The following is a 111,606-nucleotide window of genomic DNA, read 5'->3' as shown; positions in this document are numbered from 1 at the left end:
GTTAGGGTTAGGGTTAGGGTTAGGGTTAGGGTTAGGGTTAGGGTTAGGGTTAGGGTTAGGGTTAGGGTTAGGGTTAGGGTTAGGGTTAGGGTTAGGGTTAGGGTTAGGGTTAGGGTTAGGGTTAGGGTTAGGGTTAGGGTTAGGGTTAGGGTTAGGGTTAGGGTTAGGGTTAGGGTTAGGGTTAGGGTTAGGGTTAGGGTTAGGGTTAGGGTTAGGGTTAGGGTTAGGGTTAGGGTTAGGGTTAGGGTTAGGGTTAGGGTTAGGGTTAGGGTTAGGGTTAGGGTTAGGGTTAGGGTTAGGGTTAGGGTTAGGGTTAGGGTTAGGGTTAGGGTTAGGGTTAGGGTTAGGGTTAGGGTTAGGGTTAGGGTTAGGGTTAGGGTTAGGGTTAGGGTTAGGGTTAGGGTTAGGGTTAGGGTTAGGGTTAGGGTTAGGGTTAGGGTTAGGGTTAGGGTTAGGGTTAGGGTTAGGGTTAGGGTTAGGGTTAGGGTTAGGGTTAGGGTTAGGGTTAGGGTTAGGGTTAGGGTTAGGGTTAGGGTTAGGGTTAGGGTTAGGGTTAGGGTTAGGGTTAGGGTTAGGGTTAGGGTTAGGGTTAGGGTTAGGGTTAGGGTTAGGGTTAGGGTTAGGGTTAGGGTGGGTTAGGGTTAGGGTTAGGGTTAGGGTTAGGGTTAGGGTTAGGGTTAGGGTTAGGGTTAGGGTTAGGGTTAGGGTTAGGGTTAGGGTTAGGGTTAGGGTTAGGGTTAGGGTTAGGGTTAGGGTTAGGGTTAGGGTTAGGGTTAGGGTTAGGGTTAGGGTTAGGGTTAGGGTTAGGGTTAGGGTTAGGGTTAGGGTTAGGGTTAGGGTTAGGGTTAGGGTTAGGGTTAGGGTTAGGGTTAGGGTTAGGGTTAGGGTTAGGGTTAGGGTTAGGGTTAGGGTTAGGGTTAGGGTTAGGGTTAGGGTTAGGGTTAGGGTTAGGGTTAGGGTTAGGGTTAGGGTTAGGGTTAGGGTTAGGGTTAGGGTTAGGGTTAGGGTTAGGGTTAGGGTTAGGGTTAGGGTTAGGGTTAGGGTTAGGGTTAGGGTTAGGGTTAGGGTTAGGGTTAGGGTTAGGGTTAGGGTTAGGGTTAGGGTTAGGGTTAGGGTTAGGGTTAGGGTTAGGGTTAGGGTTAGGGTTAGGGTTAGGGTTAGGGTTAGGGTTAGGGTTAGGGTTAGGGTTAGGGTTAGGGTTAGGGTTAGGGTTAGGGTTAGGGTTAGGGTTAGGGTTAGGGTTAGGGTTAGGGTTAGGGTTAGGGTTAGGGTTAGGGTTAGGGTTAGGGTTAGGGTTAGGGTTAGGGTTAGGGTTAGGGTTAGGGTTAGGGTTAGGGTTAGGGTTAGGGTTAGGGTTAGGGTTAGGGTTAGGGTTAGGGTTAGGGTTAGGGTTAGGGTTAGGGTTAGGGTTAGGGTTAGGGTTAGGGTTAGGGTTAGGGTTAGGGTTAGGGTTAGGGTTAGGGTTAGGGTTAGGGTTAGGGTTAGGGTTAGGGTTAGGGTTAGGGTTAGGGTTAGGGTTAGGGTTAGGGTTAGGGTTAGGGTTAGGGTTAGGGTTAGGGTTAGGGTTAGGGTTAGGGTTAGGGTTAGGGTTAGGGTTAGGGTTAGGGTTAGGGTTAGGGTTAGGGTTAGGGTTAGGGTTAGGGTTAGGGTTAGGGTTAGGGTTAGGGTTAGGGTTAGGGTTAGGGTTAGGGTTAGGGTTAGGGTTAGGGTTAGGGTTAGGGTTAGGGTTAGGGTTAGGGTTAGGGTTAGGGTTAGGGTTAGGGTTAGGGTTAGGGTTAGGGTTAGGGTTAGGGTTAGGGTTAGGGTTAGGGTTAGGGTTAGGGTTAGGGTTAGGGTTAGGGTTAGGGTTAGGGTTAGGGTTAGGGTTAGGGTTAGGGTTAGGGTTAGGGTTAGGGTTAGGGTTAGGGTTAGGGTTAGGGTTAGGGTTAGGGTTAGGGTTAGGGTTAGGGTTAGGGTTAGGGTTAGGGTTAGGGTTAGGGTTAGGGTTAGGGTTAGGGTTAGGGTTAGGGTTAGGGTTAGGGTTAGGGTTAGGGTTAGGGTTAGGGTTAGGGTTAGGGTTAGGGTTAGGGTTAGGGTTAGGGTTAGGGTTAGGGTTAGGGTTAGGGTTAGGGTTAGGGTTAGGGTTAGGGTTAGGGTTAGGGTTAGGGTTAGGGTTAGGGTTAGGGTTAGGGTTAGGGTTAGGGTTAGGGTTAGGGTTAGGGTTAGGGTTAGGGTTAGGGTTAGGGTTAGGGTTAGGGTTAGGGTTAGGGTTAGGGTTAGGGTTAGGGTTAGGGTTAGGGTTAGGGTTAGGGTTAGGGTTAGGGTTAGGGTTAGGGTTAGGGTTAGGGTTAGGGTTAGGGTTAGGGTTAGGGTTAGGGTTAGGGTTAGGGTTAGGGTTAGGGTTAGGGTTAGGGTTAGGGTTAGGGTTAGGGTTAGGGTTAGGGTTAGGGTTAGGGTTAGGGTTAGGGTTAGGGTTAGGGTTAGGGTTAGGGTTAGGGTTAGGGTTAGGGTTAGGGTTAGGGTTAGGGTTAGGGTTAGGGTTAGGGTTAGGGTTAGGGTTAGGGTTAGGGTTAGGGTTAGGGTTAGGGTTAGGGTTAGGGTTAGGGTTAGGGTTAGGGTTAGGGTTAGGGTTAGGGTTAGGGTTAGGGTTAGGGTTAGGGTTAGGGTTAGGGTTAGGGTTAGGGTTAGGGTTAGGGTTAGGGTTAGGGTTAGGGTTAGGGTTAGGGTTAGGGTTAGGGTTAGGGTTAGGGTTAGGGTTAGGGTTAGGGTTAGGGTTAGGGTTAGGGTTAGGGTTAGGGTTAGGGTTAGGGTTAGGGTTAGGGTTAGGGTTAGGGTTAGGGTTAGGGTTAGGGTTAGGGTTAGGGTTAGGGTTAGGGTTAGGGTTAGGGTTAGGGTTAGGGTTAGGGTTAGGGTTAGGGTTAGGGTTAGGGTTAGGGTTAGGGTTAGGGTTAGGGTTAGGGTTAGGGTTAGGGTTAGGGTTAGGGTTAGGGTTAGGGTTAGGGTTAGGGTTAGGGTTAGGGTTAGGGTTAGGGTTAGGGTTAGGGTTAGGGTTAGGGTTAGGGTTAGGGTTAGGGTTAGGGTTAGGGTTAGGGTTAGGGTTAGGGTTAGGGTTAGGGTTAGGGTTAGGGTTAGGGTTAGGGTTAGGGTTAGGGTTAGGGTTAGGGTTAGGGTTAGGGTTAGGGTTAGGGTTAGGGTTAGGGTTAGGGTTAGGGTTAGGGTTAGGGTTAGGGTTAGGGTTAGGGTTAGGGTTAGGGTTAGGGTTAGGGTTAGGGTTAGGGTTAGGGTTAGGGTTAGGGTTAGGGTTAGGGTTAGGGTTAGGGTTAGGGTTAGGGTTAGGGTTAGGGTTAGGGTTAGGGTTAGGGTTAGGGTTAGGGTTAGGGTTAGGGTTAGGGTTAGGGTTAGGGTTAGGGTTAGGGTTAGGGTTAGGGTTAGGGTTAGGGTTAGGGTTAGGGTTAGGGTTAGGGTTAGGGTTAGGGTTAGGGTTAGGGTTAGGGTTAGGGTTAGGGTTAGGGTTAGGGTTAGGGTTAGGGTTAGGGTTAGGGTTAGGGTTAGGGTTAGGGTTAGGGTTAGGGTTAGGGTTAGGGTTAGGGTTAGGGTTAGGGTTAGGGTTAGGGTTAGGGTTAGGGTTAGGGTTAGGGTTAGGGTTAGGGTTAGGGTTAGGGTTAGGGTTAGGGTTAGGGTTAGGGTTAGGGTTAGGGTTAGGGTTAGGGTTAGGGTTAGGGTTAGGGTTAGGGTTAGGGTTAGGGTTAGGGTTAGGGTTAGGGTTAGGGTTAGGGTTAGGGTTAGGGTTAGGGTTAGGGTTAGGGTTAGGGTTAGGGTTAGGGTTAGGGTTAGGGTTAGGGTTAGGGTTAGGGTTAGGGTTAGGGTTAGGGTTAGGGTTAGGGTTAGGGTTAGGGTTAGGGTTAGGGTTAGGGTTAGGGTTAGGGTTAGGGTTAGGGTTAGGGTTAGGGTTAGGGTTAGGGTTAGGGTTAGGGTTAGGGTTAGGGTTAGGGTTAGGGTTAGGGTTAGGGTTAGGGTTAGGGTTAGGGTTAGGGTTAGGGTTAGGGTTAGGGTTAGGGTTAGGGTTAGGGTTAGGGTTAGGGTTAGGGTTAGGGTTAGGGTTAGGGTTAGGGTTAGGGTTAGGGTTAGGGTTAGGGTTAGGGTTAGGGTTAGGGTTAGGGTTAGGGTTAGGGTTAGGGTTAGGGTTAGGGTTAGGGTTAGGGTTAGGGTTAGGGTTAGGGTTAGGGTTAGGGTTAGGGTTAGGGTTAGGGTTAGGGTTAGGGTTAGGGTTAGGGTTAGGGTTAGGGTTAGGGTTAGGGTTAGGGTTAGGGTTAGGGTTAGGGTTAGGGTTAGGGTTAGGGTTAGGGTTAGGGTTAGGGTTAGGGTTAGGGTTAGGGTTAGGGTTAGGGTTAGGGTTAGGGTTAGGGTTAGGGTTAGGGTTAGGGTTAGGGTTAGGGTTAGGGTTAGGGTTAGGGTTAGGGTTAGGGTTAGGGTTAGGGTTAGGGTTAGGGTTAGGGTTAGGGTTAGGGTTAGGGTTAGGGTTAGGGTTAGGGTTAGGGTTAGGGTTAGGGTTAGGGTTAGGGTTAGGGTTAGGGTTAGGGTTAGGGTTAGGGTTAGGGTTAGGGTTAGGGTTAGGGTTAGGGTTAGGGTTAGGGTTAGGGTTAGGGTTAGGGTTAGGGTTAGGGTTAGGGTTAGGTTAGGGTTAGGGTTAGGGTTAGGGTTAGGGTTAGGGTTAGGGTTAGGGTTAGGGTTAGGGTTAGGGTTAGGGTTAGGGTTAGGGTTAGGGTTAGGGTTAGGGTTAGGGTTAGGGTTAGGGTTAGGGTTAGGGTTAGGGTTAGGGTTAGGGTTAGGGTTAGGGTTAGGGTTAGGGTTAGGGTTAGGGTTAGGGTTAGGGTTAGGGTTAGGGTTAGGGTTAGGGTTAGGGTTAGGGTTAGGGTTAGGGTTAGGGTTAGGGTTAGGGTTAGGGTTAGGGTTAGGGTTAGGGTTAGGGTTAGGGTTAGGGTTAGGGTTAGGGTTAGGGTTAGGGTTAGGGTTAGGGTTAGGGTTAGGGTTAGGGTTAGGGTTAGGGTTAGGGTTAGGGTTAGGGTTAGGGTTAGGGTTAGGGTTAGGGTTAGGGTTAGGGTTAGGGTTAGGGTTAGGGTTAGGGTTAGGGTTAGGGTTAGGGTTAGGGTTAGGGTTAGGGTTAGGGTTAGGGTTAGGGTTAGGGTTAGGGTTAGGGTTAGGGTTAGGGTTAGGGTTAGGGTTAGGGTTAGGGTTAGGGTTAGGGTTAGGGTTAGGGTTAGGGTTAGGGTTAGGGTTAGGGTTAGGGTTAGGGTTAGGGTTAGGGTTAGGGTTAGGGTTAGGGTTAGGGTTAGGGTTAGGGTTAGGGTTAGGGTTAGGGTTAGGGTTAGGGTTAGGGTTAGGGTTAGGGTTAGGGTTAGGGTTAGGGTTAGGGTTAGGGTTAGGGTTAGGGTTAGGGTTAGGGTTAGGGTTAGGGTTAGGGTTAGGGTTAGGGTTAGGGTTAGGGTTAGGGTTAGGGTTAGGGTTAGGGTTAGGGTTAGGGTTAGGGTTAGGGTTAGGGTTAGGGTTAGGGTTAGGGTTAGGGTTAGGGTTAGGGTTAGGGTTAGGGTTAGGGTTAGGGTTAGGGTTAGGGTTAGGGTTAGGGTTAGGGTTAGGGTTAGGGTTAGGGTTAGGGTTAGGGTTAGGGTTAGGGTTAGGGTTAGGGTTAGGGTTAGGGTTAGGGTTAGGGTTAGGGTTAGGGTTAGGGTTAGGGTTAGGGTTAGGGTTAGGGTTAGGGTTAGGGTTAGGGTTAGGGTTAGGGTTAGGGTTAGGGTTAGGGTTAGGGTTAGGGTTAGGGTTAGGGTTAGGGTTAGGGTTAGGGTTAGGGTTAGGGTTAGGGTTAGGGTTAGGGTTAGGGTTAGGGTTAGGGTTAGGGTTAGGGTTAGGGTTAGGGTTAGGGTTAGGGTTAGGGTTAGGGTTAGGGTTAGGGTTAGGGTTAGGGTTAGGGTTAGGGTTAGGGTTAGGGTTAGGGTTAGGGTTAGGGTTAGGGTTAGGGTTAGGGTTAGGGTTAGGGTTAGGGTTAGGGTTAGGGTTAGGGTTAGGGTTAGGGTTAGGGTTAGGGTTAGGGTTAGGGTTAGGGTTAGGGTTAGGGTTAGGGTTAGGGTTAGGGTTAGGGTTAGGGTTAGGGTTAGGGTTAGGGTTAGGGTTAGGGTTAGGGTTAGGGTTAGGGTTAGGGTTAGGGTTAGGGTTAGGGTTAGGGTTAGGGTTAGGGTTAGGGTTAGGGTTAGGGTTAGGGTTAGGGTTAGGGTTAGGGTTAGGGTTAGGGTTAGGGTTAGGGTTAGGGTTAGGGTTAGGGTTAGGGTTAGGGTTAGGGTTAGGGTTAGGGTTAGGGTTAGGGTTAGGGTTAGGGTTAGGGTTAGGGTTAGGGTTAGGGTTAGGGTTAGGGTTAGGGTTAGGGTTAGGGTTAGGGTTAGGGTTAGGGTTAGGGTTAGGGTTAGGGTTAGGGTTAGGGTTAGGGTTAGGGTTAGGGTTAGGGTTAGGGTTAGGGTTAGGGTTAGGGTTAGGGTTAGGGTTAGGGTTAGGGTTAGGGTTAGGGTTAGGGTTAGGGTTAGGGTTAGGGTTAGGGTTAGGGTTAGGGTTAGGGTTAGGGTTAGGGTTAGGGTTAGGGTTAGGGTTAGGGTTAGGGTTAGGGTTAGGGTTAGGGTTAGGGTTAGGGTTAGGGTTAGGGTTAGGGTTAGGGTTAGGGTTAGGGTTAGGGTTAGGGTTAGGGTTAGGGTTAGGGTTAGGGTTAGGGTTAGGGTTAGGGTTAGGGTTAGGGTTAGGGTTAGGGTTAGGGTTAGGGTTAGGGTTAGGGTTAGGGTTAGGGTTAGGGTTAGGGTTAGGGTTAGGGTTAGGGTTAGGGTTAGGGTTAGGGTTAGGGTTAGGGTTAGGGTTAGGGTTAGGGTTAGGGTTAGGGTTAGGGTTAGGGTTAGGGTTAGGGTTAGGGTTAGGGTTAGGGTTAGGGTTAGGGTTAGGGTTAGGGTTAGGGTTAGGGTTAGGGTTAGGGTTAGGGTTAGGGTTAGGGTTAGGGTTAGGGTTAGGGTTAGGGTTAGGGTTAGGGTTAGGGTTAGGGTTAGGGTTAGGGTTAGGGTTAGGGTTAGGGTTAGGGTTAGGGTTAGGGTTAGGGTTAGGGTTAGGGTTAGGGTTAGGGTTAGGGTTAGGGTTAGGGTTAGGGTTAGGGTTAGGGTTAGGGTTAGGGTTAGGGTTAGGGTTAGGGTTAGGGTTAGGGTTAGGGTTAGGGTTAGGGTTAGGGTTAGGGTTAGGGTTAGGGTTAGGGTTAGGGTTAGGGTTAGGGTTAGGGTTAGGGTTAGGGTTAGGGTTAGGGTTAGGGTTAGGGTTAGGGTTAGGGTTAGGGTTAGGGTTAGGGTTAGGGTTAGGGTTAGGGTTAGGGTTAGGGTTAGGGTTAGGGTTAGGGTTAGGGTTAGGGTTAGGGTTAGGGTTAGGGTTAGGGTTAGGGTTAGGGTTAGGGTTAGGGTTAGGGTTAGGGTTAGGGTTAGGGTTAGGGTTAGGGTTAGGGTTAGGGTTAGGGTTAGGGTTAGGGTTAGGGTTAGGGTTAGGGTTAGGGTTAGGGTTAGGGTTAGGGTTAGGGTTAGGGTTAGGGTTAGGGTTAGGGTTAGGGTTAGGGTTAGGGTTAGGGTTAGGGTTAGGGTTAGGGTTAGGGTTAGGGTTAGGGTTAGGGTTAGGGTTAGGGTTAGGGTTAGGGTTAGGGTTAGGGTTAGGGTTAGGGTTAGGGTTAGGGTTAGGGTTAGGGTTAGGGTTAGGGTTAGGGTTAGGGTTAGGGTTAGGGTTAGGGTTAGGGTTAGGGTTAGGGTTAGGGTTAGGGTTAGGGTTAGGGTTAGGGTTAGGGTTAGGGTTAGGGTTAGGGTTAGGGTTAGGGTTAGGGTTAGGGTTAGGGTTAGGGTTAGGGTTAGGGTTAGGGTTAGGGTTAGGGTTAGGGTTAGGGTTAGGGTTAGGGTTAGGGTTAGGGTTAGGGTTAGGGTTAGGGTTAGGGTTAGGGTTAGGGTTAGGGTTAGGGTTAGGGTTAGGGTTAGGGTTAGGGTTAGGGTTAGGGTTAGGGTTAGGGTTAGGGTTAGGGTTAGGGTTAGGGTTAGGGTTAGGGTTAGGGTTAGGGTTAGGGTTAGGGTTAGGGTTAGGGTTAGGGTTAGGGTTAGGGTTAGGGTTAGGGTTAGGGTTAGGGTTAGGGTTAGGGTTAGGGTTAGGGTTAGGGTTAGGGTTAGGGTTAGGGTTAGGGTTAGGGTTAGGGTTAGGGTTAGGGTTAGGGTTAGGGTTAGGGTTAGGGTTAGGGTTAGGGTTAGGGTTAGGGTTAGGGTTAGGGTTAGGGTTAGGGTTAGGGTTAGGGTTAGGGTTAGGGTTAGGGTTAGGGTTAGGGTTAGGGTTAGGGTTAGGGTTAGGGTTAGGGTTAGGGTTAGGGTTAGGGTTAGGGTTAGGGTTAGGGTTAGGGTTAGGGTTAGGGTTAGGGTTAGGGTTAGGGTTAGGGTTAGGGTTAGGGTTAGGGTTAGGGTTAGGGTTAGGGTTAGGGTTAGGGTTAGGGTTAGGGTTAGGGTTAGGGTTAGGGTTAGGGTTAGGGTTAGGGTTAGGGTTAGGGTTAGGGTTAGGGTTAGGGTTAGGGTTAGGGTTAGGGTTAGGGTTAGGGTTAGGGTTAGGTTAGGGTTAGGGTTAGGGTTAGGGTTAGGGTTAGGGTTAGGGTTAGGGTTAGGGTTAGGGTTAGGGTTAGGGTTAGGGTTAGGGTTAGGGTTAGGGTTAGGGTTAGGGTTAGGGTTAGGGTTAGGGTTAGGGTTAGGGTTAGGGTTAGGGTTAGGGTTAGGGTTAGGGTTAGGGTTAGGGTTAGGGTTAGGGTTAGGGTTAGGGTTAGGGTTAGGGTTAGGGTTAGGGTTAGGGTTAGGGTTAGGGTTAGGGTTAGGGTTAGGGTTAGGGTTAGGGTTAGGGTTAGGGTTAGGGTTAGGGTTAGGGTTAGGGTTAGGGTTAGGGTTAGGGTTAGGGTTAGGGTTAGGGTTAGGGTTAGGGTTAGGGTTAGGGTTAGGGTTAGGGTTAGGGTTAGGGTTAGGGTTAGGGTTAGGGTTAGGGTTAGGGTTAGGGTTAGGGTTAGGGTTAGGGTTAGGGTTAGGGTTAGGGTTAGGGTTAGGGTTAGGGTTAGGGTTAGGGTTAGGGTTAGGGTTAGGGTTAGGTTAGGGTTAGGGTTAGGGTTAGGGTTAGGGTTAGGGTTAGGGTTAGGGTTAGGGTTAGGGTTAGGGTTAGGGTTAGGGTTAGGGTTAGGGTTAGGGTTAGGGTTAGGGTTAGGTTAGGGTTAGGGTTAGGGTTAGGGTTAGGGTTAGGGTTAGGGTTAGGGTTAGGTTAGGGTTAGGGTTAGGGTTAGGGTTAGGGTTAGGGTTAGGGTTAGGGTTAGGGTTAGGGTTAGGGTTAGGGTTAGGGTTAGGGTTAGGGTTAGGGTTAGGGTTAGGGTTAGGGTTAGGGTTAGGGTTAGGGTTAGGGTTAGGGTTAGGGTTAGGGTTAGGGTTAGGGTTAGGGTTAGGGTTAGGGTTAGGGTTAGGGTTAGGGTTAGGGTTAGGGTTAGGGTTAGGGTTAGGGTTAGGGTTAGGGTTAGGGTTAGGGTTAGGGTTAGGGTTAGGGTTAGGGTTAGGGTTAGGGTTAGGGTTAGGGTTAGGGTTAGGGTTAGGGTTAGGGTTAGGGTTAGGGTTAGGGTTAGGGTTAGGGTTAGGGTTAGGGTTAGGGTTAGGGTTAGGGTTAGGGTTAGGGTTAGGGTTAGGGTTAGGGTTAGGGTTAGGGTTAGGGTTAGGGTTAGGGTTAGGGTTAGGGTTAGGGTTAGGGTTAGGGTTAGGGTTAGGGTTAGGGTTAGGGTTAGGGTTAGGGTTAGGGTTAGGGTTAGGGTTAGGGTTAGGGTTAGGGTTAGGGTTAGGGTTAGGGTTAGGGTTAGGGTTAGGGTTAGGGTTAGGGTTAGGGTTAGGGTTAGGGTTAGGGTTAGGGTTAGGGTTAGGGTTAGGGTTAGGGTTAGGGTTAGGGTTAGGGTTAGGGTTAGGGTTAGGGTTAGGGTTAGGGTTAGGGTTAGGGTTAGGGTTAGGGTTAGGGTTAGGGTTAGGGTTAGGGTTAGGGTTAGGGTTAGGGTTAGGGTTAGGGTTAGGGTTAGGGTTAGGGTTAGGGTTAGGGTTAGGGTTAGGGTTAGGGTTAGGGTTAGGGTTAGGGTTAGGGTTAGGGTTAGGGTTAGGGTTAGGGTTAGGGTTAGGGTTAGGGTTAGGGTTAGGGTTAGGGTTAGGGTTAGGGTTAGGGTTAGGGTTAGGGTTAGGGTTAGGGTTAGGGTTAGGGTTAGGGTTAGGGTTAGGGTTAGGGTTAGGGTTAGGGTTAGGGTTAGGGTTAGGGTTAGGGTTAGGGTTAGGGTTAGGGTTAGGGTTAGGGTTAGGGTTAGGGTTAGGGTTAGGGTTAGGGTTAGGGTTAGGGTTAGGGTTAGGGTTAGGGTTAGGGTTAGGGTTAGGGTTAGGGTTAGGGTTAGGGTTAGGGTTAGGGTTAGGGTTAGGGTTAGGGTTAGGGTTAGGGTTAGGGTTAGGGTTAGGGTTAGGGTTAGGGTTAGGGTTAGGGTTAGGGTTAGGGTTAGGGTTAGGGTTAGGGTTAGGGTTAGGGTTAGGGTTAGGGTTAGGGTTAGGGTTAGGGTTAGGGTTAGGGTTAGGGTTAGGGTTAGGGTTAGGGTTAGGGTTAGGGTTAGGGTTAGGGTTAGGGTTAGGGTTAGGGTTAGGGTTAGGGTTAGGGTTAGGGTTAGGGTTAGGGTTAGGGTTAGGGTTAGGGTTAGGGTTAGGGTTAGGGTTAGGGTTAGGGTTAGGGTTAGGGTTAGGGTTAGGGTTAGGGTTAGGGTTAGGGTTAGGGTTAGGGTTAGGGTTAGGGTTAGGGTTAGGGTTAGGGTTAGGGTTAGGGTTAGGGTTAGGGTTAGGGTTAGGGTTAGGGTTAGGTTAGGGTTAGGGTTAGGGTTAGGGTTAGGGTTAGGGTTAGGGTTAGGGTTAGGGTTAGGGTTAGGGTTAGGGTTAGGGTTAGGGTTAGGGTTAGGGTTAGGGTTAGGGTTAGGGTTAGGGTTAGGGTTAGGGTTAGGGTTAGGGTTAGGGTTAGGGTTAGGGTTAGGGTTAGGGTTAGGGTTAGGGTTAGGGTTAGGGTTAGGGTTAGGGTTAGGGTTAGGGTTAGGGTTAGGGTTAGGGTTAGGGTTAGGGTTAGGGTTAGGGTTAGGGTTAGGGTTAGGGTTAGGGTTAGGGTTAGGGTTAGGGTTAGGGTTAGGGTTAGGGTTAGGGTTAGGGTTAGGGTTAGGGTTAGGGTTAGGGTTAGGGTTAGGGTTAGGGTTAGGGTTAGGGTTAGGGTTAGGGTTAGGGTTAGGGTTAGGGTTAGGGTTAGGGTTAGGGTTAGGGTTAGGGTTAGGGTTAGGGTTAGGGTTAGGGTTAGGGTTAGGGTTAGGGTTAGGGTTAGGGTTAGGGTTAGGGTTAGGGTTAGGGTTAGGGTTAGGGTTAGGGTTAGGGTTAGGGTTAGGGTTAGGGTTAGGGTTAGGGTTAGGGTTAGGGTTAGGGTTAGGGTTAGGGTTAGGGTTAGGGTTAGGGTTAGGGTTAGGGTTAGGGTTAGGGTTAGGGTTAGGGTTAGGGTTAGGGTTAGGGTTAGGGTTAGGGTTAGGGTTAGGGTTAGGGTTAGGGTTAGGGTTAGGGTTAGGGTTAGGGTTAGGGTTAGGGTTAGGGTTAGGGTTAGGGTTAGGTTAGGGTTAGGGTTAGGGTTAGGGTTAGGGTTAGGGTTAGGGTTAGGGTTAGGGTTAGGGTTAGGGTTAGGGTTAGGGTTAGGGTTAGGGTTAGGGTTAGGGTTAGGGTTAGGGTTAGGGTTAGGGTTAGGGTTAGGGTTAGGGTTAGGGTTAGGGTTAGGGTTAGGGTTAGGGTTAGGGTTAGGGTTAGGGTTAGGGTTAGGGTTAGGGTTAGGGTTAGGGTTAGGGTTAGGGTTAGGGTTAGGGTTAGGGTTAGGGTTAGGGTTAGGGTTAGGGTTAGGGTTAGGGTTAGGGTTAGGGTTAGGGTTAGGGTTAGGGTTAGGGTTAGGGTTAGGGTTAGGGTTAGGGTTAGGGTTAGGGTTAGGGTTAGGGTTAGGGTTAGGGTTAGGGTTAGGGTTAGGGTTAGGGTTAGGGTTAGGGTTAGGGTTAGGGTTAGGGTTAGGGTTAGGGTTAGGGTTAGGGTTAGGGTTAGGGTTAGGGTTAGGGTTAGGGTTAGGGTTAGGGTTAGGGTTAGGGTTAGGGTTAGGGTTAGGGTTAGGGTTAGGGTTAGGGTTAGGGTTAGGGTTAGGGTTAGGGTTAGGTTAGGGTTAGGGTTAGGGTTAGGGTTAGGGTTAGGGTTAGGGTTAGGGTTAGGGTTAGGGTTAGGGTTAGGGTTAGGGTTAGGGTTAGGGTTAGGGTTAGGGTTAGGGTTAGGGTTAGGGTTAGGGTTAGGGTTAGGGTTAGGGTTAGGGTTAGGGTTAGGGTTAGGGTTAGGGTTAGGGTTAGGGTTAGGGTTAGGGTTAGGGTTAGGGTTAGGGTTAGGGTTAGGGTTAGGGTTAGGGTTAGGGTTAGGGTTAGGGTTAGGGTTAGGGTTAGGGTTAGGGTTAGGGTTAGGGTTAGGGTTAGGGTTAGGGTTAGGGTTAGGGTTAGGGTTAGGGTTAGGGTTAGGGTTAGGGTTAGGGTTAGGGTTAGGGTTAGGGTTAGGGTTAGGGTTAGGGTTAGGGTTAGGGTTAGGGTTAGGGTTAGGGTTAGGGTTAGGGTTAGGGTTAGGGTTAGGGTTAGGGTTAGGGTTAGGGTTAGGGTTAGGGTTAGGGTTAGGGTTAGGGTTAGGGTTAGGGTTAGGGTTAGGGTTAGGGTTAGGGTTAGGGTTAGGGTTAGGGTTAGGGTTAGGGTTAGGGTTAGGGTTAGGGTTAGGGTTAGGGTTAGGGTTAGGGTTAGGGTTAGGGTTAGGGTTAGGGTTAGGGTTAGGGTTAGGGTTAGGGTTAGGGTTAGGGTTAGGGTTAGGGTTAGGGTTAGGGTTAGGGTTAGGGTTAGGGTTAGGGTTAGGGTTAGGGTTAGGGTTAGGGTTAGGGTTAGGGTTAGGGTTAGGGTTAGGGTTAGGGTTAGGGTTAGGGTTAGGGTTAGGGTTAGGGTTAGGGTTAGGGTTAGGGTTAGGGTTAGGGTTAGGGTTAGGGTTAGGGTTAGGGTTAGGGTTAGGGTTAGGGTTAGGGTTAGGGTTAGGGTTAGGGTTAGGGTTAGGGTTAGGGTTAGGGTTAGGGTTAGGGTTAGGGTTAGGGTTAGGGTTAGGGTTAGGGTTAGGGTTAGGGTTAGGGTTAGGGTTAGGGTTAGGGTTAGGGTTAGGGTTAGGGTTAGGGTTAGGGTTAGGGTTAGGGTTAGGGTTAGGGTTAGGGTTAGGGTTAGGGTTAGGGTTAGGGTTAGGGTTAGGGTTAGGGTTAGGGTTAGGGTTAGGGTTAGGGTTAGGGTTAGGGTTAGGGTTAGGGTTAGGGTTAGGGTTAGGGTTAGGGTTAGGGTTAGGGTTAGGGTTAGGGTTAGGGTTAGGGTTAGGGTTAGGGTTAGGGTTAGGGTTAGGGTTAGGGTTAGGGTTAGGGTTAGGGTTAGGGTTAGGGTTAGGGTTAGGGTTAGGGTTAGGGTTAGGGTTAGGGTTAGGGTTAGGGTTAGGGTTAGGGTTAGGGTTAGGGTTAGGGTTAGGGTTAGGGTTAGGGTTAGGGTTAGGGTTAGGGTTAGGGTTAGGGTTAGGGTTAGGGTTAGGGTTAGGGTTAGGGTTAGGGTTAGGGTTAGGGTTAGGGTTAGGTTAGGGTTAGGGTTAGGGTTAGGGTTAGGGTTAGGGTTAGGGTTAGGGTTAGGGTTAGGTTAGGGTTAGGGTTAGGGTTAGGGTTAGGGTTAGGGTTAGGGTTAGGGTTAGGGTTAGGGTTAGGGTTAGGGTTAGGGTTAGGGTTAGGGTTAGGGTTAGGGTTAGGGTTAGGGTTAGGGTTAGGGTTAGGGTTAGGGTTAGGGTTAGGGTTAGGGTTAGGGTTAGGGTTAGGGTTAGGGTTAGGGTTAGGGTTAGGGTTAGGGTTAGGGTTAGGGTTAGGGTTAGGGTTAGGGTTAGGGTTAGGGTTAGGGTTAGGGTTAGGGTTAGGGTTAGGGTTAGGGTTAGGGTTAGGGTTAGGGTTAGGGTTAGGGTTAGGGTTAGGGTTAGGGTTAGGGTTAGGGTTAGGGTTAGGGTTAGGGTTAGGGTTAGGGTTAGGGTTAGGGTTAGGGTTAGGGTTAGGGTTAGGGTTAGGGTTAGGGTTAGGGTTAGGGTTAGGGTTAGGGTTAGGGTTAGGGTTAGGGTTAGGGTTAGGGTTAGGGTTAGGGTTAGGGTTAGGGTTAGGGTTAGGGTTAGGGTTAGGGTTAGGGTTAGGGTTAGGGTTAGGGTTAGGGTTAGGGTTAGGGTTAGGGTTAGGGTTAGGGTTAGGGTTAGGGTTAGGGTTAGGGTTAGGGTTAGGGTTAGGGTTAGGGTTAGGGTTAGGGTTAGGGTTAGGGTTAGGGTTAGGGTTAGGGTTAGGGTTAGGGTTAGGGTTAGGGTTAGGGTTAGGGTTAGGGTTAGGGTTAGGGTTAGGGTTAGGGTTAGGGTTAGGGTTAGGGTTAGGGTTAGGGTTAGGGTTAGGGTTAGGGTTAGGGTTAGGGTTAGGGTTAGGGTTAGGGTTAGGGTTAGGGTTAGGGTTAGGGTTAGGGTTAGGGTTAGGGTTAGGGTTAGGGTTAGGGTTAGGGTTAGGGTTAGGGTTAGGGTTAGGGTTAGGGTTAGGGTTAGGGTTAGGGTTAGGGTTAGGGTTAGGGTTAGGGTTAGGGTTTAGGGTTAGGGTTAGGGTTAGGGTTAGGGTTAGGGTTAGGGTTAGGGTTAGGGTTAGGGTTAGGGTTAGGGTTAGGGTTAGGGTTAGGGTTAGGGTTAGGGTTAGGGTTAGGGTTAGGGTTAGGGTTAGGGTTAGGGTTAGGGTTAGGGTTAGGGTTAGGGTTAGGGTTAGGGTTAGGGTTAGGGTTAGGGTTAGGGTTAGGGTTAGGGTTAGGGTTAGGGTTAGGGTTAGGGTTAGGGTTAGGGTTAGGGTTAGGGTTAGGGTTAGGGTTAGGGTTAGGGTTAGGGTTAGGGTTAGGGTTAGGGTTAGGGTTAGGGTTAGGGTTAGGGTTAGGGTTAGGGTTAGGGTTAGGGTTAGGGTTAGGGTTAGGGTTAGGGTTAGGGTTAGGGTTAGGGTTAGGGTTAGGGTTAGGGTTAGGGTTAGGGTTAGGCTTAGGTTAGGGTTAGGGTTAGGGTTAGGGTTAGGGTTAGGGTTAGGGTTAGGGTTAGGGTTAGGGTTAGGGTTAGGGTTAGGGTTAGGGTTAGGGTTAGGGTTAGGGTTAGGGTTAGGGTTAGGGTTAGGGTTAGGGTTAGGGTTAGGGTTAGGGTTAGGGTTAGGGTTAGGGTTAGGGTTAGGGTTAGGGTTAGGGTTAGGGTTAGGGTTAGGGTTAGGGTTAGGGTTAGGGTTAGGGTTAGGGTTAGGGTTAGGGTTAGGGTTAGGGTTAGGGTTAGGGTTAGGGTTAGGGTTAGGGTTAGGGTTAGGGTTAGGGTTAGGGTTAGGGTTAGGGTTAGGGTTAGGGTTAGGGTTAGGGTTAGGGTTAGGGTTAGGGTTAGGGTTAGGGTTAGGGTTAGGGTTAGGGTTAGGGTTAGGGTTAGGGTTAGGGTTAGGGTTAGGGTTAGGGTTAGGGTTAGGGTTAGGGTTAGGGTTAGGGTTAGGGTTAGGGTTAGGGTTAGGGTTAGGGTTAGGGTTAGGGTTAGGGTTAGGGTTAGGGTTAGGGTTAGGGTTAGGGTTAGGGTTAGGGTTAGGGTTAGGGTTAGGGTTAGGGTTAGGGTTAGGGTTAGGGTTAGGGTTAGGGTTAGGGTTAGGGTTAGGGTTAGGGTTAGGGTTAGGGTTAGGGTTAGGGTTAGGGTTAGGGTTAGGGTTAGGGTTAGGGTTAGGGTTAGGGTTAGGGTTAGGGTTAGGGTTAGGGTTAGGGTTAGGGTTAGGGTTAGGGTTAGGGTTAGGGTTAGGGTTAGGGTTAGGGTTAGGGTTAGGGTTAGGGTTAGGGTTAGGGTTAGGGTTAGGGTTAGGGTTAGGGTTAGGGTTAGGGTTAGGGTTAGGGTTAGGGTTAGGGTTAGGGTTAGGGTTAGGGTTAGGGTTAGGGTTAGGGTTAGGGTTAGGGTTAGGGTTAGGGTTAGGGTTAGGGTTAGGGTTAGGGTTAGGGTTAGGGTTAGGGTTAGGGTTAGGGTTAGGGTTAGGGTTAGGGTTAGGGTTAGGGTTAGGGTTAGGGTTAGGGTTAGGTTAGGGTTAGGGTTAGGGTTAGGGTTAGGGTTAGGGTTAGGGTTAGGGTTAGGGTTAGGGTTAGGGTTAGGGTTAGGGTTAGGGTTAGGGTTAGGGTTAGGGTTAGGGTTAGGGTTAGGGTTAGGTTAGGGTTAGGTTAGGGTTAGGGTTAGGGTTAGGGTTAGGGTTAGGGTTAGGGTTAGGGTTAGGGTTAGGGTTAGGGTTAGGGTTAGGGTTAGGGTTAGGGTTAGGGTTAGGGTTAGGGTTAGGGTTAGGGTTAGGGTTAGGGTTAGGGTTAGGGTTAGGGTTAGGGTTAGGGTTAGGGTTAGGGTTAGGGTTAGGGTTAGGGTTAGGGTTAGGGTTAGGGTTAGGGTTAGGGTTAGGGTTAGGGTTAGGGTTAGGGTTAGGGTTAGGGTTAGGGTTAGGTTAGGGTTAGGGTTAGGGTTAGGGTTAGGGTTAGGGTTAGGGTTAGGGTTAGGGTTAGGGTTAGGGTTAGGGTTAGGGTTAGGGTTAGGGTTAGGGTTAGGGTTAGGGTTAGGGTTAGGGTTAGGGTTAGGGTTAGGGTTAGGGTTAGGGTTAGGGTTAGGGTTAGGGTTAGGGTTAGGGTTAGGGTTAGGGTTAGGGTTAGGGTTAGGGTTAGGGTTAGGGTTAGGGTTAGGGTTAGGGTTAGGGTTAGGGTTAGGGTTAGGGTTAGGGTTAGGGTTAGGGTTAGGGTTAGGGTTAGGGTTAGGGTTAGGGTTAGGGTTAGGGTTAGGGTTAGGGTTAGGGTTAGGGTTAGGGTTAGGGTTAGGGTTAGGGTTAGGGTTAGGGTTAGGGTTAGGGTTAGGGTTAGGGTTAGGGTTAGGGTTAGGGTTAGGGTTAGGGTTAGGGTTAGGGTTAGGGTTAGGGTTAGGGTTAGGGTTAGGGTTAGGGTTAGGGTTAGGGTTAGGGTTAGGGTTAGGGTTAGGGTTAGGGTTAGGGTTAGGGTTAGGGTTAGGGTTAGGGTTAGGTTAGGGTTAGGGTTAGGGTTAGGGTTAGGGTTAGGGTTAGGGTTAGGGTTAGGGTTAGGGTTAGGGTTAGGGTTAGGGTTAGGGTTTAGGGTTAGGTCCGCCATTAGGGTTAGAGTTAGGGTTTAGGGTTAGGGTTAGTGTTAGGGTTAGGTTTAGGGTTAGGTTTAGGGTTAGGGTTAGGGTATTGGGTTAGGGTTAGGGTTAGGGTTAGGGTTAGGGTTAGGGTTAGGGTTAGGGTTAGGGTTAGGGTTACGGTTAGGTTTAGGGTTAGGGTTAGGGTTAGGGTTAGGGTTAGGGTTAGGTTTAGGGTTAGGGTTAGGATTAGGGTTAGGGTTAGGTTAGGGTTAGGGTTAGGGTTAGGTTAGGGTTAGTGAGGTGTAAATGCTTGAAGTAACTATGAAAATAAAACTAACATTCACATTTTTAGGAAAATGTACAGCATTGAAGAGGCTTTCAGGGTAGGGCATAACTGCATTATCTGAGCGTTCCCTAGGCTCCCAACCTTTGATGCTATCGCACTGGGGAAACTTGGTGTTCTAGCTCTAAGGAACAGCACGGAGCGTAGAGTGGAGTGGAGACACCACGGCTAGGCTCTGTAATCAGGTGGGGCCTCGATTATTCTTGTGCACAAAGCTGCACTTTTTGCCACCCTAAGCCAAAGACCTGTCATGTTGTGACAAATGCTGTACCCTAGTGTACTTTTTGCTCATTATAATATCATTATAATACCAAAACACACCTCCATCCCAAAAGCTACCCGCCTCCAAGGTGCGACCACCCCTCACTGAGCATGCGCTCTGAATTCCTCGGAGCCTATTACTTTAAACGGAGACGGGAAAACTTTACACCAATCATAACTAAGATATGCTTGACTAGAGCCACTCAAGCTCCACCTAAAAGATAGAAAATAATATAAATTGGCCCAAGAGAGAGGGGATGTTAGGGAAGATACCACCGTCAGGGGAGATACCATCCCGAGGACAACATCCTTAGGACCTCCTGACTCCTGGGATCAGTCGACAGGCTGAGCCTCTCTTCCCCCCCCATTGGGACGCCTTTGGGTGAGATCTGAATACTTGCTTATAAATCTCTATAGAGTCTTTGAACCTTTTAACGCGTTTATTTCTAGGCTGCGCATCTATAACACCTGTAACTTCTGTAACACCTACAACACCTGTAACATCTGTAACACCTGCAACACCTATAACCTCTGTAACATCTGTAACTTCTATAAACATCTGTAACACCTATAACACCTGTGTATTTTATGCATACTAACTTGCTTTTGCAGACAGTCACTATCGCCGGCAATCCAAAAGAACCTGATTATCTGTTGCTGTAATAAACGATACTTGATTGCATTGTGATAATTCTCATTGAGTGCAACGATGGTGAGGGTGGTTATCCGTGATAGTTCAGTGTTCTGAATCTAACCAGACCCCCAGGCAGTTAATGCATTTTTGGTGAATGTCCGAACGGACCCCCAGGCCGTTAATGCATTGATGGTGAATGTCGGACTGGACACCCAGACGGTTAATGTGTTTTTGGTGAATGTCCGACTGGTTCAGTACCCTGAATCTGACCGGGCCCGTAACGGTTAATCAGCTACACCCCTTAACGCGACATAACCCTAACCCTAACCCTAACCCTAACCCTAACCCTTTTTTGGGGTTCCTTCCCCTAATTTGGGGCTTCACCCCACCAATTTTGAGCCGCGCGGAGCACACGGAAGCGAAAGGGAAAGGCCCCGCGAAGCACCGGCGCGGGGGCAGGAACCGCCCGTCCCACTCGGTGCCGTGCCACGCCCGCCTCGGCAGCCAAGCGGCAACGCGAAGCTCCATTTCCCGGCGCGCAGCGGAAACCAGCGCGGCCGACCGGCAGCCCGGAGCCCGAAGGCCGCCTTTCCCGGCACGCTGCGGGGCGAGCCCTTCCCCAGCGCCTCAGCCCCAGCCCCAGGCGCAGCCCCGGCGCTTCCCGGCCCCCCGGGCCCGCCTCCCCCCGGGCCCGCCCAGCGCCCCCCCGCCGGGGGGCTTACCCTGCTCCGGCCGCCGGTCCTACCGGACGCGGCCTCCCTGCCACCCTCCCCGCCGGGGCCCCCCCTCGCTCCTCCGCCCAGACCAGCCCTGGCACCCCCGCCCCGGGGAACGGGGCTCCCCCCCGCTGCCCTCTTCGCCCCCCCTCCGCTGGTCCGAGCCTGCAGCCCCCCCGGCAAGGCGGCCCCCCGCCCAGACGGGTCGTCCACACCCGTCACACCCCCGCAAGCCCCTGCCCCGTCCGCACCCCCCCGCTAGAGAACCCGCACCCATGGACACGGCCGCAGCCGTTTACTGCAGCCGCAGTACACACACAGCAGTGCACGCCAAAAAGCAAACTCTTTATTAGCTCGTGCGCAGGACTCCTGGCAGGAAGGGAGGCTGCGGTGCGGCTCCCTGCCACCCTGCCACTGCTTTCTCCCCTTCACGTGGGGGGCCCCAGGGTTCAGGCGTCAAGCGTTGTCCCTCCCTCCCTCCCTCCCTCCCTCCCTCCCGCGTTACTGCACAAACCTCCTCTTGACTGCAATGCATTTGGTGGAGCACCCTGCCAGTGGCAAGTCACAAAAACGAATGCCAAAGCATTTTTGGTTGCTTGTCGTTTTTTTTTTGTTGTTGTTGTTTTTTGGTGGTGGTGGTGGTGGTGTTTTTTTTTGTTTGTTTTGTTTTTTTGTTTGTTTTTGTTTTTGTTTATTAAGTGCTCGGTGTTTTAGCTGGAGCCATTTATTGGCTGTGCAGATTGGGTGCCTCACAGATACCACTCTGATTTTTTTCAGGTGTTTTCACATTCTTCTGGGCCCAGTCTATAAAATAATTACTAGTCACAGTTAAAATTAAGCAAACGGTCAGACAAACCCTTTTGTATCAAGAGCAAGGAATTCATTTCAAGAATAAGGAGTTTGCTGTAATCCTCAGAAAAGCCTGTGAGAATAGCCACTGTCTTCTAAAAATGTGGGAACAGAGGGGACTATGAAAGACGATATGGGGGCAGACAAGCTCAATTCTGCTATGATGACTACATACTGGCACGGCTACTTTCCTGGTTTGCAAGTGTCACACTAATTCCAGATGATAGCATTTGATTCCTGTAACTTCGGACTATTCTGTGGATCCATTCTTAGGTTTTCCTAGAAAATAACTAGAAAGATAAGATGGTTCAGGAAAGAGGCCGGGACTCCTGACCCAGAACAGTCCAACCCTGCCATAAGACTATAGCCATTTTCTTTCTAGTAGTTCCTGAGATTTGAGAGAGGCCGTAAGTGAAGGGGTAGCGCTCAGTGGTTGCCATTAAGCACAGGTGCAAAACTTTGGGTTCTTTGGCCAGCAGTTCTTTGGCCAACCACAAGAGACCAAGAAGAGCCTTGCCTTTCCGTTTTTCAGAGAATCAATGCAATGCAAATATTCTCTGCCAGCTAATCTCTTGCTCTCTCCATCCTCCTTCGCTGCCTGGCCTGTGACACTATATTTATTGCTGTTACGCACCAGCAGTCCCATCAAGTGAGCTTGGTACATTTTACTTTATCAGAATCTCCAAAAGCGGTAGAGTCACAGAGTTCCCTCCGCCAGAAGTATGAAACTCTGAGTGCAGTCACAGCACCAACAGTAACCTGCACGTAATAGTGATCAAACAGAGGTTGTTCTTATGACCGCGCTTTCTTCCTTGTCTGAAAATTTTTAACACAAATGAGACAATCTCTAACCCTGCATATATTCAACATCTGGTGTGAGGTTTTTTTTCTGCCCCATATCTCTAACAGCAGTAGTACTTCCTATATTATGCTTTTACAGCATATTCAACTTAATTTTCTGCTTTTAGATCTGTAGCATTTTATATTTTATCTGTTTGGAAGTGCAGGGACTAGCTGCTCAAAAACCCCAGGGGTCCTAAGCAGCGGAGAACACAGTCCATCGAAGACCCTGATCACACTTCAAAACAAGCTACTTTGTTAGAAAAAAGCACATGACTTCAAAAAAATTGAGTACATATAGTTTTTCTTAACCACTGCTTTAACTTTGAAAATGTTGCCATTTTAGATACCTTTACTTTCCCCTTGGGCTAGAATTTCAGTACAACAGGTCAAACTGGAGTTAGGACATAGTCCAAAAGTTAATTGAGCCAATACTGTCTCTTAAATCCAGCTTACACATGGAGCACATTCCAGGAACAGGGACTCGTGGTTATAGTCCCATCTTCTCTGGAGGCATACTAATTCCCACCAAATCCTTATCCAAACAATCCTTATTGGTTCAGAGAGAATAATCAGCTTGTGGTTTGCATCTCAGTGGGGAAGAGCTGTTCTTAAAACTGCAGCTGCGTATCCTATAAATAAAACTGATTAAATCTTACATGTAAATGCTATTTCTAGTCTCACTCACTCGTTTCCTTTTCAGAGGAAATAAAAGCCTCTTCTCTCACTTCTAAGGTAGGGATGATGATTTCACTTTTCAAGGCCTGAGGGACTGGTAGATTAAGAAAATCATTGGCATCTGGAAACATTCATCTGCAGCACTATCACCTAACACCTCATCTGTAGCAGCTGAAATCTCCCACCCCCTGGATACAAGGCACCATTTCAGACATGTTTTGGACATGTTAATAACATGAAGGACAACTACTCTCTTTTTAAGGCTTCAGTTTACATAAAGGAAAAATCATACTTTAAATAGAGCGATAAGGAACACTGCAGAGAACGTGTAGCTGAAGGAAACGTTATCAGTCAGTGAGAACTATACCCATAGCCAATGTCAACATCTTTCTTCCCTTTTCTCTGATGCTAGTTCTTCTGGTGGGTGCTCCATTCTTAGCATTGGTGGTTCAATAAGTATACCTTTTGAGTGCTAGATAAAATATGTTATTTGAATACAAACTCTTTAATGAAACATTAAGTTTACTGGCAATAAATTAAGGCTGTTTTCTCATGCAACTGTGCGGATAATACATGAGTTAAGAAATACCAAGGACATACTAAATTCAGCCAACAGCCCTTAGACACGACTGGTTTTATCTTTGACTTCAATTTCATCCTACCATCAGGTTAGACAACGTTACTGGGAAGACACCTTTTACAACTGTGATTCTTCAGTGTTTATGAGGCTGTGGACCTGGAAGCATTAATTAGCTTATTTGCGGTAGCTCTGTACCATACTCAGAACAGAAAGAACTGGATGTGTGACATAGATTTATACTGGAAATGGTAACTAGTTATATTGCAACAAAAAGTTTTAAGTTAACGTGACTTAATTTGAGTAAGCAGAAGGAATATAATCTAGCAGCACTCACTGCACTCTTTAGAAGATCCTTAGCAAAAATCAACATCAAAATACAGAGGGGAACAGACTTCCATCTTAAAAAAAAATATATATATATATATAACAAAACATGTCAAATCTGAAGGGTCTTTCCTAAGTGTCCAGTGCAGAAAATTTGTAATAAATAAAAGTGGCAAAAGGTTCAATCCTTAGGAAGGCAGCTACCGCGTGAAAAAAATCTAGGAACTTAACACTTTCGTAACAGAGAGTTTCGTAACAGTAACATCATTTCTCTTTCATAGTTAGATCTTCATCCTTTAGGGCAAACTTTCTTCTCAAAACTTCAGCTATAAGAACAGCAGGGTCTTCCTCCTTCACTGAAGTTCGGTTTCTATATGGAAGACAAACATGCAGTGTATTAGTAAAGAGAAGTGCCCAAGTTGATCGTTCGCACCTCTGGTGAGATTCTTTAAGCATTTTTCTGCAGCCTTTATCATCACCTTTTGTTACAAATAGAGGAGGTGCTAGAACAACAAAAAGTATACAGATGACAGCCTGCCCTGGGAGATAACAGAAGCCATCCTGCTCCACAACAGAGAACGGACGATCTGAAGGAATGTAACCTGTATGTGTCAAGAGCTAATTAGACTGTAGTGGATGAAACAAAGATTGTACAGGTATAGGAACCCAGGGAAACTTTTGAGCGGGGACCCTCCTTGGAGGCACCCAGCTCGAGCTGATATACGGGTACCACTAAATTCTTGCTGCATTAAATAAGAGTTGACTGAGTGAAGTCCAGACGCCTGGGGACACCCATTCTGCTGGGAAAACAATGGGATCCCCTAGCAGTTTTGGCACCCTTGATGGGACCCTAGGTCACATCACCATCCTGAGCTGCTTGGACTTGGCTATCCAGAGCCTGCATAAAAGTAAGTTTTCCCTTTTAGGACCTCCAGGCTTAGTGGCAAAAATGTGTGGGAGATAATATCCAGAGACTAGGTTGGGTTCAAGTTCCCCCTCATGCCATGGTGGGTTTGAGTCCCTGCCTTGCTACAGCAGCCGGAAACTTAGTCAAAGGAATTGTGTTTGTGCATATCTGTGCATATTGTAGTCTAAATGGGGCACCCATCAGCTCACTGGAACTGCCCTCCACAAAGGCACTGTGAAGTCCTATTGGATAAAGTCGTGGATTGTTGAGGGATTTTTGAAACAGCAAGAATCCCATGGCTTGCTGTAGCTGAGCAAACCAAGCTACCAGGGCAACTATGAGAAGTTCCCATGACGGTGTTCCCACATCGCCCAATTGAGGAATTCAGGAAAATATTGTTACCAGTAGCTGGCTTCAAGGACAAGGTCTATGTGACTGCTAATCACAAGGGGGTTGTTTTCTTGCAGGTGGGGTTGTTTTCTTGTAGTTGTCTGTCTGAGTGCTTTTGACCAATAATCTTGTGTGAAACACTGTCCGCCCCTGTTAAGTTCACTATAAAAGTTAGGCTATTCGGGCAATAAAATGGAGCATGATCTGACTCTACTGGTGTCTGTCGTGCTTTTGGCCGTGCTTCCTGCAACAATGGATGGTGCAAGTTATGCTGAAAATATGCTAAGAATTACATTTCTTTTAAACTGAATTAGGCGTAGAAGGTGTGAACAACCATCATGCAACATGTTTTTGGCCAGGAATCTTACTGACATGGCATAATGGGTGGAGAGAGCTTTGGTACTGAAGAATTTGGAAACTGAATTTTATTACTGTGATTTCACATATAAGATAAAGACAGTACAGCTAATGTATTAAAGAAGCTACATTTTCAGCTGGGCAGAATCCTGCCTCAGCCACGCAGCAGTCAGCATATCAGCATCCTGAGGAATGTTCTCATGATCAGTGTATACATGTAAACTCATCATGGGGCAAATGAAAACATACTCTGCCCATGCTCAGAGCTGGGCCTGATGCAAATCAGAGCAAGTCAGGAACATGAGACACTCCACATGTTTAATTCCTGTACAAAAACCTGCAGTTTCCCAACCAGAGACAACTTGGGCATTCAAACAGCGTAAGCACCAGCACCTGGAACAGGAGTGCAGCCCTCGCTCTGAAAGCTGCTTGTACATATACTTCTGGTTTTCAGCTGGGCAAAGCACTCCTTTTTTTTTTTCAGTTGAACAGGTTGAAATAGCCAAACATCGTGCTAATCAGTTTAAGTTTCCCTCTACTGCTTTCTAACCAAGCAGATAAGCCATCATAAAGGAAAAAAACAAAAAGCATAAATATTAGCAAGTACAAATAGCCATTCATCTCCCCCCATATCATGAATATACAGCAGCGCTAACAAGAAGATAAATGCTATGTCCAATGTGTACAGTGATATGACAGACAAAAAAAGATGACAAACTTTGAAAGAGAACATAAAATCAGAGTAAAAGAAGCACTTACAAGTCTTTGCTCTGCTTCATCCTATGGATGTCTTTAAGAATGCCCATCATGTCTGCAAAACTGCTGGCCTTGGAAAGAGACACAGAATCTTCCTCATCAGGATCCTTTGGTTCCGATTTACAACACTCAGAGGTTGCAGAACAAAGCATGGAGACTGATGGAAGCTCAGGAGTTTCCAGTTCTGCTTCCTCCTCTGTGATATCACTAATGACAAAGGAAGTTGTAGATTGGAAAGAGGGTCCAAAACAAGGTAAAGGAGAAGATGCATTTGAGCTTCCTGGAGATAATACATCTGGTGTGAATGAAGGAGAAGCTGAAAGAGAAAATATAGGTGAATAGATAAACAAACACCAACTTATATATCCTTTTTTTTTTCCTCCAAAACAACAGAATATAATTCTAGAGGCATTACAAGATATTTTCCCCTATATTATTTTAAAAATGAACAAAAAGCACATCATATTTTCTGTGTTACCCTCCATGGTTACTCTGCTTCCTGAAACACCATGTGGCAACACAAGACCTTCTCTAGTACTTTTTATACCACCAACTCACCTTATGTATCTCTATCCCTATTGTACCCATCACTGTATCACCCTTGCAGTTCAAATACTGCACCCAGTCCCTGAAGAAGTCAGATAATGTTTACTTTCTCCATTTTTACAGACAAGTAATGGAGGAACAGAAATTTAGCTGCTGCTCAGGATCACAGGTAAAGCCTGCATCAGAATGTAGATCGAAATTGTCTTAATTTTTCTCTTCTTGCTCTTCACCACTATGAAAACAGCTTTCATTTACTTTCATGCTCCCTCCTCCCCATACCATTATGACTGGTGTGAATGCAGAACTGGTTCAAAAGCTCCTGCACTTTACACTAGATGTTCTGCTGTGACTACAGGCATTTTTAACCTTACTTGCTTTCCATCACCACTTGTAAAATGAGAATACCATTCACCTGCTTCAAAGGAAGGATGAGACTAATTCGCTCCTGTTGTTAAATGTCATCAGTATAAAAGCATCTATATAAATTCCAAGTGTTATGAAATGAAAATGAGTTAGATATATATTACATAAAACAGAAGGGGGGGAAATAAAACCGAAATGTTCTTAGCCTGAACAGTACACTTGCAGATAAATTGCCCGTTAGGGGATTTCTCTAATAGTATAAAATAAAGCAGATTGCACAATACTTCTTTTCTGACATCAATCTTTCTAAAATTAGCCTGCTAAATAGTTCAGATTACTGAGCTACAGCTAGGCTCTAAACCGTACCTCCCCATTATTGACTTACAAGATACTAAGTCAATAAGAACTATTCTCACAATATAGGGGGAGTAAAACAGAATTTGCCGTGTTCTTTATTCCAAATGCTTTGTCCCTGTGATCCTACGTAAAGGGGGAAGAGGAAATACGCAGCTTCTCTGAAGCAGACATCAGCAATGCCCTGTTTTACAATTATTGCCTGCAGAGTTGAGGGCAATGTAGCTCCCTTGCCTCCAGTGGCTTCATTTAACCATGCTGCTCGTAGAGTGGAAGCATGTGGCATACAGGATCCAGTGTATTATTATACAACTGAAGGTGACGGGAAACACAAGCACAGGAAGACCAGTATACTCTGCATGTATTACCACACAATAGTATTTTCCCATGGCAGTGAACGGATCATCAGAAGAAATATCTAATAGCATCTAAATACAACTTCTTCCCCAAGTACTTTATTTGTTACATATATGACACTACCATGTTTACAAAAGAGACAAGCACTGTCGTCTCACTCCTACCCAAATCAAGATGTAGCCCTCACACTAATGGCCAACTTGGAGCAGTGGACAGTGAGAATACACCACATATTTTCATGAAACAAGGTGTTTGAAATCAAACAGCCTCCAGATCAAATGCAGCAAATGCAGTCACAAAGCAACACCTGGTATTTCTTAAAGACAAGCAGGACTCCTGCAACAAAACAAATACAAGCACCTAGACAAAGAACCAGCACTGAGTTGGCACCAAAGATGGCATCCTGCCAACAAGAGTGACAATTCTGCTAAAATAAAAACAAGCAAGTCTGTTCTGTATGGAGGAAATAACATGGTTCTCTAAGTCAGCCCTCCTTGTTCAAAAAGAACAAGGGAACTCGTATTCCTACCTGACTCTGCAGCAACAATTTTAGCTATCTGACTTCGAAGGTGACTCAGTTCATCCTGGAGCTCTGTTGTTCGACTCAGTGCTGGTAAACCAGGTTTTTTCAAGGCGAGCAGCTTCTCTCCCTGCTTCCTCAGGTTGGGGACTGAAGCATTTCGCTGTATAACAGTGAAGGGACTCGGCTTCCATTTGTGCTTCAGAGGGCGCGTATCACTTCTACAGGACAAAAAAATGTTGGTCACTGACAAAGTCCAGTGAAAATGTTTGTCATTTCTCTGCCTCCACCTCAGGACAGCAAAATAATTCAACACAATGAATTAAGCCTCTGCACCACTACGTTCTACACACAGTTGTTTAGGTGGGCTGCACCGCTGTATGTGCTGCTTCTCCACATTACAAGGAACACAAAGTCAAAGAAATCGTGGCCAAATGACAGAAGAATTGGTGAAAGGATGCAGGGACAGAAGTTAGGGTGTGCTCACAAAGTTACAAGTCGCTTCCCACCCACTAACTAACTGTCTCCATACTGAGGAGCACGCTGGATGCACATGTCACTTACCCATTAATTTCTGCCTTTGATTTCAAAAGTATCTTTCACAAGATATCTATTATTACCATCCTGCTTAGAGCACAAAAGTTCAATTGACCAGAACCAAACTCCTGGGGCAGAATGCTTCAGTCCCAGAATAACTGGGACTAATTTTTGGTGGTGCCAAGTGCCAGGACAAGAGGCAACAGCTACAAACTGGAACACAAAGAGGTTCCGTCTAAACATCAGGAAGCACTTTTTTTCTGTGCAGGTGACAAAGCATTGGAATAAGCTGCCCAGAGAGGTTGTAGAGTCTCCCTCCTTGCAGATCTTCAAAAGCCAAATGGACACGGTCCTGCGCAACTTGTTCTAGGCGCCCCTGCTTGAGCAGGGAGGTTGGACCAGACGACCTACAAAGGCCCATTCCAAACTCAGCCATTCTGCGATTCTGTGAACTCAACTCTTCAACTTTCTAGGCTGAAAATAACACAAGTCAGTGGGTTACTCTGCCCAGATCTTTCAGTGAGTAAAACATGGCATGGCTCAGCTCTTAGTACCCTTAGCGCTTCCTGTGAATTCCTCCCAAGGTCCTTTGTCCAAATTATTTTTCCTGTCTCTTGGGAAAAACACCGTTCAACATGCATTGTATCACATCTCAAAAGGACTGTAAGTTGCGAGCATTTGATCAATTACTAGACTATGCTAGGCAAAATAAACCAGCTTATTAAAAAAAAAAAAAAAAAAAAAAAGATCAGCAGACACAAAAAGGAAACCAACCTAACCCTAGCATATGTTTCTTCATCATCTGCTGCTATCCACCCAATGTCTGCCAAGGTTGGGACTGGAGGGACATCATTTAAATAGAGCTCTGAAACATTTGGTAGAACCTAAAAAGAAGAAAATTACAGTAAGTTAACAGTGGCCCTGTTTCCTGAAGCCGCCCCAGATTTGCTATACTGTCCATTAGAGACTTTCTCCCCTTCATCAGGCCAGCAGATGCATCTGCCAGACGCGTGACAGAAACACCATTTAGCTTACAGAAATGCAGTGCTTCAGTGTTAGCTTCTGTGTGTGTTCCTTGGGACTGCAAGGCAGTAAATGGATATTTGATACGGCTTAACACACTGCCAAGGCCACGCGCATCACTTTGCCATTACAAATCCCAGCACTGGCCTTGATCTTAAACAGTGATGCAAGCATTTCCATATTAACCTTGTTTTACCTGCAGCTGCCGGAGGTCACAAAACAAGGCAGTGTTTCAGCAACGTTTTTCTGTCTCCTCTAGTTATCATGTCTCTAACTCTGTGCACAGACACTATTTTAGGAGGTATTTTCCTCAATGTTTGCCAATGATCAGTTACAAGCACAGGATTTAAAAAAAAGAAATAGAAACTTCTTAAAAATTAAATACACTGCTACATAAAAGGTTTTGTAAGTACTAGTCTACAGACGCATTTGGTTCACAATACTGCAGCTCATGACAGTGCCTAAAATTGCTCAAGAATGGCAGCCTCCTACATGCAATCACCAAATTCCCTATGAGTCTACTTACCTCGAAGGTTGCTCTGGGACAGGGTTTCAAAGGAAGGTTTGACCCAATCCTCCTGACAACGCTGCGTGTTGAGCCATGTGGTTTGTTCTGCCAAATGGGGATTGTCTACAAGAAGCCATGTTATATTATTAACATTTCAAGTCACCCGTCCTTTTTAAAATCTATTAAATTGGAAATCATCACTTGCAATCTGATCTCTCATTTTTTATTTGTTGAGAGATGCTTTTCATTTGGAGACCAGAAATAGCTTAGGTCCTCATTCCATAACACTGTGTTTTAGCCTAACATAAATGACAGCCTGCCAGTTACTAGGGAGTATTTTAAGCACGGGTGTACTATTTTCAGGACTGAAAACTAAAACCACTCAGTAACAGACACTAAGTTACAAATTAAACTATGCGGAAAGGAGGAAAACATTATCACATGAATAACCCAGAAGAAAAGTGAAATCCTTTAAATCTCATTTAAAGGAACACCTTCAGTTTCATGATCCTTGAAAGTAACCTGCACTGATAAAACCGTGAACTTTTCCTGGACAATGGCAAAGCATTAAGTCTATTCAATGCCTATTGTCCTGGTTTTGGCTCGGATAGAGTTAATTTTCCTCCGAGTAGTTTGTATGGTGCTGTGTGTGGGATTTAGGATGAGAATAACGTTGATACCACATTGATGGTTTAGTTGTTGCAGAGCAGTGCTTACACCAAGCCAAGGACGTCTCAGCTTCTCGCTCCGTCCTGCCAGCGGGCAGGCTGGGGGTGCAGCAGGAGCTGGGAGGGGACAGGCCCAGGACAGCTGACCCCAACTGCCCGAAGGGGTATTCCAACCCATCTGGGGTCCTGCTGAACAGCACACAGGGGGGCTGGCCCAGGTCCGGGGGCAGCTGCTCGGGGTTAGGCTGGGCATCGGCCAGCGGGTGGTGAGCAACTGCACTGTGCATCACTTGTTTGTACGCACTATTAGCAGTAGTACTACTATCATTATTACTATTATTTTCCTTTATTTTCTGTCCTAATAAACTGTCTTTATCTCAACCCACAGGCTTTCATTTTTTTTCTGATTCTCTCCCCCATCCCTGAGAGAGAGGGGGAAGGGTGAGCGAATGGCTGCGTTCAACCACACCACCTATCTAAACTGGGAGCTCATCACAGCAGTCTTAGCAAGCATTTTCAGAAACAGATAGTATTTCAGCAATCTCTGGTTACTAATGAAACAGATTCAAGAGCAAAGCTCTGCCCCTTTGACTGTTCTTCCCTCTGCCATTCTTACAGCTTTGCCACTGGCCTTCTGACAAGACACAGCACGAGACCAGGCAGCAAATACCACGGTGACAGACCGGAATCCGAAGAGCTTATTTTGCTCAGGCCACCAAGCAGTCCGTTAAAGAACTCGCTGCTCAGGTTTGTTACACACACAACGCCCGAACGGCGGTCTCAGCGCAACAGCCACACGGTTGCGTTTAACGCTCTTTAACGCGCATTTTAAACTCAGCGTCGGAAGGGGAAGCGCTGACCGCGGGGTCGGCCTCCGGGAGGCCGCCCGGACAAGCGGGCCCGGCGGAGCCCGGCGGGCCGGGGAGCGTGCGCTGGGGGCGGGTGCTTACGGAATCAGCGGCCATCTCGGGCACCGGCACCTCGGCCCCGGGGCGGGCTCACGGCAGGGTGCTGCGGGTCCCGCGGACGCGAACCGGCTCCATCGCACGGCGCTGCGGGCCGCGCCGGGGCTTCTCCCTGCAAGACAGGCGCGACTGGGCTGCCGCCGGGCCGCCCGCGGGGCCGACCCGCGACAGGCGGGGCCGGGCCGGGCCGGGCCGGGCGAGGCGCCGGCGCCCCGCGGAGCTCGGCAGGCGCGGGTCGGCCCCGGCCCCGCCCCCTCCGCCCGAGGAGGCCGCCGGCCCCGCTCCCCCCGCCCCCCCCCCGGCCGTACCTGAGAGGCGGCGGCGGCCCCGCTGCCCGCCCCCCTCCGCCGCGGCCCGGAAGCAGAGCTCGGCCCCCACCCTTCCGCCGCGGGGCCCCAGCATGCGCCGCGGCCGAGCCCCCGCCCCCCGCCCGCCCCCGCCGAGGGGAAGGAGTGCGCGAGGCCGAGGTGCGGGACGGGTTTTAGTGCGGCTCCAGCCCCGGCGGGCAGCGCGTTACAGCCAACGGCCACCACCGAGCCCAGCGCGCCCCGCGCGGGGCAGGGAAGGGGGAGCAGCGCTGCTTTCCCCCGCGTCGCTGCTGCGGGACATCGGCTCTGAGCCGCGCGTGGGTTTCGGAGCAGAGCGTCACAGGGCGCAGCGCAGCGGGAAAAGCAGCGTCTCTCCCCCCCTCCCCGCCCAGGTATTACAAGCTTACTGAAAAAAACGTAGTAAGTTTACAAATGCAAGAAAAAGCTTGGCACACATTAAAAAGAAGGCCTCAGGCAACAGTTTCTGTCCAGAGTCCACCCACAGCAGTACGTGGACAGTGCCAGGCTGATGAGCTGGGGCAGTTTTGTAGTTAATGCGCTCACACGGGGACACAGCCGAACCCAGGATGCCCCAGACGGCTCCAGCCCGCGGTTGTCTGCCCGGGCTCCTGCCACAATTCAGGCAATTCCTGCCACCCTGTGCGCAACCGCACCATGAGGGCGAAGGGTGCCCGTCCCTCCTCCACCCGGTACTCCCTGGCTTTGCAGAACCTCTCTTGCAACTGATTTTCCATGCCTTGAGAAGATAACAACCCCTGAATGCTCAGCTACTGCCTGTCCTCTCTGACCCCTTCTGCTGCAAAACCACTTGAAGGAAAGCAAATGGAATGAATTCTCCACAAGCACACAACTCAGAAACACCACCTGGAAGTCTGAAGCCATTGACTGTGGGACTAGCAAAAGATGCAAACAAAACAAGCTCGCGAAGCCCTGTAAAAGATAGGAGAGGGGATCTAGGCTAAAGCTGTGCTTCCCAAGGAGCTGGAGGGAGGTAAGCACTTGGTTTGCTGTGTTGCTCTTGGCTTGGACTGAAGTCCCCAGAAGGAACACAGAGGGGGCTGAGACTGCCAGCATGACAGGAGCTTGGTCTCTAATGCTGCCTAGAAGCTTTGACACTTTCCACAGCCACCACTAAAAGTGCTGTCTGTAACCCAACCCTGTAATTACCACACGGCCCTTGGAGTGCTGTAAAAGTGCAGAGCTAATGCATAGTTATTAAGTCAATTAAAAAAAATCCCACAGGTAATTAATCTCACTAGAGCAATTACTAAAGCTACCCTGGCTTATCCAAACGTCCATCTAAACTCAGCCTGCAGCCATGGATGAAGACAGAAGGGCTAGAGCAGGATGAGGAAAGGGTACAGGAATCTCACGAAGTTCAACAAGGCAAAGTGTTAAGTCCTGCACGTTGGGAGGAACAACGCCAGACATCAGTACATGCTGGAGGCCACCCCGCTGCAAAGCAGCTCTGCAGAAAAGAACCTAGGAGCCCTGGAAGACAAGTTGAACGTGAGTCAGCAACTGCCTCTGCTGTTAAGAAGGCTAACTGGTTTTGGTTGCATTAGGCAAAACATTGCCAACAAGTCAAGAGAGATGACCTTTACACTCCACCCAGCGCTGTTGAGGCTACACCTGGGGTTGTGTCCAGCTCTGGGCTCCCCAGTACGAGAAACCTGGACATACTGCAAAGAACACAGCAGAGGGCTACCAAGATAATAGAGAGACCATCGTACCTCTCTTGTAAGGAGGCACAGAGAGCTGGGACTGTTCAGGCTGGAGAAGAGGAAGTTCGTGAGGAACCTTATCAATGTGTATCAACAGCTGAAGGGAGGGTGCAAGAAGACAGAACCAGGGTCTTTTCAGTGGTGCCAGTGCCAGGACAAGAGGCAACAGCTACAAACTGGAACACAAAGAGGTTCCGTCTAAACATCAGGAAGCACTTTTTTTCTGTGCAGGTGACAAAGCATTGGAATAAGCTGCCCAGAGAGGTTGTAGAGTCTCCCTCCTTGCAGATCTTCAAAAGCCAAATGGACATGGTCCTGCGCAACTTGTTCCAGGCGCCCCTGCTTGAGCAGGGGGGTTGGACCAGAAGACCTCCAAAGCTTCTTTCCAATCACAGAACAAACTGTTCTGTGATTCTACCCCTTCCTAAAAATAATAATAAAAAAGGCATTCCCACCACTTTTGATTTGGTCCAACAAAATTGTGCTTCGGAGAGCAGAAAAAGCATCAACAGCCATAGCTGTTTGCAGCCATATACTGAAGATGCTTAATCTCACCTATTTACTAGAATATGCTTAAAAACTCAATTTCATTTAACCCTTCCTTCCCCAAATTGCACTCACTGTGTAGTCAGGCATTGGTATGGGGTAGGAACGACTGCTCAGGATGTTTGCAGAAAAGGGACAATTACGTTCTGGTTAAACAACTGCTTATTTGGGAAAGTTTCCTGACAGTTTCTTCATACACCTGGCCTTTAAAACTGCTCTGTTCTCAGGCAGTTAATGCTCTCAGGATAATGCTGAACCTTCCCTTCCCAAAGGGAACTTCGTCATGGTTCATCATTCAGTAGGACTTAGAAAATCAGAGCAAGCATGGACTGAGTATTTCATCACCACTGAAGAGACACTGGAAGAATAAAGCTCTCACACCAGATAGGGTGGGAGTAGCCTTGGTATGAATGGGATGGGAGTACTTCTCATTATGGTGTCCATAGCCTGTCACTCACATACTGTACAGGTAGAGCTCACTTGCAGAGGCTCTGGTCCCTAATCCCCAAATTAATCCACAACTAACATCTCTAAACTACACCATACCTCAGAAGCCCTGTTCTCCACTCCTAATTTCACTGTGTCAACCTCACCACCTTCATCAGATGCAAAGAACCTGTATAAATGAGACAGCTCCCACACCATGTCACACAGGATAGGTGTCTGAGGCATCCAGGGAGCTGGGAGGAGGCTACTCCAGAGATCAAGCCTCCAGCTAGATCCTCCTACTTCCATGTCTACACATTTTCAGCTACAGTCCCACTATGCACTGGTTGTCATAGCTGTCAATAAATGTCACCACAAAGAACTGGGATCCATGCCATAGAGTAGCTGACAGCTTGGAGCTGCTGCTGCTGCTGGCAAGAAGGTATGGAAGACACCACTCTTGGAGCAGTCTGCATCTTAAAATCAGTGGCATAAAGATGAGGAAGAACTGCTGCAATCAAAATAGATGTCTGAAGTGTTTGGCCATCTCCACGGGGGCATGCAGGTGCCTTTGTTTTTAGGTCTGCAGGTATGATTTTGCTCTTTGCAGTCCTTCCTTCAGAAACTGGAGGTAAGTTGCAGTAGAAGGGTCATCAAAATTGTTTGAGAAACTAAAGACGCTGCTTTCAACATCTTCAGGCTTCATAGAAGTAATATCCAAGAAGTAGTTGGCATTGATATGGTGAATCTGGGAAAGAAAACAGATGAGGAGAGGAGTTTTTAAAGACAAGCACAATACCTCATCTACTGCCTTGGCTTCTTGCCAGGGCACAGGTGACAATACTGTAGCAACTCTTAAAGAATCTCAAACATTTTGCAAATCCTAGTTCAGCATCCAGGACTCAGGTTTCTATTTTAGTTAGGGAAAGATGTGTGAAAGACAATGGTCTGTTCTTCTCCCTCGAAGTGCTGAGCCCTCACTTAGGTTAAGAAAAATATGAAGGTGATTTGGAAAAACTCATGCAGGCATAAAACTCAGCTCTGATCAAGGGCTAGGGATGTGGTAGCCCATCTATGCTAACTGAGGGGGCGCATGTTCTCAGACTAGCGTAGCTGCAAAACCAGTGTGTGAGCTTAAAATGCCACTGTGCCTTCCATTTCCCCAAAGGATAAAGGACAGGGGGATGTGTAGCCACTGACCACAGAAACCCTTACAGGCTGTAACTTCCTGAGCAGAAGCCACTCACCGGTCCACAGCCTAGTTTGGAGGAGAGCCACTAAAGAGACAGCAAGGAGTCACTGCAAGTATTACTAGCTAAGGTCTGGGCAGTGTGGGGGACAATCAAATTAGCAGTGGTAGGATCCTCCACTGCAGGCAGCCAGGCCACTGACCCACAGCAAAGCCCCACAGCATGAAGCATCAGGAGCTATTGTCATTCTCCAAATCCAAGGCAGAAAGGATCACTGGGGAGCACAGCAAAGCCAAAGTGCGTGGACTTGCTAATGGCTGATCTGCTGTGAAAAACTCTGGGAAGCAAGATATAGGTAAACATATTTAGAAGCTGCTGCCAAGGAGAGATTTAAGTGGAACATTAACACAAGGGACAATGGATGCAGGAAAAAAAGCTACAATGGCTTTTCAAATGCCACCAACTCCAACAAAGGTCAACGAGGAAATGTAGGCAGACGTGGTTCATTTTTTATTGTTCTTCTCCCCTACTGTTGTTGTCCTGTTTCAGAATAAAAAGACGTGTATCAGACTTCTTGGTAGAGTACTTGCTGCTGTCTGTCTGTCACAGCATCCCTGAGAGCAAAGCACAGCCCCACAAAGGTCAGAGGATCCAGAGAACAGCAGAGGTAGCACACCTCTCACTTCAGGCTCTGCAGATGAAAGCACATTCTGGTGGGGAGAACCAAGCCCAGCTGAAGGGGTAATGAACATACCACCGTGCCATTTGGGAGGCAGATGATCATCTCCACGGGGAAATTGTATTTCTCAAGGTGCAGGTCAGCCAGCTTGCTGTAGAACTCGTTCTCTCTGTTGGTCTGTAAGGAGAACCCAGAGAAATATTCTTACATACACCAAAATGAGCAGAATGGAGTGGAAGGGGTAAAGCTAACATGGGATGAGGGGGCAGCCCAAAAAGCCACCATGACAGCTGTCTCTATTGTCATGATCTGCTTTAGTAGTCCCTTTCAGCCAGCCTCCCCTCCTCACATTTCAGCTGTAGGTTTTCTCCCCCCAAAATAAGATCATCCCATTACTGGCAGTTCCCAGTCACATGAACAGTCCAACCCTAGCTTTTTCTAATGTCTCCAGCTCTGTAACTGACCCCAGCTGACAGCATAGGCCTAGGGGCAGGCTCACAAGAGGGGAAAGGTGCAATCAGGGGATCAGGACTCAGTGTTATTTTGGTTGCTCCCTTGCGTACAGAGAAGTCAGCTTGCTGATAGCACAAAGCCTGGGATGGGGATAAGGCAGTGAAGCATCTGGTTTGTTTTTTAATATGGGCAACATGATGGAATGAAAGGGTTCGCTGTGCTGTTTTCTTAGCTTGCCTCCATCTAGTGTTTGTTTTGCCACTGCAGTTGCTAGGTCACAGAGAGCTTGGAGCCCCCATTGGTACAGGTGTGAGCTCTCCCCTCCTGCCAGCACCTCCTGGCACTGTGTTCACCAGCACCAAACACAAAGAAGGCAGATGTGGCTCCAGCACTCACCTGCAGCTCTTCCAGCTCCTTTACCAGCGACCAGCTGCTGATGAAGCTCTCATTCAGCAGGGCAAGGATGGGCGAACTTTCCAGGACAGTCTCCCGGAGAGTTCGCCCCGAACCTGGCGTACAAAGAAAGGCAGACAGTAGTTTCCAGTGACTCCCAAGCTGACTATTGCCATGATTCACACCACTGCTTGAGCTGCTGCAGCAGCTGGTGAGCTGCCCCCAGCCTGGCATATTGTCTAATTTCCCCTTTGCTGGCAGTTTTCCATTGCTTGCTGCTTCCAGTGTGTGCTGCTGGCAGAGAAGGCTCACCAGAGCAGACCCCATTCACTTGAAAGACAACACAAGGAGCAGAACAAGCCTGTCATTGAAGCTGACTGGTTTGGTGCATTTTGGAAAGGCTCAGGCACTGCACATCTACCCTGAGTGCCTCTTGCTTTTCATACTGAGCAGAGCAAATAAGACTAAAGATATCCGCACCTCTCCCACCCATTACTCCTGCCCAATGTGGCATGCAAATTATTGGGCACGTTGGGGAATGGCTACACATCAGGACATTTTCAATCCCACCCCTGGCTCTGGCTTCTTCTGTGCAGGTGTTAGCAACAAAGCAGAGAGCAGTGTCCGTTTTACTCCACAGATGCAGCCTCTACCCTAGCAGACTGAGAGGGGAAGAGAAAGAGGAAAGACCAGATGCACAGCTTACCCTCAACAAAGTCACTTGAATTAGTGTGTTGGACTAGGACTTATCTAAAACAGACCTAATCCTGCCACTGGGGACCTAAGCTCTGATCAGTAATTCCCCACTTCCAGCCCTTTTCTGTGCAGGCACCCAAAACAAGTAATACAACATTTATTTTATCCCTGGCTCCTGACCAGCTCCCTGACACCCAGCCCTTCTCAGATCCAGAATGAGGTGCATCATTCCTCCAACCACTGTGGTAGTGTCCCTCACCTCAGCAGGACTGGTCATCCAGGGCACCCCAGAGCAGGATCGAGTGCACCAGCTTCTTTTCTGCTTTTGCTCTCTCAAAAGCTTGTGTGAAGGGAAAATATGAGACCTGGAGGCAGACAGACAGCTTGAGAAATAGACACGGAACAGCTCCCACATATGAGTGGGGTCAGAAGGAACCAGACCTGCCACATCCCACAGGTGACATGCACAGATCTGCAGTAGTTTCTGTAGATCGAAGCAAATTACAATTGTCCCTCTCCCCAGGGGCAGCTTTCATCTTCCCTCACTTCAGGGACTACAGGGGGCAGACAGGCATTTCCTGGGCAGGAGCAATCTCTTCTCACCCTCACTTTCAGCTGGTATTCTTGTTACTGCTGCTCAGGTGGGATGTAGCATAGCAGATGGTAAGTCTGAAGCATTAACTGTGTTGCCGTGTGACACTGGGCCTTTACTTTGGGAAATGTTCAGGAAGCTAAAGTTACCCTCAGGCCTGACGAACAGCCAGTGAGCTCCTAACAGCAAGGTGGGATGTTACTGGCACCCACAGAGTCCCAGATTTACACACTGCAGGCAGCATCTGCACAATCGCAGGCAGGCTGTCTGCAAATGCACCTCAGTAGCCTGTGAAATCTGGACTTCACATATTTACTACAAAACCTCACTGAAACAGCCTAAAAACTGTCTGTGAGGGACCGTGCACTGAGATTGTTTCAATTACTCAAATGAAGGGAACTTTATTAACATCTTGGCAGCACAAAGGGACATTTGTAAGCTCAAGCACAAGGAGGCAGCCATTGAAATACTCCTTTAGCCAAGGAAACAGTGACAGGCAGTTGCCATTGCTTCACAGGCTACTGATATGTTAAACTGTTTAGGTCACCTAATGCTATTAATTTGTGTCTCACTGCAGGATGCAGCAGCACAGGCGGATTGTGTGTTTCCTGCTGATAAGGAAAACTTGATCCAAAAGCAGCTGAAATTTGCAAAAGCAATGCCAGAGAAAAACAAGTTCAAAAGCTGTGCAATTACCTGCCTCACACAGAAGCAGCATTAGTGGCTACTGATAAGAGGAAGGAAGGATGAGCCTACATTTACAATACAAGTTTGGGGCACATGACATCTAGGCCTTGTTCCTGCCTGTGCTGCTGTGCAACCCCTTCAAAGCTGCTGTTCTTCCTCACCTAAAAACTGGAGGCCCATCAAGCCACACAAGCAGTGCCTGGGAGGCACACATTGAGCTCTGACACCCTTCACACTACTCTAAATGTTGATCAGTTTACGGCCTCTAGCTTCTGCTCGTCCTCAAGGTGGACTGGCCAGCTCAGTAAAAATGATCCGCCCTAATTAAACATTTCAAGGAAGAGTACAGCCCCTTCCTCACCTTCTTAAATGGATACATGGCCACTTCCAGCTTCTGGGCTGCCTCTATCCAGGGGATTTCCTGCTGCCAGGTTATCTCTTCGAAAACAAACTGAATAGGCTCCCCTGAGGGATCTCTGCTGTCAATGACATTTCCATTTTCATCATAGATCACAGAGGGAACTGATGGCCCTGTGGATTCCAGCTCCATCTGCAGGAGAAAAAGCTCAGAGTTAGAAACAGTGGATATCCCACTCCTGTTTATTCTGTACTCCAGAACAGGATGAAGATACAAATTAAAACTGTACAGCTTCTAATGAAGATAGAGCTGGATCTATCTTCTCTAGTCTCCAGTCTCTATATTCTCTAGTCTCCTGGAGCTGCACTTAAATGGTTGCAGATGTGTTTTATTATTGGGGATTAACAGGAAAGCACCTTCATTTCCTTCAATTATCGTCTGTCTCTGCTTGCTAAGTTGTAAATGCATAAGACTTCTTCATTCCACATTGCCATCTTCCCAGAGGAGATTTTTGACTGTGGGACGCCAACTCTTTAAAATAATTGGGATCTGCAGGGCTAGTCTCATTCATACCATCAACAAAACCCTTATACAGCCCATGGCTAGCCTGAGAGGGTGCTGTTCGGGGAAGCTGTTCAGGAGCTTCCCTGTAGCTTAGAGCTCAGGTACAACAGAAATTATTTTTTAAGTTTGTTTTCATGACTTTTGCTAACTAAAAAGTAACATTGATCTAGATTAGGAGAAAATGGTTCAATTCAATTCAGCCATTCACAATTCTAACTTATGTTTCCTGTCCCAACAGCTGGGATTACCACCAAATATCTTCATGCAGTTTCTAAATCCAGATACACCATTGTTCATACACCCCCCTCTGGGCTCACAGCCTGGGTTTAGTTCCATCTTCCCCCATGCCTGGCAGACAACTTTTTAAATGGAAAGAAGTCGCATGACTCCAGGAGCTTAAGATTCAACCCAGGGCAGGTCATAAAAGCTGCCAGTACTAAGCCACATTACTGTGGAAGACATACACAGATCACCTGAGATTATTATAACATTATATTGGAGTGTTGAACAGAAAACTCTGAAGAGCAGGGATAATTGAAGTTATACAGCTCAGGTGCACGGCAGCATGAGTTCCTGCCAAGATACTGCATGCATACAGAAGACTGACTGTGGCTACAGACCTGAGGCAGGTAACCTATATCCACTTCCATGTTGCTGCTTTCACTCGCCCCATACAGCCACTCCATATCAACGTTCAGGGACCTGCAAGGTGAACCCAGTATGTTCAGTCACCCAATACTAAAGCTGTGTATAGAAAACCCCAATGCTCCTCTTGTAGGGTCAGCACTGAGGCCCAGAATCTCTAGGTCCTTGGAGATCGCAGTGTTCCCTGCACAAGACTAGCAACACTAGATCCCTGTTAGCTCAGGGTCCAGGCACCTACCAGACCTTCTGGGCAAATGCATTCATACCTTTGAGTACTGTCAAACTAAGGGAAGAGAGAAGTATATTTGCACACCCTTTCCTGACAACACTTAACTTGCACATTCTGATCCTGCTGAACTTTTAAAATTGTCTTTTTTTTTTTTTTGGAGGCAAAACGCTTTTGGCAAGGAGTTCTGGCAGAGCCATAAGTGTCTGCTTGCTCTAACAAACACGCTGACAGAGCCATAAGGACTGAGTCACCAGGATAATGTCAGAATTTTCACTCCAGCCATCACAGGCAAAGCGATTTCAGGCTTCTTTCCCCTAAAATACTTCCAGCTGCTTGCCAGAGAGCAGGAATGAGCCGGCATGAAGCTACGCACACAAAACATTAACCTGTGAAATGACAAGCAAAAATATTTTGAAGCATGAGCATCAGACTTTGGCGAACTTCAGTGTTTTCAGACAGACACTAAAATCACTAGGGATTCCACTGGGTTTCATTTATAACTGTCCTCAAGTCTGTTCAGCACATAGAAAAGGGAGAAACAGCTGTACCTGTTGTTAGGGACAAAGAGCTTAAACTCTCGGACATGGGAAGAATCCTTGGAGAGGATGATGTGTCCTGTGAACTGGCCTGGAGAAAACCAGAAGGGGAAGTCTGGTGGCTCATTCAGCTGGAACTCAGCGTGGATCCTGAAATTAGAAGGGAGCCATGAGCTCCAGTGCCAGGAGAGAAAGAATCACGTACTGCAAATGATAGCAGGGAGAAATGATCTCCAGGCACCAGACTTACAAAGCTAATAGGGGAGAGAGGTTCAGTTCAAAAACCTTTTAATGTCACACAATAAACAGGTAAAAGACTGGAGCAGATTCCCTGGATCAGCAGAGTTTCTGGTACTGATGCCTTTTGGAAGTGGGCAGTAAGCGCACATCCAGGAAGGATGAATTACATTATCAGTCCTTGAAACACAGGAACAGACTAGAGCTCCCTCAGCCTCCCTTCCATCCTGATCGGGCAAATAAAATTGTGTTCAACAATCACAACAAAACATGAGAACAATTCCACAGAATCTTCCCCCCTGCCTTGGAGAAACACTCTATCCCATGATTAAACAAAATCTAGCAAGTTCCTTTGATAATCAGGCTCTCTCTGTTCAACAAGGGTCATTTCTAAGTCAAGGGTGACAGAGGATGGCTGCTGCCCTGGGCCCAGGCAACAGTCCCTGCTTCACCAGGGACTCAGTGCCACTGGGATCATGGGCGCCTCCTGTGGGCATCAGCAAAGCATCACACATGGGCAAGAGCTGACTGGGTACCACCCTCCTCCTAGAATTGCTTTACCTCCCTCCTAGCCAGGGCACATCTGTCTTGTCTGGGAACATGACTGCAGATCCAGTACTACGGCATTGGATCACAGCAGCCTTCTCCACTCCCCTGAGATATGGTACAAAATAAGAGGTCTACCCAACACCTCTAACAACCTGGACCCATGGCCTTACCTGAATGCTATGGCATAGTAGAAGGTGCTGATGGCTTGGATACAGGCCACAGATCCCTGGGGAGCAAAGCGGGTTTTTACAAAGGGGCGTGGGTGGAACATGCTCAGAAGTCTGTGGATTGTGATCTAGGGAAAGAATTGTTAGAGAACAAAAATGAGAATGGTTTCCCTAGTGCAGATCACAGGTCAGATGCAGCTCCAAAATAACTACCATAACTACCTGCCAGATCAGGAAGACGAGAAAATTGCCATGGCTTAAAAATCAGCTCGGAGACTTGCCTAGTCACAAAGTAAGGAGATAAAACTAGAGACTGGCTTTAAAATAAATCCATCCTCCATGTTTTTTATGCTATTCCCCTTGTTCCAAGTTTCCATCCTCCCAGTCAGGTGAATGTCTGAGCATGGTAAACTGATCTATGGGGCTGTATCCAACAACACTACTTAAGACTTTCAAAGAGTGGGTATGCAATCAATAAACACACCAGAATCTGAAAGTATATAAATTATGTGATCACAAACACCTATCTGGGCACCCCAGGTGAATGCGACATAAACACCTGGCTTTACAAACTATGTATACATGTCACTTCAGTTGTCAATGAAATATCTTACCTCCAGGGTGGCAAAAAGCAACTGTTCTGCAAAATACAATCACTTCATTCAAGTGCTTTCTGAATGACCGTTTCCCCCGGCCCGCCTGCCCACTCCCCCCCCCCAGCCCCATTGAGGAAAGGCTAGCCTAAGGACCCAAACTCTTAAAGCAAGATGAAGTTACTCTGCTCAGCTCATCTGTCTATGACAGACACACAGAGCTTTTGCCTGCTCTCAGTTTTTACCTCTGATTTAGAAGACAGCGCTTCTGGCTGTATGTTGCAGCCTTTTAGCTGCCTTTGAAAGTCCATGGAGACATAGTGCAACAGCCTTGTCCAAGCAGTTAATCTGGGCCATAAGGCAGTACACATTTATACAAAAGCCACCTCTCAGATATATAGAAATATCTCACCTCTTTGCCCTTGGGAGGCGGAGGGTAAAATCTGTTGTTGGAAAGATACCCGGTGAAGATGTTCAATTCACTAGGTATTATCCACCATGGATCCCCAAGATCAACTTTATTCTTTGGAGGAAGAAAGGCTTTAAACTGTTTGGCAAGCATTACACTCTTATGGGCTGCAGGAGCAGTCCAATTCCTCAGCCCAGACAGAGCGACATGAGAAATCTGTTAACAAAAGATAGCATCAGAGCCTAGACCAGACTCCTCAAACATGCAGCAATGCTGATGGATATAATTATGCTTTGGAGGACAGGAGGAAAAAATAATCATGTTTAAATTCTTCCCACCACCCCAAACACATCCAAATAGTTCTGTCAACTTTCAGTTATGTGAGCAACAGGAAATGGGAGACAGTGGAACAGGCCAAATAACACCACTGCTTTTGGACTTCGTTCCAGGAAAACCACCTCTAATGTCCGCTTCAAGCTTCCCAGGAAGGGCGTATTAATTGGGACTGAGCACTGCATGCACTGAAAACAAGGCAATGATGAAGAAAGCAGTGAGTTTGTCGGTCAAATCAAGTACTACTGCCCGGAGCCAGACCACCTCGCTCATACTTATTCATGATTATCACACCAGCCCATAGGATGTGTTTATACTGGAATTTCTGGCCATACATGTCCTGCATGATACGTACTCCCAAGAAACCATCTTTGCTCTTTGTCATCGTTTCCATTACCAGAGGCTGGAATTTAGCCACAATGGACAATGTCTCCCCAGTTGGATCAGGCGTCTCTTCCTCTTCAAATTCTGAGATGGGAGTAACCCCTAGACAAAGAGACAGGAATTTAAGCAGCTCTTTCAACTTCCTCCTCTCTTCAGCCATCTGAATGATTATACATTTTTTCCTGGCTAAAACAGGAGCACTGGGAACTTCCCAGCTGTTACCATGCTGTATGCAAGGGAACACCCATCAGAACTCAAACCCTCTCCAGAGACTGGCTTCTGCTACGTGAATTGAAGGGGAGCCCTTTTTTCAGGGGATGACACTGCAAACCCCCATGGCTTAGTTAAGCACTCTTATATCACCTACGAGAGGACACACATGCTTTAACCAATTCATTACAGCACAAGCAAACAACTCTCTGTATTACAATTGTACTGTAAATTCTCCTGTACATTACCATAACCACATTTCCTGTTTGGCACCACCAAGAGACATTTGCTACAGTCTCCAAGCATGATCTCTCACAATTGCTATCTGAGAGACTGCTATAGCCAGAGAAGCATATGAATGAAATAAGACTCACTAATAATGTTGGCCTAGACTGGACTGAGCTTTATTTGTTGCATTCACGCATCCCAAATCCTCTGTAAACTCTAGACAAAGTAACTTACATACTTTGCGAAGTCCAGCAATGGAACCCTTAGTCTTATAAAAACTGAACTTTGTGAAAGTGATGTTTACTGCTTAAGGCTCTTCAAATATATGTAAAGCATTACCAGCCTCTTTTCATGTAAATAAGACCCAAAACAGCACACAGAAAAAAAGTAAAGACATCAAGAGAAATTGCTGAGGACATTATCTTTGGCTTTTTCTCCATCTATGCAGAGAGAATTCTGCAAGGTAGAAACCTACCCGTCAGCTTCTCAGCTATTGGCTTGAATTCTTCTGGACTGAGGTACAGATCATTGTTTGTGTCCAGAGAAGAAAAGAGAAACAGTCCCTCACTTCCCAAAGACTTCAGTGCCAGCTCCTAATTTGGGAAGAAGAGACAAGTGAGATTTCACTCCTACCTCTCACAGAAAATCATTGACCCCTCTCAGCTTCAGAGTTCACTTGCATTCTTTCCAGCACAGAAGCACAGTGATCAAATCGAAGGATTAATGCCCTCTGGCAGGATTTTGTGCTATTTACAGTAAGGATCAGTGCCCAGGAATAACTGGCATCAGCACGTTAAAACTACATCTGGCTAAGTAATTCAAATTGAATGAGTCGCTCAGAGTCAAATGAAAAAGTCTATTGTCAGAAAAATTTCCAACTTTTATAAGGCACTCCAAAAACCATGAATATTCACCATGAATAGGGCACCAGTGTAGTGGGTTTACGTGGCAAGGTTTTGGTAGCAGGGGGCCATTGGGGTGGTTTCTGTGAGAAGGATCTAGAAGCTGCCCCATGTTTGGTAAGGGCCCCACTGCTGACCAGAGCCGAGCCAATAAGCAATGTTGTTTTGTGCCTCTGTGAGAGCATATTTAAGACAGGGAAAAAAAAACGCTGCGCCACACAGCAGATGGGAGAGTGAGAGGAGTGAGGAACGGCCTTGCAGGCGCCAAGGTCAGTGCAGAAGGAGGCGGAGAGGTGCTCCAAGTGCCAGAGAAGATGTCTCCTGCGGCCTGTGGTGAGGACCATGGTGAAGCAGGATGTCCCCTTGCAGCCCATGGAGTACCACGGTGGAGCAGGGTTCCACGCTGCAGCCCGTGGAGGAGACCACGGTGGAGCAGGTGGTCCTGCATCGACGGAGGCTGCCGCCAGTGGAAGACCCCTGCCGGAGCAGATTCCGGGCCGGACCTGTAGCCCGTGGAGAGGAGCCCACGCAGGAGCAGGTGACCTGGCAGGAGCTGCTGCCCGTAGGGGAGCCAGGTTGGAGCAGTTTTCTCCTGAGGGATGGACCCCATGGTACGGACCCATATCTGGAGCAGTTCTGGAAGAGCTGCTGCCTGTGGGAAGCCCACGCCGGATCAGTTCATCAAGGACTGCATCCCGTGGGTGGGACCCCACAGCACAGGGGACGAGAGTGACCGAGAAGGGGCGGCAGAGAAGAAGTGCTGTAGACTGACCATAACCACCATTCCCCCGTTCCCCTGTGCCGCTCAGGGGGAGGAGGTAGAAGAGGGTGGATGAGGGAGGAAGGTGCTTTTGGTTTCTTTCCATTGTTTTTCACTTATCTAGCTTGTTAGTAATAAGCAATAAATCTTACTGTCTCCCTATGGTGAGTCTGTTTTGCCCGTTACAATAATTACTGCGTGATCTTCTTGTCCTTATCTCAACCTTTGAGCCCTTTTCATCATATTTTCTCCCCATTCCTCTTTGAGGAGGGGAAGTAAGAGAGTGGCTGTGGTGGAGCTCAGCTGCCCACTCGAGCGGAACCACGACAACCAGGAGATCCTGATTTCTGTAATTAGCTAATGCATAGTGAAACAACGTCAGTCAAATATGTGACTAGTCACATCACAAAAACACCAAGGAAGTCAATTGAAGCCTTGTACTTCTGCAAAAAGTAACAAACTCAGGCCGAGATCCATACCAGTTGTAGTGTGCACAACTGTCCTGCTGCAGCAGGTAGCCATCCAAGTCTCCAGTGTCAGGACTGCACTGAGCATTTTGACCCCTTGCTCCACAGGGACTACTGCCTACTCTTTCTGTCATACACTTGGAGCCACAACTCAAACCACCTTCTCCAGAAACCCTACATAATCCCAGCCACCCTGTGCCTCAGTTTCTCCCTCAGTAATACTTAGCGGGACAGCCTGCAAAACCCATGTGGAGATTCTCCAATGGAAAACAGCACCGATGTGCACTGAAACGCAATGTCTCACTTGGAACATTTCCTGAAAGACTAAATTATTCTGGTCATTTCCAGTCTGCAGAACTGACAGCACTGAAGGGAAAAGGACAACCTGCAGGCAGAATGAGAAAGCTCCACACTGGGAAGCCAGACAATTCACATCACTTCCAGCCAGCCTACAGCAGATCCCCTGTGATCTATCATTTTGGGACAGCTTCCCCTGTCACCCAAGTAAAAGCCTAAAGCTGCAAGGACAAATATTCTGTAGTCTGCTCTTTCACTGTGTTTTTTTCTCTATTGCCTGCAGCACTGTTACCATCCCCAGAGCTCCTGAACTAGTTTATTTTCCATCTGTTGCCTGCCAGCCTGAAGCAGAACTAATGCAGCCTGGAAGCCAACTGCAGCAACAGAAGCACTTAAAAGCCTTCCAAGGTAATTTCAGGACTGAGAGGCAAAAATAAAGAGCCTGGAGCATAAACTAGAAATATGGACCCAGACACAACTGAAGAAAGACAAGGATCCAAAACATGGAACACAGAGGAGTACACAGGAACTACACAGCTGAAAAAATGAATGAAGGAACAAGATAGTTATTTATCTACATACAGGAGCAAACCACTCAAGAATCCCCACATTCCTGGGGACAAAACTCTGCCTCTATAACCCCAACAAACGGGGACAAACATACTTGGCCGTATAAATCAGTAGCAACATTTTCCTGAACAACTGTCCTGTTAACTGACAGCCAGACGCCAGAGTCATGTCACAAACCATTGGGCCAGGCTTCAGTATATTTCTCTGCTCCAGAGCTTGCTTGGGCATAGCACATACTGCACTAATCTTGCAAGGGCCCATGTGATCGCTCACTCTCCGGGAGCAAGCACACAGTACAGGGAATTGCACAGGCATTGCAAAATGACATCATGCTCTGCACAGGAGGACGACCTAGATGCATAGTAGCCTCTGAGGAGACAGTCCACTTCCTAGTCCTCTCCACAGCATGTTAGAATTATGAATCTTTCAGAGTGTCTCTTCTTTTGTACTTCACAGACACAGACCTCAAGGGATGGAAGGCAAATGAGTGACCAAGTTTTTGGCTGGTTAGACCACCTGCTGCTGTAGTATTGGGAAAAAGACATGATTGTTTGCTTAAGAGGGCTGAAGGCAGAATGAGAAGCAGTTATGCTCTCTGAGTGCATCTAAAATAGCAGAATATGAAGGAAGGAATATGGGTGCCTACTGTTGGACATTATCATCCAAAACTCAATCTACAGGTAAGAACTGAGAGCATTCTCCAGTCCTCTGAGCCTCCACTTTTCACATTGGTTAAGCAATGAAAAAACATCAGCCGCAGAACTACCAGAAAATTATTCCGATGACCACAACTGGTCAGAGTGACAGACAGTAGCTTTGTGATCAGGTGACTTATGGCTGTGCATGCATGAGCATATCTCATGAACACCAGCAGCTAGCTGAATACAGCAGCCCTACAGGCCTCCTGTCTCCACCAAACAACGCATCCCTTTAAGGAGCCAGCTAAAGCAGAGAAAGCTGTGCCCCAGAAAGTACTGTCACACTGTATCAGCTCTGCAGGATCACTCCCTTCGCAAATTCATTTTCATACTCACAAAGTACAGCTTTCTTGGTCATTTTGTAGAGGAAGAGAGCTATGGTGTTCACAAAGAGTATTCTTCTCCCACCTGCCCGTGGGTTGCTCATCTAAATGTACAATAATAAACACCTTGGACTGTTCACATTTTGTTCCTATCTCCAGCAGTGCCCTGTCACTTTAAAAACACTTGTTTTTTTATTTATAGAAATACCAAAGCCTGCATTTTAATGCAAGTCAACTGAATTATAAAAATTATAATCAGAAACAATATCAAGAAGCCAAATTTAAAGATATAAAATTGCATTTTTCAGCTCCCATTCTCTATTCTTTTGCTACTTCCACTGACAAAGTCATTCAAGGCACATAAAAGCTGCATTTTTAGTATGAAAAAAAAAAATCTGAGCATTTGGGGCCTTTTTTAAAGGAAATAAAGTAGCAAGAAAAGACATCTTTAGAGGCCATGTGAGGAGGTGTAAAGCATTATGTCAAGAAGAGGGCTGCGGGTCTGAGGCTCTTGCTTGTCCCTCCCTCTTCTGGCTGGGGCCACTGGACTCAAAGCAGATAGGGGAGGAGGCAGAGGCCCAGCCAGACACAATGACTGAGTTAGAAACAGTCCTCAGGGCAAACCCTAAGCACCATGGCTAGGCACAGCTCAAACCCGTGAGGCTGGCAGTAAAGCTCTGCCATCACGGAGTTCACTGGGAGGTGCTTGTGTCCCGCACCGGGCTGTGTGATGGTCACCGGTGTCTGGCGGTTACCTCAGCCTTTTGCAGCCACCTCAAGCCCAACAGCGGCCATCTCCAGCCCGGTGGTCACCACAGATCTGCGGTCACCATCAGTGCCTGGTGGCGATCACAACTCTGCATCCATTGCAGCCTGGCAGTGGCCGACACAATCCCAGCGATGACTTCGAGGCCGGTGCCCGCCACTGCTCCAAAACACCTCAGCCTGCTCTACAGAACCTCCAGCCGGCCGCGTACGGTGAGCACCGCAGCTCTACGGTCACCTCACCCACAGCCACCTCATGCCCCGCAGCCACTGACGGCTTTTGGCTACCAAAGCTCCGCGCTCACCTCAGGCCAGAGATGACCACCTCCACCCCAGCCGCCACCTCAAGGCCCGCCGTCCCCTCACCCCTGCCGTCCCGACAGCCCTGCGGCGACCGCCACCGCCGGCTCCTCCCGCCATTTCCGCACGCACCCTCCTCCGTCAGGGGCTGCGCGGCTACAGGCGCCCCCCCCCCCCCCGAGCCCTCATCTTCTCGGTACCTGCTGCCGGGCGGCTTCGGCGTCCCGGTAGTACTTGACGGCGGCCAGTGCGGCCAAGGCGGCGAGGGCTAGCGCCAGCCGCGAAGAAACCGCCCCGGGCCCCGCCATGCCGCCACCCTCAGCGCCGCCGCGCCGCCATGGCCCCGCGGCCCGGGGGAGGCGTCAGGCGGGCGGCGCCGGCGAAGGGGGGGCCGGGGCCGGGTGAAGGCCTGCGCGCCAGGCGGCCTGGCCGGGCGGGGGAGGAGGCTTTGGTACGCCTCGGAGGAAAAACTACGTTTTTGCTTTAAATTTGCTGCAGTTTATCAGCTATGCGGACTCTTAGAGTAGATTGCTCACCGTCCTCTGCTGCAGTCTCATTTCTCTCCGTAGTTTTGTTTTTAATTATCGGAGAGTGGTATGTTTCCCATACACACACCAAGCAATTTCAAAAGTGGTCTTTGGTATATAGCCAAAGTGGTCTCGGTATATAGCCAAAAAGAGCTGTATCCATCTTCTTAGGTAGCCTGGGGGGCTTCAGTGCTCCCCAGCAATCTGGAAGTAGACATTGTGCTGCCATCCTGCAATGATCCCTGCAATCGTTCCTGCATGCCAGCCATCTGTGTGCCATTTCTGCCATCATGCTGGTCACAGACCTTTACAACAGCATTAAACTGTTCTTTGTGCTCTTCAGGTTCTTCGGTGGGGTTGCCACATTGCTCCTTAGCAGTGGCATGGCCAAGAGAGATACAAATACAGCCGTTTTAATCTTTTCCCCTTAACTCGGTCTCCTTCTTGTACTTACATGCAACTACACTGAAATCCTTCCATTGCTCAGGAAAATTTACGACTGTTTTTTGTTGTTGTTGTTGTTTATTCTTTCCTTTCCTTTCCTTTCCTTTCCTTTCCTTTCCTTTCCTTTCCTTTCCTTTCCTTTCCTTTCCTTTCCTTTCCTTTCCTTTCCTTTCCTTTCCTTTCCTTTCCTTTCCTTTCCTTTCCTTTCCTTTCCTTTCCTTTTTCCTCTCCTCTCCTCTCCTCTCCTCACCTTACCTTTTCACTGCTGCAAAACGTTTATTTACCAATAACCATTCCTCTATGCTAAGCATTCCATCCCCTATCTTTTTTCTTTGAATAATGCTAAGTCCATATCTAACAACATTATTTCTCTTTGGGAATTACACAGGCATGAATTTAGAAACACATTTTTTGTTCCCACAACTTGCTTCAAGCAATTTCTTCTTCCCTAAGTGCTGACTGAACCAATTATCAAGAGTGTCACAAGAATGGAGAAAAATATTCTGTTACCAAAGACCATGCAGCTTTGCAATGACCAGAAAAAAGGCTGGTGGGAGCAACAATCCAAGATCCATCCCCAGTTGCAAGAACTGCTAAGCAGTACTGCTAAGCAAGTACTCTACAACTACCAGGGTCAGAACAAGAGTGATGTCTGAATATCTCTGCACAGTTACCCTGCCCAGAGTCACATACCAAGGACACACAGGGTAAAAAGCTAATTCAGTACCAGGACACATGGAAGAATCTGGCATCATTTTTTTCCTTTCTTTTTCTCCTGTTACTTTATTCCAGAAACAATGTATATGAAAGAGCAAACTTATCTGGGGATGATTTAGTTTTTGCTAGAAAATAAGACATTTAATAGTACTCCTGCTAATCTGTACCGGACAGTGAACAAATGATTTAAAAGAGCTGGTGCAGGTGGGAATTGCTATCCATACAAGTAGGCTATGCTGGAAATCAACATACATTGTGAAATATTCCTGAAATAATCCAGTATTGTCACCTAGATATTCCAAGCATGATGTAACAGGTCTTTGACAGATGGCTTTAAAGCAGGCTCAACCCATAAATGCTTTTTATTTTACAAGACTTTTATTCTCTTTCACAGATTTGACTATTACAGCAGTGAAAGTATTACAAGTGACTCATAACATTTAGTTCCAAATAAAAGTAGAAAAACACAAAAACACTAAGGGAAAGTTAAATGAGATATGATGTGTGGTAAATGTGTTTTAAGAGCACAGAAAAAATATATAAAAATACATTAGGATCAAGAAATTTACTGACAGGTTTTGATTTAGTTACAATTTTGACACCACCTAGAAAGCACAGTATATTGAAAACTGTTAATTAGAAAGGTGATAAATCCAACAGTATATAAAAGGAAAAAATGAAAAAGAAGAATGAAAGGAGGTGTGTGTGTGTTGTGGGGAAGTCTATTTTATGGCAAACTTCCAGTCCTTTGGCCACTATAAAGCAAAGTCTGTGGATTTCATATAAATTCTCTGTATAAAGGAATGTCTATGAACTGTGTACAGTATGGCCCAGAATAAACATCTCTTTATCAGTCTAATAATGCTCCTCACAGAGGAAAATAAGGTGCTTATGTCACGGTTTCAGCTTCCCAATATAATACTGTCCGGAATTGGACTAGTGCCCCAAAATAACATTTTAGGAACAACACAAATTCCTTTAATGGAAAGGAAATGCAGTAACCTGCTGATGCTGTAGAAGCAGGGTGCTGGGCAATGGCCTCACTACTGCACACTTGCTTTAGTTTTAAAGTTTGTGTGGTTGACTGGCAGGGGGTGAGCCTCTGTGTTGAACACCCAGTCGTCCAGGGACAGCACATCATCTTCACAGAACAGAAGATAGAGGTACCTGGAGCCATAAGGCAGGGGTGGGAGGGAAGAAGACGGACAAAAGGGAGATTAAAGAAGCCCAAGTGGGACTCCAAGCATGTACAAGAAAGCACTGCAAGCAGGACTGTGATGGGGCCACCACTGGCCTCAGCTGCCATGGTTTATGGTGACAGGTTTCCTGCCTGCCTGCCTCACTCTCTTGCTGGGAGTTACCACCCCTGGGGCAAGTGCAACAAAATGGGATGAGCATCTGTGCTCAGCCACCCAACATTAGCTCAAGCTACTAGCAAAAGAAAATCTACACCAAGGGGCAGCAAATTCAAATCATAGTCATGCCTCCTCTTTGTGCAGGGCATTAACCTGGCAGAGGGGACAGCTATCACTTAAACGATCAGACCTAAATAAGCCTCCCATTTATTTAGAGGGACTCTGGATCACAGAAGAGTCTTTTAAACCCAGCACATGAGAAGAAACCTGGAGACACCCTATGGCAGCAGTGGTTCTACAGAAGGAAGTTACCAAAGCTTCCACATCCTTTCCCAATTTTCCCCACAGAGGATAAAAGGCTTTTATCAATACAGACTTATCATGCAGACAAAAGTGTTGATCTTGCAGGAATTATGCTACTCTGAAAGGCCTCAACGATACCAGACTTACTTCAGAGTCTCTGCAAGGAAAAAACTCTGTTGCATGTTGTCATGGGTTGGGACTGTAGTGTAAACATCTCGGATGCCAGAAAAACCAGCTTCTACTCTACAGTGCTTTTCCAGGGCCTGAAAAAGGAAAAGAAATCTCAGTAATGCACAATAGCATGGAGTAACTCATTAATCATTGTCAGTCGCATTGCAAGTCAGCTTTATAAATCAAATTCCAAGTTTATAGTAGCTTCCGCCTCTCACTGGTGCTTACTCCAGTCTCCAGGAAAAAAGTTAGTTCTAATCAAATAGCAAGACAAACATAAACCTCCTCAGCTGGTTCATTGATTGACCTTGACATTACACGTGTAGCAAAAACAGATCTCAAGTGGCAAATCTAGCTGTTTGCGGAGCCTCTTTTCCAGGGCACTAGATGAATGACAGTTCTGCCACTGAATGTAGTCCCAGCTAGGATGCAGGACAGCAGTCAACTATCTATTGCATGAGCTTGGAAGAGGTGAGAGACTTTCTGGACAGGAAGTGGTATTGGGAAAATAAGGCAAAACCAAGTTTGCCGATTTTCCCTGGCGAGCTCCAAGCCAATGGTTCAGACTAGTGCAGGTATTTCAAATACAAGGTTCACTCCTTTAGCAAAGGGCTGTTACATTAACAGCAGGTTTTGCTGACTGAAACACTCCTCTCCATAAACTTCCACTGTTTTGATTGATTGATTGTTTGATTTTAGCATAGCTCAAACGGCAAAGAAAACATTCACTACAATCAGCAGAGAAGCCGTACTAATTTAAGTGATTTTGTATATTTTGTATATTTTTGTATATTGCGATTTTCCCATTACTAATGAGTCTTAGTATCTTCATGATTTAAATCATTTCTGGTCTTTTTATTGACCAAAGGGAAGATTACTGTAAGAATCCAGCAGCCTGTAAGAATTATTACTGTGATTTTTGCAACCATACCTTCACAACCTCCCAGCCCCACTGCCTGTACTTGAGATCATGTGTCAGTCGCCACATGTACATGTAGCTTTCTACCACTTCTGGGCGAAGGATATAGTAGCGCTCGCTGAGTCTGGTTGCCATGGCTTCAGTTCCAGTGTCAAAGCGAAAGGCTTCAGGACCAAGTTTGGTGTCTAGACAAAATCACACATTTATAATGAGCAGTTTGATGAGCAAACAGATAAACAGATTATCCAGGTGCTTTTATGGTGTTCAGGATGCAGGCATTTGACTAAGGCTTGCGTGAGATCAGAAGAGCAGATCAGTCATGCCTGTGTATCATACCAACCTCACAGCTACTGTCAAAATAGTGGCAACTCCATAGAACACACGAGCTATGCTCACTACCCAAAGTTCCCACTCATTCTGTGGTATGCCTGGGTACCACCTAGCTGAGGATAAAGTGTTTCTGAGGGTGAATACAGCTGACAAAACAAAAGGCTTGGACCAGATGTGAGTGTGGAGCAGGTACAAATCTCCCCCACATCCTAGATTTTTTGCTGGGCTGGGATATTGTCTTAAGAACTGCACCACACTTGATTTTGATAGCAGAGCTCCTCACTGAAGAGCTTGGGACCCAGCAGACTGAGCCATTTCAACTGTACTGAGGCAGGGAGGCTGTAAGAAAAGGTACCTTGGGACCTGCAACCACTTCTTCTGCCTTTCTTCTGGTCCACTAGCAGCCTCGAAAAGTGGACATCAGGTAGCTGGGGAAAGCTTAATCCACTTCACTACATTTTTATGAATAAAACATTCAAGTACGTTGGTCTTTTTGAGTGTCCCTTATTTGAGACTCTCAGTCTCTTGCAAAGAACAGCTAGCATTCAGATCCCACTTACAAGACCAACTCTCTCCTTATTTGAAAAACACGGAAGAGGAGGTTGCTTATGATCATGCCACATCAGGTTTCTCTTGCTACACGTGTTTACCACAATGCCATGTTTCAGGCAGTCATTTTATTGTTCTAAGTATTTTCTAAATATTTCGCACACCTTCCCTGGGCCCTCCTGTCTACATGTGGATCTAACATTGTTTGCTAACTGTGCTATTTGCTGAGAGCCAGTGCACAGACACTCTCTGCAAACAATGAGCTTGTTGAAATGGCATCACTATAATCACTTTGGGCAGGCTTGCTACTGTCTTTTCTATGCTGATGGATACTGTTGTGGGTGAAAATTGGCTCTAGGCACTCACAGCCAGAGGGTTTTTAGTTCATTTGATTTCCTTTATTTCTCTAAGTGCCAAAGCAATGGGGGGTTATCTGCAAATACCGTTTCAGGTTAACCTGAAGTTTAATAGGCAAACATGCTGGATCACAGCTGCCAATATGGACTTGCTGATGTGGTGAAACAATCTTTGGATACAACAACTAGCACAGATGTGTTTGGAAAGGTCCTGGAACGCTGACTACTGCTTTGCTGCCTGCAGGCTCAGAACAGCTACAGAGATGCCTTCAGAGAAAGAAGAGTCCAAAGCTAGCTTATCTTGCTGAAAGCCCTGCAGGCAGAGAACTAGCCCAGTCTCATTCATCACCAGTCACTGCCCTCCCAAAATACTGACTGATAAACACACTGTGTGTGTGAAATACATTGCACTGGACTTGTCAAACTGGAAGACTTAGCCAGCCGCGAGAGGCTGAGAAACTTCCTTTTTTTTTCAGTTTGTACTAGCAGCTGCAGGTCTCCAACATTCTCCTGTTGGTCTTCTCAGCTGCTCTGCTCCATATAGTGCGCACCCTGCAATTAATCACTGTTAATTTCCTACTTTTGTCTGCATAAGGATGCGAAAGGACAGAATCAAACTACAGTCTTGTTGGGAGAAGGCTTATTCTGTGGCTGAGAGGCAGGACTATGATTCAGCTCTGGGTTCACAGGAGCTTACATCTGTCTGTCCCGCTGCTCCAGCTGTCTGCCATATAAAACATACTGCCTTCTCTTTTAGATATCCTGGAAAAGACAATTGAAAATCATATACACTGATGAAGATACTGCTGGAGCACAGAACACCCTGCTGTAATCCTCCACCACGCAAACACTGAGTCCGTTAGGCTGCAGACTCTCCCTTCCTCATGTTTTCTAGGCAGCCCACAGGTTTACCTGAACGTGCATAAGACTCATGACAGGTGTTTGTTATTTCTGCAGCAAGATCCATGTAATGTTGCTTCCTCTCTTCACTGGCATGTTCAGCTCCAAGTGCTATCATGCCCCCAGAGAAGCAAGCCAAGTGGCCCATTTTGTGATCCAGGATGCCTCCCCTCCATTCAGCAATGTAGGTCAATCCTCCAGCAGACCTTCTGACCAAATGTTTTTCTATTGCCTAAAGGGATGAAAAGCAGAATCTCAGGATACTTAGTGGACAGGGTGAGGAGTGAATATTAGACTCAAAAATCTATAACACTTCTGCCTGAAACATTCTGATGAACAATGTTTCTAACCAAAAATAGAGTACGAGCCTGCTCCTTACCTCTAATGCATCATCATACATCTTTTTAGCTTCAGAGTCTTTCTTGTCTGACATCAGCCAAGATTTGATGAGATATTCATAAAAGCTGTCTCCAAGTCCTCCAATAGAAACATGGTCTATAGTGAGAAAGCCAAAAACAAGAACTCAGATTCATGATATACAATGAGCACTTGCGTTACAAAGAGCAAACAACTATGTCCTATTTGATGTCTTTGTTCTTTCCTCTTCCTTTCCAGTTTCCAGGGGAGAGCTTGCTGCATTACTTTTCCAGAAACGAAGAAAGGTGGAAAGTGCAATCAGAAGAAAAATGTTCTGTCATTTTACAAAGCATTTTACAAGTTTAACAGAACTATTCAGATGTCTCATTTTGCAACACTTATTTATACTGCAACTTGAGGATGCTTCCTGCTTTGTGAAGTGATCATCATAAATCCCAGCCTCATAAACCAAATGCAGGTATCAATAGACCTCCATCTATGTGAAGCTGCTGGGTGCTTCCTCTCTGCCTCAGGAAAGGGAGAATGCATGTTGGATCAGACACAGCTGCCAGCAAGGAGCTGCCACAGAGACCTCTAGATTCTGTCATTTGTAGTCCTGGCTCACTGTGGGACGCCCTGCCATGGGGAAGGCTGAGGTTGTTGGTGTATTAAAATGATAGTGTCAGGTGCAAGGATGGTCACCGAATATTTTATTCTGGAGAGATCAGATTTTCCAGGCTACCTATTCAGAGTATGCAATGCAATGACCTTACGAGTGAGGATGTTAACAAATTAATTGTGAAATGGGCAGGACAGCTGCAGGTTTTTCTGGGGGAGAACTGCTGGTTGGATTTATATATTTAAGCCATACCACGGTGGAAAAAGTAACATTAATTCCTTGAAGCAGTGAAGAACTCCCCCTTTTAGAAGAACAAGTCAAATTACCAACCACGGTCTGAAGAGTCTCTGTTAATTAACAGTGTTCACCTCTGTGTCTGTACACTTCCCCATTTTAAATGTAAGCAGATGTGGCATGGTTTTTGGAGTTACCTCTTCAGATTTTTATTTTTCCTTTCATTGTACATATATAATGTCCTCAGGTTTATTCTAAATGCTAAGTTCTACCAACAGGAGAGATCAACAGCCATGTATTTTCCTAATCATAAAATTGAATAATCCCATGCAGTACGTCTTACTGATCTATGGAACAATCCAGGGCAAAACAGTGAGATTAGACACATGAATTCAGGGGGGAAAAAAAGAGCACAGACTATTTACAAACAACAGCTGCACAGCCTGTCTCTAAAGAAAAGGTCTGTGATCTTAAGTGTGCTATTCATAACGTCACCAAAGCAGAAGCTCTGGTATGTAATTGCTTTCCATACGGCAACAGCTTTGCCAGTGTTTGCCTCCTACGTACTTTGTACAAACAAATCTTTTATTTCAGCGGGGGACCGTGCTTTAATTTTCTAAAGGTAACAATTGCACTTAGAAGAGGCACAGCACTGCCTCTTCATTTAGAAGACCTGCTCATTCAGCCAGGTCAAAGATACACCTTTTAAGAAAATCACAGTAATTCCAAGAAAAACATCTTCCTGCAAAGAGCTTTAATGAAAAGAGAGAAAATGAGAGCCTGGTACCTACAAGGAACATCTCTGTAGCAGGCAGCAGCTGCCTTCCTTCTTTAGTCCTTCCTAATCTATTTTGCAGCAGTAATATTGGAGGTGCAGAAGACGCTGAGTCTTTTCCCTAAATGGAATGCAGATTCAGACCACATTATGAACAACTGTCACAGGATTCTATGCCAGGAGTTGTCCTCATCATGTGAAAGCCTAGGAGAGAGAACATCTCTAGTCCTTTTGCATAAATCACTCTATCCCAGAACAAGTAATCAGAGACTGCTTTTAATAATCTCTGAGCACCAACAACAGGCCCCTCTCTAGGTCAGCAAGGGATGGGAGCAGGTCAGTACAATGAAGTCAAGTTTGGAGACATAAATAGAATTACTGGCAGAAGACATTAATGGTTACTATCAAGCTGACTATTTTAGCCATCTGAATTAAGAGCACAGCTCTTCGGTTTCCCAAAGATTCACTAATGAGCAGTTATGGCAACAGCAGATCTAAGAGACATACACTTCTCCTCTCAGCACCAATAAACAGGCAGAATTAATGCCTGTGTCTGGGAAAATGTGCAGTATGGCTACCAGCTGGGAATAACAAAAAGGAAATAGCATCTCAGGGGTTTGGTCATTGACAGAAGATTAATTTTTCCAGTGGAACATATTGCAACTCTGCAGAGACAAATGTAGAGGGGAAGCTGAGCGGCTCACAAAGGAATTGGGATAACATGGAAGATCAGTTAATGGGACAAACATAGAAGCCTATTTTCTTTCTTCATGGCACCAAAGGACAGCTCTGGTTTAATGGGACAACTGCAGCCACCCAAGATGCTTTGTTGGCAAACTTTTCAAGACAAGCCCTGTTAATTAGCATTAGACATGCTGATCTGGCAGTTATAGATCAGGGACTGCTAACAGCTGGTGTACTCTCACTGTCTCAGATGATGGCAGCCATGCAACTGCCTGTCACTTACAATCAGATACTCACAAATTACTCACAAATACTAGTTAGAAAGGTCTGGAGGGATCTGTGCAACATGACACAGGGACACCAAGTAATGCATGATCCAAAATCTGCTTAAACGATATAAAATGTAATCCACTGACAGGCTAAAAAGAGCTTCAGAAAAAAGAAAAAAAAAAAAGACTTCCCTTTGACAGAGAAACATTAAATCCAGCTAACCTCCCTCACGAAACCAAGCAAATCCTTAACAGAGTGGAAAGCTGTGGTCAGGGATCTGTGACAGACCAGAAGAAGCAGCCTTTCTCACGTAACTATCAGAGGGTAAGCCCCTTTGGTGGCACAAAAAGAGGAGTACAGTCTCTTCACTGGGTAAAGAAGTAGCTGTGTGTGTAAAGCAAGACAATAAATAATCTTTCCCTGGGAACACTACCTCTACTATTTTCTTGCTCTTTCCAAGCCCTTTCCTAATTGTTTCTCCCTTTTCTATATCAGGGCACTAATTGTTTTACCGCCAGTGTCTTCATGGCTGGACAGTGCTGGGTTCCCAACAAAAGAAAAAGTATGTATACTTGTCTCACTGTTTTGCACCAAATTGCACAACAGAGCAGGTACCATGCTGACAGGTATATGAATGCACACAAGCAAATGCATTCCTAAATCTTCAGAGGATCTAAGCATATGCAAGCCTCTTCCAGTGGTTTCCTATTTGCTACCGCATTCTCAGGAACCAAGTCTCACAGGGCTTCTGCTCACAGTCATCCTGTGCAACTCCCAAGGAAGCCCACAGGCTAGGTGATGACTGCAGGATAAGATCTTAAACAGATATGCTGATTTCTAGTATCTGTGTGATGAACCACATACCATTATCCTCCCCTGTGAAGGAAAGGCCTAGTTCTCTTTCTGGAGGTAAGACGCAGCTGGAAACAATGCTGATGGAATAAGTGTATAATTACTATATTTCATCTTCCAAATCAGGTTGCATTATCTAATCACATTTATAACAGGCTTCCTGACAAGACATTTCCTTGGCTTGCTGCTCGGACAGTTACTATTCCTTCTTAAAGAATAATGGAAAGATTTAAATGCTACAGGTGGGACTGAATACAGACTGATACCTACGCTGCACCCAGTTCCCTGTCACTGGGCTGAGAAAGTTGGGATAAAGACCCTGTGGCTTCTCAACTCTGTTCAGGACTTTGCGGATGTTCATCACCTAGGAGAGATGAGAGATGAGAACTATGTTACTTATCTGCTGAAAAGAAACACCCGTTTTCACTGTCCCTGAGAACTCTGTAATTTATCAGTGCCAATCCCTGCCTGAACAAGCACAGCAGCCTGCAACATTGTGAATCATCATGCAAGTGGAACTCAATGACATGGCTCTCCAGTGCGAGGTCTGTGATGGAGAGACCTTCCTGCTGGACTCCTCAGCACAATCTTTGTCCAGTTCTGTGGACTTCTAAAAATGATTCTAAAAATCCTGCAAGGCCCTAGTTCAGCAAGCAGCAGAAGCAGTTTCCCAATGCTCGTCCAGAAGAAATCCTAAGGATTTGGGATCTGGGTGGAAATGTATAGGATGCGGAGAGTGATTTTGTCATGATCCAAAGGGAAAGGAGTGGCAGGAATGCATGACTCACATAGTACTTCAATTCACCATGCGGTCACTTAACATGACGAATTTGCTCTTTTAATTTCAACAACAGACAGCTGCTTTAATGTGCTAGCACAGCCTTACTTATACTCTATAACCTCCCTTGGTTTCACCCCCATTAAATTCAACAGACCTTTCCCATAATGCATGAAATTAAGTGGTAAGTAGCATACATATTCTACCATAACCTACAGCTAATAAACTCTAAATCTTTTATGAAATCAAATTATTTGTATGCAAAAGTTGGCTACAGACTTAAGATGGTATTTCCACGTAAGTCATCAGGCTGCATAATATTTAGTATGCCATGCTACTAAAATTCAGTAATGACATGTTTGAATAAAAGACACAGATGGACTTTATTCCTGCTAAAATCACACAAGTCCCAAGCTGCAAGTTAATGAGTTGATCTGCTTCTCTGAAATCATTTCGCACAGGATGGGCTGTTTGAGCCCTTATCATCCTGTTTTCTCTCTTAGAGGGTATCAAGATGAATGGGATACGTTTTCTGTGGCACACACCAGACATGGTCAGCTAATAGGAGTCCATTAGAAAAATTCAGCCTTTATCCCTCTACAAGCTTAACAGGCAAAGAAGAAAATGTGTTACACTGGGGTCAGTAGCTTGACTGGCTCAAAATGCCACAGTTTGAACCTGGAATATGGATGAAATTCTGGTTTTCAATGTTGCATCTTCTTGTCCTTGTGTTTTCAGTGCTCATCTCTCCTTTTCCCCCCTCCATCATTTCTTTCCCATGCACTTTCTTTTCATACCCTGTCCTGGTCCCTCCACTGGTCTTTTCTCACCTACCCCCAACTCTCCTCTGATCAATTTGTCTTTATCACTGTTCTCAAGCATCTTTAGCCTGTCTCCTTTATTTCAAATCAACAGTCTTTCTTTGTCTTGTCTACAGAATTTCCTAGGTTTCTAGCTTCCTTTCACACTCTGCTTTTCTCTCCTGACCACTCCTCTGTAGCATTCCTCTTGCTTTCCACACACTCCATAATATTCTTCATTTTGCTTTCCAAGCTCCTTCCATCTCTTTCTTCCTCTCTTTTCCATAAACTCTCTTCTTGATTCAGAACTGACAGACCTGCACTGGAAATACCCTAGAAATGGACCGTTCTGAGGCTTTTACTGGCAATCCCAAAACCACTGTCTGTTGTCAACCCACTGTGGAACTCTGGATAGGCCTCATTTCTTTTAAGCTCATGGAGGTAGTTTGGATTCAACCTGGAACAAACTGTTGCCCTCAAAGGCCATTCTCAGGTATGTACAGTGAAAGCTAATGACCAACTGGTATCCAATGGCATATTTACTAAATTGCTCTCACATGCACTACAAGATCACTTGTGGGGGAAAAAAAAAAAAAAAAAAAAAAAAGCTCAAGGTAGTGTATAATATTAATAGATTTTCAGTTACAAGTTACATAGAAGGAATCCAATATGCCAGCTGTCAGGACTGTCCTACACACAAAACCTCAGCAGAAATCTTGTTGGCTAGAGCATAATGAGCTAATGCTCGAGCATAATGGCTTTTTAGAGCAAAAAGGTCTGTGAGTACAAAGAACTACTATTAGGATGTAAGAATTAACAATTATATTCAGTTGAGATCCAACATACAGCTTTATTTTGGCTGTGCCCTTGTCTGAGTAAGTTTCTACTACAATGCCACACAACTGAGACACTGGGAAAAATGTTCCTATCTTCCCCACAAGTGATGGGAACATGCAGGTGAGGTTGCTACAGCGAATATAAATGGCTGAAGAAAACACTGGAGTAGCTGCCCTCCAAAGCCAATTGGTCTGAAGTCGAGTGACCTTTACACCCTGCAAGATACAGGTTTCTGGACCCATGTCCCACTCTGGAAGATTTCTCCTGTGTAAGTTGTACTAGTACTGGGGAGAGAGGACACTGCTGCCATACTCTCTGCTGCAGGCAAACCAACTTGCTGCTTTGCTCCAGCCCTGCCCCCATGAGTATGAACAGACCATTTCATTAGTCAGTTGGGAAGTACTTGCCTTTTCCGCAAATACCGGGTTGCCAGAGAGCTCTGTGAGATGCAGGAATTCTAAGTGCAAGGTACCAAATTCTGCTAAGATGCTGCTTCCGGCAGATGCCCAACCCCAACTCCAACTCATGCCACTGCAAGAAGAGAAAAGGGAGCCTTCATTGCCAGGAAAACACAGCCAACACCTGAGGTCACTCCCTGCCCCAGTGCAAACCGTGCTTTTGCTATGTGCATGCAATGCACATCAGGTGTCGACAAGGGCCATGTAAAGGACATACATAGATTTTTAGGACTCTACCAATACTAGTGGGATGGAGCACTAGCTTTACAAAGGATTGTTTAGGATAGGACAAACAGACTGCACGTACTGGGAAACTGCATTTTTTGTGGGAAAGTAAGCCTTCCCAAAGAGCTTAAAGGAAACTTTGAAAGAACATTCACAAGCTGCACTATACAAGACACTTTGGGATAAAACACATCACTAAGTAGCCTCGACTGAACTTACATCTCAAACATCCCACAAAGCTGATATTTTACATAGAATCCAGACTGTCCCTAAGCACCTTGTTTCAACAAAATTTCATCCTCTTTAGTCATATACAACTCTGATATTCCCAACATATGCTTGGTTTCAGGGGGATACAGCATACAGCAACATCAGTGCTAGGAGAAAGTCGCCATTGGTCAAACCTGACTGTAGTAAAAAGCCACTGAGAATCTTAACATCTACACAGAACAAATCTAACTCTGAAAGTACCCTACCGGTACTCATCTTGCAAGAACAGGAAGGACAGAATAAAACTACAGAAACTGGCGAACAGTCTGAAGCAGCCAGCTTTACAAAGTGCCTCTGATCCTACTTCTGTGTATCATTTCTCACTTTGTTTTTTCCCCCTCTCACCCTGCCAAACCCATGCATGGATGGAGAGAAATCCTCCTTGGAGCAAAGGAAGAAGCCAATTCTGGGGATGAGGAAGGCATCCCTTGTCCCTTTATCCTCAAAGTAAACCAAATAAAGGATATGGAAGGGCAGGGGCTCTTCCAAGCACTAACAGTGTCATTCACCTCCTTCCTGGATTTGCTTCTACATTCAACCATTTCCTTCTTGTAGACCACTGCTACAGATGACAGCTCTACACCTCTCTGAAATTTACACAGACAATAAGGTGACCTATGTCCTTAAGCCAAAATAGGCTCTGCAGGTTCTTGCTCAGGGAAGCTTGCCCAAACTATCTAAGAAGTGATGTGGCTTTGATTTTCCTGTCTCTGCAAGTGTTGCTTCTGGTTGGTACTGATGAGGTAACAAATTTCCAGTGATGGGGAGAACACTAGATGGCGTCTGAAATCTTGTCTATGAAACCAGAAATGTTTCTGTTGTTTACAGGAGGCTCAAACTAACAACCTTTCTGAGGGGAAAAATGCTTCCCCCTCCATGTGATGTATGGAAAGCCATCTCAAGTCCAGAGTTATTTGTTTCGCCTCCAGACAAAAAGAGTCATGAGATAAGCAATATGTTCGCTCTGTTTCAAATTGTTCAGTCACAGCCACACATCAGCCTTCCCTGCAAACCGTCAGGATGCTGTATCACCAGCTTTTCCATCAAAAACACTGTCTGCAGATAAAATGGGTACCCCAGTAACATCAAGCATTTATGGCTGAAACCCCTCTGTCCAGTCTGACCAGGTTAATGGTGGTATTAATACCACATTGGACATATCTGCTGAACCTGGAAGTAGCTGGACCTAGGATGGGTGTGCTAAACAATCCCATGGTGTTCTCATTTCTACAAAGAATCAAGTAAGCTTCTGGAGATGCAGAGGTTTAGGGAAGCTGTGAAGGACAGCAGGGGCCAGTGACCTGGAACAGGAAGCGTCAGGAGAGAAATCACAGTGTAACACACAGGCAGAGAGCACAAAGCATCAGCTTGAGAAGACAATGTACTCTAGGACCTGGCAAACAACATGGCAGTTAGACCAGCTGGATGGAAAACAAGCCTCTATGAGATATCATTCTGGAGCCTGTGTGAAAGCACTACAAGAGTACCACCAGGGAGGGGACACCTGCAAGGTAACCTGTTAAGAGAGAGAAGACCAGCTAGCTATGGGAAGAGGGGGACATGGGCTGTCTTTGTACTTGGGTCCTCAAAAATGTATACTCAGAATTGACTTAGTGCCAGCATTTGTTTCACTGAATGCCATTCCTATCCACTCATAAAAGCTTATCCGCACCAAAAGCCTACACATGCTGGAAGACTGTCCTGCTTTTCAGTTGACAATTCCCTCTGGAATTAGCACAACCTTGCAAAAGTAGAACTGGGGAGACAATTCCTCTTGCAAAACTTTTCTGGGTTTTGTTTCGGCCCCAACATTTGGGTTAAACATCTGTTCTCACAGCATCACCTCTCTTCCTGCTGCTTCCAGTTCCACATGCTATCTCACACTGAGTAACTCCCTTCCCCTTTGGGTTTACAGCATGTGGCTGTTCATCGTGTTTCTTCACTAGTCAGACAGCAGATTTAGCTCACATCATCCTTGTTTCTATATCAATTGACACTCCAAGCCCTCACAGCAGCTTCACAGCTGACGCCAGAGCTCAAGTCATTAATATGGGTTCCGGGTTGGGGGTTCAGTTTTATTTTGATTTTCTTTGCCCTTAGACAAGGTCATCAAGCAAAACATTTTGGGAACGTCTAGGCAGGCACAGTCTGTTTCCTTTGTCTTCACAAAGGGCAGGGGAGGGTTTTTAAAAGGTTAGTCTATGCCAAATCTTTATCAGCCACAGGAGAAGCAAACATCTCTTCTGTAAAAATACGATTAAAGTCTTGGTGGTGGCTTGAATTTTCACTGGGGTCACATGCAGATGAGACAACTCAAGGGTGACAGTGATATTTGAGCAATGGATCAGCATGAGTCAAACATGTGACAGCCTTGCACTTCACAGAGATGGGAACCAAACAGGAGATTTGGGCTAAGAGATGAATAATGATTTTCATGGCTGCTGCTCTGAGTTTTGCGAGGATGAAAGGCTTTTGTTAACACACGTTGCCCACTGTCTGCGTTTCAGCCAGCATGCAGCTTTTACCCAGGGGGATTTGTTAGTAGGCATCAAAAGGAGCCAACAAACCCTTATTGGCAGGGAACACTGCCTACTGGAGAGAATCAGAGACTGGGAGTCCAGCCTGCAGGTTGGCTTCTCTTTGCCAAGTGACCTTCAACAAGCTATTTAGTGCAGATGTCTTAAAGATCACCTCCAGCAACAGACTACCACCTATCCTACATGAAATATTGTGACTCTAAGTGAAGGATACACACCTGCCTGAGTGCTGCCAGCACGGAGAAAACTACATGATCTGTATATTCCTCCCTTTCTAGTAGCAAAACTGTCAGCCAGTCCCATCCAGTTCCTTTCCCAATTTCCCCAAACATGGAACACAGATAAATTCACATGTATTTAGTTGGGCACGTTACAAAAAAAATATATACAGGTCTCCATGTTATGTGCAGACTACAAATAACCTTTTAAAGAAAATGAGAGTGAAGAAAATGCTATTGCAGCAGGGAGCCCTGCCAAGAGGTAGAGGAAGAAACTGTGGACAGTCCAAAATTAATACAACACAGCTGGGTTTAATTTGAGTCTCCTGCAATCTCTGCCAAGGCACCTCTTGGTTTTGAGATGGCAAAACAAATGTCCTTGAAGAAGAGGGGAGCACCTCTGAGGAACTGCTGTTGTTCCTGCTTGGGTCTTGGTCTTTTACATTCAGTGTTAAAATGATATGTTTGTAAGGACATGTGTCTTGCCTGCCCAGATTTATGACACCACGTGGGATACCAGTGGGGGTGTTAAAAGCTGGCAGAAGTTTCTCTCCAAGTTCCAGAGCTTTACTCTTGAAGACCTGTTAAAAGAAGAAGAGAGGATCAACATTTGATGGACTGCTTGCAAATACTAGTCATGCTGGATTCTTTTAAATCCAGTTTTTCACATGCCTGATTATAAAAAAATGGAAGCATTGCACCATATGAATCTACCATTTCAGATATTCTGCTGCCATAGATCCACTGCACAACAGATCTGAACCAAAAGTCATAGTGAATTGTGGTGTCTGTATAAACGTCCTCTAAAAATCTATACTAAGCCAGACCCAAGGTCCCTGTCAAACCCTCAACCTGTATGTGAGTAGCCAGAGCTGTGGAGCTCACAGAACACCCCAAATACCTTAGCAGCAAATTTCAGTTACCTGAACTGAACAAAAGAGTACTCTTTTGAGACAAATTCTTACATTTTCCTAGTGTGCACACACAGGAGTGGTGAAATGACTGAATTAAAATCCAAAGAATCAGATTTACGACATGGCTTTTCCTAGATGGTGTTATGTACTGTAGCAAAAAAAAAAAAAACATGATTTCCAACAAACATTCTTTAACTTGTAACTAATTTACAGGAGGGATTCATGGTTTAATGGCTAAGCTGTTCCTTTTTCTAATCACAATGCCTGAGTTTTGAGCTTTCAAATCAAATTATAGCTTATGGTGGCTCGTAGCACAAAGCTGCCATACACAATTATTCTGGGACAAACTGCTGCACGCACTAATTTTTGCTCCAGAGATTAGACCTGATCAAGGGAAGCTTGCAGGTGACTTAAGAGATTAAGTGGAAGCCTTTTACTTCTATCTCCACTGTATCAGCCCAAGCTGTCATAGTAATTCTAAGAAAGCAGGAATTTATTGCTCCAAAACTGCAGCACTGAAGAAAGCTGAGATCTCCTGTGAGCTAGCAGGCCTTCGATGCACTTACAGGGAAGCAGGAATTTGATTCGGATGGGAAATCCAGGAGACAGAGACTTGCATTTTGCCTTTCAGCCTGGTGACATTGACTAGGTGTATGACAGGCACTGCCCTGGCTGCTGTGTGTTGCTGCTGACTGCACTTCAAGAGGTCACTGTTGGCGTTTTATGGTTTAATGTGGTTTCTTTTTGCTGTTGATCTGAAGCCTGTTGAAGTTGTCACTGAGAGGCCCTGAGTAGAGGCACTGAGTCTTTTAAAGTTTTCCCTGGTGGGGTAAGGTAGAAGTCATTCTAAAGGTAGAAGTTATTCCTGGAACTCATTTAAAATGCAACTGAAGTAACAGAGCAGCTCCCGTGTGTGACTCCACGGTGCCACCATGCAGTGATGAGCCATCCAGTGCTATTATGTTGGACAGCACCGAGCCATGGACAGTGTATGGCACAAGAGGTAAACTTATATAAAAGCCAATCTTACAGTTCCTTCACTCACAAAACTCCTCCTTGAAACAGAGTTTCTGCTTGCCTAAGGCTTCTAGGACAAACAAATAATCTCCTGATCTCTCTATAGCCAACTATAAAATTCCAGTCCAGCCATATTATAAAACAGATTATGGCATTAAGCTTTGGCCTCTACAGGGCTGGAGAGAAAGAAGAGAAGTGGCAGTAAATGACTCCTGTTTCACGCAGAACTGCTGAAGGATGGGAGCATCCACTGAATGGCTGCTCCACACCATTCTACAAGAGGTGCTGTGACCCCCTAAGACATGTGCTCCTGTCCCTACTAGGCAAACGGACTATTTGTGGAGCTATATCACTTTGGCATGTGAGCTGGCAAGATTCAGGTACTCTGCATGGCAGTTTGACAACCCCTTCCTTCCTTGTGCCCCACGGCACTTTATCTTACAAGCTACTGCAACAGAGAGACTGTCCAGACAGAGTTTGGAGCAAGGGCTACTAACCAGTTGCCCTCCTTAGTCTGAGGCAGAACCTGGAGTGATGTTTGATGAAATACTGCCAAAGTTTAGAATGCAAAGGAACAAATGCAAAGATCACTGCACATGGCATTTCACTGGGGAGCAATGCGTCCAAGTGAAAAATGTATATTGCTAGAATTGCCCACACAAGAAAAATGTGTGCAAGTGAGCCAGGCATGGTCTATGCAAGGTAATTATGTGAGGCAGTTAAAAGAACATTAGTAGCATTTCAATACACATACAAATTATAGGTTTAGACTGTAGTTGTATAGGCTGATGGGATACTCTGATACACAGAGAAAAGTTGCTGGAAAATGCTGCTGAAGCAAACCTCTTCTCCAGTTAAGTAGTACGCTGCCAACAGTCCTCCAATATAGCGGATGTTCACCTCAAACAAGGATGCTTCTCCATTCTGAAAACACAAAATGATATAATTGACTGCAAAGTCTGCACACACAAATGGCAGCTAAGGCAAACAGATTGTAGGCAGATGCTGAAGTCTCCCAGTTCTCACTAACACTGTAACACACTTCTTCATCTAAGATCTCAAAGCACTTTATTTGCTTTACAGTGACAGGTAGAGCATGAAGGGAAGAGAAATATTAAAATTGCCCATTTATCAGAAGCTAATGATACGCAAATCAGTTAGGGCAGGTGTACTGTCCATCACTTCAACCCTGTCTTGGGTTACACTTTGCAAAGATCTGTGAGTTAGGTTAGCGGAAAAAATGCCCTCTGAAATGTTTTATTTAAAGAAAAAATGGTACAGCCACATGGAAAACATATTTTCTCCATTTTTTGTGAAGAGATCACTGCAATAGATAGATGAAATGCATTTCCTGCGTGAGGTACTTCCTGTCATTCAAAGACTCACCCTAGTTTGCAGGAACAGAAATGACCACAGCCTGATGTATGTCATAGGCATGTTTATGAAGAAACAAACTGCATGATGTATGTGTGCCCCACCAACAGAGCTAGCAGACACAGATGAATATGGCTCATTGAATCACTCAAGAACACACTCACCTGGAAATCATTTTGCTCTGCCTACTCAGCTGATGATCAGCAAATGTCAAAATGAGTGCATTGAAAATGTGCCGGTGAATCTGTCTGATAAATGATTCCTACCCTCATGCAAATGCATAAAGGCACAAAACAGAAAGATCTTCCACCAACACAACACCTTCAGTGAGCAGGGGAAAGTAGACCTGAACCTCTGCACTAGCCTCTCATTTCCAAATATCTGCAGGTTTCAAATCAGAGCAAATACTTTATTGAGATAATGACTGAAATAGCATTAGGCAGAGCAGAGCATCCAGTTCCAAACAGATCTTGTGCATCTTGGGAGTTCCTGCCTCACTCTTCCGGACTGTCAGAGTCTTTTGTACAAAGCCATTTTTAAATTCCTTTCCCCTCTTTTCTCCCTCTGCTGTGCATTCTAACACCACCTATCAATCCATAGCATTCATTCTTATCTATGCAGATCAATCTATTCTGCAGGCCAAGATTAAAAGCTTTCATGAAATCCAAATAAATTAATTTCCCAGTTGATTTTGTCCCTTGTTTATCAATTCAGTAATGTGCTGCGAGCATTAAGCAAGTTTATCAGATGTGGTCTTCCTTTTATGAATACATGAGTGCTAGCCATGCACTCCCAAATGATGTTTTTCCACAAAGGTAACTGCATTCATTTTTCTCATGAGGAGAACCATTTTTCATGACAGACAAGTAGGCTGGCATTACAAAATAAAAGTTTGAACTGCACTTTGATTTTAACATTCTCTGTACACCACTGATGTGATCCCATCTGCTCTCCCACGAATTACAGAAAGGCTTGGGTTGGACGGGATCTTGAAGATCATTTACCTCCAACACATCCCACTAGACCAGGTTTCCCAAAGCTTGATCCAACTCGGCCTTGAACATTTCCAGGGATGGGGCAGACAACACTTTGATGGATGTCCTGTTCCACTGCTTCACCACCCTCATAAGCAAGAATTTCTTCTTCAAATCTAATCTGGATCTACCACATTTCAGTTTAAAGTCATTACCTCTTGTCCTATCACTACACTCCCTGACAAAGATTCCCTCTCATGCTTTCTTATAAGCCTCCTTTATGTACTGACAGGGACAGCATCCTTCATTTGATAGCACTGCAAAGGATGTATTGTCCCAGAGTCCCATCAAATCTAACATTAGCTCTAAGAAAAAGTGGCTAGGAAACCTTCAAGGACCACAGAGAATGACCACCTTCAGCCATTTTCAGAGATGATGCCCTTCCTTTCAAAGCTAGGCTCAATATGTGCTCCCACTTTGCTGTCAAGGCACTACATTTCCACTGCACAAGCCTCAGCAACGGCTTTGCATACCAGCAAAGGACCCAGTGAAGGAGATCAGTGTTTTTAATCTTAACCTACAGCATGTAAAAAGAAAACTTGCTTTATCTTAGACTGACGTTTTACCAAGATGAAGCAGAACTTGTTCTTTCATGAAAAGAAATTCTACAGAGTATCCTATAAGTATAGCTGTTGTACAGCCGAGACCAGAATACAAAAACAAAACATTAAACACCGAATTTCATTTTCAGTCAGACATTGAGTTTGATCCAGTGATCCCTGCCTGGAAGCCTTTGCTACATATAGGGAGAAGATTGGGCGAATCATCGCAGCAGTCCCTTTGGCCTTAAAAAACAAATAAATAAATTAATTAAAAAGATCTGTGAGTTGAGTGTTTCTTCCCCTGCATTCTTCATATGTCCCCTCCTCAAATGGATCTTAGAGAAGGCTCTGTAACTAGAACTGGCAAAACACGCACTGAGCATTTGTCTGATACAGACAGACATTGCCAGAAACTGACTTACCACATTCAAGTCAAAGCTCTTCTCCACCCATTTTTTTGCTTCTTGGAATTCCTCCTCAAGTTCCATGATGTACAGAGTATCTAAGGCATCTACCACTGTAGCTCCTCGAAGACCTCCTGCAAACAGAAAAGTGTGATGAAGCCCCATTTGTGCAGTCTTTTTTACCTCTAAATAAATCTACAGGAGCTGAGACAGGCAGCAGCTTCCAGTCCCAGTAATGGGGATTTCTGGATGGGATCCAGACTAGCCACTTTTTCTGATTCTTCTGACAGGACTAGTGAGCTCCACTACCCAAAACATGTTGCTTTGGAGAGGCACAATTTTCAAAGGCCTGATAATGTTCTGAAAAAATACCCCCGAAGAACAGCTCAAGGTCTGCACGTTAGAACACCAGTCATGACTGCAATCCTTGGCCTTGTTTTTCAGTTCTTATCTTGGCCAAAATGTTTACACAATTACACCCCTAATCTGTGTTCATCTGCAAACCCAAATTCAGCCTCTTTCTAACCCAGTTACAAGCATAGGCCTCTTCTGATGGAAGGGGCCAGATCACAGGCCAGATATGCAACTTGAAGAACTCCCAGCTACAAGGCTGCCTGTCCCTTAAGAGTTGTTACAAAAGCTGTAAAACTGATGCTTCAGGAAATTAGCAGCTAAGATTGGGGTCTTTAATAGTCCTGCTCATCAGGAAGGAGATAAGCCTTTTACTAATGGTTTTGCCTAACTCCCATGTCTACTTTGTGTCTGAGGATCCAGTAAGCATGACAGCTTGTATGTGTGTGATCTGAAGTACTGCTGCTCTGCTGCAAAAGCCAAACATACAGCGCACACAACAAGGCAGTCTCTCTCAACTCTCACCAGCTTTGCTGTCTAAATGCATGGGAATAATGCTAAATGTAACGTGCACCTAGATGCAATGACATTGCAATACTGGAAAAGGAGCAAGGATTCCCAAGCAGCATGAGACAAGTATCTTCACCAGCTTTTAAACATTATCTCCCTTGAATAAAATTGTTCTTTGTGCCATTTATCAAGGTGGGGATAGGGCTCTTCTCCCAGGCACCAAGTAATAAGACAAGGGAAAATGGCCTCAGCTGCCCAGCTGAGTAAAACCACCACGACACGTTTACAACTGAAAGGCAGGAATAAAAGGTGAAGGAATTTAGATCAGTGCAATGTAAACCTAGATCAAAAATGAAAGGTCTTGGCTTTCACCGTTTTTGTCAAAACACATTTGTCAAAACAAAAACTAGTGCTGAAATCTTGTTTGGAATAAAAATTAGGAAACAGTTTCTACAAAACATGATGAACTTGTTAACTGCTCACACAAAACACTCCAATTGTTACTAGCTATTTATCTTCACCTCTTAGAGAACAAGTGACACAGGGCAAAACAAGAACTGAAAACACTGAGATCCCTTCTCATTTTGCTGGTAGTGAAAGCTTCAAAAAATTTAACTAGTTTTAATTAAAATCAGTGTCTTGATAAAACACAAGTTTGAAAAGCATGCGCCTCTGAGTGCTCCTGTCTTGGTTTTGGTTTTTTTTTCTGGTTATTTTTCTCATTGATACTGCTTGGAGATGGATTTATAATAACAAGCTCCTTTCACAGGAACTGCTAACAGAAGCTCGAGAGCTCTTTACCTGCCACCTCAGGTGCTGGGCTCAATTGGACACGGAAGGCTTTCTGTCTCAGAGTTAGTCCCTTCAACCATCGAGTCTTGCCTATCAAGCCAAACATTTTCCAAATTGCTGCTTCCTTCATCATCAGGGATTTAGCTAAGAAACTATCAAGCAATCAGGAAATGTGCCCACCTCAATTAGAAGCAACAGGCGGTGATGTATGAATATTTAACACAGGAAAGGTAATCGGATGAAAATACTAATGTAACACCATTCTGGCCACCCGAAGAGACATGCTAACCTCCAATTGTGCAATCACTTGGTGCAAATTTTCTGTTCTGCCCGAGTCTGTTTCCCTATGATCACAAAATTACAAAACCCTGGAGTCTTTTTATGTGGTTAAAATAATGATAGTAATAGTAATAATTGCTCTCTGAATTTGTGTGCTGAATTATTTCTGCTGCCTATTGCACATTATGTTATGCAGTTGTCTTCATGGACTTTTAAAAGAGAAAAATATACCGTAATGAAGATGTTGCTGAAACACTGTTGCTCTCTGGCATCTTTTTTTTTTCACGTGTAATGTTACCCAGACGAATATTATTTTCAGAGGAAGGGCATTTTAGCTTTACATCGGTTTTTGCTGTCACTGAAATGTGTAGCAACAAACTTGATTCCTGTCAACATGAATTAGTGAATCAAGATAACCTACTATTATCAAAGTTGTTGGAGATTGGTTGCGTAATCCATATAAGAGCTGACGTTTATCCCTGCTACTTCCCCCCTCCCGCCTTCCACCTGCCTAATATCGCTCTTTCCAGACACCAAGGTTGTCATTACTACTGCGAGACCCGTTCCTGCTCTGCTTTCTCCTTGGGTCATGCAAAGAATGGTGGCTTCCTTCAAATTGCTGTTTCAAACATTAGCTCAAACATCAGGGTTCCACTGAATCCTAAACCTCACACAGAGATTTAAACTTACTACAGTAGTGCCTTGTAAGCTTGAAATGCTCATTTGAAAAGTTTAAATGGGAAAAAAAAATGTTAATGTCCCATGTGGTGTCCTGTGGGCTTCTTCAAACACCTTTGCTATTAAAGCCCTTATTCTTGGGTTGAGCTAGACCAGATCAGCTTCATTGTGTGAACAATTCTTGAAAATGTTTGATTTGAACCAAATAAATTTATCTCCCTTCAGCTGAGACTTACATCTTAGAAAATAAAAGAACAAACTCAGAAAATTCAGTGGGGAACAGTCTTGACCTACGATGCTAAGCACAGGCGCACCTTCCAGTGTCTGTATGTTTGCATCCACAATCTCTGTGCAGCTCTTTAGATATGAGGACAGCTGCAAAGACCGGACAGTGAGGATTTGGTCTGGGCCTGTCTTTAGCAGGAAACCGAGCAGAATTCACATCATCTCAGTGTAAAACCATTAGTCATCCCCTGCTCCCTTGCAAATTTCATGAACTTTCCATTGACCCTGAGCAGAGTTTTGAGTTTAATGAGACCTAAAAGTAGGAGTGTGTCTTGGAATTTGTTAGAACTACTGCTCACAGCAAAATGGAAGAGAAGGAACAAAAAATTAGGAAAAACAACCATTAAAGTAGCACAAGAAAACACTAGAAGAAAAAAAATCCTGTTGAACTGTTATGATTAGAGAGCATTCTATAGAGGCTCTTTTCAAGATGCTGAGGAGCACTGAGGAATAGAACATTACAGCATTGTGGAGGAAGTAAGACATGCATGAGCAGCCCTGTTACTGTGCAGACAGGGGAATGATCCAGGCTGTGACTGGATTTTTGGCTTTCCTTTTTCACTCTCCAGGGGGCTGTATTAAAAAAAAAATACAGTGAGCTTGTCTTTAGGCATTTTTTTAATGCCCCCTTAATATATGTTGCTTGTGCCTCATTCCAGACACTAATTATGCTGAAATAATTGTCTGATCTTCAGAGTTATTGAGCGTGTGATTAACAGGCAGCCAATCGAGAGTGGGTGTCGCTGTACTTCACTGATTCTTCTCTGGACTATGGAAATGTTGGTGGCAACTTCACAGCAAAGGCTGTTTGGAGGTTTGGCACATCCAGTTGGATACAACTGACATCTAGTATCCACTCCAAGTATCTTAATGGCACCACTCTGTGCTGAGTAGATTATAAAAAGGAATATTCAGAGTTCAATACTAAACTTGAAGCCCCTGACTACACAGGTACCTCTGCTTTGGAAAGAATTTGTCTTTCAGAAATGCTGAGAGCAGTTTGTCTTCTAGCCACAATTTGCAGTCAAATGCTTCATGGAATTTCTGCTGCAGACACAAACCCACCTGCGCTACTAGAAACTATATTAGGAAGCAGAGCAAGTTAAAAATACTTAAAAGATGCATTTTCAGTTATTTGTTAAATATGTTGGAAGTGTCTTGAGATTCATGACTTGCTTATCTTTATCCTCCTGTATTTAGTTTTCTTCATTTATTCAGAGGAGATGAGTAACTATGAACTGTGTAGTAGAAAACCCACTTACATTCCTTGCTTTAATTCACTCTTATTCCATTCCTGAAACTTCTGAAGAGATTAGACAAGTTCAGAACTGGCTTTTTTGTGTTAGATTTCACGTTTACTGCTTTATCATATTTTTTCTTGTGCTATTGCTGAAGTTTCTTGCCACTTTTGTTATGTATCTCATTGGATATTCATCTGGATTACAGTTAGATTTGGACAATTTTTTATTTACATTTCATATGGCACCTGCTGCAGAAATTCATTTGCTATAACTTTGCCAGGTATTTGTTTCTGACATTATTTTTTTCATCTGTGCTACCTTTTGCGACAAAAGAAGTCTCTTACCTCTCTTAATCAGTAGTTATTACATTATCCCATAGACAACAACTTTCAGATTTTTCACTGTTTTCAAGGGTGGATCTACGTGTTCAGAGTGTCGTGGTAAGCATTTTGTGAATGCTGCAATGCAGAATGGTCCAAGATCATAGTCTTCTAGGTGATGGTCTTCACAGCAGCCATGATTTGTCTGTCTTGCATCTTGATTTCCAAACTCAACTCTGTGCTGTGTTCTGCAAGCAAGAGCAGGTAATTCAGCAATGAAGGAAGTAAGGATAGGGCTTTTCTCTGCAAATGAGAGTAGAGAGCTTTCAATGACTTCACTGAGGCCCTCTTCAATCATCTGGAGATAAAAGTTGCCTTCAGGCATTAAAATTTACACCTTTTGACTAGGCGAGAACATTTCTTCTCTGTTGGCAGGCTGCATCCTGGTTGCTACGGGAACCAGCATTTTTAATTTCCTGATTTTTGTGTACATCCAAAATTGCAACTGTGATGTGCTCTTGTCACTAAGGTAGCTTTGGGGGTTTGCAGGGAGTCAAACCACCAAAAAGCATATTATGTATCACTTTTTTTTCCCCAGTATCACTTTGGTGCATCTCCAAGGGGCATCTTTGTGAGACTTTTTGGGGACCTGCAGTTCTCATTCATCTTAGTGAGTAATCACAGAATGAAAAACAGTGAGAGGTCATTTACTTCTACTCTTCTTAAGCCATCCATAAGGTATCCAAAGTTGGAAAGTCACTACAGGTATTCTACTTCAGTGCTTTACAGTTTTAAAGCTTGTGCTGGTGTCTGACCCTGCTCTCCTGATGAAAGTTAAGCTGTGACTTCTTTGTTTCTCCCCATGGATATGGAGAATGGTTTATTGTCTTACACATTGCAGTATGTCTCTGTGTCTTTGAAAACTGATACCAAGTTTTTATCCACTCAAGGGTTAGCAACCCCAGACCTTTCCAGCTTAATTGTAGGTCACGTTCTATGGCCTTCTCCTCAGTTGCTCCCCTCCAAACTCTCCGGATGAGCCAAATGTTTCTTGAAGTGGATGCTGTCCTAGCTGAGTCTCTGCCAGTGTGGAGAATGGGAGCCTTTCCATGCCTTGTGTAAAACACACGCTAGTTACCCATCCAGAGGTGAGACTTGTTTCTTTTTCAACATTACAACATTGTTGACTTGAGCTGAGTTTGTGATCTGCCATAGTCACGGTATCAAGGAAGGAGGAAAAGACTATTGAGAAGCTGAAATATGCCATGTACTTTCTCTTCCACAATTGGCTGCAAATTCTTGTGCTCCAAACCATTTTCCTTAAGAGTGCTCACAGACATGCTACAAACAAGCCTAAGTTCTGCCAACTGTTTTGTCATGATAAATGCATTTAAAAGCTTTCAGCATTTTTGTCTGTTTACAGGCACGCTCCTTGAGGAATTCTGACAAGTTTGCCAGAATGGAAAAGTTGCAAAATGCTTAACTATGTGCTAAAGTTAATGCTAATTCTTAAGTAAGGAATCAGTATTCTTGGGGTGGGCAAAGAAGATGACAAAAGAAGAACAAACACAAATCATTGCTCCTGATGGAAGTGAGAACGAGTAAGAGCAGGGGCTGGTCATATGCAGCCTGTGCTATTACAATGCATGCTTCCCAAACTGCTTCCTCCAGACCCCAACAATTGTTAATGCAACTTTCATGCAACTTACAGATATTGCAAACAGTTAACTCTTCCGATACTTTTGCAGGAACTGAAGAGACAAGTGCCTTATCCATGGCAATTAAAGGATTTGATAGTGGTGCCACAAGCAGAACCCTAAGGTTTCTCCCAGTGCTGTGGTTGAACTGCAAGCCAGTCTGTTCTCTGACATCTCCATCAGGGCTATCTGCACTTGCAATTCAGAGGCCAAACAGGGCTGCTGCTCTTTAAGATTATGGCCATCCTACAGGATATGTGATGCTATTTCCACCTTCAAACACCCACTCTCACACAAATCTCAAGTTCTCAAGGCTGCATGTCATACAAACTGATTAAGAGAAGGGCTAGGACACCCAGAGAGTGCAAAAACAGAAATGGGAATGTTTCTTCCTACTATAGTAGTCGAATCCCTTTACCCCGAGGAAATAAAGTTCACAGATTATTTGATCACTAAAAAAACTCTATTCTAGTCTACTCTGGATGAGGGAATCTAGGAAAATCTCTGAAAAACAGTCCTGGGGAAAGAAGCCAAAAGAACCCTGGATAGCAAGCTTTCTCCAAAGAGGGGTGAGAAAGCGCTGCTAAAGCAGATTCTGGCTCACATAATTAAAAAAGGTAATCTGTTAAAGAGTAAAATTATGCAAGCAAGTAACCACATAGTATAAAAGAAAATTTAATATTCGTTCACTCATTCAATATTTCATGGAATTTACATCCTGCTCAACAGTGGAGCAATGCGAGAGAAAATGCTCAGTTTGGTCTGACATGCATAAGTTTAAACAGCAGCATTGTCAGGTTGGGACTGACTTCATGTTTTAATAGACAATGCATGGATTTAGCATTGTTCCTAGACATGTTTGATGCTAGATCTGTACACAGAATTGATAGTCTGAGCATTCAGTGATGCCTGTAGGAATGATATTCCCAGCAATAAGACAGGGGTAGGTAACTCCTAGGAGCTGTGCTGTGTGTATCACTTCATAAAAGTGGAAAGAAGATAGATCAAAGCTGTTGCAGATACCCTCACCACACTGCATAGAAAGGAATTAACATAATAGCAGGCATGACCTTAAAAATGCAGTGAGTTTACATTGGAATTGATGCAGAACTCACCAAACATGTTACCAATGTGGCCATTCTTAGTCAGTGGTCGTAGTTCATTTTTTCCAAATGCATATTGTTTGTAGCTATCCCAAGCAAATTTCATCATCTGCAAAAAGAAAGTTTGAATTAAAGCACTTAATGGAACAAAAAGTTTTCTGAACTTCAGTTCTGGGAAGGGATGATATTTGCCCAGTCACTGCTAAAACCGGCAATCAATGGGCCATTAATTATAAAAGCTTAATCTGCATGGAACACTGATGACTGGGACTGCATTGAGCACTTTGCTAAGGTGTTTTAGACCCAATGCTCCTGGTGCAAAACTTGGGACTGGCACATTTCAGAAGTACCACAATATTAGACACACTGAGAATCCACTTTTGGCCTGGGCTGTGCAAACCATGGGGGAATTTTGGAAACACGCCTCAATCTCTAGATTACTGACCTGTGTGAGGAGCACTGATATTTCAGAACAATAATTAAAATGGGATAAAAACGTAAGGCCAAAGCTGACACATATCTAAATACAGGGATGTTAATTTCTGAGTTTTCATGTTTCATTATGATTCTGATAATGAAACTCAAAGTCCAAAACCACCTACCATCTTATCTGCCCACCTCACAGCACTTACACATACAACTTGGCAAAGCAACACTACAGAGGTACACAATGCACCTAATTCTGTGGTGAGCAAGCAAAGAAAATGGTCTAGCACTGCACAGAAGCCTTCTTTCTATTAATTAACAGAATACCTTCATAAGGAAGAAGGGGAAGATCCATGGCATTTTGGCATCTTCCTATCAAAACTCAAAAGTGTTTTCCTAAGAGACAGCCTGCAGATGGGTTGGGCAATTTCTGAGAAACCTGTTCCAACTCAAACAATTCCTTCTGGGATACATGAACTGTCCCGCCTATGCTCAGCACATTAAACTTTCCCTGAGGACTGCAAGGCAGCAGTTCTAACACACATGCACACTCACACTACTCTTCCTTAAAAGAACTAAACAAAAAACAACTAATTCCTGCCTCCTCAAAAGCAAATTTCTACAAATATATCCTCCAAAACAAAGCTCAAAGTTCGGGAAAGCATCAGCTCTCCGACAGCTGCTTTTGCTGCTATTTTATCCAGTTTTTCCTTAAACGCAAGGTAAAAGCTCATGTTTCTACACCCAAAGAACCAGACTGAATATGCAACTCCACCCATACGATCCAGCTCTTTGTAACAGCTTCTAAAATAAAATTCAAAACCTTGTCAACCTATTGACCGTAAATACATCTGCCGATTATTTAGTGTTAGATGATAGATAGATACTGTAAAGTGACATGTAGCAAATAATTTATCTAGAATTAAATACAACAGAGTAACTCAATCAAGTGGTAGGCCTGGCAAAGCCTTGGCAGGTTGTTTTCAAATTTGCATGGATGGTTCTCATGGCATTATTTACCACCACAGCCCACTCTCTCCTGCAAAATTGTCAGACGCAGCAGTCCATTGCTTAGAAAACTGATCTCCATCACTGGAAGCAATGGAGGAATTCTTCTTGAAATTAGAAGAAATTATCTTTCATCACATAGCCACAAGGCACCGTTCAGTATCCTGCATTTAGAAAGGAGAAAAAAAGAAGTTTCACCTTCTGCTTGCTGTTCCCAGAAAGAGGGGCCAAACTAAAGATCGGTTATTCACCTCTAATCAACAGAGGCAAGCATTCCCTCCCTGCCACAATCAGAAAAAAGGCAAGACTAGCAGGCACATCTGCACTGGAGGAACAAGAAAAATACAGCACTTAGCAGCCCAAAGTCATTAGTGTTAGTGATAAGGACAGAAATAGAACTTGAGTCTTCCTGATTCACTGCCTCTGCCGGGAAAGCTGAATGGGAAGAGTAGAAAAACACAATTATACTAACTCCTAATTAAATTCCTAATGCAACTAGATTTAACTGTGTAAAGAGGGGGGAAAAAATAAATAATAATAAAAAATCAGTTGACAGTACCATCTCAGGCATTAAGACACGGCTGAATCCAGCTGCATCTAAATCTGGAAACATGTCAGCAAAAGCAGCTGATTTTGCAGTTACAGTGTCTTAATGAGATGCTAGATTGTAAGAGAATGGCAACGTTTCTGAGAACAAATTCTAAGTATAGACCAAAGCACACGGTGGTTGAGTAGAGGCAAAAAGCTTCAATCTCATCTTCTCCACTTCCTAGAATCAAAGTTAATCCTAGTTGATTAACTGCATATCCTACAGCTCAAACAAACTTTGGACAGGTTAGGTCTAAGTTTTATTTGCGTGAAGCCACCAGAGTCTAGCGGAGCAAAAGATATATTGTTTGCACCATTTGTGGGATTTACAGTTTATAATGCCCTTTTTCATGGAGTAAATAAATGAATGAGAAAAAGCCTGGAACAAATGAAAATTATAGCAAGCTTGAAGTCAGTCAGTGCTTCAAACTGCAGAGAAACTCTTATTGCAAAGGCAGTTCTACCCCCAGAAAAAGAATTATGGTCTGACTGATGACCCCAAACCAGTCAGATATACTGCATTCTATTCCATTACAGTAAGTATTTTACTGAGAACATTTTTCTTTATTCCCATTGTCAAAAGTAGGTCTGCCAGAAGTCACTGGATTTACATTTGACCACCACAAAGGATTAGATGCTTTCCAAGCGCCTCACTCCGATAGACAGGCATGAGGAGAGACTCTTCCATCTGGAAACTGTGTGGTGTTACACATGCGCTGAATGCACTGGCGGATTATTTGCTTGTAGCATTGTTCATCCCCAGATTGCAGAAAGGAAAGGCATTTGGAACAAATGCAAAAACAAGGTGCACAGAATAGGGAAACTTTCGGGGATTTTACTGCTGCTTTCAGAGAAGTGACAGCTCAGACAGGATGCCTGATAACACGACACGCAGCATCATACCATCAGGACAATTTGTAACACAAACTGAGAATTGTTTTTTAATCTAGTTCCTCTTTAATCTAGTTCTCAGTGTTTATGCCTCTGTGCAAAATCCCCTAAGAATATCTATAGGTTGCCTCCACAAAAGTGTGCAAGACTAAATCAGCATCTGACAGGGACACACTTCCCACCAGGGGTCAGGTCTGCGGCAGAGATTCAGACGGATAAAATGCAAGACTTCCCCATCTCTGCCCCAGCAAGATGCTCTTTTTCACTACAGAAGGGATCGCTAGTCAGGACTGTCAAAATCACACAAATCAAACTCAACCACCAACACCAAACTTTCCACAAGAGTTTAAGTCCCAATAACATTTCTGTTTCTTGTCAATTATCTTTTGGTGACAAACCGTCAACATATTTGTGTTTAGAAGACTACCTTAACAGGTGCCTGCTAACCTGCAGAATGATGCGGGATAGCTCTGTGCATGGACTCTGATGGGCTTCTTTCCTGTGTTCCAATTTTCAAAAGCAAATACATCTTTAGAGCTGTCTTACAAGAGGACAGCAAGGTGAAACGAAAAGAAAAGCCAGGATGAAAACAACTGCAGTGCAAAATAAATACACTTCAGTATTACTAATCGTGAGAGAGATGAATGTATGGTTCAAACCAAGAGTACAATTCCAGCAAAGGACTGAAAAACTTGGGAATTTGACATATTCACTTATTCAAAAGGGATAATGGACTCGGTCAAGTTAAACTATTAGGTATTCTCTGACGTCAGGCAAGGAAACTTGCCTTTTGTATCTGAAGAGTGAAAGAACCAGCAAGTCTATTTCAGCATTCACCTGTTTTCTCTGATGTTCGTGACTGGAAGAAAGCCCGCTTATTCCACTTCGATGGACACTTGCAGGTCTAGCTGGTTGCAGTGGTTGTTCTTAAGCACTAGATGGTATTTGCAGGGCTGGCATAAAAATATTTCATAGGAATGCTGTTCTCTCCACACCACTTCCCTACCTATGAGACACGCAGGAGCGGGACTGCAAGAAGCAGTCTGTTCTGCTTCATCCATCATCAACAAAACTGTCAGCTCAGCTCCAACAGCAAAATCTTTATTACTTGTTACGATGCAAAAGACAGAAACCACGGAGTTTGATTTTCCCAGATCTGAGGCTGAGCTTGCAGTAGCAGCAGTTGAAAGGAAAATCATTCTGACTTTTCACTGAGCCAATTTGATCTGGAAATTGTTGAAAGCGAATAAATATGGACTCCCACTGTGGCATCTTTGCAGTCACTTTCTGACTACAAATACATTTTTTGTGCTTGTTTTTGAACATCAGTCATTAGCTGTTTTTTTTCCACATGTGCCAAATACTATTCCCTGTGAAGCCATGCATGATTAATCAATTATAGAACCAATACATTTTTCAGAAGTCAGCTTAAGAGGTGCATCCAAGATCTTTTTTAATTTCCCAACCTTTAACGTGGGGAGATGGCTATTTGATTTTATTGGAAACTTCTTCAAAAGGTTTGAGTGCCCACTGTACTTGGCTGCTCACAATAACACACAGCTGCATATCCTAGGCAATTCTTCAGGTAACCAATGACCTTTTGCAAAAATAGCCTGTGAAATACAGGTGTTTTCTTTTTTCTTCTAAGGGAAAGAACTGCTTATTGACTCTGGACTTGTCTTTAAAAAGATAAACTAAACCTAAGAAGCCTGCCACACCGATAAGTTACCCACCAGTGCAAAGGAGAATACTTGCCTGCCCTTTGTCAGCCCAGCTCATTGCAGTACTTACCTCTAAGAGACATACATATAATTTAAATTTGCTAATCCACCTCTTGTTCAGCTCAGCACCAGTAGGAAACACAGCATTCAAAGCACAGAGTCAGCATAGCAGATATACCCTCTGGTTGGGCTCCTTAATCTGCAAAAAAGCTTTGGTGCCCCTAGTGCTGCTCAGAGCTTTCCCCAACAAAAGTAAAGAAGACAACACCACAGTGGGGAGTTTTACACTCTGTACAACATTACCTTTTAAGCAGAAAAAAAAGACCTTGCAGTGCCACATTACGGGGCACACAGATAGCAGCCCAGATACTACTGTCATACCCTCTTCTTTGGCTTCAAAAAGCTTAGAGGTTGGGTGGAAAAGAGGAGATAGCTCAGACCCCTGCTCAGATTGAAGGGTCCTATCAGAAAACAAAGTTCCAAGTCTCTGTGTTTGGCATCAGCCCTTCTCCTAGCTTTCAACTAGGCTCTGGCAGGCAGATGGGGATCAACAAATTCCATCCATATCAATCCTGCCCATTACAAATCTGCTGACCTGTAAGAGCAGCTAAAGTGGGGAAAAAGAAAACCTAAAGTATCGTGACAGTTCAGAACACATTTCAGCGAATTACAGGGCCTACAGCTCTGGAAGAAGGAGAGAAGAGAGACTCACTGCTACAGCACACATTACCTAACACACATTATCTATACACATTACATAACACACGTCTCTCACATCACATAAAGAGCATTTATGTGATAAAGCAAACAAAGTGATAAACAAATGAAGGAATTAATTCCACTAGCTCTCATAAATTTGGTTTCCAATTTGATTTGTTTGTATAGAGTGGAAGCTGGGTTATTCATGAGTACATCACACTATCATAGGCTACAATTTATTCAAGCACACATTCCCATAGCTCCAAGCACGTGAGAGGGCCAGGTACTGTAATATTATGACTCCCCTGAAGCCAAAAGGTAGAGTAAAAGGATAGTTCAATCACACGCGGGACCACACAGAAACTCAGTACCCTGAGTGTGTTGTGTATGGTTGCCTGGCAGAGAATTAGCTGCAGCCTTTGTTTTAATGACCAACAAGATTAAAAAAAAAAAAAAAAAATCTCCTCCTGATTATAAGTGTTTTTAAAACCCAGGTTACTGTAGATGAAAGCCCTCGGTATTCTTATTCTTCCATCCCTATTTAACATGGGTCAGCATCTCTATGGAATAGCCTACTCCTCTGTGACAGAAGGAAACCAGGAAATTAGTACTTTGCTTAATTAAATCTGCATATCTTACTCATCGTCATCGCTTACAGAATCAAAAGTTACTACAAGATTTTTATTCATCGTAGCAAGAGAAACGGCAAACACATTCTAATACTAGCAGAATCTATAGTTCTAAGTTATCTAGGTCACAGACTGCACTGCAATATCTGTATGGTTGCTAGGCTTTTATACCCAAACTGGAGGCACCGGGCCAAATTCTCCCCTCCGTTACATCCATGTAACCCTGCTGCCAACATTACCCAGGCATGTTGGGGTCTAAATGAGAGCAATCTTCAAGCCACTGTTTGCAGATAACAAGTCCTGAGCCAACTGCACCTGGACTATGTGACAAAATAACTTACAGTCAGCCTCAAGCCTCCTCTCCCATGACCATGTGAGTGCATCTCATCTGTCCATGCCCACAGACGAGCACAGTTTCATCATCTCCTACCAGCTTTTGTGTGTTCAAATACTGCGAAGCAACCAGGTTTGTGTTTGTACCCAGGGAAGGAGCCTTTTGCAAAACCACAACCACTTCCCACCAAGCAACTTTCTTCCCTCAGTAACATCCGGAATAAAATTTCCCTTTGTTTCATTCTAATTTCTAGTTAAACCTTACTGTGTACCCTAACATTACCTCCAGTGAGAGCAGAGGCGTGCATACACAGGCAAACACAGACCCACTGACACATCACAGGAGCAAAGTGATGCTGCAGGACACCCCCAGGGAAAGAGATGTCCTGTCCTGTCCTGTGTCCTGTCCCCCCTCCTTCCCCGATTCATGTCATCCTCCTTGGAGATGGGAAAAGGGCGGGGGGGGGCGGAGTTTCAAGTGGCCTGGTTGAGAAATGGGAACAGGGCAACCTTGGGGAAATGAGGGGAGCATGAGGAGTGCAGGGGTAACGAGGCACGATTAGGAGCAGATGAGGCTGTGGGTGGAAGCCACAGGGAGACTGCTGGGGAACAAGGCTGTGCGGGATGGGCGAGGGATGGCGGATGGGGGGGTGAGGCTGTGGGGCAGGCATAGGAATGACTGGGGGGCAGGGGGGCAAGGCTGTGAGGGGAAACAACACCACGAAGCAGCCACAAGGGGCGACCAGTGGGGCAACAGGGCTGCAAGGGGAGGACGGAGCGTGACTGAGGAGAAGGAGGGGTGCCAAGGCCGTGAGGGACACCGAGAGGTGCCGGGGGAAAGGAGAGGGGGTGACGAGGCCGGAGGGGAGGAGAGGTAAGAGAGCGGCTACGGGGGGAGGGCGAGGGATGACCGAAGACCGCGAGGGGAGGCGACGGCAAGCCGGGGGGCTCTCACCTCCTTGATCTTCATCCTTCGGGCACGGGCGTCGGGGTCCTCGCCGGGCCGCCCGCCCCGCACAGGGTGCCGAAGGCTTCGGCGGAACCGCTCGTAGTCGAAGCGGGACGGAGCTCGCGTCTCCCGGGCGGCGGGGGGCGCCCCCGTGTCGAGCTCGCGTCGCCGCCCGTCGCCCCGCACCTGCTGCCGGGACGCCGCCGCCGCCGCCGTGTGTGCCGGCGGCCCGGCCGCGCGGAGCTGCTCCCTCAGGCGGCGGGGGGCGGCGGGGCTGGCGTGGCGGGGCTCGGCGGCGGCGGGGGGGGCCGCGGGGCAGGGCAGCGTCGCGGGCGGAGGAGGCGGAGGAAGAAGAAGAGGAGGAGGAGGCGGCGGCGGCGGCCCGGCGGGGCAGGAAAAGGCGCTTGAAGCGAGAGGAGTCGGGCAGGAGGAAGAGGGCCCCGAAGCACAGCGTGAGCAGCCCCGAGAGGAAGAGCAGGAACAGGAACTTCTGCGGCAGCCGCAGCCCCAGCGCCGCCGGCCAGCCCGGCATCCCCGGCGGCTTCCGCGGCGGCACCATGGGCACGGGATCGCAGCCGCCGCGCGGCGCCCGCCGCCACCGCCGCCGGCTGCCGCAGCGAAGGGCTCAGGGACCCACCCCCCGCCCCGCCGGCTGCGGCGGACGCCTTCGCGGGGGGCCGCCGGCGGGTTACGCGTGAACGGCTCCGGATCCGGCCGTGCCGCGGGCCCCCGCCGCGGGCCCGGGGGCCGAGGGCGGGCAGGGGCTGCCAGCGGGCGCCGGGCCGGGGCGCGGGAGGACGGCCCGAGGGGCTGGCAGGGCGCGGAGCGGCGATTCAGGGTTCCCCCTCCCGGCATGAAGGCGGCGGTGAGCGCATCCCGCTGGTAGGGCCGCTGCCGGCGTCTGTCCCCCGCGCAGGCTCCGAGCCGGACGGCGCCTTAGAGCCCGGCGCGGGGCGCGGGGCCGGGGAGGCGCGGGGCCGTCCTTCTAGGCGCTGGGTTCATGCTGCAGCATTTCTGCGGGGGCGGGGAAGATGATAAGAGCGCGTTTATTTAATGGAGGAGCTGCAGCCTCCCCAGCCGTTCCCCCACCCTCCAGCCACACGAGTTCGCTCTCTCTGACTTGCCAGCAGCTCTCTGGTCTGCGAGCAGCTCTGCGCCGTCCCTCACAGCTCCTGGCTGTCGGCCTCTTCTCACCAGAAGCCGGGCAACCCTCGGGCCGAGCACAGGGCTCGGCGCTCCGACGAGGAGCGAGGGGACGAGGAGTGAGGAGCCCGAGAAGGGCGGGCAGGGTGCTCGGGGCCAAGGACGAGACAGACAGGGCCAGGGATATTTCTCTCTCTCCTCACCAGGCTTTCAGAAGCTGCCTTCACGCACAGGGATGGAGATAATGGGGTCCGCAAATAATCCATAAGGAAAGCTCGACTCGGCCTAAATTTCTTGAGGAAAAACCTACGGACTTCGTTTTTGCAAAATGGATCCCAGTGAATTCCTACCCTCTCCCAAATCTCTGCCTCGCCGTTACTCCCTTCCTCTCATTCCTTCCTTGGGTATGCTAGAAGAAATGGACCCCAACTTCCAGACCAGGAAAGCATTAGCACTTCCAAAAAGCAGAACGCGTTTTAAAGACCTACGTAGGAGCCAAAAAACCCCTGCTCCTATGGGCAGAGACCGCGCTGCCCGCAAGCACGACGTCGAAATGGGATCGCAGCCGCTTTGCTATTCCCAGCCCTGTTTACTCACCCCTCCGATAGATCCGAGCGGCTCCGAGTCCTACAGCGAACAAAACCTTCTCAGCCCTGCCCGCGCATCTCGGAAGCGAGAACCCCTCGCTGCTGCCGGCACTCGGGCGCGCTCCTTAAATTACGAGGACAGCGCGTGCCCAGCTCTCGGCGGAGGAGCTCCGCTCGCCCGCCCACCCATCGCCGAGGAGGGCTGCCCCTGCCCCTGCCCCTGCCGGCCCCGGGCTCCCCGGGGGATTCTTCTTCACCCCCTCCCGCCCGCCCCGCGAGCCGCCTCCGCCGCCGCTCGCTGCGACAGGGCCGCCGGCCCCCCCCCCGCCCCAGCCAACGTCATCGGGAGGAGGAGGAGGCAGGGCCGCCGTCAGCCAATCAGCAGTGCGGGCTCTGCCGGTCGTGACTCTGGCACCCCCACCGCCCCGGGGCCTCGCTCCGCCCTCGCTCGTTATTGGCTACCTGGTGGAGCGCGGCCTCGCCTGTTGGCTCTCCCAGATGCCAGGAGGCCGAGGAGACCCCGCCCCCTTATTTACCGCGGTTGCCTGGCTTGAGCCGGGAGCCTCGCCCCGCCTCTTTCCTGCAGCCGGCCCTCGGTTGGCTGCGAGGAGCGCCCCCCGCGCTGCGATTGGCAGAGGGCGGCGGGGGGGGGCGGGCGGGAGCCGCTGCCCTCTCCCCCGCTGCGAGGGGCTCTGAGGGGCGGCTCCGTCCGCGCGGCCCCCGCGGCGCTCAGGGGCCGGGCAGGGGGGGCCCAAACGGCCCCGCGCCCTCACAACCCCGCCGCGGCACGCGCGGGAGCACGGCGAGCAGCGGCCCGAGGGGCGGCGGGGCCCTGACGGGGGGCTTACGGCAGGGCTGGGTGGCGGCGCCCCGCAGGACGTCGAACTGCGCGCACCCGAGGGCCGTCAGCCTGTCAGCCGCAGCCTTCGCCTAGGGAAGAAGCGTTTGGATACTTGAAACCTTCCGAAGGGCTTGTGCCCGAGGTTGAGACCCTGGCTGGAACGCCCGGGCCGCGGCTGCAGGCCGGTTGGTTGCTTTAAACCAGCCCCACGTCGCGGGCGAGTACGCGGGGCCCCCCTCCCGGCTGCTGCCACTCGGTAAACGCCTGCCTCCCCCTCCCACGAGCTGCCAGCGGAGGTGAAGGAAAGGGACGCTGAAAGCTTCTGAACTGTCGCTTAAAAAAAAAAAAAAAAAGGGACGCTGAAAGCTTCTGAACTGTCGCTTAAAAAAAAAAAAAAAAAAAAAGTCACATCAAAATTAAAAGATCCATTTGTACCTCAGCACCACCATCGGTTATGCACAAAAGCAGACTGTTGGCATCCAGTACACATCATCTGAGACATCTCCTTGCACTGGAATAGGCGATTTAAACAGAAAAATGAACTTTTTTTTTTGATAGTGTTATAAATGACTGAGTCCCAAATTGGGTTACAATCAAAGTTTACAATTCATTAAAGGAATAGTGGTAAGCAAACAGCGCTGGGTGCGCCGGGAGTCTCTGCTCCACCAAGACGCGTATTTCACAATAGCCTTACGCTACTGGAAGAGAGGCATCTGCCTCCACCCAGAGCCCAGCTCTGTTATGCCCAAGGAGCATGCCTGTACTCAGGTTAAATCTATTTGTCAGCATTCCCAAATTAATTTCTCCATTTGCTTCCCAGGTGAGTGTTAGCAGTGTGATTAACCAGCAGCTGCAGGAGCCCAACTGCTCTTGAGCTAGTAGCCAGAAAAAGCCGGAATTGCAAGGAGAGGCTGGATATGCAGGGAAGTACAGGGTATTCTCTGCAGAGTTTTATTTAAATGCCAACTATTAAGCTCCCCCCAAGGGAGAAGTACGGTGCACAGTGACTCAAATACTATCGGCTAAGATGCTTTTGATTTGTTGATGAGACATACCTGTCAATGAGACTAATCGTTGACTTTCATCTTCTGTTATCATCCTTACCTAGAGGCTGATTCAGCTAAGCAGGGGCAGATATACTAAGCAGACTGCAAACAGTCACCTCCTGACCCCATCAGTACATTGCCCACGGCACAGGAGGCAGATGCTGCACGCCCTTCTGCTACAGCCCGTGTGGCCACATCTAGATCCGCTAAGCACGCCCTGGAAGCAGCGCTGCCACATGGTGCCCAAATGCAGCCATCATTTCTCCATATAGATGGCCCCAGAAACAGTCTTCTGATGGACAGAAACTTTCTCTTTTCCCACTGTTTCTGGTTGCTTACTGCTATGCATAAAGGGAAAAAGAAAACTCAAAAGACTTCCACATATTAAAAATGCCACAGTAAAAGTAAGGCCAGCACAGATGCTCCAAAAAATGGCAGAATATTTATTTTTCTCCATACAGATATTGTTTACAGCATTAGGTTTTCTTAAAAACTATATACATACATATATAGTATTGTGTATTTCAGTATATGACTCTCAAATCTCTAGAAAAGGAGAAGTACAACGTACAGAGAAAGCCTCACAGTCCATTAGGTTCATGTCTCTACTGTGTGCCTCTGTAGCATGGATGAACTTTGAGTAATTCCTTCAATCGCAAGAGAGAGATGCTACACATGACATCAAGTAAGTCATGGGCATAGTAGGTTCAAGATGTAAAATTGCTCTAAACACAATTTTGCAGAATAAGCAGGGAACACATTTTACTAAGAGACATGGTGAGTTGGCTTCCCAAGTCCTCAATACCTTATCACAATAACAGAGAAAAAAAAAATCAAATCTAAGTCAGAGTCATTCAGCTGTTTCCTAATAAACTGTTAAAGCTGACAAAGAGGTTTTGTTTGTTTGTTTACTAGCAAACAAAGAATTATAACGACCTTTCTGACGAATGAATTAGTGTTTCAAAACCAAGGTCCAAGTTACAAATCTACAAAACAGCTTAGTATACTTAGTATACTTCACAGAAGGCCACGAACATTACAAACTGTCAGTGCAACTATTTAGGATTATTAAACTTAATCTTTTAATTAGCATAAGCTTTATACCTCCATTACTTATTTTCAGTTCCACGAATAGATGAAAAGAGCTTCCTAAGCCTCACAGCAGATGTGACTATAGAGGGAAGAGGACTGGAATACCACTGAAAGGGGCACCTTTTGCTAACTGAACATCCAAGTACTGGTCTTGTCTAATCCAATTCCATCTGAGTCTATTGAGTGGACAACTACCAAATAGTTTTGAGACAGTAAAAAGGCACGCATGGCCAAATCCACTTAGCAGAGCTAAGAACACAAATCTATTGTGCTACTGGATTCAGAAAACCTGCAACTTTCAATACACTTTAGAAAAGCAGATTGGTTACTCCCTGGTGGCTTTGCTTGTAAACCAACAATGCAACTGAGCTTCAGTATTTCGAGTTGTATCAGAAACAGTGTATGTGAGCAGTTTTGAAAGAGACCTGAAATACTGTGATTTTTTTTGTTGTTGTTGTTCATTTGTTTTGGAAGAAGGATAAACAGCTTCTGAAGAGATATCACAGGCACTGCTTAGTTTGCCATTTTGGACCACTGCTTTCAGTTCAAGTTTTAAAGTGCAGAACTTCATAGAATCTTTGGGTAAAAAGCATCAATTCCTTTAAGAAGCTGGCAAAGAAAAAGCCAGAACATGTATGGGTGATTGACAACTGTGAGAGTATCACAGACATTCCCAACAAAAGCAACATCTTTGCTACCTCTTTGATTTTATCATCACTAGCAGCTGCAGCAACTCTCTTCCCCTTAGCCTAGGTAGGTGATGTATTGTTCAAGAAACAGTAGCTTAGTAACAGTCGTGCTTGCAACTGCATTTGCATCTGCAGATCTTTGTCTAGAAATGCGTATACGCAGAGACTTTGGTGTTGCATAGTCTTTTGCAGAGAGGAACAGGCACTGCTGATGGTTCTTCCATGGTATATTGCCACCAAATACTGTAGATGCTCTACACACCTTCCAATAATGTATGTAAACTGCAAAGCTATGAATAAATATGTTCAAGAGCATCTTACGGTTTAGATAAAAGGTTAAAAAAAAACAAAACCAAAAAAACCTCTCACCATTAGATTTCTAAAGCTTTGGTCTAAGTTGTGCCATAACATGATCTGACTTGGTGATGATCCCTCAGAATAGTCTCTTGTGTACAGCACCTGGAAGAGCATAATTCAGTCCACAGACTTTTACTGGTTATTCTAATGTCAGCTATTAGATAAATTTGACTTCAAAACATGAACACATCATCTTTCTCGCCTGTATTTGAATCTATTTTATCCCAATCTACAGGTGAAAGCATTTCTGCGCTCTGGATATCTTGAGCTGTCAGTCCCGTGTCGAGAACGTGAGGGTTTGTTCTCGACTGAGCAAGTCTAAGAGGGAAGAAAAAACAAAAAAAATAAGAACAGAAATGCATGCAGTTTATAGCCTGGATGCTTGATGCATCTTTAATGCCAAATCCAAACTTCAGTTATGCATTTAAAGTCCTCCAACGGAAAGTAGTAATTCAGTAAGGGGAAAGTTGGCATGTAACGTTTGCAACTCTCTCATTTATAGCTGCTTTTCTGCTTGTTTATCCTTACATTTCCCCTACAGGCATCCAGGGAATTTGCAGTCTGGACATCCCATACGTTCATGGTCTGGCAGAACAGTGTCTTTTTCCTCCTATTAGATATTGCTGGCGGGTGTGTCATTAACTGGGTTCTTATCTCAGCATAAAGGCTCCACTGGCCAAAGGAGCAGCCTCACTGCAAGGCCTGGGTTCTCATGTTGTTGTCACTCTCTGCCTGCTAGTCATTGTGGCAGCTCTAAGCAGCCCTCCTGCCTCCCAGGGCCCTGGCCTAAACATTTAACTCTTTGTGTTAAGACAAAGTCTCAGTTGGTGTTTAGCAGCCCACAGGATCAGTTTAAAGAGTTTTCATCTCCGCAGGTCCTGGACATTTCACAACACTTAACAAGCCCCAGTTTGTTGTTGTGCTATTAAATACCCCTGTGGAAACATAACACTGCAGCATCTGTTCTCCCAGTTCCACAGGTCAATGCAAATATTTCGTGTTCCATATAACAGATGCACGGCATTGAATAAACCTCAGGTAAAACTAACCACGCATGCACTTTTTAATAAAGTAGAAAAATGACCAGCAACGATGTTCTGGCAGGAGGACTTTCAAAAGCATCCACCACAGTGGATGTGCAGTCCAAATACCGTGTTACTCAAATGACAGGGGCCAGGGGCGATGCAACAGCTCGGCATCCAGCAATGTAAAACAAAAGACTGCAATAACATCTGCTTATTTAAGCAGAGCAAGGAACAGAGGTGAGAAAAACAGATGACATTAACATCAAGCAGTCCCTTTATTGAACGTGACTTTGGACAGAGTTGCCATGGAAGTGGAACCTTTAAATCATTTCCAAGACCCAAATGAGACACAAAGGTCCATCTTCTTAGGGCCAAGCACATAGTTTTTTGCACCACAACATCCCTGTCACCCTGCACAGACCTGTCTACGCAAGGACAGACAGGATAACTGACCCAAAAGAAAATGGATTTGTTTACCATTGCTGGATTGCTCAGTGTGAACCTCCAGGGAAGGTTTTAATTTGGACTTGAAAGTTGAAAGTAAGTTAAGCCACATGAACTTATGGCCGCAAACTCTGAATGTGCTCAAGTATGTTAATTCAAAATTAGTTCAAAATTAGTGTATCAGAGTTACTACAAAGCTGCAAGTGGAACTAGACTCGGCAGGGAAAGAGGACGCTGCCCTCAGCAGTTTGCTCTTGGTTTGGGGAAAGATGAGACTGCAATACCGGGATTAGTCCAAGCCTCACAGAACGGAAAGGAAGGATAAAGACCCCCATGCCAGAAGCTGGGACCAGTGTTGCCACAGCTAGCACAGGAGCTGGAGACAGGCAGCTTCAAACCTCCCTGGAAAGCAAGAGCAGACATGCTGGCTGCTTGAGGAATTAAATTTCCTATCACACGCAGCCTCTCTCCGTCTTTAAAAGGTTGTCAAAATACTGGCTTATCAGCCAGTCTCAGAGCCTGTCTTTCAATTAGGAGCTGAGATACCAATGGGGCAGTTGCCTAGGTCAGATCACAACAGCTGATTGGATTAGAAGCACTATGAAAAACACTGGTCCCTTTGGGCTAGTCCCCGGTGGTGTGAGCTCGTAAAGGGAGTTATCAGAATTACCTTGAAAATGCCTCGTCGAGACCATCATCCATTTCCTTTTTTAAAGAGATAAAAAGAGAGAGAAGTAGTTGCTAAGAGAATGCACAGAAGTGTATTTAGAGATCTAACTCCATACTTGAGCATGGCAGATTATATATAGAGAGAGAGACTTCTGAGTGCCTAAAGCAACACTTCTACCAGCAATTGGCCTCCTTAAGCAGGTTTTATCTCACTCTCCATACAAGTCACAGGGTAAGAGATGTAACTCTGGGTTGTCCAGGCTTGCTCAGAGTAGGTCCCAGGGCTCAGTCTGGGGATTCTGTGCACCCCTCACAGCCCAGAGACAGGGGAGAGGGATGGCCTTTTTCCACCATATCCAAACCTGGCTAATTCTGCCCACAGGCTGGACCTGGCCCATCAGCTGGAGTAGATTCCCCTCTGCGGTCAACTGGGTCCTTCTGAAGAAGCCAATGCCCACAAACTCCCTGCTTGAAAATTGCCACCTTGTTCTAAGATGAAAGCTGGTTCCATCTGATGTAATAACGCAAAGTATGAAAACTGCGAGAAGGGAGGGTTCAGAGACTGCTGGTAAACCTCCAGAATTTTATATGACTTGGAATTGATCTTCAGGTTTAACCTGAAGTGCCTCAGACCTGGCAGACACAAGAAACAGGCTTCAAACAAAGGCCTTTATCATTCAATTCTCCCAAATTATAACAGGCAGCATGTTTCCAGAGAGGAAACATGGAGGGAACAAGGTCAGAGGTTGGGGGTTCAAAGATCAGCCCCAGCCCTACTGGTGAGGGAGCACTTGGTTGTGCAAGAAGCTCCCCTATGGATGCACACCCAGAAACATCATCTGGGTTATTTTTCTATTGCCAGTCTGTGAAACAGTTAAGCCAGATAACTGGGTATTTTAGAGAAGCCATACATGCTCAGACAAGCAAGACAAAGCCACAAATGAGAACAAGGGAAAACTAAAAGTAATAACAAATGTGAACATAACCTGGTTTTAGTGAACAGTAGACAAAGGCCATGAACAATGATTTTTTTCCCCTGAATAGAGCAGTTAGGTGGTCTCTCAATTAAGTGACAAACCACAGAGAAATGCTGTTACAGAATAAATAATACTAAATTATCTAACAGCAGCATTTTTCAGAGCGGCTTGAAATTGCTTTAATTTATTTACTGATCCTAAAAAGGACATTAGGTACTCAATTTCTAGGTAGGACACCAAAACCCAGCTCGCTTGGGCATGTCTGAAACCCTGAATGGCTCAGCTGCCTGACAGCTCCCAGGGGGGTTTCACACACACAGAATCACACACACCAAATGCAAGTTTTGTCCAAGAGCAAGCTCTGAAAGGGGACCCAGAGCACACAAAATGGAGGCAGCATCAATCCCTGTCAGCTTGGCAGATGCTACGGTGCCCTGGGCACTTACCCACATCATGTTGTTATTTACAGAGGAGCTGGGCCCAAACATGCTGTTATCTAAATGTGCAGAGTTTGCACTGCCACTCAGGGTCAGTTTGGCAGGATCTTCTAAATCCAGCAAGTTCGCTGTGACTGCTGCTGTGAGCAAAGAAGAGAGGGAACAAGGCAGGGGAGGAAAAAAAAAAAAAAAAAAAAAAAAACAAAAAAACACAGATGACACAAAACCAACCTGTTTTGCAGCAATTTCTTTCCCTTCAGGGGAATGTTAGGGGACAGCATTGAATTCCTTCACCATGGCCACAGCTCTTAATATGGAGAAGCTACATTCACAATGGCTGAGGCTGTGGTTTCTACCCAATTAATTCTAGATACTCACATCAGGCACCTGAGATCCCCTCATCAGGGAGGCAGGGAAGGATCAGACAGATTGTCCCTCCATCAGCCATCGAAGGAGGCTCCTGGGTACATGCTTACATTCAGAAGGACTCAGGATCAGTCCTGGGCAAAGCTGAAACATCCCACCCCAGGGCTTCATAGCCCATCGGATGGGAACAGCAACCACAGAGCGGGAACAGACTGGGTGATATCCTCAGCTCAGACCATGACATCAGTTCAACATCTCACAAGGATGCATCTTTATTTTATAGGAATGAGGGAAAATCCTGCACTGGACAAGGAATAGTTTATAGCTTGGGGGCTGCCAGTACACCACAGGGAAGCCTTAAATCCTCCCCACCACACTGTGATATGTGCAGATGCAGAAATGCTCCAACTGCAAATCATCAGCCTGTGGCCAGGCAGACAACAGGGTCTATTTCTACACCAGTTGCAGCCTTGGATCTCATTTGTTCTATTCTGCCACCACTTGTGACAGATTCATCCAGTCCTGGGCCTTCACATGAGAGAATGAGATATGCCAGTCTGGAAGTAAGCCCAGTTTAATGCTATTTTCCTCTGTGCCAAATCCTCTTATCTCTGTGGCCAGCATGGAAGGGAGATTAGCCTTCTGTCCCATATCTTCCTGGCTATACATCCAGTGTTTCAGAGGACCCATGGCCAGACAATGAATTACGAGGGCTTTTACCATTTAAGTGTTTTATTTTCACACAGCCAACGGGACAGCAAGTCTTTTGGGTCCAACACAAACTCAAAATCAAACTTGCGATGTGGAGATCCATGCTAAGCTCTTAAGGGCATTACAGCCCATTTGTCTTGGATGGAGGTAAACAGATTTGGGGAGACAGCAGCTGTGTACAAGGGGGTGCAAGAGATATTTAACGGGAAGATGGAAGGATCCTGAACTCCTCAACTACACTCCAGGCACTCTACCAAGGGCAACATCTCAAAAAAAAAAAAAAAAAAAAAAAAAAAAAAAAAAAAAAAAGTGTCTGCTCCTCGCTGATCATCAAAGCCCTCCCAGGAAAACACCCACAAATGTTAGGCAGCAGCCTGATGCCCCCATCCCCAAGGTTGAGACAAATTTCTGCTGCTGGTGACTTACGTGTGTCAGGGCAAGCATGGGCATCCAAGTTTGGGCTGCTCAACCCTTCTCCTTCCAAGACGGACCTTTCCCGCTTCTCCTTCTCTGAAAAAGAAGGAGATCCTATCACTGCTGGCAAAGCATTACCCCATAAAGCCTTTTGCAAGGAGGGCCAGCAGGGACAGTTACAACAGGTCACCAGGTCTCCTCTGCCCAAAGCAGCCCAAGCTCTGGGTGTGTTTTTATAATCTTCTGAAAGGTAAAAGCAAAATATTGACAGTGGCAGGGCTCCTGAGATACCACAGATAAATACTTGGTCCTCCAAACCTACTTGCAAGAAAGGAGTGAAGCCAAAATTCTGCCTGATTGACAAGGCTGTCTAGTGAAACCTGGAAGATAACTTAAATCATGCCACAGGTTGGACCAACCTTAACAGCAGCCTGGAAATTTTGAGGGCAAGAGGAAAAGAAAAAGCACTTGAAAGCCAGAAAAACACAGAGTCATCCCTTGAACTTTTGGGTCCAACTCAAATCCAAAATCAAACTCGAATGTGGGGATCCACACTAAGAGCATAAGGACATTACAGCCAATTTGGCAAAAGTAAATAGATTTGGAGGGACTGCAGCTGTGTGGAAGAGTAGAAGTACATGTAATGAATGGAGAAAGTAATAAAACTCACCTTCCTTGGAGGCTTGCCAGAACTCAAACGCTATTTTGAACGCCTGAGCTACAGTGAGGGTGACTGCCTGGGCCTGGAAAGACAGTGGTTAGGCAGCACATTAATAGACAGGTCCTCACAGACTGAAATCATTCGGAGGCTCTGCCTTGCAGATTCACGTTAACATGGATCCATCCAGTCCTCCGCTCCATGTACTCCTGCACTGCCTGGCTATGGAGAGGTAACCAAATATTGATGGAAACAGGGACTTGCTCCATGTAGAACACAGAGCATATTGCAGACATCTTAAGCTGCAACAGGAGGATGGAGGAGGCAGAGGAAGAGACATCAGCAGCATTATGCTGCCAAGGAGAGAGAAGAGCCACTCCCAACCACAGGGTGCACAGCTCTTCACACACCCCACACCTAAACACAATCTCAACAAGTGCAACTGCTGCACAGCCCCAGGCTTGTCCCCATGGCTCCCCTAAGGCTGTAGCTCCCTGCTCAGGGGCTGTGCTGTGCAGTATCTGCCACAGAGCATCATGCCCAGAATGACCAACCCTGCAAAGGGACTCAGCACCTGGTCAGAGCCCAAGCAGCCTGGACCACACCACTGTCACTGTTGTCACACAACAGCCAGGGAGAGAAGTACAGGGCTGTGTTTTGCTGCCCTCTCCAGCACCCAGCGAGACCACGTGCATGAGGATACTCTGAGAACAGCAGACAACAGGGCAAAATGTGGCAAGTTCCCAGCTCTCCTGGACAAGGAGTAATCTGGGAGGTGCGATGTGGGAGACCCACAGAGCCTTCCCCTTCTTCCCCCCAAGCTAGGCTGGGTCCCAGGGGTTTAAACCAATACTTTGGGTTTGTTTTGCAACAGCCTCGAGCTGGACATACACACAGACAAGGCTGCAGCAGGACACCTTCATTTCAGTCCCTTCATTCCTCCCCCAGCCAAGAGTTTGAGTAGTATTAAAAAAAAAAAAAACAACAACAACAAAACACACCTTAAATAACACAAGTTGCTTAAGATGTATAAATAGCAACATAAATGCTAGTTTCATTAGGAGAAGGCAGAGCTCACTGGCAGTTTAGAGTGCAAGGAGATAACAAGTAATACACCAAGGCTGGCACACTGTAGGAGCCCCAAAGTTTGTTTTATGAAGTTACAAGCTAAACAAACCCAGATCCTGGAGCACATAACCTACAGCCCTTTGCAGTTTGGAGGACAGAGACATAGGGGAAAGTGCTGAAGGAGAACACACTTCTCCCAAAAGCCATGCAATCCTGCATGGGAAGAAGAGAGAAGACTGCAACAAAGCAATTAAGCCTTGCAAGGCACGAGAGCTCATTTGAATGTCAGAGCTATTTACATCTTTGATGGAAGTAGAAACATTTTATGGTTAAAAACTTAAATATGGTAATTAAGTACAAAAACCCCTTCACAGCTGTTTACAATTTTAAGCTTGATTCAGATTTGACAGCTTAAAGACACAGCCACTGTTGAGAATTACTCATGAACTAAAAATATAGATGAATGACATGCCTGTTGACTGGTAGCTATGCATACATTCAGGGATGCTGCCCTGGGACAGAGGCAGTGCCTGGTCTGGGAGCAGGGCACCACCTTACCAGCATGACATTCATGCATTATATAGACAAAGAGAAATATTTCTAGTTTTTGCCACAAAAGGCCTTGAAGAACTTCATTTGGAGGGAGATGTACTGTGCTGATGTATAGTGAGATAATTCATTTACCAATGGAGAGATTTAAATTTTAATTTGCAGAGCAAGGCTTATCTTCACCATGCAAGGATGGGAATGCACACCACAGGAGACACAACTTGTAGCTTCCATTACTCTCTCCCAAGAGGGGATAAAAAAAAAAAAGAAAAAAAAAAAAAGAACTGGGAGAAGTGAAGAATATTATCAGACCTGCAGTCACTGTGCTCCAGGCATGAGCAGCAGTGCCAGCCTGCTGGAGATAGGGATGCTCATGAGGACCCAGAAATCACCATACTGGGATGCACCAAAGGGAACAGCTCCTGCAGCCTCCTGGGCTATTGCTTCCTGGCTTGGAAAGGAGGGAAGCAGATCCAAGACATCCAGCTCTCTGCTCAGATCCCCAACAGACACAGCAGGTCCCTCCAGAGGAAGGATTTCTGGGGGCAGAAGGATCTGACCTGTCCTTCTCTCCTACACCCCTTCCTGCCATTTGCTGTCAGACTCACATGATGCTCTACTTAAGAGCCCCAAGGACTTTCCCACGTTATCATATGGAGCCACTGCCCAGTGATCCACTTCTCTCCCCTTCCAGCTTGTAAAATGTTGTATTCCTGCCCATCCTGACCATTTGGGAGCCCTCCCTCCATGAGATGCCCTGAATCAGCAGGAAAAATTCCACAAGAAGGTTCAAAGCAAAAACCAGAGACTGGTTTACATATGCAGGTCTCTGCTTCAAGCCCTAATTTCTGGCACAGTGGGGTCTCATACACTGCACGTCCTGACACCTCCTTCTGAGAGGACACAGCTCTGTCTGCAAAGATGTCAGCAAAAATTGAACAGGGAGCTTCAGTGGAGAAAAAGACAACAGAATAGTAAGCCCAGGATCACTGGCTAAAGGCCTCCCCCTGGCACCTTGCTATCATCATCCTCCCTGGAGACATCCTCACTTCTCCAAGCCTCTCAAGCCCATGACGTATCAAGGCTCCTGCAGTCCTGGGAAGCAGCTGCTGAGCAGGAAAAGGAGTCCCAGCTCCCAGGACTGCAGCAAGGCAGGAGGATTTCAGGTGCTCATCCAGGGCCAGGTGTTCTCACCCCAGTCTCAGACCTTGGGGGCAGAAAGGCTTTTCGTTTCCTGTCCATGTGAGACAACTGGCTGAATCCAGCCCATAGTCACACCTCCTCCTCAGGAATGTTCCATGGCAGCGGTGGGGTCCCTCTAGAGAGTGATCGCCTGCCACTGGGCAGCAATTAACTGCCTGCAGACAGGTTATAGCACCACATCAGGACCATGGAGCGCCTGCACAGGTACTGTCCCACGGCCTTTAGATGGGAAAGGACTCCCCTTGCTATAGCTCAGGGCAAAAACTGTTATTGCAGCACTCGTGCAGCCCCTCTCTGCTTCCTCCTCCTAACACCACATCCCCATTTCTTCCTCTGGACTAACCATTTTCCGTTTGGTACAGAGGAAGGCATGGCACTCCAGGTTCTCATTGAGCTGGTTCTGGGCAATGTAGGCAAATACTTTATCGTGGATCTTGTCTGCCGTGCAGTAGGATATCCTGAAAGACAGAACGAAACGTCTTGTCTGGGGCACTGCACGCACAGACCAACCAACCCCTCATCAAACCTGCCAGCAAACTCCTGCACCGTGTCTTCAAGCATCAGGGCCACGCAGTGAAGGCAGAGAGAGTGCAGGAGCACTACCCAGCTTCAGTACAAAGCCCAACACAGAGGACTTAATGCTGCTGGTTTGAGCGCAAGAGAAACTCAGAGCAGCTGCTGGCCCCTCCGTAGCCAGCCACAGCACAGCTCAGCACGAACCATGTGCATCACACAGAGGCAGGAGAGAAGAGAAAACATTTCACCTTGTGGGAGAAGGACAGGTTCTAGAAGGCAAGTAAGCACTGCAGCGTGGCAGTCTGGGAACACATCTAATGCCCTGCCTCAGAGAGAGTCTGGAAGATCTTCCTTGGAGTATAAGGTTACGAGAGGAGACAGAAAGACTTGTTTCCTCAACTTATGAATTAATCTTGAGGTTTCCCTGTGCTTTCTCAAACCAGGGAAGGAAAATGATGCAGGAGCACCAAAGAAAAGCTGTCAAAGGCTGAAGTTTGGGCTCTGAGATCTGCAGCAGCAGATGCAAGGATGCTCTGAGAGCCCTGACATGAGAACACAGGATGCAGAGAAGGAAGCTCAGCCTCCCTTGAGGGAGCATCCCTGGAACAGCTGCATCTCTTCCAGTCTCCAGGCAAGGGTTACGCTGGAATACAAGGCTCTGGAAGAGCAACAGGCTCTCCCCTCAGGGACCTTCTGGGCCAGAAGCTGCAGGACCAAGCATCTCATCTAAAGGCAGCACTAGCTGGAGCTGCCCTGGACATTTAGTGCTAGGCAGTAGGCACAAGTAGCGACTCTTCCATGGGTATACAGCAGATCAAACAGGTGGTACAGAACAAGAAAGCTCAAGGAAAAAGTGGGACACTTCGGTGGAAGTTTTCCTGTTGCCCTGCATTGCCCATTCTGCTCATGCTCTTGCTGCCCCAGAGGCTTTGTGGGGAAGGGACTGGAAAGTCCCAGATCCTGGGAGATGCTGAAACTTAAAAAGCAGCATTCAAAATGTGTTTACACTGCATTAGGTTCTCACTGCATGTGAGGATGCTTCTGCTCAACAGCCTGTGTTTAGTCTTACAGAGCTGAGCTGTGCTCTGGATTAAAAAGGCATTTGGAAGTCTAGTCCTTTCTCCCATTTGTCCCCATAGCAGCATTTCTGGTCTTTTAATAACCACGACAAAGCTGCAAAAGGTCACCTACGCAAACATGCGGCTGTCTTCCCACAACCTCCAGTGTTCACATTGAAATACGATGGGCTTTATTTGCAGGGAAAGGGCAATTCACACCCGCCTCTGAAGTGAGGAGGTTTTATAACTGCGAGGCCTCTCGCAGCAGCACACCAGTGACAACAGCCATGTTTTAGTCGCAGCCACCCTGTCCTGCTGCCTGACTGAGCACCCGACCTGGGGCAAGAGCTCAGAGGTGGCATCTCCCTGGTAGGCAAAAAAGCCAAACAGAAGACAGTAGAGTTGTTAGAGGAACTCCCTGGAAACAGCAATGGTGGAGCGTACTTGGAGAGTGAGGAGATAATCCCCACTTGCTTTCCCAGCTTTCACCCCTTATCACCAGCATCTCTGGGGAGCAGCATCAGTCCCCACATAACAGCCTATTTAAGCTGAACCAAGGGGATGCTTGTATACAAGCACTGATGGGGAGGGACAGCTTTACTGCTGGCCATGAAAGTGTCTGGGCAGGATTTAAGGTAGCATCTAAACACCCAAGGCGCGTGGCTCTGCTCACATAAGATTTTACACCAGCATAGCAATACCAATTTCGGTGTGATCACACTCATGGCCGCTTCACCCAGCTCTGCTCTTTAAGCAGTGGTTTTTATCTCCAAGGGAGGTGGCTGCAGGCGACTGCTTATTTTAAACTGGAGAAAAGCAAGTAAGTTAGTAGTCCTGCTGGAGAGAGTGCCCCAACCTAGCGCTCCCCATCCCATGCATAGCAAAGGGATGTAACGTGGCAGGTGAAGGACAGAAAGTGGAGTGTATGAAGGGTGAAAGGAGAAGGAACAGAAGAGATGGAAAGGGACAGATCTGAGCTTAGCTGTGCTCCTCCTGGCCTGCATCTGCCTCAAACCAGATACTCTTTGAAAATACACTTAAAAAAATCCAGGAGTGGATATGGGATAATCCAGCCTCACCATCCCCTCCCACACTGGTATTAGGTCTCAACAGCTGCCTAAGCCCTGCTCTTTGTCAGAGTGATGTAAACACATCAGAAGCAAAGAGCGTGGGGCGCAGCAGCCAGTAAGGGCGGGGGACAGCCCCAGCTCCAGCACTCACATCCCTCTCTGTTCAGCAATGCTCTGACCACCCTCCACATCCACCTCCTGCCTTTACCCGCTTCAGCATTTCTTCAGCAAAGCTTCACATGGCCACGGGGCGCTTGGCTGCAGATCAGCAGTGCACTCACACGAGATGTCAAGGCTCATTATGTCTTCCCTTACCGCACCACTGGACACACTTATTGCATGACATGTATGCTTCCCTTAAGTATAGGGATCACACTCCTTCTCCCACCGCTGCTTTGCTTTAAGACACGATGGTCAGAGATGTCAGTTAAGGCCTGGGTGGACATCAGAGCTGGCCACCCAGGAGGGGGGACTCAGATGCCACCACAGAACGATTGTCTCATCACACTGGGCACAGGCAGGTGAGGAGGGCTCAGGGCACACATATGCTGCAGTGTGTCCCATAACGCACCTGTATATGGAGATGTTCTCGATCAGCTCGTTAGTTCCGCTGTCATTTAACACGATCCCTCTGGGTGAGACCTTCAGAGTAACTTTCTGCAGTTTCTTTCCACTTGCTTTTGCCTTTGGAAGGAAAAGAGGGAGGGGAAAGTTGCAGGCTTTCAGCACAGACACATCTAAGGCTATATGAGCACAGCAGATCAGTCACTCTAGATATGCAATAGACTACCTAATAGACATCCTAATAGCAGTAATTAGTATTAGAGACTGAATTTACTACCAGGTGTAGTAAGGCACTTGTTAAACCATTACGTTCCCTTAAGGAGTGATTTACCCTGGCATTAGTGAGACAACGATGGGCACCCCACACCCCATACAGCACAGAGGTACAAGTCTAGGAGTCTAGCACTAGAACTGTCACCATAACCATCAGCACAAAGTCCTGGCTGGTCTGGCCAAAATATGCAAAGCTGTAAATGCATGATGGCACCCCAGGGAGTTTTCATTTTAGGACCAGTTCCAGAGCAGTGGGGTGCACCAGTGCAAATTCAGGAAGCCATGAGAGCACAAGCCCTTAAGGGAGCTGTGCTGGGAGCAGGATGAGGGATCCCAAGCAGCCAGCTCCGAGTTGCACTGACAAATCCTGCTCAAGCAGCAAGACATCCCCTGTGCCAAGGTCAGACTGTGGCTTAAAAAGTAACAAGACTTAAGGTGCCACTTCCTTTTACTTACTAGTTTTGAGCTTTCATGCTTGAGGTTACATTCAGCTCACTGCACAGCTTCTCTCCAAAAAGTTACACAGCTAGCTAGTCGCAGACCTCACCTCTGTGAGGGCTGAACCTGCAACCCTGATGGCCACCACAGCCTGCAGAAAGAGAGCTTTGCCTCCATACCCTCAGCTTTTAAAATCATCACTGGTGCCAGAAGGTGACACGGGTCTGCTCTGCGAATGCTCCAGGGCTCGCATCCCAGCACAGATACTCACAGTCGCAACAATCCTTTTGACAGCAGCTGCAGAGAGCTCCTCACCCTTCGGCTGCTCCACCAGCGTCATGCCCAGGTACTTGAGGCTGAAAAGCACCCCCTCCAGCAGCGTCTCTCGGGTATCAGTCCAGTTCTCTGGAAGCTCTAGGGGGGCAACAGAGAGGCTCTTGGAATCCCAAATGCACAAGGGAAGTTTGCCGGTAGGGCACAGCATTTCACCAGCTGGGGTCCCGTGTTGACATGGGTTGAGTGCATGCTACATGTGCTGAGCAACCAGACAGCCCTGCCACGATAGATTTCACAAGGTGCTGGTGGAAGGTGGTGGAGCAGAAAGCTGGCTGTCAGGGGAGGTGACAGCATGCTTCAGTTGCACACAACAGCAGCTGACAGGTGTTCACACAGTGGACATCACCCTCAGTCCCCACAGCTTTCCAAGGCAGCAAGAGCAACCCCCTCATTTTTTTTTCCCCAGGAAGACAAGCCTTCACCAGCCCCAGCACGTGTCAGTGACCCTTTAAGATCCATCAGCTCTTCAGTTTAACAGAGGGCACCCATGCTCACACCAAAACCAAAGGACTCCTGAGCATCAGGCCCAGCCAGGTATGGAGGGGAGGACTCAGTGCCCACCCTGTGCACCACAATATCCTTACCCTATGCTAACCAGCACCAAAAGAAAGAGGGTCCTAAAAAGGGAGATAAATTTGGAATCACACTGAAAGTCAGGCAGGCTGGAAGATACAGACGTGCATGTCCAAGTGTGACTATTCCTCCTTTTCCTGGAAAGGCATGGGAAACAGCAGTAGATTTGTAAGACTGAAATTGCACCACAGGATTTAACCTCTGACTTCCAGTTCCCGACACAGAGCTTGCAACCCAGGATCTGCAGCTTTCATATTTAAGGAATCTTGCTTTGAGCAGGAGGCAACTATACCAAGGTGCACATGATGCGCTGGCTGTGGGCTGCAGCATACAAACCAAAGCCCTCCTGTAATCATGGAATATCCTGACTTGGAAGGGACCAAAAGGATCACCAAGTCCAGCTCATGGCAGTGCAGCACCAGAGGCTGGGACATGTCGTGGTGCTCAGGTAGCACCCTATGGCCAAGAACATGCCTTGGCAGTGCCTTTCCTCCAGAAAGACGTGGTTTGTGTGTTCCTACAGTGCACACGAGAGGGGTCAGGGCAGAAGGGCACAGAGTCTTATGCCAAGCACAGGCAGCCTGTGTGCCTCTGCGGTGCGTGCATGCAGGGAGAGCCAGCCTCTTACATGCCAGAACAGACAGGCTCGGGTCGCTGCAGCAGGTGAGGGGGAAGAGGCCAGGCTCTTACCTCTGCAGGTAATGCTGCAGCCGAGGTGCCCTACAGCCCTGGGAGCAACGTGGCTCCTGGAGAGCAGTTTATGCCGGCTGCAGACAAAACATGCCCCTGAAGGCTTTGTTGCCTTGTATTCAGCCCAAGCTTTGGCTGCCTCCAAGCAACAGGGCCAAACTCAGCAACTTTCTGCAAATCCACAGCCACTTTGGAGAGCAGGGGCAGGGCTGCAGCAAGGGGGGACATGCCTCTTGAGTAACCCAAGGCATGCAGCCCTGTGGCAAGGCAAGATAGCAGATAAGCCACAAACCCGGCACCACTCCCAACATGGGTGTCAAGAAGAACCCACCTGAAACCTACCAGCAGGTCCCAAGGGGCTGCCTGCAGGGGGAAAAGAAAACCACCAGGCAAGAGCTTCTGAGCCCAAGCCCCAGCTTGGCTGAGGAGTGTGCTGCAGGGAGGGAGCCGTGCAGCTGTGCAGCCAGAGCAGGTCCTGCTGAGCAGGAGAGGGTCCTGGCTGCAGGCTGAGCCAGGCACCTGGCAAGAGGAGCTGCTCCACTCCGGGAGCCAATATGAGAAGAGGAAAACAGCTTTTCTTCACTTGGCCAGCACGAGTCTCAGAGCAGTGCTTGCTGGTGAGCACACACACAAAATCCACCCAGAGCTCCGAAGACACGTGGGATGCTGTATTCACCTTGTACCCTGTCTGGAAACAGATGATGCCAGCAAAGAGCCTGCTTTCTTCAAAAGCCAAGGGTGTTGCTGCTACCCTCCCACCCTCAGCACCCAAAGCTGGGTGACCATGTCAGGAGAGAGATTTGCACACAACAGCCAGGCAGCCGCCTGCTCCCGCTCCTTCAGCTGGTCATGGTGCATACCCCATGTTCCCACCACACACTGCCCTTGAATCCTTCCAAGGCAGCGCAGATAAGAGAAGCGAGCACCACCACCCCTTGACCTCACCTCCCTGACTTCTGCTCCGTGGCATTGCAACACAGCTTCTCCTTGCTCCCTGCATGGAGGCGGAGGGGCAGATTGGGCAAATCTAGCCCAGCACACCCCCTGCCTTCCACGGCCCCTCTGCAGGAAATTTCAGCTGGTGCACTGTTCCATCCTCTCTGCTCTGAACAGAGCATCGCCCCAGCAAGAATTTCAGCCATTTCCGGCATGTTTTTTGTCCCAGGCGTGCTCTGTGCCTTGGCTGCTGACAAAAGTTCTCAGTAGATGAAGACAAAACCTTCCCTACCCTTTCTTCTGTTACTGCCTTGGCTCCACAAGCAGGCAGGACTGCTCTCCTGGCATCAGCCACCCATGCCTCAGCTTCAGATACCATGCACAAGCCATGCCCGAGAGATTCAGGATGGCCACCCAGGCTCCTTGGCGTTTTGCAACAGCAGCCATCACATCCATCTTCTGGACAGGGCTCCGGGTGCACGGCCTCCCCCCTGACACAAGCTCCACCACCAGGTGGGAGCTCAGCACGCTGCACTCCTAGCAGGGACTCACTGAGGACAGGGACCCCGTGTGTGCTCAGGGGCGATGCCTCAGCGTCACCGGCTGCAGGAAGGCCCCGGGCACCTGCTCCTCACGCTGAGCTGAGACAGAAGCACAGGTGGTTTTGGTGCAGACACTGAAGGGCTTTTTGAAAGAAAGAAGCTGACGAGGGCACCAAGGAGTGAGCATCAACAATCTCCAAGCCGGGATTTTTTCCCTCCTTTGATTCCTGCTACTGGGCAGAGCTTTGCTCCCAGGTAAAAGCCCAGGAGAGCCTCTGCTCCATTTGGCCCCTTTGCTGCCAGCACCCCTGCTCTGGCACTGCTTGCAGCGAGCGGTTACAGCCTGGGGAAGAACCTCCAAGTGTGCCACATGAGGTGAGAGGCACGGAAACCACACGGCCGAACAGACAACAAGCTGTCAGCTTGAAGCACGTAAACAGGCAGCGAGCGTGGCAGGGACATGCAGACTCTCCTCCACGTGCCCTGCTCAGCACCATTTCCCACCACCTTCTCCACCTTTCACTTAACACAAGCACAACGCGCCCAGGCTTTGCCCTTCCCGAAGCAAGCCCCCGAGGCTGGCCTGGCGCAGGCGATGCGGCCCCGCAGGCGGGAGGCGCCTGCCCGGGACAGGCTGGTCCGCAAGGTCATTTCTCTGCAGGCTCAGGGAGGTCTGTAGCCCGAAATGAAGGGCTGCCACACTTTGCAGTTAGCAAGGAGTGTCTCTGCCCCACGGGAGCGCTCTGGGGAGCAGCTCAACAAGTCCCAGCACAGCACCAGGCGTTTGCAACCACGGGGCTGCCGGCCTCTCACCCCCCCCCCCCCCCAAAGCACCATCGAGCTGCGGTTTCACCTCCCGCAGCTCCCGGGCCCTTCATTCTCACAAAAAGGGGCAAGAACCCGGGATCAATCCCGCCAGGAGATCAGCAAAACGGAGAAGCTGGAGCGCGCCCGGGGACAGCAGGGCTCCGGGCACGGCCGGCCCCTTCCCACCGCTCCCGCGGCCCCTCGCCAACTCCGCCGGCCGCGCACGCCAAGGGGCGGCCCGGGGCTCGTCTCCGGCGGCCGCTGCAGGGACACGGCCGGCAGGAGCCGAGCGCCCGCCCCGGGCCGGGCCCACGCCGCGGCCGGAGCCAGCGCAGCTCGCGCTCCCTCCCCGCCGGGGGTCCCGCGATCTGGGACACGAGGACCGGGGCCACCGCGCCCCCCGCCCCGCAGCCCCGAGCCGCCCGCCGGGAGGGGAGAGAGGAGAGGGGAGAGAGGGGAGGGGAGAGAGGGGAGGGGAGGGGGCAGCGCCCGCAGCCAGGGCGCGGGGCGGAAGCGGGGCACGCGGGGGGGGGAAACACGGGAAGGAAGAAGCGGGGCGCGGAGCGGCCGGGTTCGCGCGGCTCTCACTCTTGTGGCGGCCGCCGGCCCAGGCCGGCTTGGCGACGCTGGGGCTCCGCAGCAGGGCGCGCCCCGCCGAGCGCAGCGCGTCCATGGCCGCTGCCGCCCCGCGGCCTCCGCAACTTGGCGGCGGCGCCGCCCCGGCACGGCCCGCGCTGACCGCGTCCGGGGGCGGGGCCGGCCGCTAAGCCCCGCCCCCCCGCCGCCCCTCCCATCCCCCCGCGCGCGCGTGCCCGCGTCCCCCCCACGCGCACACCCCAGCGGGCGGGGGGCGGGGGGCCGGAGCCCGGCCTCGGCGAGCGCTTCCCTGCGCTGGGCTCGGCCCCAGCAGCCGGGGTTACGGGGCTAGGGGGGGGGGGGGCCCAGCCCCGTGCTCGGGACGCGCCGCACGGCTGAGCTCAGGCGGCACCTCGGCGATCGGCTCCCTGCTAACCAGACCGCAGGGTCTGGCTCGGGTTCTTGGTGCGAAGAGAAGAGCGTGGGGCACACGGCGGTGCCGCCGGCCCCTGCGGAGCTCTCCCAGCACTGGTGGCACTCACCTGTCGCTCTGCCGGCAGCGCTGGCTCTGGTGGGAGCAGCAGCAGGTTATTTCTTCAGGTGCCACCGCAGCCAGAGAGTGAAAGCCCACAACGGCGTGACAGCAGCCTGGGAGAGAGGAGTCATCGAGTCAAGGTCTCAAATGTGGCCATGATGTTGAAGCCAGCCCCCCTGAAAGTCGTAATTTGAGTTTAAAAGATCCTTGCGAGGGTGAAAAATTACCAGCGTCATCTCTCCGCGAGGAAGGCAGGGCCTCGGGCTCTCAGCCTCACAGCTTTGTACCTTTCAGCCTCCTGTCGTGCCAGGAAGCCCAGGCCATCCCACCATCAAGAGCAGCCCGCAGGCAGGTGGGCTGTACAGGCCAGGGAAGCAAAGTCAAATCTCTCCATTCATGTCTAAGGGCTGAGGATGGCACAACAGCTTTTTGTTTGTTTTTTGAAACGTTGCTTTCTTGCTAGCTGTGAGCACAGCCTGTCTAACCTTCCCAGCCCTGCCATGCTCTGCCCACGTGCTCTGCCCAGTCATTACAGAAGGTTTTTTTCCTTGGGGTTATTTAAACTTTTTAAACCTTTTAAATTATTCACCCTTATCAAAACTAAAATAATTCTTTTTGAGACGACTCTTTAAACTGCCATACTTAAAAAACAAACAAACAAACAAACAAACAACCACACGCAACACCGAAATATCCAGGATTTTACAGTCTCCCGTTCTTTATAGCTGAAACTTTTCCTCAGTTTGACTCAAATAATGAAGTGTGCTTGCAGGTGTATTCTGGGCTGCTGGGATTTTGGCTACTCCTGCTTTACTCCCCCAAAGGCTGTATCTGGTCTCTTTAATGTCATGCTTGGAATTAAGCATTGGGGTTTGGCACCCTGATGATGTGGCCACATGCCTTAGGGAGGTGAAGACACCCAGCAAGGCAGCATGCTCTGTGGTACGGAAGCTCGAGACGGAAGTCAGGGCTGGGAGCATGTGCTCAGTCCCTGACAGAGTGCAACTTCAGGCTTGGCAGAGTGCAAGGGATGTCACAATATCGCTAATGGCTTATTTATTTCAAAAGAGTTGAATAACATGAGCTGAAAAATAGCAATGAATTATTTCAGTGACTTTTTTTTACATACTCCCCTGCAAAAACACACCAACGTGTATAATTCTCCAAGATGGCATTGGGTCCAGCATCCGTCCCTTTCAGAGGCAAATCTTCCTCTAGAGAATAGCCCCATTGCTCAGGTGGGGATTTTTTAGGAAAGAGAGAGCAAAATCCATTTCTTGATTTTTATGTATTTCCTTCGAAAAAGCTTTCAACCTATTCTCATCCCCTAAAGCAAGCCCCTAGGAGATTCTCCATTCCCCCCTCATCTCACATCCTTTGCTGCTGTGAGCAACCTTTTTTCTGCCACATTAGAGCAGGTGTGGATTAGGAAATTCATAGCACAGATGCAAAGGGGGTTTATTTGAACTCTGTGAAAAGCCACAATGACCTGATGTAATCTCAGCATTAGGCTCAATTTAACGCATTCTTAATTATAACATTTTTTCAGGCTTTCCTTAAGAAAATTCTGTGTTCTCATTTGTCTCTACCCAGCAGTACTGTCTGTGTCATCTCTCCTGTCACATTACTGCATTTAAGATGCTATTTCCAGCTGCTTCTACCCAGCCAGATTCAATACGTCCAGTGCTGTCTCATTAGAGACAGATTTTATTATTGCTAGTGTTGCTTTGTGTTCAGATTGTACCAGAACATTACATTCAAGGTGTAGACAGGAACAAAGCCATCAAGACTATGCAGATGTAAAACAACATATGGACAGTGCTTTGCTGCTCTGGTTGTGCAGATTTTGAAGCTAATAATAATTCTAAACATCTCTTTTCATCTTATTTAATCTTTATAATCTCCTTACCCTCCAGTCCAGATTTTCTTTGCGTGCTGAGATTGCTCCTTGTAGCTGTACGTCTCCGCTAGATCTGTACACACTGCGCATTGCCTTTGGGGAGGTGTACCCAGCTGTCCAGACGTAGACTTTATTAGGGATTTCTGTCCCAACAAAATGTCCTTGGTCCTTCCCATGAAGAGGGGGCAGGCAGGGCTGTGACTGTTTGGAAAATGCTGGTAAATAAAAAATAAAATAATAATAATTTTTAAAAAGCATTTAATGGTGAGTGCATGCAGAGACCAGAGACAATTTTATTTCCAGTTTTACTCTGGATGTGCTTTGTAGCTTTTGGAATGGTTAGTCCTTACAAGAATTGCTGTTTTACGTGCAACTTTGAGGGTTATGTTATCAGATTAAAAGTCTTCACTTCTATGAAAAAATTAGGTCTCTAGATTTTTGTGGTAAAAATTACAAAAATTGGAAGTTCAGAAAGCCAGAGAGTAAGCACAATAATCTGACTTTTTTTTTTTTTCCTTTTCCCTTTATTTATTTTTCATATTCAGACTCAGGGGAGGAGCTGACTAGGGGTTTTTGAGCTTTTAATAGCAATGCTGGAATCTGGTCACGTGGCTGCTAAGCTTGGCTCTCCAAAGGCAGAGTGCTCAGATCTCAGCTGATCACAAAGGGAACAGCAGGCACTGACCTCTCTAAAAAGCCACCAAATCCTCTTCTGGAAAAGAGCCTTGGCTTTTTCTGGCCTCTTATCCTTTTTATTTATCTTTTTTTTTTTTTTTTCTTTCAAATTGCAAAGCAAAATCCTTTTCCTATTTGGAAGCATTTTGAGATCCCTGCGTGAGAGGTGTGGCGCTCAGCAGGGATCATCAGCCCCCTTCTCTCACCCTCAAGCGGAGTCAGCAAGTGCAGGTGGCACTAGGAACTCAGCCAACAGCAAATCTAACCACGCTGTGCTGGGGATCAGTGTTACAGGGAGCAGGAGTTTGACCAAAAATGCTCTTCAACGTGGGAGACAGATCATGAATACCTCATGAATACCTTTGGCACAGGGCAGGGATCTCCATTCTGACTGGCCTAAGAAAACCTGTGCCACTGCGAATGATACTGACCGACCCTGGGCCTCGTCCTCCAGCACTAAGACCAGCAGGAGCTTTACTAACCTACAAGAAGCCAGACTGGTCCCTTTGTTCCTTTTAGCTCTGGCACTGCATTGAGACAGTAGCCAAAGTAGGCAGCAACACGGGGTAACCTCAAC

At 47.1% G+C, this 111,606-nt stretch overlaps 4 protein-coding genes across 9 annotated transcripts; all 4 read right to left on the bottom strand.

Moving 5' to 3' along the window:
- Positions 1 to 21,974: 21,974 nt before the first annotated feature.
- Positions 21,975 to 31,122, bottom strand: MTFR1L (mitochondrial fission regulator 1 like). Of its 2 annotated transcripts, XM_032202174.1 has the most exons (7): positions 31,064 to 31,122; positions 30,741 to 30,867; positions 29,141 to 29,245; positions 28,366 to 28,475; positions 27,064 to 27,275; positions 24,918 to 25,230; positions 21,975 to 22,874 (listed from the first exon to the last, which is right to left on the bottom strand). In XM_032202174.1, exons 2-7 carry the CDS (start codon positions 30,753 to 30,755, stop codon positions 22,769 to 22,771), a joined length of 861 nt encoding a protein of 286 aa, XP_032058065.1. In that variant the 5' UTR covers positions 30,756 to 30,867; positions 31,064 to 31,122; the 3' UTR covers positions 21,975 to 22,768. The 2 variants fall into 2 exon arrangements, with proteins under 2 accessions (XP_032058065.1, XP_032058066.1); XM_032202175.1 differs by lacking the exon at positions 31,064 to 31,122 and having other exon boundaries at positions 30,741 to 30,899.
- A 3,170-nt stretch (positions 31,123 to 34,292) lies between these two features.
- SELENON (selenoprotein N) lies at positions 34,293 to 49,321 on the bottom strand. 2 transcript variants are annotated; one of them, XM_032202446.1, is made up of 12 exons: positions 49,195 to 49,321; positions 44,388 to 44,505; positions 43,446 to 43,576; positions 42,761 to 42,973; positions 41,759 to 41,883; positions 40,815 to 40,952; positions 40,013 to 40,094; positions 38,832 to 39,020; positions 37,451 to 37,556; positions 36,499 to 36,611; positions 35,725 to 35,826; positions 34,293 to 34,528 (listed from the first exon to the last, which is right to left on the bottom strand). In XM_032202446.1, the coding sequence occupies exons 1-12, from the start codon at positions 49,300 to 49,302 to the stop codon at positions 34,358 to 34,360; spliced, it is 1,596 nt and encodes a 531-aa protein (XP_032058337.1). In that variant the 5' UTR covers positions 49,303 to 49,321; the 3' UTR covers positions 34,293 to 34,357. The 2 variants fall into 2 exon arrangements, with proteins under 2 accessions (XP_032058337.1, XP_032058339.1); XM_032202448.1 differs by having other exon boundaries at positions 43,488 to 43,576.
- Positions 49,322 to 51,038: 1,717 nt separating this feature from the next.
- MAN1C1 (mannosidase alpha class 1C member 1) lies at positions 51,039 to 85,849 on the bottom strand. Its single transcript, XM_032202445.1, is given in 14 exon segments — positions 51,039 to 51,849; positions 52,488 to 52,603; positions 53,443 to 53,615; positions 55,578 to 55,797; positions 55,945 to 56,060; positions 59,627 to 59,720; positions 62,179 to 62,302; positions 65,966 to 66,060; positions 68,254 to 68,334; positions 70,783 to 70,898; positions 78,033 to 78,129; positions 85,271 to 85,414; positions 85,417 to 85,587; positions 85,590 to 85,849. Coding segments are annotated over 14 exon segments (1,905 nt in total). The 5' UTR covers positions 85,824 to 85,849; the 3' UTR covers positions 51,039 to 51,725.
- A 3,455-nt stretch (positions 85,850 to 89,304) lies between these two features.
- On the bottom strand, positions 89,305 to 108,059 carry LDLRAP1 (low density lipoprotein receptor adaptor protein 1). 4 transcript variants are annotated; one of them, XM_032202169.1, is made up of 9 exons: positions 107,932 to 108,059; positions 103,731 to 103,873; positions 102,756 to 102,868; positions 99,884 to 99,998; positions 96,733 to 96,805; positions 96,075 to 96,158; positions 94,581 to 94,711; positions 93,159 to 93,193; positions 89,305 to 91,337 (listed from the first exon to the last, which is right to left on the bottom strand). In XM_032202169.1, the coding sequence occupies exons 1-9, from the start codon at positions 108,014 to 108,016 to the stop codon at positions 91,193 to 91,195; spliced, it is 924 nt and encodes a 307-aa protein (XP_032058060.1). In that variant the 5' UTR covers positions 108,017 to 108,059; the 3' UTR covers positions 89,305 to 91,192. The 4 variants fall into 4 exon arrangements, with proteins under 4 accessions (XP_032058060.1, XP_032058061.1, XP_032058064.1 ...); XM_032202170.1 differs by having other exon boundaries at positions 94,581 to 94,708; XM_032202173.1 differs by lacking the exon at positions 107,932 to 108,059 and adding an exon at positions 105,390 to 105,406.
- Positions 108,060 to 111,606: the final 3,547 nt, after the last annotated feature.

Source organism: Aythya fuligula, chromosome 23, assembly GCF_009819795.1.
Source record: "Aythya fuligula isolate bAytFul2 chromosome 23, bAytFul2.pri, whole genome shotgun sequence".
Classification (NCBI taxonomy): domain Eukaryota; kingdom Metazoa; phylum Chordata; class Aves; order Anseriformes; family Anatidae; genus Aythya; species Aythya fuligula.
This window is presented reverse-complemented; position numbering and strand designations above follow the sequence as displayed.

Bases quoted from the DNA above. Each gene is read 5' to 3' on its own strand.
- LDLRAP1 (XM_032202169.1), bottom strand. From the start codon at position 108,016: ATGGACGCGCTGCGCTCGGCGGGGCGCGCCCTGCTGCGGAGCCCCAGC. The intron at 103,874-107,931 runs GTGAGAGCCGCG...TTGCCCCCCTAG, and splicing joins GGCCGGCGGCCGCCACAAGA to AGCTTCCAGAGAACTGGACT. The intron at 94,712-96,074 runs GTAAGTCACCAG...CTTTGCTCACAG, and splicing joins CCATGCTTGCCCTGACACAC to CAGCAGTCACAGCGAACTTG.
- MTFR1L (XM_032202174.1), bottom strand. The intron at 27,276-28,365 runs GTTGGTTTCCTT...TTTGTCCTGTAG, and splicing joins GAAACATATGCTAGGGTTAG to AAGTGATACGCGCCCTCTGA. The intron at 22,875-24,917 runs GTAAGTGCTTCT...TCTTCCATATAG, and splicing joins ATGAAGCAGAGCAAAGACTT to AAACCGAACTTCAGTGAAGG.